Source organism: Desmodus rotundus, chromosome 11 (assembly GCF_022682495.2).
Source record: "Desmodus rotundus isolate HL8 chromosome 11, HLdesRot8A.1, whole genome shotgun sequence".
NCBI lineage: Eukaryota > Metazoa > Chordata > Mammalia > Chiroptera > Phyllostomidae > Desmodus > Desmodus rotundus.
Window position 1 is genome coordinate 50,216,684 of NC_071397.1, and position 144,179 is coordinate 50,360,862.

Consider the following 144,179-nt stretch of genomic DNA (forward strand, 5'->3'; position numbering starts at 1 on the left):
CAGGTAGGTAAATATTTCTCTGACAAATCACAAAAGAACACTGACTATAAAATAAATAATAGATTGAACTTCAAAAGTTAAAACAAAAAAATTTGCTCTTTGCCAGACCTTGATAAGAAAATAAAAGTGCAGCTTGGCTGGTGTGGCTGAGTGCACTGAGTGCCAGCATACGAACCAAAGGGTAGCCAGTTTGACTCCCAGTCAGGGCACATGGTTGGGTCGCAGGCCAGGCCCGCAGTAGGGGGTGCTTGATGTTCCTCTCCCTCTCTTTCTCCTCCCCTCCCTGTCTCTAAAAATAAATTAAAAAATGAACAAAAAGAAAAGAAAAATACAAGTCACTGACTTGACAAAGCTGTGCACAGTACAAAGGACTAACATCCAGAATGTATAATGAAAAAGATTTGCAATTTAGAAGTCAGTAAAGAAATCTTTTACAACTAGATTGACTAAATATGTATTTAAAAGGAGCAAAGATATGAATGGATGCTTCCCATTCATATCCTTCCCATTTCCTTCCATGTTTCCCCAAAGGAAAACGTGTGTCTTAAAATCCCTGTAACATATACAAGCATGCTTAAACTATTTGGTCACAAGGAAAACCCAGATTAGAACCCCCAAATTTCTCCTATAGACCCTCTCAAACTCTCAAATTATGAAGATTAGGAAGACCAGGTATTGGTGAGCTTCAGGAACAACTTGAACACTCACACATTGCTAGTTGGATAGAACATGGTATATACTTTTGAAGCAGTTTAGCACTTTAAAAAAAATAAAGTCAAACATTATATAACCCAAACATTTTATTCCAAGGTAGTTACCCAAAATAAATGAAAACATGAATTTACACGGAGACCTGAAGGTCATATTCACAACAATTTTGTTCATAATAACCAAAAGGTCAAAAATATTCACCAAAATTTAATGAATAAAATATTGCCTTGTTTCATACCACGGCATTACTCAACACTTTTTAGAAATAAATTACTGATGCACAAAAAATGCACACTTAAAATACATCCATAATACACACAGGATACCTAAAAATTCATACTAAACACATTTTAAAATGCCCGGGCAAAAAAAAGCATAACAAAACAAAATATACCACAACCAAAGAAATTTTTTAAATGAAATTCTGGAACAAGTAAAACCAGTCTATATTGTCAAAGTATTTTATTGTTTGCTGGGGCCAGAAATTGGGGGATGTGGGGAATTGACTGAGCACAGGTTATTATGAAGGAATATTTTTTGTTGATAGAAATATCCCATCTTGATTATTGTGGCAGTGATTATATGTGAATATGCATTTGTTCTACCTCAAAAAAGTTGAATTAAAGAAGTGGAATTAAAACTAGGGTTATTATGTTGCTTCAGATTGCCAGAGAAAACACAATTATTTCATAAATTATTGTTCTAGAGAAAGTATATATAGATACTAGATCTAGTTTCTCCCATTTTAAAATTACTTTTGTACTATAAAAATTTTATCAAAAAATGAGAAATAGTTCTACCTTACAAAGGTTTAAAAATAAGGCATACAATGTTACTTGAACATTTTAATCATGTATACATTAAAAGTAAGAAAAAATGCTGATTGGTAAAACATGTTGTGAAAATGAGTAAAACATAAATATTTGAAATTAAGCTATATGATATGGCTTAGAAAAGCTTGCTCATTTATAACTAACTAAAGTGCTTACTATTTATTGGTACACTTATTTATTTATTTGTTTATTCATTTATAGAGACAGAGTAAGGGAGGGAGAAATAGAGGAAGAGAAACATTGATGTGTGAGAGAAACATCAATTGGTTGCTGGACCTGGCCCAAAACCCAGGCATAGACCCTGACTGGGAATCGAACCAGCACCCCTTTGGTTCCCAGGCTGGCACTCAATTCACTGAGCCACACCAGCCAAGGCAAAGCACTTACTTTCTTATTATGCATTGAAGTTTTATTTAAAACAAAAACTTCTTATAATTAGAAAGACATCACAATTAATTGGCAGGCTTTAGGTTATCACAGTCAAAATTAAAGCATACTGTTAGCTAACGAAGTGCCTGAATCAGTGCCATACAATAGGGAGATTCTTATATAGTTAAACTGTGCTGGAGTAAAATTTCGAAAGCTCATAGTTATAAGCTAACACTTTAAGCTGTATCACATTGATACGAATGTCCCACACACACACAAAAGAGGCTATCTTAACCCTTCTAAAATATATCATATTATTTTAAAAATGAAATCTAATTATTTTGCTAAAATTATTTGGTAAATTTTTGTAGCACACTATCAAGATTTATTTTATCTTTATTTAGCAATATAATCAAAGGATAAACAAGAAGAAAATATGCCAATATCAGTTAATGTGCATAAAATATAAATATAAATAAATATATATATATATATATAATTTTGCCTTGCACATATTTTTCCAACCTACATAACCTGCGTCAGATGACCGCCTCAGTGCTTGGGTCACACAGGTGGAGGACCTAGACTCGTCTGCAGTTGTGTATATCTGTTATGTCAGTGTGGCCTTGGTAGCTTGCCAGAATTCACGGTTTTGCAGGGCTATTTGGAGGCAGGTGGTAACACACAATGTCTCACTGAGAACAGAAAGTATCATGCGGGCATTATCCAAAGATGTGACTCAATGCACTGCAACACTAGATGTAAGAATACAGATAAGAGAGATTGAAATAAATGTACTGTTGGCATGAGACACACTTCTCAAAACAGCTAAAAGATTTCAGTAATTTTAGTCAAATTACATGATTCACACAGTAGGCAATTTATTATATTCTGGGCAAGAGAATTATGAAAAATTTTGTTTTGGGTGATTTCCAACAAGATTTGCATTTATATTTGCATGATGAGTGGCCAAGTGCAATCCCAGATATTCCTGTTACAGATTAGTTGGAATAATTCTGCAAGTATCATATGTGATTTTAGCAACCCTTCATGACAATTACATAAGGATATATTAATGCAAAATTGAGTTTACTATTTTTAGTGATGGAAATAACTTGAAACTTGAGTCATATTAACAAGTGTAGTTGATAATGTCATATTTATAAAGTAACATCATTTTGAGTTAAAATCAAACACTATATTCTTGATGATCTAGAGAGTTTAGACATCTGCGCACTCTCGCTTTGTCCAGAGTGTCCTTATTATACTAATTTCTTGTTCAGCAAACTAGACTGGAAGTTGGGGACTTCTGTGCACATAACACAAAACCACTTCACATACATAATATATGCTCTACACATGAGCTAAAGTGGACCATATACCAGTGATAAAATATAAAAGCAGGAGCAAGAAAGTCAAACTCCTATACTGATAGGCGTTTGCAGGGATACAGTGAATGAGAGAGCAGACTTATTTTGTTATGAGAAAGAAGAATATATTCTTTAAAAAATCCTTCTTCTACAATCTTTAAAAATTCTCTTTGAAGAAAAATGTCATACATATTTATTATATATCATTTATAAAATACAGAAAAATAAATTTACATTTAAAAAATTACTGGTACACTATATACCCGTGACAATATGGTTGAACAGTTTGATGGAATACTCCACAGATTTGCTATGCAAATGTAAAATTAACAATTTATAGCCTTTATTACATATATTGGAGAGAACTAAAGTATAACAAATAACCTGTGATTTTCTATAACAAATACAATTTGTATTGGACAAATGTGTGTCCAATACAAAATTATTAGTAAATGAAACCTCATACCTAATGAATGTCAATATATAGCAATTTTATATATGCACTTGCTCTGAAATTAAATTTGGGTTTCTTACAACACTTTAAGACATTAGTCAACAAGATTAGCATTTCCTTGCTCTAAATTTTGTGTGATACTTTTTTTGGGTCCAAATGTGACATTGTGAAAAACAATTTTCTTCTTTTTACTTTTAATTTCATAAAAACCATAAATAAATGCATTTAAGATGTTAGCCACGTATTTCACATTGTAAAAGTATATAATATTATTTTACCAATTTTCTCATAATTTATTCTTTATATGTGCCTATGTGAAAATGACATAAACTGGACATTTTATATTCATGTTCATAAGAATTTAGTATTTGAAGTATTATATAGTCATATACATATGCAAGTTTAATATCTTATTAATGCTTGGTTAAAATATTCAAGAATTTAGATAGAATCATCAGTTGGATGTCAGGGGGGTATTAGAACAGACATAAATGACAGACAAAAACAGAAATAAAATTTTAAAAAGTAATGACAACTTTAGAAGGATACATAAAAGGAAAGTTGGAAAGATTAGGCAATGCAGTACGCAATGTTAGTAAATTTTCTCTATTTCCAACTTCGTGTTAGAGTGATTTTAAAGTTTGTATTGGGAACTTGTCTTAAGTTTTTGAATACAACTCATTGTTCTTAAAACCCCCAATAATGTCTATCCATACTGTAAACTATTCCTCTTTGTAGGTAATTATGATCAGTACCATTCTTTTGATTTGTCTGAGCTGTAGAGGTATAACATAGCTTAGGAAGTTGAGAAAATAAATGTTTTGTAACAGGCACTACAAGATTTGTTTTTATCCTTTGAAAGGCAATCAGGTGAGGGAATTTTAATTTGAACAAATAATAAAGATATGCAGGAATACATACTCTTCCTTTCTTTCTGTTATAAAACTTCCCCAAACTTATTCCTCTTAGGCATTATAGATTTATTTCATGAAAAGAATTCCGTATTTATTCTGAAACATACTTCTACTGGTTCAGATCTAATTGGTCCTACAGAAGTAACTTAAATGTCTGTTCCAGATTTCAATCAAGTAAGTTTTGGACTGGAAGGATAAAGGCAAAGATTCATGACCTAGGATGACCTCATCATATGTAGTATTTAATTTCAAATTATCTACAGTTAAGCTACTGAGGAGATAAGTTTGTACTCTATAGTAAACATATTATAAAATAACTAATATTTACTTTTGAAATGCCTCAGGCATTATTGAACTATATACACATATACTTGAGTGGTAACAGAAAACATGTAACACTTAGGGAAGCAGAATCTGGTATAGTTGAAGGAAGATATCTTCCATCTCTGCAAAAAAATACTAAATTATAAATTAAAGTAAATAGATATTGAGACCAGGTGTAATCCTTCCTCATATTTTCCTATGTTGTAAGCCCAATATTTGACATTCAGGATTTAAATTTAAACATTGTATTCTTTCTTTTTTAGTTTTGGATGTTACATTCTCAAATGTCAATGACCTAAGATTAAAATAAAATCAGTTGTCTTTTTATTCCCTTTCACTTCAGATGTAACAAAGTTTAAGTAAAAATTTAAAATATAACAAGTGAATTTGGAAAGTTTACTTTTTTATAAGTCAAATAGATTATTTTTTCTTATAAGCATTAAGACATATAGTCCTAGCCACTATTACACATGATCCAAAAGATAATTTTCTTCTTAGTCTCTTTGATATTACACTAGCCTCTTACAAGTTTTATATATAAGTCATACTGAAGATTATCCTCAGCATTGGTCAACAACTACATTTTAATTCATTAGCAACCTATTGGTTAGGCTAGTGAAAGTAATTTTAATGCTTTGAAAGAAATTACTATAGACACAAATATTATGCAAAGTAAGCAAAATGAGCATTATATTTTGATAATGTATAGACAGGCTTGAGAGCTAAATTCAATGTCAACATACACAAATTATTAACAACATTTTTTTAATCAGGAATGACAATGTTTTAGCAACACAAAAACATATATTTTAGCTATGTACTGAGAAATAAGCAAACAAAGCTGATTCAAGCTAATCAGATATATAATAATAGGTAGACATGACATGACACCCTTCTCAATAGCTTTAATTTTTTGTAATATTAATTACTTTAGCTCAGTGAACAAATACATTTTTATTGAAAATTAGTACATTTAGTGTACAAGACTGAGTTCTGCATAAGATACAGAACTTTGGGAGCCACTACTCTTGAGAGAATCACCGATGTAACTCAACTGAATATTAAAGAAAATAGAAATACTACAAAAGAGGGGCAAGGCAAAGGCAAACAGCAGAGGAAGATGGGATTCACTCCACCAGGAGCACTAAGAACTTTTGTGAAGTTAAATAAAAGTAGCAGCATTTCAGTAGGTAAAGGCTGGCAGAGGAATTTGAACATATAAAGAGAGGGAATAAACATGGAATAAGTTGGTTTTGATACCTGGCTATGCACTTGATATACACTGTCACTTAATCCCTACACACGTTATTTGAGGTGAACAGTGATAACTCCATTTAAGGGGTGAGTTACACCACTTATCACTATCTTTGGGTTATGCCAGAGCCGGGTTCTTTAAGGATTTAAGCAACCTATTCTTTATGAAGAGAAGAGAGCAGCATTTCTGGTTCCTGTGCTGACAGGCTAACTTTGGCCATCATTTCAGAGCCAGTTGGTCTTTCTATCAAGTTAGGTCTGCAATCATGTATGTACATCCATTCTCATACTTGTCACTTCTTATCTGTGTATTTGACATCCTATTTGAACTTTATGGATTTCATGATCTATTCATAAACTCTGGTGACTTTTCATCAAAATAGAAAGTGAAAATAAATCTAAGAACAGAACAGAATTCAGTATAGTGGAATATTTCTAGCTCCAAATCTGACCAGTGTATTTACTTCATCAGCGTGTTGGGTGGCATATTTAGATTATATTAGGGTCTAAATACAAAATGAAACATTAAAGTTATTTTTAAATGAGCACCAAAGTAAAAAAGATAATAGATGATTCCAGTATCAATGTTTAAATCTGATTCTTCATTCTGAGAGTAGTAGAAAAGCCTCCAGTGCCCATTTGTCTTACAGGATCTCCATTTTTTTTAGCATTGCTGTAGAATAAGGATGGTCCTTCCCATTGGGAATCAACAGAGACCCTCTTAAATGTTCCTTTGTACCAGTGTCAATTTGTGAACCAAATCATAAAATATTTTAAAGATTTGTAAAAAAAATAAAAGATTAAAATTTAAAGCACACAGAGGGGTAAGTACATTCTAACTTTCTCCTCACTGGCTTAAATATTACATTTTCTTGAGGCTGTGCATAAAGAACTCTGTTCCATCTTAGCGATTTTTTGGAAGGTAACCAATTCAGCTTCTAACTAAGTATATATGCCCTTGGGAAAATAATTCAAACCCTCAGATATGCAGTTCTTTCATATGGAATCTGAAAGGATTGAAATATATGTTCTTTAAAGCCCAATCAACTTCAGCATTTTGCTGGAAGTAGATTTGTTTTTTTATGTCCAGCTATTATAGCATAGGAGGAAAGATGCACAGTCGAAGTAGACTGATTAGAGTATGACTAGTTGAAATTAGTAAATAGATACATATTGGGCCTTTTTATTCCACCCCTTTTTTGAAATAACTTCAACTTTTTTCCTATATATTTCACTCTGCATAATTTCTTCAGATTTCTCAGTTTATCAACTTTTTATATGCTGTAGCCAATAGTCTAATTAATACACATGTAGTTTTATATCAATGATTAATTTTATGGTTGGAATTTTAGCATAGCTCCTTTTCAATTCAACATATGTAGTATACATTTTTTGTTCCTGTTATCTTTTCAATTTTTAAAATATTTTAATCATTTAAATATACTTATTTTCTATTATCTTTCAGATTACTTTATTACCTTTTAGCCTTGGAATTATGTACTCTTGTTTGATTAATCTGCTATCTCTCTTACAGTGAATTGCTTTTTTATGCAGTTTTACATGTGCGTTGATGAACTCATTCTCAGTGGGGAATTATATGAGATTCCAATATTTTCCTGAAACAAGGAAGTATCTCTGGAGACTGATTTTTCCCTTTTTCTGCCCCAGGGACTTTACTTGTTTTTATGACATGATCTCATCTCCCAGATCCCAGCACCTGTGGACTGTGGAAAGTCCGCCCATGTATCCTATCCATGCGTGGTTTAGGCATGGAGTTTCTCTTACTTAGTGGAGGCATGCTTTCCTATTTACAGCTCCATACAGAGTCAAGGTTCCCTGAGCCACAAAACAAATTATATATTTTTTAATTTGTTTATTTAGTTGTGTGAATGCAGTTGGAGTCTGGACTTTGTTAATATGTTATAATGTTACCACTCCCATCTCTAGCTTCTAAAGCCTTTATCTGAACACAATATTTCTCCAGGCTTCCAGAGCATTAATTCATGCAACTGATTGTTCAGATCATGACTCCCCATGTCAAAAATTGCTAAAGATTAGAGATTTACCCCGTCTTCAGTCTACTAACTCAGCCTGCCAGTTGCATGGATGTTGGAAGAAGACATGAGACTTTTGGATCCTAGGTGAAGGACAGTTTATTGTCACAGCAGTAGTCATAAACAGAGTATCAGTATTTTCCCGTGCTAGTTTACCAAGCCTCAAATTCCACAGGGTTGCTAGTTTAGCATCTGAAGATGCAGAGGATTTCCCCCGCAACAGTGATTTTGATAGATCATACAAACAGGTTAGAGATGTTTTCTCCACATTGAGCTTCAAAATACTACAAAGTAGTCAAAGTGTTTAGAGCAGGAAGTGTAGGGAAATCACCTTTTTCTCCAGTTATCTTTATAAAACTGTTAAATTGTCTTTTTTTTACTTTCTATTTTCTTTAGATATCATATAATATTACTTTCTTCTTTGTAAGTAATATTTCTATACTTGCAAGTAACATTCATGTATTCAGACCCAATAATATACCCATCGAGTAAAAGTATTAACCTTACTCTTTATCTTCAGAGCTGAATAATATTCCTTTGTCTGGATTTACAAAGTTTATTTATTTACTCACATACTGAAGAACATGTTGGTTGCTTCCAAATTTTGACAATTACGAATAACACTGCTATTAACATCCGTGCACAGGTTTTTGTATGGGCATAAGTCTTCAACTCACTGAGTAAATACCAAGGAGTGTACAATTGCTGTATGTAGGGTCAGAGTATATTTAATTTTGTAAGAAACTTTCATCCAAAGTGATAGGACCATTTCGCATTCCCAACAAAAATGAATGAGAGCTTTTTATTGTTTTGTCCATAACATCGTCTATATTTGGATTGTATGTTAGAGTGTAGTCATTCTAATAACTGTGGAGTGGTATCTCATTGTTTTGTTCTTAAATTCCTCTAATAGTTTATTTATATTTTTATTGTATTTTCCATCGTCATTTATCACCCTTACACCCTCGCCCTCCTCCATTCCCCTTCCCCGCAGTCATCACACTGTTTCCACGCATTATTGTTTACTCTTGGTGGTGTGTAGTCGGTGGGCTTGGACAAAGGTATAACCACATGTATCCATTATTACAGTACACAGCGTATTTCCATTGCTCTGAGATTTCTCTGTGCTCTGCCTATCACACTCCCCCTCATCCCCTGGCAACTACTGACCATTTTACAATTTCCATAATTGCATCTTTTTCAGAATGTTATTTGGCTGGAATCATAAAGTAGGTAGCCTTTTTAGGCTGGTTTCTTTCATTTGGTAATATGCATTTATAAATTAATATATTTTTTTGCCCGAGGTCATTCAGTTGTTCCAGCACTATTTGTTTAAAGAACATCCTTTCTCCATTGAGTTGCTTTTGAAACTTTGTGAAAGATAGTTCACTCTCTTTGTGTGGGTCTATTTTTCTGCTCTCTATCCATTTACATTGATCTGTCTGTTCTTTCCTGTATTGCATTTTGTTTTATTTTCTAGAAGGTTATTTCTATACAATATCATTTTATTATTGATTTCTAGAATAATAATATTCTTTTGTTGACACATTTATGGAATGCATTCAATATGCCAATTTTAGGTTTTTTCATCTAGAATTTAAATAAAGACATTGAGAAAGTAAACACAAAAATTAATTTTTATTTTACACATCTGTATTGTAGACATTTAAAACTTAAAAATTGTGTTATTTGTGATAAATCTTAATCATGACAATTATAGCTTAGTTTTAGTTGTAAAAGATAAATACCATGGCATTAAATTCATACATATTGGTTATCTATTAAAAAAAACAAGTTAGATTCTTACCTTATATCTTCTTCTGAAATGAATTCCAGTTAGATGAAATATAATAAGTGAAACCAAAATATTGTTTTTAAAATGTATGGGAAAATATATATTTTATATCACTGGGGAAGTTCTTCCTAAATATTTAAGCAAAGCAAATGCATAATTATCCTGAAGTAAAATGAAAAAGATGTCATAAACTATGGCAAATGTTAGCTGTACATGGTAATCAGGAGCTTTATGATTTTATTCTATAAAGGTTTTAAGAAATCAAAAAGCAAGGGATAAAAACTTTATTAGAAAATTAAAGGGAGACCAACGCAAGCAACTTAAGTACTAATAGTCAATAAAACTATAGAGAAAGTGTTTAATGACAAAAATGCACATTGAAACAATAAGAAAATACCTTATTTTACTCTTCACATTGAAATTTTTTATTTTATTATTAAATGTTGGCAAGATTGCATAGAAGTTAATAAAAAGAATTGATATTTACTGAGCATTAAATCTGGACCAGGAAATTTCACTTATGTCTGGCAGGACTGTTACCAAGTACAAAAAAACAAAACAAAAATATTCAAAATAAAAGAACAAAACTCATATAGTATAATTTCTTTCATCACCCAATATTGTTTTATAAAATTACATATTTAGAATATTACCTGAATTTTTAACCCTAGATTTAAGGTTCTTTGATTAGGCATGAACAATATGTATTTATGCCATACCTTAGTCTTTAGTAAAACTTAATTTAACTTTTACTTTGTAAAGTAACAATATTAAATTCAACTTCTACACTGTTATTTGTTTAGTTTCTCTACCTGTAGAACAGCATAGGGAGATGAAAAATTTATCATGGTTCTGTATTTCCCTAATTTTTAGTGTCCTAATTAAGTCACTGTTGTGCTTTCTTCCAAACTTGTTCCAGAATCTGTATAGTTACAGTAGATAGGACACTGTGATATAATCATATAATAAAAATTGAGACAAGGTTGTGTAAGAGAAAAATAGAAAGCTGTGATCTGAAACTGGCTACTTTTATAAGAGGGACAAGAAAATGTGCAGCACACACACTTTTACTGTAAATGACTTCCAAAGGAGACCTGTATTTTCTGTCTTCAGTAAGAAGCATTGCTAATCAGCCTCAACATGGTTTTTAGAACAAATGTCACTTCTATTTGAGACCCTACATATGCCTAGGTCATGACCAACAGTGCATGCAAAACTTACGTCATACCAGGAAGGGTTTTATCCTACTGGTTCACTCAGGAACATAAAATATGCCTCTTAAGAAAAACACAGGAGCAGTACAGTCATGACAATGAACGATGTATGTATGTAAGAATGCTTTGTCTTCTTCCACAGAAAATTTGAGGGGATTACATACATTATTCATAAAAGTAATATTTAATGAGCACTGGTTATGTGTGAATTTACTGTTCTAGGTGCTTGGAAACATCAATGAAACAATAGACAAAAATACCATTGCTGACTTTAAACTATAGCGAAGGAATAATGCCTCTCTGTACAGGAAATTATATAGTATGTTCGAAGGTGATTAGTAATGCAGAGACAAGTATGCCAGGCATGCTTCAGGCTCACGGGAAACAGTGTAGCTGGAGCAGGTGTGTGGACAGGAGAGTAGCAGAAAATAAGGTCAGAGAGATAACAAAGACAGGGGTGTGTAAATCGTGTGCTGGATTTTGTAGGCTGCTCTAAAGATGCTGGGATTTACTTACTGAAATGTAGAGCTATGGGAGAGTTCTGAGTGAAAGATTTAAATATATTGTTTAAAATCAATTTCATTTTGTGTTGCAAATAAACTGTAGATGGATGAAGTAAAAGGAGGAAAACTGTGGTAGTCCAGGTAAAAGGTAGTGGAGCATAGGGTCAACCCCAGAAATACGAAGAAAGTGTTAGATTCTAGTGTATTTTTAAGGTAGAGCTAGCATTTTCTCATGGATTGGAACTGAGGTATAAGAGGGAGAACAGTTATGACAGCCTGTTCTTCACTAAGGAGAGACATTACCTTCATATTCCAGCACTATTCACTACATAAGCATTCCTGAAAACATGCCTGGAAATGGCAGTCAGTGCCTTGCTCTCAAGATATGCAAAAATGTGAGCCATGGACAACTGTTTCTCATCAACCAATTTTTCCCTCATACAGTTAACTTTATTTGGGAAAAACAGTACTGCTGTATTATTTTGCCATACACATTGCCTAAGTCAGAGACAAGAGTCGTTTTTAAGCCCTTCACTTTTCTGGGAATATTGCAACAAAGCTAAGCATTCTTCAGCCAGTCAGCTCACCATAAAAGATCCTTGCACTATGGTGGGAGCTTGAGTGAATTCAGCCTTAAGATGAAGCCATTTTTGAGAGAACAAGGTAGAGAGATGCAAAGTGTAAATGAACTTTGATGACAGCGTTCAACAGGAATTTCAAGTCTCACCTGAAGCCACACTAATCTTTAAACTTTTTAGTTCCTATGCTGCTTGTAGATTTGAGTCGGATTTTCAGTTTTTTTACTAATCAAAAATGTACTCTTTTCATTCTTCAAAATAAAACTTAAATGGTACCTTTTTCTGCTATATTTTCCTAATCATTAAAATGCATTTTTATCTTCTTTAACCCATAATTACTGTTTTTAGCATATAAAAACTTTGACCTACTTGCTTTTCAGTTTTCTGAAAATTTGGTGTTATTTTGTTTGCATTTAAATGTTTATAAACTCCTCACAATGTCATAAACCATTTAACATTTTAGGTAGAAAATATATCCCTGCTCTGATATAGAAGTGATTATAATGTAGAATAACATTTGGTCATTATAGATATGCTTTATCCAGTAATACTACTTATTAAAACTAGATCTGCTAGAGGGACATCTCCAGAATAGCAGAGAAGGACATCACAGTCTCCATTCCCCCACTAAGATCATGGCCCACAAAATAGTTGATTCAGACAGCGAGGAAGTGGGTAACAAGGGAAAGAAGGGGAAGGGTCAAGTCAAGGAACTTATATAAAGGACCCATGGACAAAGATCACGGGAGGAGGGGAGGATTGTATGTGGAAGGTGGGGGTATGGGTAGGGGATGGAAGAGTAATGGGGGGGAAATGGGGATAATTGTAGTTGAACAACATCAAAAAATGAAAACAAAAAGAAAGAGAAAGAAAAAGAAAAAAGAAAGCTATCTATAAACAAAAAGAGCCCCGGGATTGCTCAGGATTCTACTTAAGAAACATCAGCAGCACAGTGGAACAAAAACCAACTAAATAAAAAGAAAAGATGTGTAGCGGAATTCTGCCTGCATCCTCCCACCCACCAGTCCAGCACTGCTCAGCTGCAGGAAGGAACTCCTCCGGAAGAAAGAGTTTTTTTCACCTGGACAGGGAGAAGGTGGTGAGTCACCAGCTTCCCCACCCTTTTGGGGCACTACATGAAGGACTTGCCAGAGGCTGGCAAAGCTGAAACAAAGAGATGGTTAGGAACAAAGGAGAGTACAGGCTACCAGTATCAGCTGCATACTGGGAATGAGTGTGGTACTCAGTGACCTGCTTTGTAGAAGGCCCCACTGCTTTTACCACTGAAGACACCAATGGACAGCACAGCTACTGTAGACCACCCCCAGTTTTCACCCCCCCATAGATATTCTCAGTTGTTTGCAGACACAAGCCCTCTGAGCCACTCCCTGTTCCCTCTTCCTTCCAGGATACTGGAGCCAGCCCAGGATCTATAGCAGTAGACAACCCAGGCTACTATGGCTGTGTGAGTGCAAGGCACCAACCTAGCCCCCTGTGGCTGGCCCCCATTGCTATGTCTGCACTTGGGGCTTGACCTTCCAGCTATGCACCTGCATACTATAACCCTGACTTCCGTCACTGGGCCCACTGCCATGTGCATGCCTGTGGTGAGATCCTGTCGTCATGAAAGTACATGCTGTCAGCCAATGCTCCCAGAGATAACTGAATGTATGCAGGCCTGGATCTGGTCTTTCTCATCTCACTGGCCTACATCACTGAGTTTCCTGAAGCTACTTCCCTAGCTATAAACCTGCATGTCACTGGCCTAATTCCCATCACCAGCCTCCACTGCCGTGTGCATACCTCTGGGGATATACTGCAGCCTCAGGACTTCACAGCGACAGCCAGGGCTTCTCAAGCTGTTTGTGGGCACAGAGTAGACCCTGTTTCCTCTACTAGTCTATACCACTGCCTTACCTGCAGATAGCTCCACCTGATGTTTGCTTGAACACACCCATCCGACTGCCTTTACTACCTTTCACTTCATGAGCATGCCTATAGGGAGACCCGACAGGAAGGCATACTTACAGCTAGAGACTGAAAAGTTTCTTGTGGGTCCTGCTCTGGAACTGTCTCCTACCACTGGCCTGTGCTTCTGAGCTTGCTTGCAGCTAGACCATGTGACTGTGTACCTGTTCCTTGCTGGCCCAACTTTCAGAGTGAGCCTTCACTGCCATGCACATGCCCATGGCAAAACCCTGTACCTACAGAAGTGCATGCTGACAGCCAGCGTCTCTGCAGTTGCCAGTGTGCCTTAGTTGGCCCTTGCCTTTACTACTGGCCCTGATCCTCAACCAACCATTATAAGAAAATGTATTTGCAAATGATAACATGGACAAGGGAACTCAGACAACTCCACACCAGGAAGAAAATCAACCCAATTAAAAAATGGCCAATGGACCTGAATAGACACTTCTCCAAAGAGGAAACACAGAGGACCCAAAGACAAATGAAAGGATGCTCAACATCACTAGCCATCAGAGAGATGCAAATTAAAACCACAATGAGATACCACCTTACACCAGTCAGAATGGGCATCATAAACAAATTAACAAACAACAAGTGCTGGAGAGGTTGTGGAGAAAAAGGAACCTTTGTACACTCAGTGGGAGTGCAGACTGGTACAGCCACTGTGGAAAACAATATGGAATTTCCTCAGAAAACTAAAAATGGAACTGTCTTTTGACCCAGCAATTCCACTGCTAGGATTATACCCAAAGATTCCTAAAACACCAATTCAAAAGAACCTACGCACCCCAATGTTCATAGCAGCACAATTTATAATAGCCAAGTGTTGGAAGCAACCTAAGTTCCCATCAGTAAATGAGTGGATCAAAAAACGATGGTACATTTACAAATGGAATACTATGCAGCAGAGAAAAAGAAGGAGCTCCTACACTTTGAGACAGATTGGATGGATCTGGAGAACATTATACTAAGTGAAAGAAGACAGATGGTGAAAGATAAATACCATATGATTTCACTTACAAGTGGAACCTAATCAACAAAATAAACAAGCAAGCAAAATACGACCAGAGACACCGAAATTGAGAACAACCTGACAGTAACCAGAGTGGAGGTGGGAAGATATAATACAGGGGAAAAGGGGAAGGATCATCAAGGAACATGTATAAAGGACCTATGGACAAAGCCAGAAGGGTGTAGGATCAAGGGCAGGAGAGAGGAATGGGTGGGGAGGAGGGGAGTGGTGGGAGGAAAATGGAGACAACTGTACTTGAACAACAATAAAAAAGAGAGAGGAAAACAAAAGAAAAAAATACTCAGTGAAAAAAAAAACAACCTCTATAATAAATACTGTTTATTTAAAACTGGATATGCATATGCAAAAGAATGAAATTGAACTCCTACTGTCCACTACTCATAAAAACTAACTCAAAGTTAACTAAAAGATTAAACGTAGACCTGAAACTGTAAAACTCCTAGAAGAAATCATAAGGAAAAAGCTTCTAGATATCAGTTTTGGCAATCATTTTTTGCATGTGAGACAAAAAGCACAAGTAATAAAAGCAAAAGTCAAACGTGGGACTACTACAAAGCTTCTGTACAGCAAATAATAATCAACGGAATCAAAAGACAGCCTACAGAATGGGAAAAGATATTTGACAAACATGTTTGAAAAGGTGTCATTATCCTAAATATACAGGACACTCATACATCTCTTAGAAAAAAAGCATAAATACTCCAATTAAAAATAGGCTGACGACTTTAATAGACATTTTTTTTTCCCCATGAGACTGGCAAAGGCCAACAAGTACATGAAAAGGAGCTCAACATCACTAATCCTCGAGAAATGCTAATCATAACCATGTGAGTTATCACCCCACAAGTGTTAGAATGGCTGTTATCAAAAAGGCAAGTTTCCCAGAGGGAGTGAGTCTACTTTAAATCCTAAGTCTGTTGTGGACCTTTTAGGAAGAGACTCCTGAGAATCCCACCATTTCTTCTGCCACCCCAAACCCCACTAGTTTTTACAGACAGAAGCTATGGGGACTTATCTTCCTGTTGCTCAGACCCTGGGCTGGGCAGTCTTGTGTGGGCTGGGATCCCTCTCTCCCAAGGTATCCCTTCTGATTTTTATCCACCACGCGTGGGTATGGGAGCATCTGCTTGGTGTCCCCACACCTCTCCATGTCTCCACCTCTCCTCCCCATCTGGATGATGTGGCTTCTCTAATTCCTGGTTGTCAGACTCCCATACAGCTCAATTTTCTGATTATTCTGGATGACATTTCTTTTATAGTCTAGAAGTAATTGTTTACAGGGCAACAGCTGGAAGTGCACCAGTGTCATACAGGGAGAAATTGAAGTCTTTGGCATGAGGGCGAGTGTCAGGAGACAGCTTCCTTCCAGACAAAGATGCAGGGGCCAGACAGTGGCATTCTTCCCTCTCTGACCCCTCTACCACACAGAGCTACAGAGTGGCCACACAGGTTGCCCCACCTTGGTGATTACCTAAGTCTCTGCTCCATCTGGCTTACCTGTGGGCTTATCTAAAATAGGCCACCCTACTCAGATATGGAGTCAAAACAGCTCTACCTAATGCACAGAACCAAACACAGGGAAGTTGCCAAAATGAGGAGACCTGGAAATATGGCCTAAATGAAAGAAGAGAAAAAACCTCCAGAAAAAGAACTAAATGAAATGGAGATAATCAATCTATCAGGTGCAGAGTTCAAAACACTGGTTATTAGGAAGCTCAAAAAGCATTTAAAAAGACCCAGGCAGAAATGAAGTTCACATTAAGTGAAATAAAGAAAAATTTATAGAGAATCAACAGTGGGGTGGATGAAGCCAAGAATCAAATCAATGATTGGGAACACAAGGAAGAAAAAAAACATTCCATCTGAACAACAAGAAGTAAAAAGAATCCAAAAACATGAGGATAGGCTAAGTAGCCTCTTGGACATCTTTGAGTGTACCAACATTCAAATCATTGGGGTGCTAGAAGGAGAAAATAGTCAGAAATTGAAAACGTATTTGAAAAAATAATGAAAGAAAACTTCCCTAATTTTGTGAAGGAAATAGACATACAAGTCCAGGAAGCACAGAGTCCCAAACAAGATGGACCCAAAGAGGACCACACCAAGACACATCATAATTAAAATGCCAAGGGTTAAAGATAAAGAGATGATCTTAAAAGCAGCAAAAGAAAAGCAGAGTTACCTATAAAGGAGTTCCCATAAGACTATCAGCTGATTTCACAAAAGAAACTTTGCAGACTAGAAGCGACTGGCAGGAAATCTTTAAAGTGATGAAAAACAAGGACCTACAACCCAGATTACACTATCCAGCAAAGTTATCATTTAGAATTGAAGGGCAGATAAAATGCCTCCCAGGCAAGGTAAAACTAAAGCAGTTCCTCATCACCAAACCATTATTACATGCAATGTTAAAGGGACTTATTTAAGAAAACGAAGATCAAAACTATGAACATTAAAATGGCAATAAACTCATAGCTATAAATAACTTAATCTAAAAAAATGAAGCAAACAAGCATAACAGAAACAGGATCATATATAATAGAGATCATTGAGAGGGTTATCAGTTGGGGGTGGGGAGAATGGGGGGAAAGGTTCAGGGATTAAGAAGCACAAATTGGTAGGTACAAAATAGGCAGGGGGACATTAAGAACAGTATAGGAAATGGAATAGCGAAAGAACTTATATGCATGACACACGGACATGAACTAAAGGGAGCAGTAATTGCTGGAGGGAATGGGGTAACCAGGTGGAGGGGGTCAAAGGGGAAAAATTGGGACAACTGTAATAGCATAAATAATAAAATATACTTTGAAAGGTTTTAAAAAAGGCAAGAAGTAAATACTGGGAAGGTATACACATATTTTTTAAAAGGAGCCCTTTCGCACTATTGGTGGCATTGTACATTTGTGCAGCCACTATGAAAAACAGTATGGATGTTCCTCAAAAATGAAATCTAGATCTACTGTATGACCCACCAATCCAGCTTCTAGATATATATTCAAAAAGAACAAAACCACTATGTTGAAGAGGAATCTGCACCCCCATATTCTTTGCAGTGCTGGTTACAATAGGCATGGAATGGAAACAACCTACGTGTTCATCAATGGATAAATGGTTAAGTAGATAAATAGATATGCACAGCCATTAAAAAGAAGGAAATTCTGCCATTTACAACCACAGGGATGTCACTTGCGGGCAATGTACTAAGTGAAATAAGCCAAATAGAGAAAATGTAAAATGGAGACAAAATGCAGAGACAAAAAAGGCAAATACTGAATAATCTCACTTACATGTGGAATCTAAAAATATTGAATCCAGAAAAACCGAATGTAGAGTGCTGGTTGCCAGGAATTGTGAGAAAATGGGGTGATATTGGTCAAAGCCTACAAAATTTCAGTTATAAGATGAATAAGTTCTAGGGATCTAATACACACCGTGGTGACTATATTCCATACTGCATCATATACGTGAAAGTTCCATCAGAAGAGAGCTTTCATTTTCTCACTGTAGCAACAATAACAAAATAGTAATTGTGTAAGGTGAAGAATGTCTTAACTAACCTTACTGTGGCAATGTTTCACAATTTATATGTGTGTCAAATCATCACTTTGTAAATATTAAACTTGCATAATGTTATGTATCAATTATAGCTCAATAAATCTTCTCAGATAGTTCTTAGTGCTAAGTAACACACGCTGTGTATATACCTGAACAAAAACAAAAATCTTTTTTCTATTTATTCTCGACAGTCCAAGGGTTTAGAATGTAGAATAAAACTATCAACCACCACTACTCCTCACCGAAAAAATTAAATCTGCAATGTATTCAGTGACAGAAAAATTTCATTTAGTGTGTTTGAAAGTGCAAGTTATATTTGAATCTAATAAATTTAGGAAGGAGGGAAACAGGAAGTAGTAGAGGGCAGGATGCTCTCTCTCTCTCTTCAGATTTTATTTATTTTTAGAGAGAGGGGAAAGGAGGGAGGAAGAGAGGTAGAGAAGCATCAATGTGTGGTTGCCTCTCATGTGCCCCCTTACTGGGGACATGGCCTACAACATAGGCATGTGCCCTGCCTGGGAATTGAACCAGCAACTTATTGGTTCACAGGCCAGCACTTAATCCATTGAGCCACACCAGCTGGGGCTGCATTCTCTTTTTAATAAAGGAAGGGTCAGCTTGTAATTTTAAGGCCAGAAAACTATCAAGAAATTGTAGCTTATTTTAATAGCATGTTTCCAAATGCCCACCACTGTTGCTATTAAAAATATGAACTCACTTAATTCTCATTACAACATCATGCATTAAGCATGTTTGTTATCACCGGAGCACTAAGACACGAAGAAGAATGCAGTCAGGGCTGTGCAGAATTCACGCCCAGGGTCCCTGCTTCAACTACTCTATGTGTTGTTGTTATCCATTATGGTCCATTCTGCTGCTTTTCATATCATAATCTAGCTTGAGAGTATTATATCATTCTCTTTGAACTATTATCACTTTTCATTGCTTTTAATTTGTTATGTTTTATGTGTAGCTGTAATGGAAGAAAACATATATCAGGGATGAAACACGAATTTTCATATTAAATGAAAACTGAAAGTTTTCCAAATTTGAGCCTGAACTGTTGATGTGCATGGAGGTATTTTGCAGGAAAGTTTCAATACAAAAGTAAGTACAAGGATGAAGATGAAAATCACAGAGTGAGTCTAATAACTTTTGTATACTGCCAGGCTATTCTATCAGGAGAGTAACACTGAAAACCCTCACAGGAAACTAACATTTTTGTGCTAAGTGAATGGGCACCTTAGAAATCAAAAAAATGGAATTGCGGAGTGATAAGAAAATTCTGACAATGTTTGTTTATCATTGGTGTGAAATTATGAGTAAAGCAATGATACTCCCTCATCTGTCCACTCAATGTTGACTGTATCACTACAATAAATATATATTAGTGATTGAAAGTACCTGAAGAGTAGACTAAAAAAAATTGATGATGATGTGTTGCCAGCTCTTGGTATGGCCTAGAATTAATAGTGAGTGCATGTACCTTATACATGTCTTTCTAGAACCTCCCACTTAAGGATATAATAATATTTTGCAGATTAAACTCTTTTTATCTTTTAAACTATGCAGTCTCAGTTGTGATGTTGTCATTATATCATAGTGTTGTATCTACCTTAATGACCTGGTTCCTGGCATTACTTGGAGAAACAGAAATAACTGTATAATTATTTGATTTGGAAGACAAAAGCCCTCAAGGGAATTTTATTAAGACATTTTAAGTTAAAGATGTATAGAAATATTATTATCTTATTATCTTATCATAAGTGAGTTAAAGTGTGGTTAAAGAGCAATACAAAACACTTACATCAACACAGGCAAAAAGGCTGGTGAAATCACTACACGAAAGCAGATAGAAGAGGTGCAGTGCTGATCCCGAATCAGTGCTGAACTGTGGGGCAAACAGCCTCCTCTACCTGCCTGGTTTAGGCCCCTGTTTACCATGTTTATGCTGTATCTCACAGGCTGAGGACGCTGCAGGCCTAAATTAGCTGTTAGAGTTGGGGACTTGTGTGTGTGTTTATGTCCAATGGAAATCATGAATCCTGACCCTGTGGTGGTATACACATATATATTCTAATTTAGATAAATTAGAATACATACACACATACATATCTGTATGCTGCAGAGCCAAATTCAGCTGTTAGAGTTTGGGACTTGTGTGTGTGTGTGTGTGTGTTCATAAAATGGAAATTATGAACCTTGACCCTGTGGTAATATATACATATATTCTAACTTATATATAGTACTATATATATATATATATATATATAACATATATTCTAATTTACACCCAATTCCTTTTTCTTATCTTAAATGTTCTGATACTTGGAAAACAAAGCAAAGCAATAACAACAAAAAAATCTAGTTTTCCCTCAGCCACCTGTCTATAGATGCCATGGATTTTTGAAAGAGAGAGATGCAGCATCTATAGCTAAATAACCTGATTCATTGGCACAAAAGCTATTTATTTGATTCTAGAATATAAATTAAACTTCTGTTGAGAGTGGGAGTAATTTGAGGGAGTTGCAGATTCCTTTGAACTTCTGAAAAGAAGGTCTGTTGCAGTGCGCTTAATTCACCATTACTGTTTTTCTGAACCTTGCCGTTGTTCCTTTTGTCTCTAAGAGCTTAGAGCAGAGGGGATAAGGGGAAGGGTCTTCCCCTCAAATGGTACTCCTCTGGCCTCTTATTATAACAACCGGTCCTCTACAAAAAAATCCAAGGGGCCCATTCTCAGAAACAGAATAAGAAATGCCCTATGTATCATATTTTTGCACTTAATGCATATAGTTCTCACTAAATTTGTAAAGTAGAAATCAAAACTAACTGTATTACTGCAAAAGACTACACATATACTTGAACAACGAATTTAGGACATTGTATTACGTTTCTTACCACATAAGAATTTGCTTTAGTATTCAAATTATAAAATGAATGAATAAATGGGTATAAGCCAAAATATTAATCAATAAAATACAATAAGGTGGAATTCTCAAAATTACAAGCTGCACTAATCAGTACAGCAAGATTTAAAGTAGTCTTGATTTTATGATGAATGCCTGCCTGTCTGTTGTCCTTTATGAAACATATAAATATAATTATTCAAGGAAAGTTTTCGTTTAAAGTTTCTTTAGAGACAGTAAAACTGGACATTTTGCTTCTCAGACAGCACTTGAGAAAAGATTTGGGATTACTATTTTCTTCTGTACAATCATTACTGTTTGTGCTTTTGGTTAAAATATTCTGCCAATGAGCTGAGAGGGATTCGAGACACAGTGGTGCCAGGAAGCCCTGTTGGAAAATTGTTGAGAAGGTTTTTGAGGGAGTGGGCAAGGGTCTGAACCAAGGCACTGACAATGAGTGTCTTTCAGTGAAGGTTTTGGATTAGAAAAATCCCCGAGGCAGGAACTGAGTACCACTGGAATGTACGAGGGAGTCTAGTACAGAACTCCACCCCAGAAGAAATGCAATGATTCCTTCACCAGCGAACTCTTCACGGTGATAAAAATTTGCTTAATCTTTTCTGTAGTACCATATAGCATGACATCAACACAAACTATATAGAATCATGCAACCAGCAATCCCCCTCTGGGAATTTATTCAAGGAAATAAACTGAGGAAGCAGAAATAAAGAGGACTCCAAAACGTGTGATAGGCCCAACCCAGGACAGGAGTTCTCAGGTCCTCTTCCATCGTATAGACTAAGAGCTGCTCCTGTCTACAACCTGATCACCATTTCATTGCTGTTATGGAATTGTGCATGTGTGATGCCTCATCAGTTTTTAAATAAATTGCACAAAAGAAGTGAAATGGTGCCTGTGTCATAGTAATAAAATATATTCAAAATCCAGATGTTAGAGTCAGTCAGCATGGGTTGCTAAAAGTATTATAAAAGTTTCAGCATTACCTGGTTGGACATCGAGGTGTTGGAAGACCACACTCAAGATTTCCCACAAGCTTGTAGAAAGTCAACCTACGTAAGTTGACACTAAGCACCACTGACTTATGCTTCTCTCTCATGAGGACCTTGAAAAACAGAAGTCCTGATTGATTAACCCAAGTCTATTGTCTTTTTATTGCAGTGAATCTTTCTAGCTATTGCGTAAAACTATTATTTGTAAAAGAAAATATCCCAGTGTTTATGTTTTCCCAAAGGTAAACATAAACCTCTGTGGTACCCATATGAGGTATACATGAAATGGTAAAAACACAAACATACTTAACTACTATCAATTAGAATTGCTTAAAATATTACAATTATACTCACAATAGACAAAAAACAATAGCAGTTAACATTTATTGAATACTCACTTAAGAGCATGCAAATGTATTACTTTAAAGTTTTAAAGTAGTACGTGCAATAGCATATTGAACCCTTACGAAAAGTCCTTGAGGTTACTCCTATAATATTTTACAGTATTTGAGACCAAGTTTGGTTCCATATAACTTGAGTTTAAACCCAGGACTTCATGTCATATCACTCCGCTCGTTATTAACGGAGGTCACAATGGACATGCAGCTCTCTCAGCGCTGCTTTGCACCTACGTTAGACTACTTACCGTGCGCTCTTTCTAAATGTTCACTTTTGTTTTTCTCTTAGATTGCACTGCCTGCTCTCTGAAGGCAAATGCATCATCTAACTTGTTTTCACTTCTTCCTGGCTCCAGGAGCCAGAGACCTAATTAGGCCTTGTTATTCAGCTCACCCTAAGTGACAGTACATGCACTTCAGCACTGAGTCTGTTCTGGAGAAACCATTCATAGCGATTCATTTGTGCCACATACATGCAGTGCCTGGTTTTGGTTAAATAGAGAATAATGGCTTACATTCTTGAATAAAATTATGATGTTGAGTTGGTGAAATAGTTTTATGTTCAGTGTCACATTTGTGTTTAGTACTAAAAATGCTTCTCATAGAAATGCTGAAGTACAATAGAAATAACATTGGAACGGAGTCATAAGTTGGCTATGCGATATCAGTGTTAGACTGCCTGCACTTCTAAAATGGGATGTAATATCTCGGGGATCAAATAAGATGTCATGTGTGGAAATGTTTTCCCCAAAATAAGGTTTTAGTAAATAAAAGTTAATTTTAAATGTATCATGCCCCAAATGCAAATAACCATTACCAAGGTATTCTGTTATTTTTAATGACTTGGGCTTTGGAAATCAAATATCATCATGACCATAATTAACATTATTATTATTATTATTAATTATTATTATTATTATTATCCCAATGATAACAATAATGGCATCTACATGAATTTTGTAAGGTTTTCTAATACTTATAATAGTATCTCTAGTCTTTTTTTAAATCCTCACCCAAGGATTAATTTTAGAGAGAGAGGGAAAGACAAAGGTGGGGGGGAGAGAGAGACAGAGAGAGATGTTAAGAGAAACAAATAGAGAAACATTGATCGGTTGCTTCCCATAGATGCCCTGAACAGGAATTGAATCCACAACCTTTTAGTGTATGGGAGGATGCTCCAACCAACTGAGCCACCCAGGCAGAGCAATCTGTAATCTTTCTGATTCGCAACATCGTTATTCTCTCCATTTAACAGATGAGGAAATAGGCTCAAATAGGGTGGCTTTACGCAGCACGACATAGCCAAGATATGACAGAGATTAAAATAGAATTGCAAACCCATATGTTCTCGTCTTGATTCACCAGGTGACTGGAATGATCAGAACATGGAGATGTTAGCTTTTCTTACAGATAGAACATGGGGACATTAGCTTTTCTTAGATCAAAACATATGTGGATAAAGGGCAAGCAATTGGAGAGTACTTCTGCTGTTTGGGATTCTGCATGCACCAGCTGTCCACCCATCCTCTGAAGAATTTCTCATCCCCATGCCAGGGTCTCAGCTTGTGTACTGGGGATAGATGAGTTGCTTGGCACAGGAGTTACCCAGCTGGTCTTGGAGGGCCTGACCATGCTTGAGTATACAAGTTACTCAGAATTACCTTCTCCGTTGACTTTCAGCTTACTAGTATCAATGGAATTAAATTGAAATAGCATTTTATTACTTGATTTCTCAACACAAGACTTCTTTAATGTTTTAGCCATCTACATTTAGTTTGGCTAAGGACAATATTGGAACCTGTAGTTGGAATAGATTCATGTAAACATTCTCCTTCCATTTATGTGATAGTTATGAAAAATTGCCTTCACAATCTCCAGAGCAATCCCCATAGCTTTCTATCACTATTACTTTAGGAAAAATTTAATCTCCCAAAATGTTATTCCTGATTGTGTAACACACAAGAAGTGTTATTAATTGTGCTAGCTTCATGGTTCACATGTGCAAAATTTAGAAAATATTACTGCTCAGAAACTTTAAAAAATTAAATAATATATGCAGAATACTAGCAGAATGCTTCATACATATACACCTGCTTGTTAAATTATAATTATTTTCCTATTTTCACCCACCTAGAATGCATCAACTTCTGGAAAAGATAAGCTCAATAAAATATTTGATTTCAGGATGTATATATGCATGATTTTCTTAAAGTACAGTAATTTTATGCTGAGTATATCAATCTAATAGAAGCATATTTCTTCAGGAAAATTTAAAAAATATTTTACATTTAACATGAGGTGAGGTTTTACATAAAGTAATGTCCTTAAAAGTGAATGAAGGCTTAGTACAAGTAGGTCTTACTTAAGCCCTCTCTTGAGATTTGGGAACTAATATACCTGCAGCTTCGCTTCATCCCTTTTAACCGCGACCACTTAACTTCTCTATTAAGTAGTTCTGCCTCATATGACCCAGAGACTCTTAACCCTATTTCACTTCTCTTCACTTTTAATAGAGAATAATAATAACACCTGTCTTACCCCTCAGAAGGTTGTTGTAAGGAGCAAATGATACTGAAAGTAAAAGAACATTAACAAGTGGAAAATGTTGAGATAAATGTTAGGATTATTCTTAGGAACTGCTTTTCATAGATAGCTCCCTTAATCACAGATTTCAGGGTCTAAAAAGCTGAGACAGAAATTGCTAAATACATCACACAAATCTATGTTTGCCTCTTTTCCTGGGAAATTTGTTAGAATACATTTTTAGGTCTTCCTTTGTGGGCATTCTAGTGACTAAATCATAATCAGCAGAGAGTGAGGAGAATGGTGTATTTCACCCCTAAACCTGGTCCGTAGAAACCTCCCATGTGGACTCCTCTATGTTTTTTTTTTTTTATATTACTGTTTTTCCTTCAAAGTCATAGAATCGAGATAAGCTGCAGAGTGATCCTGGACACTCTGTTCAAAGTGTCAAAGTTTCTGCATGGGTCCATGAATGATTACAAGGAAGAGAGATGCATCGTTGACACATGAGGAAAAAATAAGTGTCTATTGTATGTGAGCCATTACACAGATTTGGGTCAATATGAGTGCAACCAGAATAAACCTAACCAAGACAGAAATCAAATCTAATTGTGTTGAGAACAACCCACTTTCAGATATTTTGATTCAATTAAGTCCTAATGAAAACTTAAAAATAAAAAATTCTGAGGTCAATATAGAATATTTGCTGCCAACAGAAAAGCATACAAATGTTTCTGAATACTCATACATGGAAACTGTAGATTTAAATAATGCCTATTGTACCCATAATATTTTACAGTGCTATGAGAATCATTTTTCATATTTTATGCAAAATGATTATGTTACCAGGCTTACAGTTAGAATTCATTAAGTAGTGGCTAAAAGTTAAAGGAAATCATTGGGTTTTCAACCTTTCATGGAGGTAATAATAATAATAATGAACATATGTAATATAATAATAAGTATTACATGCTTGGAATATTAAATTTTTACATGCATTTTCTCATTTAACTCACATAACAACCCTCATGGTAAATACTATTATCATTCCCATTGACTAGGAAACGGAGGAGCTAAGTGGTTAGGCAATGTGCCCAAGGTCACACAAGGTCGGCACAAGCCAGGTTATGCTGCAATCAATGGACACAAATTTCAGGGACTTGGAAAAACAAAAGTTTCTTCCTAAAACTACATGTTAGTACATTTACAGGGGTTTACACTCACTATTGTTGCTCAGGGACCTAAGATGACCATGTCCCCATTTGGAGAGCAGCTCTCCCTCTCACTTTAACAAGAGAAAACAAGTATGAATAAGCATACACTAGATCATAAAGCTTCTTCCTGTAAGCAACACGTTCTGTTCACATTTCTTGTCAAAGCATGTCCTAGGGTCACACCAGCTATGCAGAGGGAAAATGCAGCTCTATCACATCCCTAAAAGACATGTTCTTATGAACAGCCTTACCATCCTGAGGTTACAGAGAATAAGTGATGGAGACAGGATACAAAACCAGGCAGTTAGGACCTTTGACCACTGATCTCTACTCAGATAACAGGGGTCTTGATTGTAATGGGGTGACATTCAAGCAAGGAGTCAGTAAGTATTGCCCTCCTGACGGGAATCTGGTCATTTCTTTGTGATTGGGTACCACGGACCAGTGACCTCAGCTCACAGGGTTTCAGCTTTGTTCCATACACCTTGTGGAGTGAGAGCTGAAGGCATCCAGGGAGCCTTTCTGTTCCTGTCAAATATCTCCTCAAGACACAGTCATAAAATGTAGTTTCTTTTCCAGGAATCCTTCTACGACTGGTTGTGTAAAGTGTTCTCATTGAATCACACCCTAAAATCCTTGCACTGATTCATATTCTTCTTTTAGTTAACTGAGTAAGAATGTCACTTTCCATTTGTAGAGTAGTGTGCCATCTGCAAGACTTTTTCACGGCCCCACCTCCTATCATGTCCATAAATGTTGAAGGTGTGGGGGAAAGTGATTTATAGGCTATAAGCAAGCAACTTTTCATCAGTTTTCCCATTGAGTTATATAGGATTTCTCACTAACAGATAGACAACTTACTAATTTATGATCCCAATAAATTTTGTACCCTTCTGACACCATGTATAGTTATTATAATATTATTGACTGTTTCCCTAAGGTAATGAGGATGTGCTTTACATCCTCATTATTATTCTGTATCTATCAATTTGTACTTCTTAATCCCTTCACCATTTTCGCTCATCCTCCCAACTTCCTTCCCATTTGGCAACCATCAAAATATTCTCTGTATCCATGAGCCTATTTCTGTCCTGCTTGTTCATTTATTTTTTTAAAATTCAATTGTTGATAGACATGTGTTTATTGCCATTTTACTACCCATTTTTTAATCTTTTCTTCTTCTTCTTAAAGAAGACCCTTCAACATTTTATATAATACTGGTTTGGTGGTGATGAACTCCTTTAGCTTTTTCTTATCTGGGAAGTGATTTATCATTTATCTAAATGATAGCTTTGCTGGGCAGAGTAATCTTGGTTGTAGGTCATTGCTTTTCCTCACGTTGACTATTTCTTGCCAGTCCCTTCTGGCCTGCAGAGTTTCTGTTGAGAAATTAGCTGACAGTCATATGAGAGCTCCCTTGTAAATAACTAACTGCTTTTCTCTTGCTGCTTTTAAGATGCTTTCTTTGTCTTTCCCTTAGGCAATTTAATTATGATGTGTCTTGGTGTGGGCCTCTTTGGATTCATCTTGGTTGGGACTCTCTGTGCTTCCTAGACTTGTATGTCTAACCTTCACCAGTTAAGGAAGTTTCTGTCATTATCTTTTTTACATAGTTTTTTTTTTTTTTTTTTAGGACCTATTTATTTATTTATTTATTTTAAATTTTAATTTTTTATTGTTATTCAATTACAGTTGCGTGCCTTTTCTCCCCATCCCTCCACCCCACCCCAGCCAAACCCCCCTCCCTCCCCCACCTCCACCCTCCCCCTTGGTTGTGTCCATGTGTACTTTATAGTAGTTCCTGTAATACCCTCTCCTCACTGTCCCCTCCCCACTCCCCTCTGGCTATTGTTAGATTGTTCTTAACTTCAATGTCTCTGGTTATATTTTGTTTCCTTTTTTTCCACTATTTATTATGTTCCAGTTAAAGGTGAGATCAAAGAGAACCAACAGTATGGGAAAACATATTTGCTAATGATACCTCAGACAAGGGCCTGATCTCCAAAATATATAAAGAACTCACACAACTCCACTCCAGGAAGACAAACAACCCAATGAAAAAATAGGCAAAGGACTTGAACAGACACTTCTCCAAGGAAGTCATACAAAGGGCCCAGAGACATATGAAAAGATGCTCAGCATCACTAGCCATCAGAGAGATGCAAATTAAAACCACATTGAGGTACCATCTCACACCAGTCAGAGTGGCCTACATAGGTTTTTAATTCCTTGCTCTCACTCATCTCCTTCCAGCACCCCATGGTGCAAATGTTGGTACCCTTGAAGTTGTCCAAGAGGTTCCTTGTACTATCCTTACTTCACTGGATTCTTTTGTTGTTCTTCTTCTTCTTCTGATTGGATATTTTCTGTTTCCTTATTTTCCAAATCTCTGGTTTGACCTTCTGCTTCATCTACTCTACTGTTGATTACCTGTAATGTATTTTTTTCATTTCAGTTAATGTGTCCTTCATTTTTGATTCTTTTTTATGTTTTCTAGTTGTGTTTTTTATGTTTTCTATCTCTTTTTTGAAGTCCTCACTAAGTTGACCTACTCCACTAAATTCATTTAGCATCCTTATAACTAGTGTTTTGAACTCTGCATCTCGTAGACTGCTTCTCTCCATTTGTTTAGTTCTTTTTCTGGAGTTTTGTTCTCTCATTTGGGACACATTTTTTTGCCTCCTCATTTTGGCAGCCTCCCTGTGTTTGTTATGTCTCTTGGAAGAGTGGTCTTATGTAGCAGGTGACCTTTATGGTCCACTGGAGCAGCCTCCCTGTTCACTTGAGCTGGGCAATCCAAGTGCATCTCCCATGTGAGTTGTGTACACCCTCCTGTTGTAGTTGAGCTTTGATTGCTAATGTCACATAAATGGGTGGGATTTAACCCCCAGGTTGATCAACTGCAAGGACTGGCTGTGACAACTTTGGAGGATCAGCTGTACAGGAACTGTCCGCAAAGAGCACTACTTACTTCAGCAGGGGCTGGTTTCCTCTGAGTCCACCGTTTGAGTGTGTTGCTTTTGCAGGTGGTTTTGTGGTGCCTCAGTGTGGTCTGAAGCTTTCACCAGGTACACTGGCTCTGGTGCCTCCCCAGAGGTGCCTACTAAGCTTAGCTGTCACCTGTGTTCTGCACAGGGCTACTTGGCATGAGCTATAAAACAATCTGTAGATAGCTATTGTGCTACACCTGGAGGTGCCTGGGAAAAGCCAAGCTGTAAAACAAGGCCAGCTGCTACTAATGCTGGGCCTGAGGCCACTTAATGAGAGGTATGGGGCACGCTGAGGCCGGATGCTGCTTGTATGAGAAATTTTAGAGAAGTTTGAAGCCTGAACCAAGACAGGCTGTTCATATGGTAAAGACCTTGAAAGTGGCTTCAGTCGGCCCGCAAGTTGGGTGGGGCAGGGTCTCAGATAATTCCCAGGGTGGGAAAAGCAATGACAGCCAAGTTGATGAAGACCGAGATACAGTGCCTATCTGCCAACTCTGTAGAAGGCAGGCTCAAAAAAGGAACAATGGCCTCTGCCAGCACTTCTCTCTGGGAGATAGCTCCCTCTCAAGCTCTCACCCTGTTGCCAAATAAATCAGTTTCTACCTGTATGTTCCTGGTGCCTTTTGAGATACTGCCTTAGTGCTGGAGCTCAGAGCAAGTGAGTGCAAGGAACTCCATGCTCTGGCCCTTTAAGAGGAATGGGTAGGACCCCAGAAGCCCCGAGTCTTACTCAGCCACAATCTCCACAGCTTTTCACAGCTGGAAGTTTTGGGGACTTCTCTTCCCAGCACTGCAATTCTGCTTCTCAGGGGAGTCTTTGTAGCCCTGATGTCCCTCCCAATATTTATCTGCCACACATGAGTGTGGGACTAGGCCTTTTTGGGTCTCCATCACTCCAACCATCTCAATGTGGCTTCTTCTGTATATCCTTAGGTAGTGAACTTCAGTTCAGCAAGATGTCCGGCAGAATAAATGATGCTCATTCTGTACTTTAGTTGTAATTTTGATGTGGTTGTGTGCGGAGGATGTGAGAATCCCATTTATTTACACCACCATCTTAACCAGAAGCCCCTAAAATAATGGAATTTTAAACAGCAATGTTTTCCTTTTTTATAAAGATTCATTGTATTTTTCCATTACTGTTTAGTCCCAGTATACTCCCTTCCCCAAGTGTTGGGAACTACCCTGCCTGGTTTCAGAGGCTGTAACCCCCCATGATTAAGGCTGAGTCAGAGTTGGGACCATAAGCCACTAAGGAGGCAAAGCTTATCTCCCTGGCAGAAGTGCCGCCTCTGCCCACTTCACCCTGCTTGGCCCTGAGCTTGGCCAGTTAGCCAATGACGGGTAAGAATCCTCAAGGGAGGATCAACCTAAGACAGGCTCTGGTCACCAGGGATAAGCTCACAGGGAAGGACTCGGGGGCTGTGGCAAAAGGGGGTGATGGACCCTCGCCCCTTGGCTTTGAAATAGCCTGAGTCCTCATTCTGTCTGCAAGAAGTCTCCTAATCTCTTGGCTGCTTTACTTCACTGTCTGACTTGAGCCTGAAGCGATAAGAGGGCAGTACAGTCCTGTGATGGGAAAGGGCGGATTCCCTGGGGAATCAGGCCTAAGTAAAATACATACATTCCTGTGAAACCTACTTAATCTGTACCCTCAGCTTAAAGGATAAGGGTCCAGACCTGAGATGAGTCTTGGCGCCTAAAGTTTTATGGCCCTCTAGCTGATTGGCTGTAGCTCAGAATAAGCCCTCAAGGTTCTCTGTAAATCCTGTATTGTTTAACCCTTACTGGCTGACAATGATTGATGAGCTGTATCTGCATTCCTATGTGAATGAACCTAACAAAAGCCCATGGAGGGAAATGATCAAGTCCCTTCTCCTTTGAGAGATTGGCCGCCTTTCCTCCCCAAGCATATCATATCTTGGTAGTCTTATTCTTCATCCGTGGCGGACGGGGGGTGGGGGGGCTGCATTAAAGCTCCCCGACACCCAAGCAATCACCACACTGTTGTCAATGTTCATGTGTCCTTTTTCCATTTTGCTTAATCCCTCCACCCCCTAAGCTCCCCCTACCACTACCTGTCATCCTGCTCTCCAGCTATGAGTCTGTTCCCATTGTCCTTGAGTTCAGTTTGTTCATTAGATTCCACATGAGTGAAATCATATGGTATTTGTCTTTCTCTAACTGGCTTATTTCATTTACCGTAATGTTCACCAGGTTCATCCATACTCTCAAAGGGTAAAGTTTTCTTCTTTTTTTACAGCTGAGTAGTTTCATCGTGTAAATGTCCCATAGTTGTTTTATCCACTCATCTACTGATGGACATTTGGGCTGCTTCCATATCTTGAAGATTGTAAATATTGCTGCAATGAACATAGGGGTGCTTATGTTCTTTAGAATTAGTGTTTTGGTTTCCTTTGGATATAATCCCAAGAGTGGGATTGCTGGGTCAAAAGGCAGATCCATTTTTAATTTTTACAAGTTGCTCTATACTGCTTTCCACAGTGGCTGCACCAGTCTGCATTCCTGCCAACAGTGCAAAAGTGTTCCCCTTTCTCCACATCCTAGCCAGCACTTGTTGTTTATTGATTTATTAGTGATAGCCATTCTGACAGGTGTGAGATGGAATCTCATTGTGGTTTAATTTGCATCTCTCTGATGATTATTGACATTGAGCATCTTTTCATATGTCTATTGGCCATCTGTATGTCCTCTTTGGAGAAATGTCTCTTCAGGTCCTTTGCCCTTATTTTTTTTTTTTTTTTTAGTGTGAGATTTGTAAGTACTTTATACATTTTGGATATTAACCCCTTATCAGGTGTATCTATGAATATGTTCACCCATTCTGTGGATTGTCTTTTTATTGTGTTGATGATTTCCTTTGCTGTGCACAAACTTTTCAGTTTGAAGTAGTCCCATTTGTTTATTTTTCTTTTGTTTCCCTTGCCTGGGGAGATATATCTGATACAAAATTGCTATGTGCAATGTCTGAGATTTTGCTGCCTATGTTTTCTTCTAGGATTTTTATCATTTTGGGTCTAACATTTAAGTCTTTGATCCATTTTGAGTTTATTCTTGTGTGTGATATAAGAAGGTGGTCTCATTCATTTTTCTGCACATATCTGTTCAATTTTCCTAACACTATTCATTGAATAATCTATCTTTAGCCCATTGATTGTTTTTACTTCCTCTCTCATATATTAATTGACTATAAACTTGTGGGTTTATTTCTGGGTTCTCCATTCTGTTCAGTTGATCTATGTGTTTGTTTTTATGCCAGTACCAGGCTGTTTTGATTATTATGGAATTGTAGTATAGTTTCTTATTAGGTAGCTTGTTTCCTCCAGTTTTGTTCTTCTTTCTCAGGATCGTTGCTGATATGTGGGACCTTCTGTGGTTCTATATAAATTTTTGAAATATTTTTCCAGTTATGTGAAATATATCATTTTAATCTTGATAGGAATTGTGTTGAATCTATAGATTGTTTTGGGTAGTATGGACATTTTAATGGTGTTAATTCTTCCTATCCATGAATATGGTTTGTGCTCCCATTTACTTGTATCTTTTATTTTTTTTCTTCAGTGTCAAATAATTTTCCAAGTACAGATCTTTTATATCCTTGGTTAGGTTTATTCCTAGGTATTTTGTTCTTTTTGAGGCAATTGTGAATGAGATGGTTTTCTTAATTTCCCTTTCTGTTAATTCATTATTGGCATATAAAAATGCAACTGCTTTCTGGGTATTAATTTTGTATCATACTACCTTGCTGAAATTGTTTATCAGTTCTTGTAGTTACCTGGTAGAATCTTTAGGATTCTTTATGTACAATATCATGTCATCTGTGAATAAAGACAGTTTTACTACTTCTTTTCTAATTTGGATGCCTTTTATTTCTTCTTATCTGATTGCTGTGACTAGGACTTCCAGTTCTATGTTGAATAAGAGAGGTAAATGCAGTTATTCCTGTGTTGTTCACAATGTTAAGGGGAACACTTGTAGTTTTTGCCTGTTGAGTATGATGCTGGCAGTGGGTTTGTCATATATGGTCTTTATTATGTTTAGGTATGTTCCCTCTATTCTCACCTTGGAACAGCAATATTTTATAAATACAAAGAGAACAGTAGAGAAAATACTTTTTTTCTTAATTTTGTTGGTTTGTTTAGCACTGTGTATACATTTGAGATATTTTGACATCTATGTACATTAAGAATTATCATCACTATCTAGATAATGAATTTATACATCAATGAAAAGGTTCCTTGTGTTCGTTTCCAATCTTTCTGTCCCTAACCTTCCTGCTACCACTTCAGGCAAATGCAGTCTGTTATGTCACTCGATTACTGTGTATTTTCTAGAAATTTATATGATTAAATCACATAATACACTACGTTTTAACTTTGGTTTTTTAACTGCATAAAAATTCACATATTTTTGCTGTATGTTCATTTTTTAGTTGCTAAATTATGTTACAACATATGGATATATCAATTTAACCATTGACCACTGGTGGCTATTTAATTTTTGTCCAAACTTGGGATCTTACAATAAGCAGCTAGGAGCATTGATGTGTGAGTTTGGGTATGGACACATGCTTTCATTTCCACTGAATGGGTATCAGAAATAAAATGCTGAGGTTATCTGGCAGGTGAATGCTTAACAATTTAAGAAAATGCCAAATTCTTTTCTAAAGTGATTGTACCATTTTCATTTTACATAACAGCTAGGTATATACTTTTATTTTATCCTTTCTAATAAGAACATAGTAGTGTCTAGCTGTGATTTTAATTTCATATGTATCAAGTATCATTTCATATCCTTTATACCTTCTTTACTCAAGTGTTGGTTCAAAATCTTCCAATTTTCTGTATTGGATTTTCATAGCTTGTTTTGCTATAATTGAGTATTAAGAGATCCCTTTCTCCCTGTTTCTTTCTCTCTCTTTCTTGATAGATAGATAGATAGATAGATAGATGGATATAGAGGGATAAATGATATACACAATCATCTACCTATCATATATATATATATTATATAAATTTATATATATATATTATATATACACTTAAGTTTATATATATATGAAGTTTTTAATTTTGACTAAAGACAATTTTATCCATTTTTATTTTATGGATCAGACTTTTAGTGTTATATCCAAGAACTCTTTGTTTAATTCAAGTCCCTTATGTTACCTTCAATAATTTTTATAGTTTTACATTTTACCTTTATGTCTATGTTGTATTTTAAATTTTATATGATAACCAAGTAGGGATGCAAGCTGATTTTTTGTGTATGTATTTTTAAATTCATCAGCATTAAATGTTGAAAACATTTTTCTCTCTCCACTGATTGTCTTTGTAATTGCATGAAATTCAACCGTACATATTGTGTCTGTGGGTAGATTTCCAGACTTGCTATCCTTCCATTAACTTGTGTTTATTCTTTGGTCAGCACCATGATATTTTATTATGTGTAGCTCTATATTAAGTTTATAAATCAATTATTGTTAGCCTTTCAAATTTATTTTTCAAAGATCTTCTGGCATTTATCAACCTTTTGCATTTGTATATAAATTTAGAATCAGCTTATCAATTTCTACCAAAAACAAAACAAAAAAGCCATATGGAATTTTAACTCATGATATATATTTAAGGTATGAATTAATTTGAGAGACTTCATGTCTTAGCAATATTAGGTCTCCTGATCAGGAATAAGGTAAAGCTCCTCATTTATTTATATGTGTTTAAATTTGGTAGTTTTCAGTGTACTGTTTTTTCATATCATTGTCAGTTTTATCTGAAAGCATTTCATATTTTTATTCTATTGTACGTGCATTATCATTTTATTTTCAAGTTTTGTTTGATTGTTGGTTGTATAAAGAAAGATGAGATTGATTTTGTTATTAATTTCTCATTTCTGTATAGCTCTCTCTATTACTTTTTTCCAAGTCTAGCCAATTTGGTCCCCCTGGACTCTCAGCTCTGTCTCCTCAACTCAGAGGACTACCAGACCCATCTGTTTTTTTTCACCCTCTCTGGTGTGCAAATATATATACGCATATATATAATGTAGCCAAAGATAGAAAGCTGAAATCTATGCTTCTGAGTATGGGAGTTGGTGTGAGATAGAATGAAAGTTATCATTACTTGTTTACATCATTGTCTCTAGTGAGGCTGGAAATTCGGTGGTACCAGGTGCTTTTGAAGGTGGGATGCTTTTAAGGTGTTGTTTGAAACTGAAGAATTCATTGGAAATCTTTGTAAAGACAATGATCAAACCCAGACAAAGTGGGGACAGCTGCTCATAATCATAGTGAAAGTACTCCTTGGGGCAGGTGACCATTCAGTTCAAGTCAGTGCCGGAAAGCAGAGGATGCCAGTAAGTGGAGGTCTCCAGAGATACGAAGTAAAAGTGCTTGACAGATTAACTATGTGTTTTGCTGTGTTGCAAGGAAATTTATAATTTGTCAGGATACTTGGGAATGAATTAATGGTAGGTGCTTATAAATCTAAGGGAATAAATAAAACAATTAGCAACTTCAGGAAAAATAAAGTCTACAAGAATGAAAATGTAGTATCTGTGGCCACTTAAACATGTCCAAAGTTGACGTAGTATGAAGTCATTATGAGTAATTATTTAACAAAAAGATGAAACCCCACCGTTGGTGGGATGATAGGAGTAGAACCATGCATGTGTGTCTATGTTGGAAAAGCAATGACTCTCATCTCCTTGTAGCAGGTAGAAAATGGCATGCACTTAAAACTCAAGAAAACTAGTATAAGCAGGTTTAGAATCACATAGATAAATGACAAAAAATACAAGTAGTCTCTGAGTCGTTAGGAATCTGATGAGTAGTAGTGAGTGGGAGGCTGCTGGTTACTGGTTATTATTATGTAGTTTATAGCTCTGTACATGCATGACTTAGAATAAATAAATAAATCATAAAAATCACAATTTCATCTCTGCCACAGATTAAGCTATATTTGAAACTGTTATTTCACCTATTGATGCCTAATTTCCTAATATGCAAAATGGAAATAGCATTTTTATCTGCCTCATAAAGTAGTAAAGAGAGCTGAAGAGGTAATATTTGTGAAGTGCTTAGTATTGGGACTGGCACATAATAAGTGCTATCTTGCAGACGATTATAGTTTTTTTTTTAAAGGACACCAGAGTCAAGAATGTTACCATGGCTTTATTTTTGAATCTGTGCTGACAAATCAATGCCAGGAATATACAGAAACATTACCTAAACATCTTTATGAACTTTCCCTAGATTTAAAATATTCAAATGTATTTTCAAAAGTTGGTGCTTCTATATCTACTTAAAGAAATGTTTTCTAGCATCTTAGTGAGATTCTGATTGCCCACTTTATTCAAACTACGTATATTCAGGAACTTTTCCCAAACCACTCAAACCCAGCAATATGATTTTTCAAAAGCAGCAGTGTGGAGAACAGCTGGCCTGGCTGTGCTTCCTGGCCTAGTGTGAGCCTGAGTCTGAGACAGATTACCAGAAGAAAAGTTGGCCTACTTTGAAGCTTTCGAGAGGAGGAATTTGTTAAAGCAGAAATGACCCTGAAGGTCGTTACTGGTGTAAAAAATAGTTTATTCCAGTTTCCACTTATTTGTCAGGTACTAGGGAAAATACAAACTATGAGTTAACCTCAAGGCAATCAGTTTATCCTATGGAATCCCAGCAAAATTATTCCAAAGTATGGATTAGAACTAGCAACAAATTAAAGTCAAACTTTTCCTATCTTTTTCTTCTTTTAGTAACCTTTTTTTCTGGGTTTTTTTAGTTGTGAATATATATTGCTGTGAGGAATTCAGTATTGTAAAAGGAACATTATTGCCTTGAGGGAAATATACATCATTAACTCAGAAAAAAGAGATTTAAAGAACAATATAACAATGAAAATTTCAGACTACATATTTTTAAAATATTTGGTATATCATGAGCCCCTCAATGGCAGTGACTTTGACTTTTGTGTGGTTTTCTCACTCTGTGCAATATCCAGGACATATTCAGTCTTCAGTAAATGTTTATTTCGTTGAGTTAAATGTTGGTTATTTTTTTTTCCTGGGGACATTTTATTTTCATTGTGACTCTGAGGGTATCTAGATGAATATTCAGTTTATTCATAGTATTGTGTTCTAAAGGTCACCATGACAGGACAGTAGAAAAAATATGAATATAGGAACTTGAAGATCAGTTGATTCATTTCACAAAGGTAAACACCAAATGCTGCCTAACTGCCTGCTTTTAATTAGCTTGTCAAAAGATTTTGACAAAGGCCTCCAGTGGATTTACTAAACAAACCCAGATGCAGATTACTTCTCCTGAATCATTTATTGTCTTTCGTAGCTTTTAATAGAACTGATCTAATCATGTACATTATATTCTCTTACCAGTTTTACATTCCTCTTTTGTTTAAACTTGTAACTATAAGGTTTTTCAGAGGTAATTTTGCCTTCTCATTGTTTGATATGAAAGTTGTCAAGTTGAACACATAGTTTAGGTCTCTCCTCATATTTCTATTCGGGTCTCCATATGATGTCTCTAGTAGTATTTATATTTTTATTCCTCTCCTTTTGATAAACATTTTTACAGGAGTCATTTCCTTTTTCAGCTTGCTATTTTAACAAAATTTAAATATGGTATTTTTTAAAATGTAGGAATACAATGCCTTTAGTATTCGATATCCTTGCTCTTCTCTTTCTCATAAATCTTTTCTATCCCTCTCTTTCTCATTACAAAAAAAAATGAAATGTTCAGAAATTAGCAAGTTATCTACAGAATGAGATGATCTGATACAAATCAATTTTCATCTTCACAGTATTAAATGAATTAATTCACCAAAGTAACTTGCAAGATAATGAAAGCAAAATGCAAGCAAAGAAATTGAATGACCTTTAACAAGCATCAAATAGAATTAAATGTCAGTGTCCCAAGAAGGAGTTCCCTCTCTGTATTTCTGACAAGTATGCATTTGAGCCTAGCCACAGGATGATGGGGACTTGCTGGGTGATTCTAATAATTTGGAATTTGTTTTTGGTGAAATTGTACCATTTCCATCAAGACCACAAATTATTTTTATTTGAACTAATTTTTTCTTGAACCCTTATAAATATTATGTATTTTCTGAAAAAAAATTGTTTCATTAGGTATTTCCTTTTACTTGGCATATTAAATGAAAGTATATATTTAAGTCAATGTCAGTCATAGTGTGTGATACAGGTATTTCAATATGTCAGAAATATTAGAGTAATTTTGTGATCAAAGAGTGGACAAGTGCTAAGCAAATAAACTGCAATTGTCCACATCAAGATGAGGAATCTTAAAATATTCAGCCCTCAGAAATTATATCAAGAGGATGGGAAAAGAAGAGAAATGAATAGAAGCATGAGTAATAATAATGACTTGGACATTATGGTTGATGGATAAAATGGAATCAGATTCTAACATCAAACTGTTAGTACTCCTCTAGCATATTATATTTGATTGCATACTATATAGTATGTGCATAGTTGCTTAGATTTCCATCAATCAACTTTATTATGCATTTGGAAATTTGTATATCATCTTCCACTGATGCTTTATTTTCAGTTATAAAGAGGTGAGACTTAAAAAAAGTAGGAGAAGCTAAAGTTAGTGTTTTACAAAATCATGCAATGTAAGAAGTGGTGTTTATGTACTGTTGATCTAAATACATAAAAATATAACAACTTCCTTCAGTTAGCTTACATCATCAAAGGAAAGCACTTGAGCCATTATCTTGATCTACATTTGAGAGAACAAGGTATTATATATATGAAAGTGTAACAACCAACTGTTTTCAGTATAAACAAGTAAGAATAGAGTAAGAACAAAACTATGGAGAATCAGGCATTAAGTTACTGACTATCAAGAGTAAAATATTCTGCCTACCACTGCATGAATAGTTACACTTAGCTTTCCCCCCAATATCTAAAGCACCTGTTCTTACATAGCTGTATTGGAAATAAAAAAAAAGCATCGTGGATCAACACTAAAACTACAATACATGGATAATTTAGCTCTTTGTTACCTACCTTGGTAACTGAATTACGGAAATTTACTTCACTTGATTATGCTTAAAATATATGATGTTAAGGTAGATGATATGCTGGTTTAAACCCCAGAGAAAATACTCATTGACAGTGTAGGCATATATAAGCCAATGTGTGTGGAGGGGTGTTGTCATTTATTTTATTACATTTATAGTTTAGCAAGATACCTACCTAAATTATCTTTTGTTATCTCCTTGATTAAAAAATTAATAAAATATAAATATACAGGGTCCCGCAGAAGTCATGCCTACTTGAGTGTGGTTTGGTAGGGTAATAATATGGGTTTAAAAATTTATAGTTTTCAGAACCAAGATGGCAGCATAGGTAGACACACTGCGCCTCCTCGCACAACCAGAACTGACAGAAAATCGAACGGCAAGGGAGTCCGACACGAAGGAAATAAAAAAATTAACATTCATCCAGACCAGTAGGAGGGGCGGAGACGGGCACCGGGGCGGAGAGGACTCCCATGGCCCTGGTGGGACCAAGACTGGCGGAGTGTGGGCAGGCAGTCCGACCACTAGCAGACCCCGCGACCCCACATTCGCAGGGCACAAATAAACCAGATAAACGGTGGGGAGTGAAGCAGACCGAGCAACCCAAGGCTCCAGCATGGGGAAATAAAGCCTCAAACCTGAGTGAAAACACCCGTGGGGGTTGTGGCGGCAGCAGGAGAGACTCCCAGCCTCACAGGAGAGGTCATTGGAGAGACCCACAGGGGCCTAGGGCGTGCACAAGCCCACCCACTCGGGAACCAGCACCAGAGGGGCCCAGTTTGATTGTGGGTGACAGAGTGGAGGATTGGAGTCCGGTGGAGAGTGGAGTGGGCGCCATTGCTCCCTCTCGGCCCCTCCCCCACATACAGCATCACAGCGCAGCTACCAGCATTACCCCACCCTGGGGAAGACCTAAGGCTCCGCCCCTTTAAGTAACAGACACTCCAAGACAAAAAAAAAAAAAAAAAAAGGCCCAAATGACAGAACACTTCAAAGCTCCAGAAAAAAATACAACTAAGCGAGGAAGGGATAGCCAACCTATCGGATGCACAGTTCAAAACACTGGTTATCAAGATGCTCACAGAATTGGTTGAATTTGTTCGAAAACCAGATGAAAAAATGAAGCCTATGCTAAGAGAAACAAAGGAAAATGTACAGGGAACCAATAGTGAGGTGAAGGAAATTGGGACTCAAATCAATGGTGTGGACCAGAAGGAAGAAAGAAACATCCAACCAGAAAAGAATGAAGAAACAAGAATTCGGAAAAATGAAGACAGGCTTAGGAACCTCCAGGACATCATGAAACATTCCAACATCCGAATTATAGGGTTGCCAGAAGGAGAAGAGGAAGAACAAAAAATTGAAAACTTATTTGAACAAATAATGAAGGAGAACTTCCCTCATCTGGCAAAGGAAATAGACTTCCAGGAAGTCCAGGAAGCTCAGAGAGTCCCAAAGAAGCTGGACCCAAGGAGGAACACACCAAGGCACGTCATAATTACATTACCCAAGATTAAACGCAAGGACCTACATCCAAGATTACTGTATCCAGCAAAGCTATCATTTAGAAAGCAAGGGAAGATAAAGTGCTTCTCAGATAAGGTCAAGTTAAAGGAGTTCATCATCACCAAGCCCTTATTATATGAAATGTTAAAGGGAGTTACCTAAGAAAAAGAAGATCAAAAATAGGAACAGTAAAAATGACAGCAAACTCACAGTTATTAACGACTACACATAAAACAAAAACAAGAGCAAACTAGGCAAACAACTAGAACATGAGGGCTGTCATTAAGGGAGTGGGAGGGGGAGAGAGGGGGAAGGGAAGGTACAGAGAATAAGTAGCATAGATGATAGGTGGAAAATAGACAGGGGGAGGGTAAGAATAGTGTAGGAAATGTAGAAGCCAAAGAACTTATAAATATGACCCAAGGACAAGAACTATAGGGGGGGAATTTGGGAGGGAGATGGTGGGCAGGATGGAATAGAGTGAGGGAGGGGAAATGGGACAACTGTAATAGCATAATCAATAAATATATTTTAAAAATAATAATTTATAGTTTTAATTTGAACATTCACCTAAAATGTCATATGTTGTGCTTGAGGGTAATATTGTTATGTTACAGAATTGCATCCTTATGATTTTGTAATGGAAAACGGGTGTTATTTGTGCCGGACCCTCTATATTGAGAGCCTACTATGTAAAAATCAATGTGCAAATGCATAAGGGGTACCGTTACATACAGGACATAGTCCTCTTCTTTAAGAATTTAATATATATATAATATGCACATAAAATGTAAACATAGTAATGTATAAAATTACATTCCTATATTAATTTAGCAAATATGTACTGATTCCCTCCTCTTTCAAATTGTGTAAAAATCCAGTGGAGAATACTGCCTCTAAAAGTTCCTACCATAGTAGCTATTACAGATTTTTGGAGTAATTAGAGGAATGAGCATAGCGTAATAAGTATAATGAGATAAATATTGTAACAATGATCAAAAGGAGGCATGTCTTTTCATTGCCATGTCTCAAGGTCTTTTACCTTCTCCTCAGCTGACTTCCTTCGTAAAACCTGATGCCATCACCACATTCTAAGAGCTGATGGCTTAAGAATATGTTCTTCAACCAGAACTTGAACATTTGTAGTAACATTTTGACAGATTCAGTAAAATTAATTACTTAATATAGTTTTCAGTTCTGTGAGTTCTAACATTTGTATGTCAGGATTACTTGTGCATGTAAAAATACACATATATTGCCAAGCCTTAGAATATAAAAATATTTGAGAGAATGATGCTCTGTCAATAAGAATCTGAATAAAGCCAGTCAATTATACATTCCTTTTCACTTCTAAAATTATAGCTTCTCTACCCAGGGCTGATTTTTGGAGATAGGAGAATGCATTGTTCCCTTCTCAGGACTGAGAGAAAATGGATTTTTTTTTTGACCAAACTCAATAATTTCAGGAGCAGACACCTAGTCTGGATATTACATTTTTGTGTGAAGGTGCCTTTTCTGCTTCTCATGCAGTGGGCATTTAGTCCTGATGGACGCTATTTGCAGACACTGCCTCTCCACAAGGAACTGTTTCAAGGAGGTCAAGGCCCTTTGTGTTCAACTTGTAGTCAGCGTTCTTGTGAATGGCGTCAGTGCTTCAGGGGAAAACCACACATGTACAATAAGTTTCAACCATTCCACAAACCGCATCTCCATTCTACACATCATTATTTGTGTCAAGGAAGCTTTGGTCAGAATGAAGCCAGGTAAATTGAAGATGACAAAATTCCCGTGTTTTCTAGTCAACAATCAAAATGTGTTGTGCTCTCCTGTATATTTGCTTGCATCCATCCTGCATATTTTATTTATTTTCTCATTTATTCCTAAATAACCAGACCTACATTTAAATTTACAGATGTAGAGTATGGAGCCTCTGGACACATTTAAAATACAAGGAAACAAATATGCATTCTTACAAAAATGGTATAAAAATCACAATGGAGCTCAATTTTCTTTGTATAGCAAGAAAAGAGAGAAAAAAGAAACCCGAGCCTGAATAGACCAACTAAAGATTTAACCATACTGAAATAAAATTGTGGTTTCATGAAATAGCTTGTGTTACAAAGAAGGGGAATGGCTGTGTGGTGGAATAGTGTGAAGAAAGACATGGTTTGAGAATGACATCAAATTTGTTTCCCACATAGTAAATGTGCCTATGATTGTTATTGTTATTATTACTGCTATTTTAATTGTTTTAATTGCTAATATGAGTCATTAAAAATCCCTACATAAGTTAATTATCTTTGAAGGAGTCATTAATATCTCTTTGATCTACTTCATATAATAATTGTTGAATAATATTTTCATAATTGAATCATAATTGGATAAGCATCATAATTGGCAAAACAAATGCAGTAGATCTTATTCCAAGGTAACATAGTATTCAAAGTCATGTATGACTATTAATATTGGACCTCAGAATGTTTCCAGGAAGAAGAGAGTTTTAAAAGAACCATTTGCCCAGGTAAATTAATCGTACCTGTAGTATAGCAGTTAAGAAGAAAACAATGATATCACAAACCTGTAGTGAAGAGCAGAATAGTTTGGCACACAATAAATGTTGTTGTTGTTTTTATTATTTTAATTTTTAGTCTGGCTCATTAAAATTATTGTAGATTTAATAATTCCTCTAATAACTATTAACATCTCTTATAGTATGTTGCATGTAATAATTTTTAAAATCTTGCCATAATTGAATAAAAATATAATATTAATTCTCACTAATTACTATAAATAATGGACCCCTGGATGTTTGCAGTAAAAAGGAACTTTTACCAAGAAATTTCATAAGTTAATTAATTATAATGTAAGCAGAGTTGAAGACAACTTTAAATATGAAAAGACTTCTATGATTTTTTTTAAGTGTGGTATCTTTGATTGGGTTCAAAAGGAATGGGGGAAATGGCTACATTTATCCCTAATGGTTTTTCTTTTTAACCAAAATACACGTTGAGGTAAAGTTTAAATTGTATCTTTATGAAACATAAACTATAGACAACTAAAAGTAAGAAATATACAAATTTAAACGTGTATTCCTTCTGACAAAAAATGATTAGGAGACTTCTGGGACTTTTGTTTCTAGTGAAAAGCACTAATATTCTTTTTTTTAATCCTCACTTAAGGATATTTTTTATTGAGTTTAGAGAAGAGAGGGAGGAGAGAGAGAGAAAAAAAGGAAGAGAGAGAGAGAGCATCCATATGACAGAGAAACATCAACCAGTTTGCCTCCCGTACGCACCCTAGCTGGGGATCGAACCCATAGAACTTTGGTGGGTGGTACAATGCTCCAGCCCACTGTGTGGCCCACACCAGGGCACTGATGCTTCTTTAGAAGTTTAAGTAAATTTTCCTTTTGTACTTATTCTAGGTAAGAATTATTAAATATTTACAGTTTGCATTACTTATTGCCTTGATTTGAATAAAAATTATCATGTATGATCATCTTGAAGTTTTATCTTTACTTACCTTTTCCCACCTAAGAGAAAAGTGCACAACAGAACACAGAAAAACCTTTTCTATGGTTTAAATAGTTTAAACTTCAGAATTCTATTAGGAGCTAATTGTCAGTATTTCAAAATCTTTCAGTTCCAAAGGAAAAGAGTACCCCGGTGAATAATGAAGAGGAAAATATTGTAAAAGTCAGATAATTTTAACAGTAATTTAGAAACAAAGTTCTATGCTAAAAACAGTAGGTATTTATCTTCAGTTACCCTAAGCAATGTGCTTTCCTTAACTGAAGGAGACTAGCTTTCAGTAATAATAATGCTTTAAAGTCTATTTGGCTCTCCTTCTTAAGGTGTTCTTCTAAATGACATAGAATTTAAAAATTAATGATCCAATGTAAGAAATATACCACATTCAAATCCTTAATTTAGATGATTGTTGGAGTTAACTCAGAGGAAACATACAGAGCAATCAAGAAAACATAGCAATAAGAATGAAATAAAATAATTTAAGTATATTTGTATGTGTATGTGTGTGTTTCTATATGTACATATATATTTCTTTTTGTTAATGGACTGTTAACAGTGAGTGACCCATTCCTTTCATTCTATTGAGAATTTAACTGACTTCAGAAGGAGATAGTGTTCTATAAAGAAATGATTGACATGACAGAGAATTGAAAATATCTCATAATATACACAGCCCTGATTCTGGTTTTGTCGTTTCCCTTCCTTGATGGTTTAAGAAGGGTGTTTATAGGTAATCTAATTCCTTATTCATCAAAGTGCAATTCATGGGTAAGCAATATTGGGTAGCCTAAAATTCAGAATCCCAAGCCCTACCCCCAAACTACTGTATCAAATATGGCATTGTAACTAGACCCCAGATGATTTAAATGCACACCTTTTTGTGTGAACCAATTTAGTTTAAACCATAATCTCTAAAACTAGAGGCCACAAGAGCTAAGGTTAAAAAGCAGGAGAAGATTAGGGAAGGCCTTGCTTGGCATATGTAAAGAGGCAGGTAAGAGAAACCCTCACTTAGTAAATTTTAATAATAAAGACATTTGCTCAAAGTCTAGAGTGAAGGTGTCCTACAGTCTTGGTAACATCACAGTCTGAATTAAGTTTACTGCAATTTAGGTTGGCCTTATTCTCCAGCTAATAGTATAATGGATATAGCTTTTCCAGGTATGACATCTAGAGGTATCATCTCATATATCTTTCTTAAGAGTAAAGAAAATTTTTCCAAGTTTTCCTTCAAAAGACACTTGTTTCCCATTTGCCAGAACTGGACCATGTGCCTATCCCTAAAAACATTAGTGGTGATGTAATAACACATTGCCTTTATTCTCTCAGATAATTAACATCAGTTTTAAGAGCTCAACTTGGGGTCATCTTCCCTGCAGTCACATAGGATTAGGTTGAAAACTTGAAAATGGTGTTTTGTAGAGAGAAAGAAAGAAAGACAGGTGATGTGTATATAACTCTATCCTGTAGTCAAAGTAGAAACACTGAAAGATTTTTAAACAGGAATTGATATGATTAAATCTGTTTATAAAAAAATAAGAAAATATCTTACATTTTTACATTATAATTACTTCAATGAAGCTGATCCGGGTTTTGGGGTTTTTCTTTGTTTTGTCTTTTTTTGAAGAGATAAACAAAACTGACAAACCTTTAGATAGATTCTCCAAGAAAGAAAAGAATGAGAACTCAAATTTTTCTTAAAAAATTAAAAGTGAGAAAAGAGATATTACAATTGATAACACAGAAATACAGAGTCATTGGAGACTAATATGAGTAATTATATGCTAACGAATTGGTCAACCCAGAAGATATGGATAATGCCTATAAACATACAGCAAATCAAGACTGAATAATGATGAAATAGAAAATCTGAATAGATGAATTAAAATTGAATCATTTATTTAAAGTATCTTAACAAAAAATAAGTTCAGGATCAAATACCAATCCTTCTCAAACTCTTCCATAATAAAGAAGAGGAGTGAACTCAGCTTACAAGGTTTGCATTATGCTGATACCAAAACCAGACAAGGATACCACTAGAAAAGAAAATCATAGGGCAATATCCCTGATAAACATAATTGCAAAAATCCTCAACAAAATATTAGCAAACCAAATTCAACAGTGCCTTAAAGTGATCACACAATACAATGGAATGGGATTTATTCCCCTTGCAAGGATGGGTCAGCATCTGTAAATCAGTCAATGTGATATACCACATTAACAGAATGAAGGATACAACTCAATAGGTACTAAAAAATTTGACAAATTCAATATTTATCATTTATGATAAAATCTCTCAACAAATGGGTATACAGGTAACTTACCTATAATAAATGCCATATAGGACAAGCGTATAGCTAACATCATATTCAATGTTGAAAAGCTAAAAGAATTTTCTCTAAAATCTGGAATAAGACAAAGATGAACGCTCCCACCATTTTTATTCAATATAGCGTTGGACATTCTTGTCAGAGTAATTAGACAAGAAACAAAAAAGCATTTGGACTGGAAAGAAAATAAAACTGTCACTAATTCAGATGACATGATATTAGTAGTATATCTAGTAAACCTTAAAAACTCCATCAAAAAACTGTCTGAAATAATAAACAAATTCAGTAAAATTACAGGACACAAAATCAATATACAAAATTATGTTGCATTTCTGTATACTAATAACAAACTATTAACAAGATAAATAAAACAATTCCATTTACCACTGCATAAAAATTATTAGGAATACATTTAGCAAAGGAAGTAAAAGACCTCTATATTGAAAACTCTAAGACATTAATGAAAGATATTGCAGAACACACAAAAATGGAAAAATAGCTTATACTCATGGATTTGAAGAACTAATATTGTTAAAATGTCCATAATACCCAAAGCAAAAACAGATTCAGCACAACCCTTATTAAAATTATAATGGTATTTCTCACAGGAAAGAACAAGCAATTTTGAAATTTTTATTGATCCTAAATAGCCAAAAGACTGTAAATAGGCAAATCAATCAAGAGGGGGGAAAAAGGCATAGACATTATGTTTTTGGTATAAAACTATATTACAATGCTAAAGTAATTAAAACAGTATGGCATTGGCATAAAAACAGACACATAGATCAACGAAACAGAACAGAGAGACATGAAATAAACTGATGCATATATATTGTCAATTAATTGACTAAAAAAGTAGCCAAGAATATACAAGAGGGAAAGGACAGTCTCTTCAATAAATGGTGTTGGAATAATTAAATAACCAAACGCAAAAGAATGAAACCTAACCACTACTTTAAACCATACACAAAAATTAACTCAAAATGTATTAAAGATTCGAAAGTAAGACCTAAAACCATAAAATTTGTAGAAGAAAATATAGGCATTAAACTACTTGATGTAGGTCTTGGCAATGCTGTTATGAATCAAAAGCAAAAGCAACAAAAGAAAAGTAAGCAGGTGGAATTACATCAAACCAAAAAATTTTGTGCAGCAAAGGAAGCCATAAAAAAATAAAAAGGAAGCTAACAAAAGGTAAAAATATTTGCTAACCATATGTGAGGTCTGTCCAGAAGGTATCCAGCCATGTAATATGAAAAATAGAAACATTTATTGAATAACTTACAAGATACAAGAAACATTGTACATAGGACAATGATGCCTCAGTCCCTTTCAAAGAAGGCACCTTGGGACCTCACACAGTTCTCCCAGTCATCATCAGCTGCCCCATTATATTTTCCTGAATCTCCTCAAAGGTCTGAAATCTCTTCATTATATTAACAATGGCTGGACTTTTTCTGCACAGACATCATAAGTATTTTGGCTACTATCCAAAATATATAAGTGTGTTATACAACTCACAGCAAAGGAAAAAAAAATATTTGATTTTAATATGAGCAAAAGATATAAATAGACATTTTTTCCAAAGAAGACATACAATTAGCCAACAGGTACATTATTAATTATCAGGAAATGAAAATTAGAACCAAAATAAAATAACAATTTTATTAGATATTAATAAACAGAGTAGTTATTAATAAAAACTAGAAATAAGTGCTGGCAAACATATGGAGGAAAGAAAACATTTGTGCACTGTTGTTGGGAATTTAAACTGGTGCAGACACTAGAAAACAGTATCGAGGTTTCTCAAGTGATTAAAAATAGAACTTCCGTATGATCTAGCAATTCCACTTCTGGATAGGATATTTATTCAAAGAAAATGAAAAACAAACTCAAAATGGTATATGCACCCCCATGCATATGGTTTATGCATGGCTTATTGCAGCATTATTTACAATAGCCACAATATGGAAACAACCTAAGCATCCACTTATGGGTGAATGGACAAACTCTGGTATCCACACGAAGGGGTATTTTGAGCCTTTGAAAAGAATGAATCTTACTATTTGTGACAGTATGGATAGACCTAGAGAGCATTATGCTAAGAGAAATGCATCAGGCAGAGAAAAGAGAAATACCATAAGATCTCTCTTATATTGAAATCTAGAAATAAATAAATAAATAGTTAAATATCAAGCTCATAGATGCAAAGAACAGATGACTAGTTGCCAGAGGCAGGAGTTGGAGTAAGAGGGTAATGGGTAAACAGTTTTTTGCTTTTGTTTTTTTTTTTCAGTTTAAATAATATATAAATAAGTAAAATCCCTTAGTATCTGGGATAACAAACCATACAGCCCTAGCAGCTATCATGAGAATTCCTTCCTAGAAGTTAACGCTTTGCTCACCCAGGGTGGAGGATGGCCCTTCAAACCTCAGGAGATAAGACCTGGGGCCAAAGAAGCATGCCAATCACAAAGTTTCCAGCAAAATGTCATGTCCTCCTCTGTGTGACCCCCATCTATGTTCTTGGAAAACTTCAGGAAACTTATATAAACCATGACATAATTAGTCAGATTAACTTTTTTGTGGAAACTAGGGATGGAGTCGACTCAGCATTAATATCAGATTAGGGCTGAGATTGTTCAAGAAGGTCACAGTGTGGACAGAAGCATTTTATAAACTGTAAAGTGCCCTCCACCTGTTGGTGGTTAATCCTTTATCTTTAATTTTATTTGTAATAATGGAGTCTCAGGTTATATTAAAATATTGTGGAAGATATGTATTGAGTACAAGGCAAAGAAATTATTGTTAAGAAGCTATATGTTGCAATTCAAGTAAAAATAGAGCCTAAGGTTTCAAACCAAAATAATTGTAGAGATGGAGAAGACATAGAATTGAGAGACATAATATTGAGGAAATAGAATAGAAAAGGGCTAGTGACATAGTATTTGATGGATGTGGAAAATGCAATAATAAGGGCCTAGGAAGGCATTTGGGCCACACAGATTATTTTTTTAAGTGTAGATATGTGTTTTTGTTCACTAGAGTATATCCAATACCTCACATAGTAAAATATGTAATCTAGGTAAATAATAAATATTGATGAAGGTAAGAAATAAATGTATCATTAACTAAAGACATTAATGCAGATAAAGGAGAAAATTTAAGAATGCACAAAAATGCCTGTGGATTTATGGAACAATATTGTCCAGTAGACAATTAAAAATTTAAGTCTTGGGGGAGATGGTTAAGGTCAAGGAATTATATATGCTTAGATAATTTCTAGCTCTTTTAAATTTATATTCCCTGTTTTTCTTTTATATCTTCTTTACATCGTGGTGTTTACAATGGGTGTACTTTCCCACACCGATGAAGTAAGAAATCAGGATGTTGAAGTTCATGAGCCACACTTGCACGGCTTTTCAATGAAAGTATGATTTTTCACATGAGGATAAAGCAAACTTGGCAAATTTGCAGAAATGAAACTATGTTCTGAGTCATGTTATAAGAAAACCTAACACTATGTCATCTCACAACCCAACTTTTTCACATTCTCTTTCTTTTTCCTGGAATATTCTTTCTACCTTTACCTACCTGATTGAATTTAACTCATCCTTGAAGTTTCAAATAAGTGTTAACTGAATTCAATTTTGAAACTTCTATTAGGTATCTATTATGTAACCTCAAACTGTGATAGTTGCTGAAGTCACAAAGATAATGAGGTATAATCTTTGTGTTCAAGAAGCTTACAGTGTAGTGAGGAAGACAATCTTAACACAAAGCACAATGTTCAAAGGATCTTGATACAATTATCAGTGTTTATCAGATTTTACAAGATGAAAGGCTGCTAACCAGACTTTAGATTAAGATCTGAATTAGGTCAAAGAAATATAAAATAAAATGACTGAAAATCATGCCTAAATTCTGAGATAATACTTGAAGAGTAGAATCAATCCTCTCTTGGGAGATGGCATGAGCCAATGCAAACAAGTGATGGATAACAACGTGTGCAAAAAGGAGTGTGAAGATTGGTGGCAGGTCATTGAGTTTTGGACAGGTTCTTTTTTTCTGTACATGCACATCAAGAATGAGGCACATGATTGACACTAGCTGAGGCTGGAAAAGTAGGCATAGATAGTTTGTGGAGGGCTTTGATGGCAGATCAGTTTCTTGGACTTTATCAGAAGTGTAATGAGATTTGTTTTTCAATTTTCCATTTCCCCTCCAATCCCACCAGATCATCAGAATGATTTCCAAATCCTTATTATCCTTTACTGGAAGACCACATGCACAGCACTGTCAGAGAACTCATTTTTGTTTTTATTTTTCCTTACTATGTGTGAATGGTTTGTCCTACTTATTTCAGTCTTTTTATAGTAAAATCACTATGCATATTGGACCTTCAGTAAATGTTTCTTAAGTGTATAGATAAGTGTACCTCTATAAAACTAAATGCATTGTGCTAAATATCTATTTTACAATTCACAGATTGTTAGGCTCTTGAAGTCAAGACCCATAGTTTCTTTTTATTATTGCACTAAATTATTCAGTTATTACACACACATATATCCAATATGTTTATAGTTTGCATGAAAGATAAATGGAATAGGATATTAATTCTATTTTTTAAAGATTATTATGTCAGGAGATAAGCTTCATGTTTAATATTTTATATACTCATAATATAATTAGTTATATTCCTTTTTCACTTGGGGAAAAAACAGAAGATGAACTGGTGCAATAACTCCTAGGTTTAAACCTTCTCTATTAATATTTTTATATACACTTTCAAGACCTTCCCCACACTCTAAGGAAATTAAGGTAAAATAAATTACCACTCTCACTTGCTTGAGTAGTTTTGATATCATTTAATAGCCCATCTGCATAGATTTCTGCTACAGAATCTATTGACCTAATACAGACATTAGATTAACCTTCAGGTAGGCTCAATAGAAAATGCTATTAAGCATGCATGGATGGTTAAAACAGGTATACAAGCAAAGTTTATAAAGCAGAACAAATGAGAAACACCTGACTTATTTAACAGAACTGTTTTGCCATCCCATCAAGATAGCAAACACTTAATAGATTATATTCTGCATTTTAAAATACTTCACTCAATGATTTTGCAGTACATTGCACAAGCAATAGCCCTGTCAGACTGTCTGAGAAGTTCCTGGAAAGTGTTAATCGACAGGCATCTAATGGAGTACAGACTTGAATATTGCATAGAGTAGTTCTTGAACTAGCACTACTGAGACTGGAGCAGGGCAAAATATCAAATTATCTTAATAACAGATTATGCCTGGCAGGTGAGGTTACTATGGATTTTAAAATACATTTTCAAAAATCTTTGTGAAGTTATGTTCTTTCTAATCCTACATTTTATAAAAGTTACATACAAAATGATGTAGTAGAAAAAAGTGCGATTTTGGATAAAGACGGTCCCTAGATTGAATCTCTGTTTACCTACTTACTGTTGGCTAACCTTAGGTAAAGTACATCTCTATACCTTCTCTCTTATTCAAGGTGGGTTGGTAATTCCTATCTTGCAGTGTTGTGGGGATTCAAACAGCAAATAAAAAGAGTAAGAGAGAGACAAAGATAGGTATGGTGTGAAGCATTGTGCACTTAACCAATGAAAGCTTTACTATTGCCAAATATATATGAACTTAGTGTCTCACTTCACCTTGGACACTAGATCTTTTGAGGAGGGTATATAACATATACCCTACATTAGCATATAACATAGATGGAGTCCCTGGTTCTTATTATGCTTTGAGTGGTCTTTAAGAAAGACATTTAATTTCTTCATAACTTTTATTTCTATATGAAAATCTGTAAAAATGAAAATGAGAGAAAAAATACAGTTTTGTCAAAATAGTTTACTAGGATTTTCTTGTTTTTCTTAAATTTAACAGCTTAACAATAAAACTGACAAACTACAAGGGTACTTATTAGATAGTAGGCATTCACTTTCTAAGTGTTTTACATATAACTAATCAATTTAATAATCAAAAACCTCTATGATAGAGTTAGTGTTACTATTCTTATTTTGCATTTGGGGAAACTGAGCTATAAAGTCAAGTAATTGGCCAAGGTCACCCAGTTAGTAAGCAGTGGGACCATCTTTCATTGTCAGTTCCAAAGTCCCTGCTTTAGCCATTACACAGTACTGCCTTTTGAGTGTGTTTTTTTTCTATAAGTTTACAGTTGGCATGTATGGGTTTTTTTCAATGTAAATACCCCAATTGGTAATTATAATCCCTGTCAATAGATTCATGTTTAAAAATTTTATAGACATTAATTTTAACAGACTTACTAGGGTAATTTCAGTATTTGTATGATTCATTAGATTTATTTGAGAAATACAAAATGGTTAATCTCAGATTGGTCTCAAAATGAATATATCATCTCATATTTATATATATACTTTTAAATTTGATTTCTCATTAACTTTAATTTTATAAAGATTTCAGGGATTGGATTCTTTAAAATAATTGGGAAATCTTTCATCATTTTGGAACAGGCCATTTATAGAACAAAGTTCTTTTATCTCAGAAAACATTTTATACTATCAAAATTATTTATTTTTAATGTAACAGCTAGACAACTAACTCTATATTTGTCTTATGTATGAAAGTAAGTAATTTAAGTTACTTATAAACCATAGTAAAACAGGATCATACTTTGGCAATTTTCTTTGTTAAAGTTGTTTATTGCCTCAGCATAAGACATTGTAATTGAATTATTTTATATTTGTAATTGGAATCAAAATGTATTTAATAGTGAATTAAATTATAAAATGCTTCTGCTTTAAAAGCAGCAAATCTTTTGAATGATGCTATGGTAATAAAAGTGCTAAAATTTCCAATGGGTATGAGATGAACTCCAGATCTGTGCTCTCCAAGGCTTCTGCCTCCCCCTTTGACATTCTACTCTAAGTACCTATAAATACTTTTTTTCCTTTAATGCATGTCCTGTTCCCAGAAATGGGTAGGATGTTTATTGAAGCCCTGTGCACCTTGTCATCCAACTTCTAGGAATTGAAACCAATATTATGAACTATCTCTATGTCAAACCAGTGGAATAAAGTCATTCTAAACAAAGTAATGACCCGGAATGAGTGCAGTGCCATCCATCTGAATTCTCATGTCACTTATGCCCAGAATGTTCTGCTCTCTTGTTCACTGACACACTAGATTCCCTTTAACACTGGTGTGCACCCTATTAAACTGTGTCACTGGTCTGCACAGGGCTAGATTCCTACCCGAATCCTTATTACCCAGTGGCACAAAATTCTCAGCATGCATCAAATCCAGATAGAATTGGCCGTAGTAGGATATATACCAATGAATATTTAAATTTCATAAATGTAAAAGAAGCTGCTTCAATCATTCTCATAAACTATGGATATTAATAAGGCAATTAAAATACACACATATAATTTGAATCTGAAAAAAAACCTGTAAATTCATACTTTCACATTTGTACATAGATAATTATGATAAATATACTTTTTCTTCCAGTTTCAACAATATTTGAATAGTTTGGAAATGGAATAAAATATACAGATCTGAGAATAAGAGAATATTGTGAAGATAGTTCATTCTAAGAACATAAAAATGTACGGGATAAATGGAAAGAATCACATGGGTATTGTAGGAGAACTGCCATGTGGTTATTCTTCCCTAAGAATGAAACTTTATTATTTACATATTATATATTTTCATTAAATTTTAATACTATTGAAGTATAACAAGTATTGATTTAAAGTATAGCATATGATTTTTCAACATATAATAATCTGTCACTTAAGGTAAATTTGTTGTCCATTACACTTTATATTTTTGCTCAGAAAAGATCTCTTCCCTCAAATTTTACATGGGAAAGAAGTTTATGTTTCTGAATTTTAAATTGGCAGTGGTATTAAACCACATAAAAATTAAGAATGAGAAATTGGCCTGGATGTATGTATGACTTTTCCTCCCCACATTCAACTGAAAGAAGGCCATGACAGCAGTAGAACTATTCTACTTGTGATGATGAATAACTTTTGCTAACAGCAGCTACAGAGGCAGGACCATTAGAGAGATGGATGAACATATCAGTAAATAGAGGCACACATATCTGCTGATGGGAAGGTCACAAAGCAAACATTAGCAATTAAGAACATTAATACCTTTTCCCACACCAAAGCTTTCTCAATAGTGACTTTTGACAGGTACAATCTGGCTTCCATATGTCTCCTGCTAAACCTCAGGGACAATTTTAGTTTAGTACACAAACATGTCCACAAACTTATCTTTCAAGATGATAGAACAGCAGAGACAAAATATTTAGCTTTTTTGTGTTTTGTATACTGGTACATTGAAACTATTCCTTTCCCTGAGTAGACAAATGAGGAGTGTAGTCTTTGAAATACTATCTCATAAAACATGTATTTAAAAAATCATATTTTTTCAGTAATTATGTATATTTTTACCTATTGGCATTGCATAGATAGATAGAGTAATTTCAGATTTTTTGAAGTGAGGTGATCATGATTATTAAATAGGAAAGCCATTCTTGAGACAAGAAGAAAAAAGTGGACAAAGAAAATGAAAATATTATAATCACTTTCCCAGCAATTATAGTTTGTCTTATTATTTTATTTATGGGCTCTGAGTGGCCCATAAACTAGGAATAAACACAGATTTCAGGGCAAATGGCACACAGTCACCAATGAGTATGAAAATAAGACATAGGTACTACTTAGTGTGAAAAATAAAAAGGTCATTACTTATATTGTAAACGGCAAAGGACTCTCCAAAGAGAATGACTCAGGTCGTCTGTAGTGAAACAAGAGAAATGGAGTTGGGTGACTGATTTTTATTTTAGCTAGCAAATAGTGCTGGCTTTTTTATGTACATTGATTTATATTTTTTATTACTTATGTTATTATTTTACCTTTTTAATTTTATTTAATTGTTCAAGTACAGTTGTCTCCATTTTATCCCCTCACTCCCCCTGACCCCAACCATCCTCGCTTCCCACACTTGATCCTACCCCACTTTGGTTTTGTCCATGTGTCCTTTATACATGTTCCTGAAAACCCTTCCTCCTTTTCCCTCCTGCTCCCCCCCCATTATCCCTTCCCACCTCCTCTCTGGTTACTGTCAGTTTGTTCTTAATTTCAATGTCTGTGGTTATGTTTTGCTTGCTTGTTTGTTTTGTTGATTAGGTTCCACTTATAGGTGAGATCATATGGTATTTGTCCCTCACCGCCTGGCTTATTTCACTTAGCATAATGCTCTCCAGTTCCATCCATGCTGTCACAAAGGGTAGGAGCTCTTTCTTTCTTTCTGCTGCATAGTATTCCGTTGTGTAAATGTACCATAGTTTTTTGATCCATTCATTTACTGATGGGCCCTAGGTTGCTTCCAGTCCTTGGCTATTGTAAATTGTGCTGCTATGAACATTGGGGTGCATAGGTTCTTTGAATTGGATTTTCAGGGTTCCTAGGGTATAATCCCAGCAGTGGAATTGCTGGGTCAAAACACATTTCCATTTTTAGTTTTCTGAGGAAATTTCATACTGGTTTCCACAGTGGCTGCACCAGTCTGCATTCCCACCAACAGTGCACTAGGGTTCCCTTTTCTCCACATCCTGTCCAACACTTGTTTGTTGATTTTCTTATGATGACCATTCTGACCAGTGTGAAGTGGTATCTCATTGTGGCTTTAATTTGCATCTCTCTGATGCCTAGTGATGCTGAACATTTTTTCATATGTCTCTGGACCCTTTTAATGTCCTCCTTGGAGAAGTGTCTGTTCAAGTACTTTGCCTATTTTTTAATTGGGTTTTTGTCTTCCTAGAGTGGGGTCATGTGAGTTTTTTATATATTTTGGAGTTCAACCCTTGTGTGAGGTATCCATTGACAAACATGTTTTCCCATATGGTTGGTTCTCTTCATTTTAATGTAGTTTTCTTTAACTGTGCAGAAGCTTTTTATTTTTATGAGATCCCATTTGTTTATTCTTTCCTTTATGTCTTTTGCTCTAGGGGACATATTGGTGAAAATATTGCTGTGTGGAATATCTGAGATTTTCCTACCTATGTTTTCCTCTAGGACTTTTATGGTGTCACAACTTACATTTAAGCCTTTTACCCACCTTGAATTTATTTTTGTGAATGGTGTAAGTTGGTGATCGAGTTTCCTTTTTTTGTATGTAGCTGTCTAGATCTCCCAACACTATTTATTGAAGAGGCTATTTTTACTCCATTTTATGTTTCTATCCCCTTTGTTAGGTATTAATTGACCATAGATAGAGACTTGGGTTTATTTCTGGGCTCTCTGTTCTGTTCCATTGATCTATGTATCTGTTCTTATTCCAGTACCAGGCTATTTGATTACAGTAGACTTATAATATAGTTTGATATTGTGATCCCTCCTATTTGTTCTTCTTTCTCAAAATTGCTGTGGCTATTCAAGGTCATTTATGGTTTCATATAAATTTTTGAAATGTTTGTCCTATATCTGTGAAATCTGTCATTGGTATTTTAACAGGGATTACGCTGAATCCATAAATTGCTTTGGGTGGTATGGACATTTTCATGATGTTAATTCTTCCGATCCATGAACACAGTGTTCGCTTCCATTTACTCGTGTCTTCCTTAATTTCTTTCTTCAATGTTGGGTAGTTTCCTGAGTATAGGACTTATACCTCCTTGGTTAGGTATATTCCCAGGTACTTTATTTTTCTTGTTGCAATAGCGAACAGGATTTTTTTACTGATTTCTGTTTCTGATATTTTGTTTTTGGTATACAAAAATGACTTCAATTTCTGAATATTGATTTTGTATTCTGCTGCTTTGCTAAATGCACTTACTAGGTCAAGTAATTTTTTGGTGGAGTCTATAGGGTTTTCTATCTACACTATTATGTCATCTGCAAACAAGGACAGTTTTACTTCCTTCTTTCCAATTTTGATGCCTTTTCTTTCGTTTTCTTGTCTGATAACTTTGGCCAGGACTTCCAATACTGTGTTGAATAGAAGTGGTGAAAACAGATATCCTTGTCTTGTTCCTGATCTTAGTGGGAAAGCTTTTAGGTTTTACCCATTGAGTATGATGTTGGCTATAGGTTTTTCATATATGGCCTTTATTATTGTGAGCTATGCTCCCTCTACTCCCACTTTGCTGAGGGTTTATATCATAACTGGGTAACATATCTTATCAAATGTGTTTTCCACATCTATTGATATATCTTAATTGGAATAGTAATACTTATATCTATGCTTCTGCTTCTATGTTGTTAATTAGCTTATTCTGTTTATTAGATTCCACATATAAGTGAGACCATATGGTATCTTTCACTGAGTGGTTTATTTCACTTAGCATAATAGTCTCTAGGTCCATCCATGCTGTTGCAAAAGGTAAGATTTTTTTTAATTAATTAATTTATTTTTATTCTGTTACAATTGTCTGCATTTTCTCCCCATCCCTCCACCCCACCTCAGCCAGTCCCACTTCCCTCCCCCACCTCTACCCTCCCACTTGATTTTGTCCTTGGGGCTATAGGAGCTACTATAAAGGACACAAGGATTTTCTTATTTTTTATTTTTACCCAGTATTCCATTGTGTAAATGTACCACAGCTTTTTCATCCACTCATCTAGTGATGGGCACTTAGACTGTTTTCCAGAGCTTGGCTAGTAAATAACACTGCAGTGAATATAGGTGTGCATATATTCTTTTGTATTGGTGTTTCAGAATTCTTAGGATATATTCCCAGACGTGGAATCACTGGGCCAAAAGAGAGTTCCCTTTTTTAAAATGTTGAGGAAATTCCATACTGCTTTCCAGAGTGGCTGTACAAGTCTGAATTTCCACCAATAGTGCACAAGGGCTCCCTTTTCTCCACATACTTGCCAATGGTTCTGACAGGTATGAGGTGATATATCATTGTGTCTTTATTTGCATCTCTCTGATGGCAAAGGGGAAAATAGCAGGGACAACTGTAATATCATAAACAATAAACACAAAAGTAAAATGTAAATAAAGATAATAAAATTTAAAAAATATTTATATTTGCTTCTTCATAACAATTCTAAGGTACATGGGGGGGCTCCCCCCAAAAAGGAATTACATTCTGGAAGGCAGGCCTCTTATAGTACAGGCTTCCCCTGCTAGGTGAGTGTTCTAGGAACCCATCTGTATCAGTGTACCAGCTGGCATTGTTGTGACAGGCGACATTTGGCTTCATGAATTTGTTTGAAAACTCTTTCAATGCATTTGCCCATTTCACGATGGGTGATTTATGGATGGACCTGCCATACTGCACTGAGAGTTCATCAGTTTTTGATGAAAAATGGCATGACCACCGTGCCCCACCCTTATTATTCACCCGATCTCAACCTGAATGAATTTTTTTGGTTCCGCAGATTAAAACAAATAATAATAAGTCCTCAAAGGAAAATGTTCACCTGATGTGGAAGAGGTGAAACAAACAACCCTCCCCAAAAGAAACACAGTAGAAGCACTAAAAAGCATCAAAATCAATGAATTCAAAAACTGTTTTGAGCAGTGGAAAAAACGTCTCACTGCGTCTCATCAAATGGAGAGTACTTTGAATTTGATGGAAGTTTAAACATGTAAGAATAAGTACACACTTTTTAATAAATAAATTCTGAGTTTTGGGGTCCCAGTCATATATTGAAAATGTTATCTCACTTTAACCATCACAAAATCTGAGGAAGACTTAAACCCAAATTACTTTTCTCATTGATTAATATTTTCCTAATATCAATGCATAATTTCCAGTTAAAAAAAAAAGCTTTTGCAATCATTATTCTTTTGAACAAGAATATATTTTTATCAAAACGTTGCTGTTCTTAAGGAATTACCAACTGAAATTCGTTGCACTTATAGAAACTAGGGTTAGACCTTACAAGAAACACTTTTCACAGCAAATAATAGATATATTTTTAGGAAATAGGTGCAAAATATGCAAACCATAGTAACAATTGTAAAGAGTAGGTATATTAGCATTTTTAAAAATATATTTATTGATTATGCTATTACAGTTGTCCCATTTCCCGCCCCCCTCACTCCACTCCATCCTGCCCACCCCCTCCCTCCCACATTCCCCCCCTATAGTTCATGTCCATGGGTCATACTTATAAGTTCTTTGGCTTCTACATTTCCTACACTGTTCTTACCCTCCCCCTGTCTATTTTCCACCTATCATCTATGCTACTTATTCTCTGTACCTTTCCCCCCTTCTCCCCCTCCCACTCCCCTATTGACAACCCTCCATGTGATCTCCATCTCTATGGTTCTGTTCCTGTTCTAGTTGTTTGACTGTCAGCTGATTTCTCCAAAGAGACCCTACAGGCAAGAAGGGGCTGGCAAGAAGTATTCCAAGGTATATTAGCATTTTTAACATGAGGTGAGGGAATGGAGAGAAAAGAAACCTGACATTCAGTAAATGCCCTGATTTGTCAGACACCATCAGATGTTTCACCTGTTTTTCACACCTCTTTCATATTAGGAGAATGTCATTTTTCACAATTTATCTCTCATGGAAATAGGATGCAGGGAGATTAAGAAATCTCAAGGCTACTAATGTACAAAGTTAAAACTAGGACCCACACACCTTCATAAGGCCATATTCTTTATGATTCTTATGTTTATTATGCCAAACTATATTAACATACAATCTATGAAATGATGTTTCAATAAAAGGCCTAGGACAATGACATACATATACACACACACACAATTTTTTATCACTATCCTGTGCCTTATCTAGTCTGTTTTAATCTGTTTAATTGCAAGCATCTTAAATTTCATAACAGGATTTACATTATTTTGTGTTTTTTAATTTTATTTTTCCATTACCATTTATCTCCCTTTTATCTGCTTCCAACTCAACACACTTCCTCCCCCTGCAATCACTACACTGTATTTCATTTAACATGCTCCATGCCGTTGTTGTATATCTGTTCTCTGTACATTTTTCAACACTACATTATTCTAGAAAGATGATCATAACAAACTCACTCAAATTATCATACTCAATTATTTTCTTCCTTTTTCCAGAACATTATATTACATCCCTTTAACAATTCTATCAGTGCCTAGATCTTAAATTTTGTGAAATTCACCAATTAATCTATTATTTCCTATTGTATTAATTTTTCCATTGTCATAACAAATTTCCACAAACTTAGTGGCTTAAAACACAAATTTATTATCTTATATTTCTTCAGATTAGAAGTCTGAAATTTATGGTCACATGGCTATTTTTCTTCTGGGAGCTCTAGCTTTTTGTTTCTGTTTTCCTGCATTTTTCAGCACCTAGAGGCCACCTTTACTCATGGCCTTTTCCTCTATCTTCAAAACCTGCAGTTACATCATTCCAACTTATAATTTCCTCATTAGGTCTCTTTTCTAACTCTCCTCCTTTCTTCTGTCATTTATAAGGACCCTTTCGATTATGCTGGGCACACGCAGATTATTCAGGACAATCTTACCATATCAGAGCCTTTAACTTAATCACAACTATAAAGTCTCTTTTGCCATAAAAAAACAATGTATGTACTGGACGTTGGGGTGTGGGAGAGGATATTATTCTCTTACCATACAAGGTAAGTATTAATATAGTTTTATGTATTAATTTTAGTACATGAAATTAAAGTATTGTCTATGATGTTGATATATTTGACCAGTACATCCCATGACATTAAAAGTAGTATTTTAATCTTTACCGTCCAACATAAGACAGATGAGTTTGTGGAAAGTACTGCAGGGTGAGGATACTTAGATTGTCACCCAAGAGCTTATACTGACTCTTCTTGTCTAGAATAGTGAATTCCAGGGAGTTTTAATTTACCTATGGATTAAAGTAGACATGAAATCCTTTCACAGTAACATTTTTTTTAAATCTAAAAATTTAATGTTTTCTTATGTTAATGTTTTCTTATGTTTAATGTTTTTCTATGTTTAACTTATTCTATAACCAAGAAGTTAAAATAGGTTATTCCATATATCTGGCACTTATATTCTGTCCTCAGCTGGCTTAATAAAAACAGCATTTAGATCTCCTGGCCTTAAATTAAAGCAACACTTTACAAAATTTATTAAAATATTTGTCATAGTCCAGGCTGCTCTAAAAAATAATAACAGACAGGGTGGCTTAAACAACACAAACTTATGTCTCACAATTCTTGAGTCTGGGAAGTTAAAGATCAAAGTGATAGCAGGTCTTCTGCCTGGTAAGAGCCCTCTTCCTGGTTTGCAGATGGCTAACTTCCCTTTGTATCCTCACCTGGTGAAGGGCACAGAGAGTGGAAGTAAGATAGTGTTTCTTTTAATAATGACAATAACCTATTCATGAGGGTTCCACTCTCGTGATTTAGTTACTTCGCAGAGGCCCCACCAACTAATATCATCACATTGGTATGGTTTAAGAAAATAAATAATTTTTGTGATTTTCCCATTGAAATAATTCATTACATTAACACCTTTTATGAATTAAGTCATTCCTACCATACTAGTCGTCATCAAAACTTAGGTCATATAAAACTTTTGCATATACGAAGTCTGTCCAGAAGGTATCCACCATCCACTATAAAAAATAGAGACATTTATTGAAAAGATACAAGAAACATTGTACATAGGACAATGATGCTTTAGTCTCCTTTGAAGTAGGCACCTTGGGACCTCACATAGTTCTTGCAATCACCATCAGCTGCCTTGTCATATTTTCCTGAATCTCATCAATGGTCTGAAAACTCTTCCCTTTCAAAGGTGATTTTAGTTTTAGGAAAAAACAGAGGTTGCAAGACACCAAATCTGGGCAGTAGGAGGTTTAAGTCACCTGGGTGATTTGATGTTTTATCAAAAAGCTCTGCACAAGGCATGATGTACGAGCAGGCACATTGTTGTGATGAAGCTGCCCATAGCTGTGGCCAAATAGTTTTTGAATCATCCAAATAGTTTCCGTGGAGGAATGTTCAAGCTTAACACAAAATTAGATATTGATTTGCTGCTCTACTCGCTCAGTCATTTTGAATGCAATGGCCACACAGTACACATGCTTATTCAACAGCACCTATCTTGCTCACTGACTAGTACAGTGAAGTCGTCATTGTTTACAAATGCACATTCTAGTCCACGCTCTTTGACTGTCAGGTTATATCAATGGCGTACAGACCATTCTTGTTATGTTAACAATTGTTGGACTTTCTCTGGACAGACCTTGTGTACATGAATCTTTATCTGGACCCTATTTTGTTCTATCAATTTGGATTTCGATTCCTTCACCAATATTGGACTTTTTGAAAAACTATATTTATAAAATCTTGATGTATTATGGATATGTTCACTCTTTCTTGTTCAACTTACCAGGAATGTGAGGATATTTTTATCCAACTGCTTATCCTTATATGTATATAGTCAGCTTGCTAAGATTTTTAAAATATCTTAAATTTATTTTTATTTTTTAAAATTATTTTATTGTTCATTTACAGTTGTCTGCATTTTCTCCCCACCCCTCCCCACCCAACCCCATCCTAACCCACCTCCCTCCCCCGCCTCCACCCTCCTCTTGGTTTTGTCCATGTGTTCTCTATAGTAGTTCCTGAAAAACCTTCTCACTGTCCCCTCCCCACTCCCCTCTGGCTATTGTTAGATTGTTCTTAACTTCAATGACTCTGGTTATATTTTGTTTGTTTTATTTCTTTTGTTGATTATGTTCCAGTTAAAGGTGAGATCATATGGTATTTGTCCCTCACCACCTGGCTTATTTCGTTTAGCATAATGCTCTCCAGTTCCATCCATGCTGTCTCAAAGGGTAAATCTCTTAAAATATTTTTAAAAGTCTTTAATTTCTCAAAAGTTTTCTTAGTACTTGACTTTAATGTTTACTAAATGTTTACTAATGTTTACTAAGTAATGTTTACTTAATTTTTACTAAAGCCGTTTATATATATTTTGAAAGTTTTATAAATTTTTCTATAAAAGTCTATTATGTTTTGGTTAGAGATAATTAAATATATTTCACATTTTGGTAGTCATACATCATTTTTAACTTTAGTGTCCTAAATAATTGTGCCTTATATTATATATTAATGTGATTTTCTAGCTTGCATCATGTACTAGATTAATGGGACAGTCTTCATAAGCTTTCTTATTGATTCTAATATTTTTCCAAAATGTGTTACTGTGTTTTTACTGAGATAATTTTATTGTCTTTGTATAAAGATATTATAACTCAATTTTTTTCCTCTCATTTGATGAATAAGATGTCTCATAAAATATAGTAAATGAAAACATCCTTATCTCATTCTTGATTTTGGTGTTAATGTTTTTAACTTTTAAAAATTATATTTAATGATTGGAATACTTTTTAAAATTTTATTCTTTATTTGATTAAGAAATATTGAGACATGAAATATGAAATTTTTTTAACATTTTACATCTCAAGCATTTTTTGATAGTTTTATTTGCTTTGTTTTCTCAAATAATGCATGAGATCATATGAATAGATTTTCTAATATTGAAGTAATCTGTATTTCTGTACTATAACCAAATTTGTCATAAAGTGTATGTTTGTATATCTCATTTAGCTTGAAATAGTATGTTAATGATATTCATATAACAATTTTGTGAGTCAGAGTAATTTGTAAAATCCTTTCCCTCTGACTTTTGCTCCATATGATCTTTGTGATATTCATATTTTGGTGTTTCAGTAGTTCATTCCTTTATATAACTGCTCGATATTATACTTATAAATATACAATGTAGCCATTCAAGAGACTCAGACAAGCCAAAACAATTTTGAGGCAATCTTGAAAAAGAAGAACAATTTGGAGTACTCATATTTCCAGATTTCAAAACTTACTGTAAAACTGCAGTGATCAAAATAGTGGGGTACTGCCATAAAGAGGGACATATGTGTCAATGGAATAGAACTGAAAGTTCATAAATAGACTCAGATCTCTCTTGTTAATGCATTTTCAATAAGAGTGCTAACATAATTCAATTGTGAAATAATAGTATTTTAAATAAATTGTGTGGAAACAACTGGATATCCATATGCATATGAATGAGATTGGAACTCTGTCTTACACATACATAAAAATAACTCAAAATGTATCAATGAACTAAATATAAAACTGAAACTATAAAATCTTGAAAAAAATTAAGAAATTTTGTATCTGGCAAGGTATTCCTAGATATGACATCAAAGGATGAGCAACAACAAAAAAAAGAAAAATTGATAAAAAATATTGGTAAAGAATAAATAAACCATCAAAATGAGCACTTTTGTGCATCAAAGGAGATTATCAATAAAATTAAAAGACAACCTACAGAATAAGGAAGTATTTGTAAATTATATAACATATATGATATCATTTATATATCTAATAATGCATATCCAGAATGTAAAAATAACTCTTACAAAAACAAAAATATAATAACAATTAAAATCCACCCAATGGATAAAGGACTTCAATAAACATTTCTCCAAATAAGATATACAGTCACCAGGTACATGTAAATATATTCATCACCTTTAATCATTAGAGAAAGAAAATCAAAACCTCAATGAGAAACCACTTCACACTCATTTGGATGTTAGTAATCAAAAATGTGGGAAATAATGAGTGCTGACTAGGGTACAGAAGTATTGTAATCCCCATACATTGCTGGGGGGATATAAAATCATGCAGCCACTATGGAAAATTGTTTGATGGTTCCTCAAAATTTGAACAGAATTATCATGTGATCCTACAATTGCACTCCTCGATACACCCAAAGAACTGAACACACACACTGTGAACACAAGTACACAATTGTACAAAGTACAGAGTCGAACTCATTCATAATCAAACACTGCACATGTGAATATTCATAGAAGCATTATTCACAATAACCACAAGCTGGGTGCAACCCACATTTCCAACAATGGATGAATGGAAAACAAAATGTGACATATACATAACCACGGAATAGTATCGTGTCATAGAAAGAAGCACTGATATATGCTATGTGGATGAATGTGAAAACATACTAAGTGTGAGAATACAGACATGAAAGGTCACATATTATGATATTTCATAATATCCCAAATAGGTAAATCCATAAAAACAGGTTGGTGTTTGTTAGGGAATGGGGTAAGGTTGAAATGTGGAGTGACTTTAATTGTATGAGAATTCCTTTTGGGGTGATAAAAATGTTTTGGAACTTGATATAGATGGTGCCACTGAATTGTACATTTTAAAATGGTTTATGTTATGCAAACTGCACTTCAAAAGATAAATTCCAAACCCAGTGGTTTTTCTTTTATTTTTATTTATTGATTTTTTAAAATATAATATGCATTTATATTTTGGGTAATCAAACATCTCATTTTATAATTTTTTTTAATTTTAATATTCAATTACAGTTGTGTGCCTTTTCTCCCCATCCCTCCACCCCACCCCAGCTGAGCCCCCCTCCCTCCCCCACCTCCACCCCCCGTTGATTTTGTCCATATGTCCTTTATAGTAGTTCCTGTAATCCCCTCTCCTCACTGTCCCCTCCCTACTCCCCCCTGACCATTGTTAGATTGTTCTTAACTTCAGTGTCTCTGGTTATATTTTGTTTCCTTTTTTTTTCTATTAATTATGTTCCAGCTAAAGGTGAAATCATATGGTTTTTCAAGTTAGTCATTTTTCCTTCCAGAAGTTATTCTTCCTCTCTGTTCAGGTCTAAGAATAGGAGAGAAAAATTTCCTTAACATCTTCCTTAGTATGGTAGTTTGTTTTTCCTTCCCTAGAGCACTCATGGCAGATCCTGCTTTAAAGGGATTCCAGATTTATATTGATACTTCCATTTGGGCAAGTCTTCAGGTGTTTATTTCCTCCTTTGCATCCAGCCTGTAGAGACCTGAGCTCCAGGAAACCAAGCAACTTCAAGATTTATCCATTTAGATTTTGACCTTTGAGGTTTTCTTTAACTCCATTGCCACTCAGCTCTCATGTATCTTGTGTTTTAAATAGCATTTTAAGTGGTTTATATCAAGCTTTTTTTTTTAGGTTCTCTAGTTTCTAGATTGCCAAAAATTAAGAGTTATTCTTCTTTGCTGTTCACTTCAACTGTTGATGCTGAAAATGATATTTCCAGTATTAAAATAATTTTATTGCAAAATATATTTTATATTAAAACATTCAACGGGAAGTTTTCTTGTTCTTTTTTTAATCCTTCTGTAATATCTGAAGATTTTCCTACTCTTTTCTCATCATCAAGATTTCTACTCTCTGTTAATTTTCATTGCCATTATCTGAACACCGACTTTCCTTAGATCTGTGCTTCTTTGATCTATACCAGTGATTCTCAACATTGGCTACATATTATAATTACTAGAAGCATTTGAATAATATAGTCATGAGTACTTAATATCAGGCCAATTATATCAGAAGATATAATGTTATATCTGAGCAACTTTATTTATATTTGTGATTTCTAAGTTACTCTGATAAGAAGATCATATATACCATACAACTTTTCAATTTGATGATATTTATTCCTGGTAGTATTTAACAGTATGTATACTTCAAATTCAAGAAGTGAAACACTGAACTAATAAACTTTTAACAGCAACTATTGTTCTTTCTATATTGTCTGTCTAGTTAATAGCAACCCTCCATTCTGTATCTAATCAAACTACTTGGTGGTTTTATATACTTATTCTCATTTATTAAATGTATTTTATAGCCATTGTTGGGCATCATGAAACAATGAGTCAATTTCTGAAGATAAGAATTTAAAAATTATGAAATTTAAGAATGAAAAAGAAAAGAGTTTATCCAATTGAAGTGACCAAGTTAAACTGACATAGGAAGAGTCAGGAAAGCCATGTGCAAAACCAATAGTCCATGTGCAGAGGTAATTATTGGGTATAGAATGGGATATCTCTTAGCTGTTAAACAAAAATCTTTTCAATGTATAAAACTTGTGGTTAGCCCTGGCTGGTGTAGCTCAGTGGATTGAGTGCCGGCCTGCAAACCAAAGGGTCGCCAGTTCGAGTCCCAGTCGGGCAAATGCCTGGGTTGTGGTCCAAGTCCCCAGGGCAGGCGTGTGAGAGGCAACCACACATTTATGTTTTTCTCCCTTTCTTTCTCCCTTCCCCTCTCTCTAAAAATAAATAAATAAAATCCTTTTTAAAAAAAACTTGTGGTTATTTTTCACAGAGTGACTTACAATCTAATTAGGAGTGTGGGCAAAGAGAGAAGCCAGCTTTTCCAACTCAAAAACTCATTCACTAAGTGGCACTAGAGGGTCTCAGAATTTGCCTGATGTAAAACATTACTTGCCTTTTAAAATGTTATTTATTTCAAGCCAGGAGGTGAGGGACAAATACCATATGATCTCACCTTTAACTGGAACATAATCAACAAAAGAAAAAAGCAAACAAAATATAACCAGAGACATTGAAATTAAGAACATTGTAACAATAGCCATAGGGGAGTGGGGAGGGGATAGTGGGGAGAGGGGTCTATAGGAGCTACTATAAAGGACACAAGGACAAAATCAAGGGGGCGGGTAAAGGTAGGGGAGGGAGGTGGGACTGGTTGGGGTGGGGTGTAGGGATGGGGAGAAAATGCAGACAATTGTAACTGAATAAAAATAAATAAATTAATTAAAATGTTATTTCATTTTTATTTATTTATTTATTTTAAGTTTTGATTTTAGAGAGAGAGAGGAAGGAAGAGAGAGAAAAATATTATTTGTTGTTCCACTTTTTTATGCATTCATTGATTGATTCTTGTGGTATCAAACCCACAACCTTAAAATTTTAGGAACAATGCTCTCCGAAAATGAGTTATCTGACCAGGGCCTTGCTTTTTTATTTCTACGTTTGGGGTCAGGCTTTCATGACTGTTAGACTATCTAGTATGAATTTTAGTGTTTTAGACTCCTGAGCAGGAGAGGGTGTCTCAACAGGTGAGGCACCAGCGATTTCTTCAGCGCAGATTTGTTGTTCTCGTATGGAACATCTTTGTAGAAGAGAAGGTTTATGATAAAGAGTGAGACTTTGTTGAACCACATTTAGAGGTGATAAAATGTTTCTGTGGATGCTTATAGTGATGATACAGATACAGAGAACAGGTACAGAGGGCATGGAGTTTGATCTTTCTATTTGCAGTGATTCATTCATCAGCTTCTGGCATAGTGGGGTGCCTCTCACCTGGATATTACTTCCTACTCAACCTCTTCTGGGTATAAATGCTTGGAGCCCCACGGTATCTTTGTGGGTCTGTGGGCATCATCTAGATTCTGAAGCTGTTCTACGTGCTTATATGTTGACAACTGTGAGGGATCATAGGTTGATGGGAGAGTAACTGCAAAGGAAATGTATTAGTCTTAAGATTGTGTTCCTGAGTGAAAAAGCACAGTGAGGATTATATTGCTCCAAGTGTAGCTTTTGTGCTAAGTCACATGTATTAGCTCAGTTCACCAGAGTTATACAGTGACATTTCTGGTACAAAAACAAACAAACACCTGCTAACAATGAAAGAGAACATTTTGTTCCATTTTCCATTATTCATTGTCTATTTCCATCCAGGATATATGGGGGCTGGATGGTGATTCTGCCAAGACAAGATTAAAATATTCCTGCACCATGGCATAGCCCATCAAATTGCCAGGCAGTGACACTCCAATTTTTCCCCTAATTTTTAATTTTTAAGAAAAATAACCAACTGGGCTTGCTGACCAACAGAATCTGGAAGGTGGGGTTCCACATTTAAAACGTGAAAGGGAGAACTGATGGGAGTGCTCCCATAGACAGTATTACAGAAGACATGTAGCCCTGGTGGACTAAGAAGAAAATTATTTTTTGTGGTATAGGAACTGCTCCTTTCTCCAGAGCTGTAAATGTGCATTTACCATGGCTGACAATGTATGTTCATTACCAGGTTCAGGGATAGTGTATATTATTTTATCCGTGCCCCAGGGACAGAAACAAAGTTGTCTTTATTTCACAATTCAACATGTAGGATATTTTGAAGTACAATAAATATGACTCTGTCACAGCTGAGTATCAATTTACTTCATCATTGTACTAGAGTTTATATATAGTAGACGAGTTGTAGATGAAACTTTTACTGACCTGAGAATTATCACGGGAGAACAAATTGTAATTGGATATACTGAAAGGTGAAAGTTGGAAAAAATTATTGTTTTAAACACATTACAAGTTAAAACTAGCTTTGTTCCCATTTATAGGATGCTTCTTTCCACAAATTATTATTAATAACTATTATTTAATTCTCATAACTTTAAACGAATTACTATATTTCCAACATTTATCTTTATCACATATATATTTTAAATTTAATGAAACTTTAAACAAAGTTTATTTTTAATAAAACTGGCTATACATATACATGCAGATTCTAATATAAATTCTGTATTTTTAAATTGTGTATTTTTAGCATTTGAATTGTCTAATGTAATTTACAGATTATACGTGCTAAACTGTTAGTGTGTTATTAGCATTTCAATTAGTAGTTGTTCATCAATAGAAAGCAAATAGCCTTGTTCTCGTGTTATTTGTAAAACAAATAGTAAAAATAAAATATATATGACCTAAATATTTTTTAACTAAATGTAAGGACACATCGATGAAGTATTGACAAAAGCTTCTTCCAAATTCCTGGAGCAAAATTGTATCCACATTGTCATCTGGAACCACAGCTTGTGAGCATTTAAGAATCAACAGTCGGTCTAATCTGCTGAAAAATTTATTCTAGTTAGGTACAATATCTTCCTGTGAGATTAAAGACAGTTACTCATTGTCTACTCTCATCTTCTCACCATTCCCCATACCATAATATTTTTTCCAATTTGATAAATATTTTTTGCAATTTTAGAATGGTTTGGTACTTACAGAAAAATTGCCAATGTGGTGCATAGACTTATCATATGTATATCCCTTAGCCCAATTCCCTCTGTGAACTTCTAACACCGTTGAGGGAAACCTGTCACAATGAACCAGATTGATAACATTTTTATTAACAAAACCCACACTTCATTCAGATTTTCTCAATTTTCCCAAATTGTATTCTCTCTCAGCAATCAGCATACCATCCAGGCTAGCATATAATGTAGTTATAATAGTCTCCTCTTAGATATGACAGTTTCTTAGTTTTTTTATTTTTGGTGACTTTGAGAATTTTGAGGAAGACTGTTCAGATATTCTGTAAAATGGCCATTAATTGGAAAAATATCGGTTGCTTTCTCCATGATAAGATTGGGACCATGTTCTTTCTTGGAGGACGACCAGAGGTGTAGTGTCATTTTCATCACATCATACCAAAGGTACGTATGAACATAACTTTTCATTGTTGATGCTGACTTTGCTCAACTGGCTTAAGTAATGTTTCTCAGGTTTTCCACTATAAAGTTACTTTTATAACCCTTTTCATAGAAGATTCTTTGGAAGAAAGTCACCCCACTGATGGAGGCAAGGGTCATAACCTTTCTCCTTGGTTGTGGAGAATTTGGAGTCTTCTGCATAGGACAATGATCTAATTCCCTACTTTTATTTATTCAATCAATAATTTATATCAGGATGGATAATGGATTTTTCTTTTATGCTTTGAGCATAATCCAATGCATTTTTTTGCCCACACTTTCAGTTTAGTAAATTGAGGTCTCTGTCAGTAGACTCTAGTGTCCACTTGGCTTCCCTCATCATTGTTTCTCTTGTTTCTTTTTAGTGCCTTAATTTTGGCAATATAAGATGCTTTAAGTCCTCTTGCATATTGCCTGTCCTAGTTCTAGAATCGGCCATTTCTTTTACAGACTGTAATTTCTTTGATTGGAAAATGATAATAGAAACCAACACTTGGGTATTAGTAGGATCATTGCTATTGGTAGTAAATATTTTTTCTAAAAAAAACCCAAAATAGTTTCTTTTCTCTGTATGCATCTATTCTTGAATGAGTATATAACATATAGACTCACAGAGCATCTGTAACACTTTGTTTCTTCATGGAATTATTTAGTTCAAGTTAATTATAATTGTTTTATGCCTCATTCAAAGACTCTTAAAGTTATAGTCCATTTCTATGAGTGTGTGAGGAACAGCGGTTATATCATTCTGTGATAAGGAAATGATAATTGGAAGAAAAACAAAGGAGGGGCTTTTAACCCAGCCTTAGTATGGAGAGAAGGCCTCCTGAGAAATGATACTGAATTTTTTATTACGTTTCCACTGCTATATAAAAATAATCATAAATGTCATGGTTTAAAAAACATCATTCATTTATAATCTCTCAGTGTCTACAGATCAGAAACAGAGTCACAACTGAACTGGACATCTGTTTGGGGTCTCACGACACTCGCTATAAAGCTATATGACAGGCTGTGTCCTTATCTGCAGTTTGGGATTCTTAGACTTATGTGGTTGGTACAACTCAGTTCTTGAAGCTGTAGGACTGTCATCCAGGTACCACCCTTAGCATTTAGAGGTCACTCATATTCCTCACCATGTTGTCCCTCCAACTTCAAAGTCAGCAAAGAAGAATCTCCCTCATGTTGAATTCCTCTCATGCTTTGAGTCCCTTATTTTTGAGAAAAGTCTAGTCACTTTTAAGGCTTATCCTAATTATATCCTGCCCACTAAAATTTAAGTTCCCTTTATTAATTTCCCTTTATTAATGATGATTATGCCATATCACAAACATAATCATAGGGATGAAATCCATAATACTCTCAATCCCTTGGATTATATGGGATGTGTAAACTGCAGGCAAAAATCTTGGAGACCATCTTAGAATTCTGCCTGACACAGGTTTGTGTTTTGAAAAGTGAATAGAACTTTCTCCAGTTTTAGAAATAGAGACAGCAGGCACTAGGCAGAGAAGAGATAATGAAAGTAAGATATGGAAAGTAAAATGATAAGTAACTTGAGATTAAATACAGCAGGAGATTTTCAGGGCATTTTGGAACCCAAGACTGTACATTATGTGTTGGCTAGGATTCTGAATGACTTCATTTCATGATAAGCAGTCTGCAATTTTTCTGTTGTAAGTGGAGCATTTTAATTAAGGTAGCAACATGGTAAAATTTGTTATATTGATAAAACACCTAGGCAACAGCAAAAATGATAGTTCTGCATAATACCACACTATAGTCGGGATCAGTAAATACGACCAAGCAAGAGTTGACAAAGGCCTAAAGTAAGAAAATTGTAGTAGGAAAAAAGAAGCTTGAGCAATTAGCCTTGCAAATTGGTGTCTGCAATACTTTCAGTGGTGTAGGCCATGGAAACATTGTCCGGGGGAAGGCAGGACTAAAGTCACAGGATAGGGAAACCTTGGGTCTGTTGGGAGAATTTAGAGTTATCAATTATAAATCACAGGATATATGTGAAAGTTTGTACCCTTTGTGACAGCATAGATGGAACTGGAGAGCATTATGCTAAGTGAAATAAGCCAGGCAGTGAGGGACAAATACCATATGATCTCACCTTTAACTGGAACATAATCAACAAAAGAAAAAAGCAAACAAAATATAACCAGAGACATTGAAGTTAAGAACAATCTAACAATAGCCAGAAGGGAGTGGGGAGGGGACAGTGGGGAGAGGGGATTACAGGAACTACTATAAAGGAACATGGACAAAATCAAGGGGGAGGGTGGAGGTGCGAGAGGGAGGTGGGTTCGAATGGGGTGGGATGGAGGGATAGGGAGAAAATGCAGATAACTGTAATTGAATAACAATATTTTTTTTTTAAAAAGACTAGAAAGCTGGAACCAATCATTCTGTAAAGTATCTCAAATGAAACATTCTGGAAAATAGGCATTCATGTGCATTTGTGATTATTGACGTGCTCTAGTATTTTTATTTTAAGGAGAAACCATGAGGACACTGAAATACAAAAGACTAGAAAGTAAAAAGAAATACATCAACAATTTCAGAATTGAAACATTCATTTTACTTAGGCTTCTGATGACCAGGATTTTAGTGTTTAATTTTCCACTTAGATACTAAGTAATCTTGTTCAAATTATTTAAGAAAAAATAGTTCATATCATGAAGTTTTCCATACACTGTCTTTAATTCTGGAAAGAAATAATATTAAATAGGTACTATTTTGTCTTTGAAAGTTAGTTGAACCTCCCCCACCACCCCCACACCTCAACACACTATTCCTTCATGCCTAACCTGAGGGGAAATGACAAGGGACAAAGGAAAGGTATAAAGAGTGACAGAAGGGAGGAAAACACGCTACCCTCCTTCATGTTTCTTCGATTCTAGAGCCAGCCAGGGATTATGAACAGACTTTCAACAAAGACTTCTCAGTTTTATAAATGACAGGTTTCTATTTGACAACCATCATGTCAAAACTGAAATAAATTTTGTCACTAATTAGAATGTTATATGCACCCACACAGAAAATACATTTATATTGCATTTTTATTTTTGGAACTAAAGTTTCTGTGAGTGTACAGGATCTTTAGGTTTAGTCAAGCTTCAGAGATGATTATACATTGCAATGAAATTGGGAATAAATAAACCTCGAGTACACAGTATGGAAAAAGAGGTGGGCATATGGCAATTATCCATTTTATTTTATCAAACTAGGTAATTTGGTTTTCTTTGTTTTGACATTGTTTGGCTATCTAGGTGGATCTATGTATTATCTGATAATAGTCAAATTTCCATATTACTTTATGTTTACTTCACCTGAGCCAAGGAAATGTTTTTGTATTCTTTTAAGATACCTGCTTGGGAACCTGGATGAAGAGAGAACCACTATGGACAGGCATAGCTGGGGAGGCAGTGGAAAAGGAGATGTATGGACATTTCTCATTTGATTTTAGAACATACCAACAGGGTGAGAATAAAAAACTGCCGAAGATAAAGTGTATAGACCACTTGATGAGGCCTTCCGACCATGGAAAGCACTAGGACCGTGTATACAAAGAGAACACCTATTATCAGGCACGACTGTTTGTGACTATTTCCTAATCCACCCACCTAAGCATCAGAGATAACACAAGTGTGAAATTCTTATTTTCCAGAATGTCCTACATTGACTTTATGTTTAATTTGACTTTATAAAGTACTGTATGTAAATCAGTATGTTACTTATAATTTTAAGAAATTGAGGAAAATATGCTATGGGTGAAAAATGAGGTGAATTCTTCAAGACTTTAAGATGATGTTAAAAATTTACTTACACTGTGTATGTAGTTCATAAAGCATATTTACAAGCCTAATTTGATTTGGTCATAATAATTGCCATGGCAATAGAGATAATCTCACTATCACCATTTATTTGCTTAGACTTTTTTATTGTTATTCAATTACAGTTGTATGCCTTTTCTCCCCATCCCTCCACCCCACCCCAGCGGAACCCACCTCCCTCTCCCACCTCCACCCTCCCCCTTGGTTTTGTCCATGTGTCCTTTATAGTAGTTCCTGTAATCCCCTCTTCCCACTGTCCCCTCCCCACTCCCCCCTGGCTATTGTTAGATTGTTCTTAACTTCAATGTCTCTGGTTATATTTTGTTTGCTTTTTTCTTTTGTTGATTATGTTCCAGTTAAAGGTGAGATCATATGGTATTTGTGTCTCACCGCCTGGCTTATTTCACTTAGCATAATGCTCTCCGGTTCCATCCATGCTGTTGCAAAGGGTATAAGCTCCTTCTTTCTCTCTGCTGCGGAACACCTTGAGAATCTTGCTTCTCTTCAGAATAAGTAGGTACATGGCTGAGATAGTTTTTGATCATCATAGTTGCAGAACCTTTTATTAGCTTCCCAATGTAATTTGTCCTTAGGTAGCATCCGTAGGTGGTGGCCCCTTCTTTCAATTCCACCCGCTTGTACCTCTTTATCTTTTTCTCTCTTGTAGTCCTTAACTAGTCTCCTGAAAATGATGTGGAGAATTCTAAATGTTAAACCTGAAGTTTTTAGCTTTGCTTTAGGTTCAGAAACATTTTCTTTATTTCATAAATCACACCCTTACAAAGTGAAAGGCTTGCATTTCAAAATTCTTATCTATGTCACGATCTCAAAATTCTCTCAGATATAAAGATCAAATTAAAGTCAACCTGACCAATTTTAATCTTGCCTGATTACATGGGTTTCTCTGACTAATAAGGAAGAGGGTCACATACAAATGAGGGCAGGAAAACAAAACGTATAGTTTTCAAGATACTATTGCATTACAATGACTTTACAGATGAGGAAAGTAAGGATCACAATAATTATCTTGCATATGACTATAGAGATAGACTGAGCTTCCATTGCTTGAATCTCATGGAAAAATCTTTTAGTGCAACAACCTGATTTATCTCAGGGAGGAATATTCTTAACTGAAGGAATGTGGAATTTGTACTCTTCTTTTGCAAACTAAACTTTGATTAGATGGAGCATGACAGGTATTTGTAGAGCAGTGACAGGAGCAGAGTAGGCACGGGGACACTGAGAAGGGTGTGACTCAGCAACTTGAATGTTGGGAACTTGTGAAGAGCAAATAGAGTTTTGGGAGAATGGCAACATAGAAAATGGTATTCATATACCAGATGTTGTAAGTAAGTTAATCATAGGTTACATTTGGAAAATGCAGGATTGGTAGAAGTTGTGGAAATGAGGCTTGTATGTAGGTCAGGAATAATCTTATATATTTTTCACTTCAAAGTCAAATGATTTATAATTTCTAGAGGCACACTAAAAAAATGATTAAATCTGTGACTTGGAAAGGAAACTATCGATGGTGGAATGTTGAAATAAAAATTCTTGGCAGGTGGAGAAGTTAGGAAATAATCTGAGTATCCCAAGAAGAAGTGGTGGTTTATGCCTGAAGTAACTTAAGGGAAAGTAGTGCTATGAAGAAAAAAGGACAGGTCAAGATATATTTAGTAGGAAGAACCAACAGAGTATAATGACTGATGGCATGAGAGATTGTGTGTGAAACATCTGATATCTGGCACATACAGCTATTCAATTAAGGCCCAATCTCCCCTTTCCTGTGACTGATGTTGAATTGCCTCTAATATGATTGATGACTCAGACAAGTCTGCCATAGAAGTTATGTCAGCGTAGCACCTAAAGCAACTGGAATATTATTTGAAGAGGTCCTGTTATATACAAAGCCAATAAAAAGGAAATAGTATCTGTATACAAATTTGATTGGTTTACCCACAAATGTTGAATTCCCTACACTTCCACAAATAAATGTGTTATACTAGATTACTCAAAATGTGGATGTTATATCTATAAATTTAGAATGTCAGAAAAACATTATGGCTTCAAGCTAGTGTGAAATTAATAGTTGCAAAACAAAATATTGGTAAATCTTGCTACTCTCTGTAGATTTTCATTTCGCATGTTAAAAGCAGAATAAGATTTGTAGTAATAAGCTATAATAGTATCCAACAGCCAAAATCACACAATTGCTTTTGTTATTTCTCACACCACTCTGCAGTTGTGCATTTGTTTATTTTTTCCAATCTGGATTGTTAAAACTTTAATGGATTAAGTTGATAAATGCTATCAAGAAGATTAAAGCAATTTAGATGAGGAAGGAAATAGTAAAAGAGAAAGAAAATAGTAAAAGAAAAGAAAAGGAGGGGAATGTTATTCCACTCAGAGTTAAATATGAACCATAAATAATTTTCCTCACCCTCCTTTTTGTAGTTATTTATCCTTAATTTCATTTCAAATGTTCTCTGCTTCTCTGCCAATACTGTTGGTAATCCCACTTCACTTAGGTTCATACTCTCTGCTCACAATATTAATACAGTTAGGAAGCTCTTTTATATTACCTTAATAAAAATATATCTCAAAATGGCATGGCAACAACTTTCAGAATGATGTATCCTGCTTTCTAGTGGTGAGACTATAAATAAATTATATCAGGACATTTGGTTGCATTACCATTAAATGATTTGCATACTACCATATAATTTGCTTGCTAAGTGTAGGAGGTCCAACAGCTTTGTTAGCCTAATCACTTCCATTTTCAGTACACATTGTACTTACTTATAAATTAGATTGGGGAAATTATGTAGAGAACTTCAGGATGAGAACTGGAGTCCTGAGAAAATTAAACCAAAATATGAATAGAATTTAAGAGTTACAAACTCATACCAGATAATATAGTAATCTACACAATTATCTGTTTAGTAATATACATATAATAGTAATAAATATACACGATGATGTTAATAAAATAATAAACAAATAATATATTATGATTAAATAAAGGTTTATATTTTAAAGCAGTGGTTCTCATTACTAACCACTGCACCATCAAAACAACCTATGGAATATTTTAAAAGACAGGTTGGTGGAATTTCCAGAGACTATATATAAGTAAGTAATGCGTAGGCAGGAGCACTGGTAGTGGCGTTTATGATTTCCTAGATCATAGGAATTCACAGCCGACTTTGAGTATTACTGTTTTTAAAGAGAGGTTGCTTCCATTGTTAGGTCAGAAATTGCTAAATTTGACTTCACATTTGAATGCTTGGGGAAGTCTAAACACACCAATATTCAGTGACTTTCAAAATCAACTAGAACTGATACCAGTATATGGTGCTATTACAGTTCCAATTAAAATCTCTGGGTGTGGAATCCAGAGTTGGTATTTTTAAGCTCCCAGGTGATTCTAAGGTGCAGCCAAGATTTAGAACTGTAGGGCACAAGTTTATTAAATTAAACTACAGTGGAAAGAAATCCAGTGAAATCTAGCTATTTGAACACTTTCTATTGAATTATCTAAATATAAAGAAAGTTCCCTAGGAATAAATCTTTGAATTTACGTTAGAGATTACTGATAAAATTTGTTATATGACTAATGTAAAATTTGAAAGGTATCTATTCAGTATTTGTTGCTCTGGACAATTTCATTGATCTCTAATTCCATTGATGTCTAATTCATGACAAAATTATTGCTGATATAGCCATTATTTTTAAAAATGATTTTGTCATTTACTTTGGTTTTTGGTCACCAATAAAGTCCATATCAGTTCGAGTATAAGGAATTTAAAAGATAGTGTTTCAAATTAATTTTAATTAACTTTGAATAGAATTCCATATTTATTATGATCTAGAAAAATGTGACTTTGAGTGACAGTTTGATTTTAAAGTAGTCCCTAGAATGTTGTGTACAATTTTTTTTTTTGAGAAATAGATGATAAAAGTCTTAATGTTTTCAGTTCTGGTTAGGTATACCGTTCAGCTGAACTGGGACAACTCTATGTTTATGTCCACCGGAATGAATATCCCATATACTCTCCCAATCCCATTAATAATTTGGGCTACAGCTTCCACGAACAGTGAAGTGCATCCATGATTACACTGACCAAAGAAGAAACAGAGTAATTCTATGGAAAAAACAATAAATATTAAATAAAAAAATGACAACAAACATTAAAAATGCACATATTAATGAACATATTTGTTTCAATGGTTGAAACAAATTTTTGTTGTCTTTTTTTATTTAATATTTATTGTTTTTTCCATTACCATTTAGTCCCCTTATATCCTCCCCCAAGCAATCACTATACTGTTGTCCATGTCTATGAGTCCTCTTCCCTGTTTGCTCAATCCCTCCATCCTCTAAACCCACCCCCAAGCTGTCATCCTGCTCTCCATTTATGCTTCGGTCCCTATTTTCCTAAAGGAAAGCATCAACAAAATAAAAAAGACAACCCACAGAATGGGAGAACATATTTGTCAATGAATCTGATAAAAGGTTAATATCCAAAGTGTATAAAGTACTTACAATTCTCAACAACAACAACAACAAAACAAACAACTCAATAAAAAAATATATGGGCAAAGGACCTGAATAGACACTTTTCCAAAGAGGACATACAGATGGCCAGTAGACATATGAAAAGATGCTTAATGTCACTAACTATCAGAGAAATTCAAATTAAAGCCACAATGAGGTATCACACACATGGCTGTCATCAGAATGACTACCATCAATAAATAAACAACAAGTGCTGGCATGGATGTGGAGAAAGGGGAGCCCTTTTGCACTGTTGGTGGGAATGCAGACTGGTACAGCCACTGTGGAAAGCAGTATGGAGATACCTCAAAAAATTAAAAATGGTTCTGCCTTTAGACCTAGGTATCCCACTTCTGGGAATATATCTGAAGGAAACCAAAATATTCAAAAAAACATAAGCACACCTGTGTTTATTGCAGCATTATGTACAATCGCTAAGATATGGAAGTGGCCCGAGTACCCATCAGTGAATAAGTAGATAAAACAAATATAGGACATTTACACAAAGGAATACTACTCAGCTGTAAAAAAAGAATAAAATTTTACCCTTTGTGACAGTATGGATGGACCTGGATAACATTATGTTAAGTGAAATAAGCTAGTTAGAGAAAGACAAATACCATATGATTTCACCTATGTGCAGAATTTAATTCACTTTTTTCCTTTTTTTAAGATGTCACTCTTTAGGCCAAAAAAATGTATCAATTACTTCATTTAGTTTATAAAAATACACTTAAATATGGATAATTAAGCATGTTTTGCTTGATATTCTCTTCTATGTTTTTTCATTAGTTTGATTAGTATTAACTTGGAAAATATTTAATATTATACAGAAATTGAATCAGCAGAATAATTTAAAAAACTTTTGGTTTTTGACTAAACTTTTTAAGGCTATATAATAGCTTGTTTACTTTTAAAAGGTAGTTTTTTATTAGAGGTATTTGAATGCAGGAATCATATGAATAAAAAGAATTGTTCAATTACCATTTATAACTTCCCAGACATTTCTAAAAATTTAAACAGAGCACATATTACATGGCATTCAAGTTTAAGGCATGGCCTCTATTGTGATAATTACATTTACTAGATAAATTTTAAAATGAAGTGCTATAGCAGCCAAGATGAGTCAAAGCATAACCATTTTGATGTTTCACATGAAAGACAGATTTTTAAAACTTGGCTGAATTGAATCATTTCAGATTGCCCACTGCCTATCCCTGGTTTATTGAATTAAAAGCTTTCATTATGTTATATGTGAAATTTCTGCTATTCAAATCAAACTTCTTTTCCAAGTGGCTATGAGGCCCATTAGCCCACAGTGCAATGGTTCATGTGCGGAGGCTCTGTGAAGTCTATAAAGAAGATGGAGATTTGGTGTTCAAGTTTGATGAAACTGGGGGAAATGTGTGGATTGAAGATGGATGGTTTGTTATGGGCCACTACAGCATTCTCATTGCTCTGTTTATCTTTATTTCAAGCTAGCCCTAAATCAAGATAACTAACAGACAAATATAACAGAAAATATAAAGAAAGAACATTGACTTACAGTATTAGCTTCAGATGAGTATCGATCCTTGGCCTACATTCTGAGATAAATGGGGATCAAAAAAGTAAACTTCTTTTTTTTGCGAATCATTTTAGATAAACACTTTGGGTGTTTGGTGTCAGCCAGGATTACTTCCGGACTGCAGAACCTGAAGGGAATTTATGTCTAACTCTTGGCTTCACTTGACTAGCCTTTTGTTTTCATACATTTATTCCTCTAAGTGACAGATATGTTCAATTTTGATTTTTTCCAGAATTACTTTTATGTTTTTGTCTTCAAGTTTCACCTTCTGCTTCTTAAAATGGAAAATTTAGTGTAAATTTCTCAAACTTTGGTTTTTCACTTTTTAATTATAAAATGCATCTGAACCTAAATTTTCAAATAATACAAAATCCGTATGTGAGTCGTGCTCTTCTTTGACCATTGCTCTTTACAGAGGTAATGACTACTAACAGTTTAGTGTGCATCCTTCCACATTACTTTTTTCCTGATGATATGCAAACTAGCTTATGGGATACTATATCTGTAAGCTTTGTTTTGTGGCTAGGATAATGAACTCTGTAAAAGCTGTTTTCTTCTTAGGAATTCTAGAAGGATTTGTAGAAATATCTTAGATATCATAACTGGGGATAAGGTTACTAAGGTTGTAGTCATCAGAAAGTGTTTTTCAGTAGAGGATGAAATAAGCCAAGAGGAATAACTGACCTCTCAGTGTGAGGTATAAATAAGACAATAATGACTCTTTTTAAAATAAAAAAAGTCACTTACCACTTGCATGCAACTTCTAAAAAACACCCTGCCTGGCATGGCTCAGCAGACTGAGTGCCTATCTGTGAACCAAAGGTTGCTGGTTTCATTCCCAGTCAGGGCACATGCCTGGGTTTCAGGCGAGGTCCCCGATTGGGGTTGTATGAGAGGCAACCACACATTGATATCTCTCTCTCTGTCTTTCTCTTTCCCTTCCCCTCTCTCTAAAAATAAATAAATAAAATATTGGAAAAAAAAACCCTCTAAAAAGCTGTTGTACTTTTTTCCACTATATTTTATTTTAATTATATTTTATTTTTATGCTATTTTGGTTGTCTACACTTTTTCCACTTTTGCCCACTTCCACTCAGCCCTTCTCCAACTCCCTCAGGCAATCCCCAAACTGTTTTCCACATCCATGGGTCATCTTTCATCCAGTCCTCCTGTTCCCCACCCTCTGACAGCTGTCAGTTTGTTCCATTTGTTTATGCCTCTTTTTCTATTTTGCTCATTAGTTCATTTTGTTCATTAGATTCCACTAATAAGTGAGATCATGTGGTATTTGTCTTTTACTGACTGGCTTATTTCACTTAGCATAATAGTTTCAGGTCCATTCATACTTATGCAAGAGGTGAGAGTTCCTTCTTTTTTTAATTAGGTTAGTATTCCGTTTGTATAAATGTACCACAGCTTTTTTATCCACTCATCTACTGGTGACCACTCAGGCTGTTTCAACATCAACAAAATGGATAAACTTCTAGATACATACAATCTCCCAAAACTGAGTCAAAAAGAGTCAGGAAACCTGAATAGATTGGTAACAACTAACGAAATTGAGACAGTAATCAAAAAACTCCCAGCAAGCAAAATTCCTGGATTGGATGGCTTCAGAAGTGAATTTTACAAATCATTCAAAGAAGAACTAACAACTTTCTCAAACTATTCCAAAAAACTTAAGAGGAGAGAAGATTTCCAAGCCCTTTTGACAATACAAGGCCAATGTTACCCGTATTCCAAAACCAGATAAGGAAACAACAAAGAAAAAATATATAGGCCAATATTTCTAAGCATAGACTCTAAAATCCTCAACAAAATATTAACCACCCAATCCAGCAATACATTAAAAAGATCACATACCATAATCAATGGGATGCAAGGTTGGTACAATTTTCACAAATCAATAAATGTGATATGTGACATAAACAAAATTAAAAATAAAAGGAAGAAAAAGCATTTGGTAAAATCTAGCACCCATTTATGATATAAACTCAGCAAAGTGGGAATAGAAGAATCATGCCTCAACATAAAAAGGTCATACATGAAAAACTTACAGCCAGCATCATATTCAATGGGCAAAAACTAAAAGTTTTCCCTCTAACACCAGGAAAAAGACAGGATGTGCGCTTTCATCACTCTTATTTACATATTATTGGATGTCTAGCCATGGTGATCAGACAGAAAGAAGAAATAAATATCATCCAAATTGGAAAAGAGGAAGTAAAGCTGTCATTATTCTTAGACAACATGATATTGTACATAGAAAACCCTATGGACTTCATCAAAAAACTAAAACCTAATAAATGAATTCTGCAAGGTAACAGGATACAAAAATCAATACTCAGAAATCAAAGGTATTTTTATACACCAATAATGAACTATTAGAAAGAGAAACAGAGAAAACAGTCCCATTTACTATTGCAACAATAACAACAACAATGAACAACAACCACAACAAAAAGGTACCTAGATAAAAAAATTAACCAAGGAGATAAAAGACCTGTACTCAAAAAATGATTGGACATTGAAGAAAGAAATTGAGGAAGATACAAGCAAGTGAAAGCATATACCATGTTCATAGATTGGAAGAATTAACATCATTAAAATGTCCATACTACCCAAAGAAATCTATAGATTTGATGCAATTTCTATCAAAATACCAATGGCATATTTCACAGATCTAAAACAATTATTCCAAAAATTTGTATGGAACCCCAAAAGATCCCTAATAGCCTCAACAATCTTGAGAAGGAAGAATAAATTTGGAGATATCATAATATCTGATATCAAAATATACTATAAAGCTATTGTAATCAAACAACCTGGTACTGACATAAGAATAAGTGTGTACATCAATGTGACAGAACAGAAATCCGAAAAATAAATCCAGACCGTTATGGTCAGTTAATATTTGACAAAGGAGGCAGGAGCATACAATCAGGTCAAAATAGTCTTTTCAAAAAATGGTGTTTGGAAAACTGGGCTGTTGTAGTTGTTCTGACGAATAAGAGACATCCAGAGAAAATGCTAAATGGATCCACACAGCTTGCACACATACACAGACACCCATACCTGCACACACTAATAAGGACTGAACCTTCTCATTTACGCGTGGTACATGCCACAGGGAGCACTAAATCTCCTAAGAATGCTACCTGAGTAAATAATTTTTCAATGGTTGACATTAAGCTTCCTTGTTTCCTGGATTATTCCATCACATTTATTATCAGACTTTCACTCCTGCCTTATCAAACAAAACAATAGAAACAAATTTTTAAATGAATAGAAAGCTGGAGAGTTGGATAGTGAAGGGTAAAAGGGTCAAATATAAATGATGATAAAAGATTTGACTTTGGGTGGTAAACACAAAATGCAATATGCAGGTGATATATCATAGAATTGTACACTTGAAAACTATACAATTTTATTAACCAATATCACCCCAATAAGTTTAGTTTAAAGAAATGAAAACAAATGACCACCAAGATGTACTATCGTTACTATGCACTTTCAGGATACTGGTAACTGAATACATCTTCCTGTCGAAGGGAGGTAAGTGAGCAAACTCCTTCAGAAATGCTCCAGTGTCGCTGAGGCATTAACTTAGTACTCAGATGGATTCAGGTCTATGTAAATCCAGGTACAGCAAATAGCATATGTCTAGAAAAAATAAAGCATCCAAAATTATTACTATTTTTAAATGAATATCTCATTAAAATTCCTGACTTTAGGTAAACTCTTCCAATAAAGAACCTTTAAAATTCTGGATTAAAACTTTTAAAATCCAATTTTATAATTTAAGGTAGTTGGAAAGGGAAGCAGCAATAATTCTGAAGCACAAAAACTTTTTAAAGCATATGTCTAAGTTTTAAAACAATTGAAACCAACTTAATTATGCTCTTTATTCATTTTTAAATCCAACACCACCAGGCACCCAGGATTCTCAGCTCACTCTACCTCCTGAAATCTCATCCCTGGAATTTTAAATCTTTCATTCTAACTCAATTTTCTAACTCCTGAAATATTTCTGTACTTTTGGAAAAACATATTAGATCTAAATTCTCCAAATGTTTAAATGTTTGTGCTCTGATTATTCTTTTTAAAAAACTATCTTATTGATTTATTTTTAGGGAGAGGGGAATGAAAGGAGAGAGGGAGAAAAACATCAATATGTGGTTGTCTCTCACGCTCCCCCTAACGGGGACCTGGCCAGGAACCCAGGCACTTGCCCTGACTGGGAATCAAACTGGCGACCCTTGGCTTCTCAGGCCAGCACTCAATCCACTGAGCCCGCAGGCCAGGGATTATTATCATTTTACCTTCATTCTCGGCTGAGAACACTGCCTGCCCACAATCCTCTTCAGCAGTGGATATTTTTATTTCTCACCTCCCGTTCCACTATCCTGGAGGTTGAGTAGCTCCTCGTTCCTCACGGCCAATGTCCAGCTCAGTGATGCTGTTTACTCCCTAAAACCCATATGCCACACCAAATCTAATGATTCTGGTCTGTCAACTTTCAACCATATTCTACATTTCCTGTCATGGTCCATCATTATTTAAGCTGCCAAGTATCTGGTGCTTCTCCCCACTCTTCATACACCCTTGGCAGTATCCTCTCCTGGCTAAAACAACTCTGACTACTCTCGCCTAAAACAATGCATCTGAATTTTTGGAATGGACAAATAAGCTTAATTATTATCTCTAAAACATTAAATCAATATGTTGGAAATCATCACTCCATTTTCATGTGTTTGAGCTTTGTTTTTCTTATTTTCCACCTTTTTTGATTCATTCTTCAGGTCTCATGGTTACTTCACTAATTTTCACATCAGTTCTTTCAGTGCTATTTATTTAGCCCATCCAGTGGATTTAAATTCTAGTGAATGAATATACATATGATGGAGGACCCCCCAAAATGGAATTATCTTCTGGAAGGCAGACCCTTTATAGGATAGGCTTCCTCCCCAGGTAAGTGTTCTAGGAACCTATCTGTATCGGTGTACTACCTGGTGTTGTTGTGAGAGGCTGCCTTCAGCTTCAGTGATTTTTTGAAGCCTCTTTCAATGCATTTGCCCATTTCCTGATGGGGGATTTATGAGCACACCTGTATACACCATGCTTAGTGTTCAGCAGCTTTTGACCAAAAACGCATGACCCCCATGCTCCACCCTTTATGGGAATTCACCTAATCTTGCCCCAAGCAACTTTTGTTTCCCCAAATTAAAAAAGTCCTCAAAGGGAAATGTTTTGCTGATGTGGAAGAGGTGAAACAAAAAATGGAAGAAACACTGAAAGTCATCAGAATCAACAAGTTCAAAAACTGCTTTGAGCAGTGGAAAAAAGTTTCAATAGATGTATTGCATCAAATGGAGAGTACTTTGAAGGTAACTGAAGTTTAACGTGTGAGAATAAACACACATGTATGCATGTATACATATATGCACTCTCACATACATGTACATACATTACACACATATGTTGTCTTTGACTATGACAATACAGAAACATGTGTGTGTGTTATAGAAGTGCTGTTTATCTATTTCTTATATCTGCCTTGTCTTATGCTTGGATTTAATACCATTGATCTCTTTTCTAGTGGGTTGTTTTCCTTCACATCTTTCTCATTTTAAACATTCTACATAATATTTTTTTGTTGACAAAAATGTATCTTTTAAATTTTCTTTTGTGTTTACCTTAACTCATAATAGCTTATTTTATGCTTTTAACATTGAACAAAATTAAATCATGACCTCGCTAGATTTATTTCAGGATATGAAGTTGATTTAATATGAGAACATGCTCGATGCAATAAGCAAATTTACCAATCTCATTAAAGGTGTATAACAGAATCTCATGATACATATAATTAATGAAAATAAATTGTGGAAACCTTTTAAAAAATTAATGTCAAGTATATCATCTTTATTGATATTCAATTTTCAATATTTTGACAGAGGTAGCTAGTCAACACAGTAAAATTATGATAAATATTATCACAAGAATTGGAATGGAAAAAAACTAACTTGTTTGCAAATAATTATATAAATTGACGGTCCAAATTATAAGAAATAACTGAAGCAGTTAATGAGTTGTTTAGTTTTATAATTATCACATAAAATCAATTGATTTCCAATCCCAAACACAAACCAAAAATGATGTGGATGATACTTACAAATATAGTGCTCAGTTAAAACAAGCAAGTCTTAAAATTTGAATACAGTGGATTTGGGGGAATATTTATTAAAAAGTTAATAAAATAAAAATGCACAGAAGAATATTTAACACAAATTTCATAAGACTTTTCATTATGTTGAGGAAGAGGCCCACAGGGAATTGTAATGATTCTGGAATATTCTATTTTTTATCTGGTACACTTTTTATTAGTGGCAAGTACACTAATGTTTATGTTATTTTATCTTTTAAATATGTGCAATAATTTTACATTATATACAATGTATTATATATAATATGTTTCACCACTTAAACATATATGAAACAACACAGAGCTAAGAATGGCCATGAAACTCTTAAAGAAGGTTTGGACTAACAGATATGAAAACTCATTTTAAGCAAATTGAATTAAACACAATATTGTTTGAAGAACAAAGGAACAGAACAAAGTAAAAAACAAAACCCACAAAACACTGATGAAAGAATATTACCAATGATATAAACAAAATCCTCTACAAAGTTAATAGCATACACCAGGAAAATATATAGCAATGGAAGGTGCTGAGAGAAAAAAAATGGTATAACCACTTGAGATACTAATTTTTCATTTACTATAAAAATAAAAATTTAAAAATTTAATGTGAAATTTCAGTCCAAGCTGTATAAACCAGAGAAATTTTTGAGAATTAGCACCAAGCACCAGATACAAGCTGTTCTTAATATTCTTAATTACATTGTTCTCATGGGCAAAAATAAAAACACAGTAAAAAACCATTTTTGTTTTTGGAAATATTACAAATGTTCATTGAAGGAAAAGAACAATAATAGATTGTAGCTGATTCATACATCCAATGGACTATTTAACTCTAAAGCTGTGACTACGTCTTGAATGCATAATAGTATGTTAAAAACACAGTTATCATCAAATTTTCTATTAGTTTCTTATGTCTGCTATAATAAATTATCACAAAATTAGTAGCTCATAACAACACAAATTAATTATCTTACAGTTCTGGAGATCAGAAGTCCCAAATGCATCTCACTGGGCTCAAACCAGAGTCCACAGGCCTGAATTCCTTGCAGAGACTCTAAGAGGGAGTACATGGCCTCGTCCATTCTAGGTTCTAGAAGCTGCCATACACCTTGGCTCATAATTCCCTTCTACCTTCCCAGCCAGCATTTACATCACTCCAACATCTGGTACCATCATCACATCTCCTTCTCTAAATCTGAATCTCCTATCCCCTTCTTTCACTTACAAAGACCCCGTGACTACATTGGGTCCACACTGGGTGGTCCAGGAAAACCTCCCTATGTCAAGGTTCTTAAATTAGTTATATCTGCAAAGTTTCTTTTGCCATGTAAGGTAACACGTCACAGGTTCCAGCGATTAGGAAGTGAACATCCTCTGCCAATCACGAAGTAGATCGAGTGTTATAACATGATTATAAAGTCCAGAAATAAGCAAAAATGTACAGTATGCTGTTTTGGTTGAAATAACTTCTATAGTAAAGTTCTATTGTTAAATACAAGGGAGTGATGGCAAAAGCCTATCTGTGGACACGGGAAAAGGCTAGGAGGCAGGAGCACAGAAGCACGTGACTATCTAGAAAGGATTGGCAGTGTTAAAATTCGTAAGTTTGGCAGTATGTTCATGGCTTTTAAATTTTCCTTACCAGCTTAGTGTATTGTTATGTAAATGATTTGTAATACATTACATTGTATCACCCATTACATTAAGATAGTTTAACAAAAATCAAATACAGAAATTGAGAAATCTGTACATTATTTTCAGAGTGTACATATTTGTAATGCTATACATATAATGCATTATGTACTTTGGCATGCATAAACAGAAGCAAACTAAATTATAAAGGAGGCACTATGAGAGTACATTGTGAGTCTCTGCTGTTATAACACTCTGACAGCCTTTAATTCATGTTTTATTTGTATAACTCATCTGAAATATTTAATGCCTAAATTACCTAGCATGCACAAAATAGTTTACTAATCAATATGGTTTTATGACTTGGGGGTAGGTATATAGTCAAACATTGCATTTATAATCTTACTGCCGTAAGAAAATGCCATGAGTCAGGAGCCTTAACCACAAAAAGTCTTTTCTCACAACTCTAGAGACAGGAAGCCTGAGATCAGAGTGCCAGCATAGTTGGATTTCTGGTGAGAGCTCTCTTTCTGGCTTTTAGATGGCCGCTTTTTCTCTGAGTCCTCATGTGGGGAGAGAGAGAGAGTGAGGGAGGGAGAGAGAGAGAGGGAGGGAGGGAGGGAGAGATAGAGGGAGAGAGAGAGACCGGTTTGTTGTTTCACTCCTCACTCATTCTTTGGCTGATTCCTGTATGTGACCTGCCTGGGAATTGAACTGCCACCTTAGGGTATCAGGTTGAAGTTCTAACCAACTTAGCTACTTGGCCAGGACACATAGTTTCAATTTTAAAGTGCCATATCAAATGAAGTGTCTTAGTCTGTTCATAGTTATGGAGGCTGGAAGTCCAAAATCAGAGTGTCAGCATGGTTGAGTTCTGGTTGAAATAATAGAAAATTGTTTACAGTGGGAAATTGTAACTCACTCCACCATTCTTTTGACATTGTTTCTGTAAGTGCTGACTCTGACTAATGTGTAGCTTGTAGATGAATAACATGTTTCTGTAAGAATCCTAGGAACTAGTTTCAAAAGACATAGACTCCGACCTTCAAGCATCCCAGCTTCGGGAAATTTGCTGACTTCATCCATAGAGCCAGAATGGTGTGAAGCCGGGACAACCTGAGGCCAGGATAACTAAACCAGAATGATACACACTCAACCATCACTTGCCTTACCTGAATGTACTGTGCTCATCCCCAGGTAGAGAAATTTGCAACCCCTTCCTTTGAGCTCTTTGTTCTGTTCCCATCTCTCTCTTTATAAAAATCTCTGCCTCCACTGAGAGGTGAAGAAGGGCTTTGAGACATGGCGCCCCCACCTTCCAGATGGCCAGCAGCTGCCAATGAACCACTTTCCCTTACCTGCCTCTGGAGTATTGGCTCTCATAGCGGCGGGGAGCTGGGGCTGCATTCCATTACATGGTGAGGTCCCTCTTCTGAGTAGTAGGCAGATGGCTGCTGGTTGTATCCTCACATGACAGAGCAGTGAGAGAGGAAGCAAGTGCTCTGGACACTTACTTTCAAGAGGCTCCATCCTCATGAGGGCATCTAAACCATAACTACTTCCCAAGGACCCTCACCTCCCAATACCATCATTCGGCAGTGCAGGTGTGGTTTTAATGTACGGATTTTGGAGGGACATGAACATTCAGTTTCTAACAGAAAATATTCTCTAGAAACTCCCCTATATTATTGAATGATGTGAAACTCATTATTCTTAGAGGTCACTGTCAAAATCCCTAGATTGTCTACCAAATGATTATTGATTATTATGAAATAAAACATGAAACAAGTTTTGTTTACCATTTGTGTTTCACTTGTCCCAGCAATATGGTACATATAAAAGAAATAAGCCTATTTATAGTACAGATGGATTTACTGACGATTTTTTCAGCTAATGTAACTTGGAGGAAGGTGAAGGAAGAAAGCAGAGCAAAACAAGAAAGATGACATCTGAAGGTGGAGAGCAATTACGAGCATACAACCTATAACATGTCGATCAATATTAACCAATGAAATTATTTTATAGAATTATGTTCTTCCTGAACTCACAAATCTCTTGATGTATGTTTTAAATTTTAAGATGTGTTTTCTCAATTTAAATCTATTATCAATCTGGTGTTTTAAGAAATATGGAGAAATTGACCTCAAACCATAAGTATTTCAAATTTTAATTCTTGAAATTAATAACAAAAACCATGTCTGAATGTGAACTATCCTGCTGCAGCACTAAATTATTGAACAAGCAATGGCAAGGTCAAGTCACTGTTTGACCCGCAGAGACAGAGACCGGTCTAGATTACTCACGGTGGATCAGTCTACGAACCTCATTCCATGGCCCATCCTTACTTTTATTCAGTCTGGACCCACAGACTCATCTCCATACTAGCCCCCCCAATTTGATTTGTTTTAATTAGGACAGAAAAAAAGAGGTTAAAATCCTTTACTTAAGTAGCTAAGAATCTTCATATAAAATAACAGCTACTAGCAATTCTCCCTTCAACAATAAATTCAAGTAACTATCAGTGTCTGTGTTTATGGCTTCTGTGTGCCGCTTACTTATCAATCTCTGACATCCTTTCAGTTTAGAATATTTAAACAATCCACACAGAAAAAGTATATAAAAAGACTGATCACCATGAAAACAGGCATCCTAGAAATGTGCATATATGCTAAATTGTTACAAATCTGAGGCACACTGATCAAATGCAAAGGGATTCCACTAAGTGTTAAACAGTTGGAAAAGTTCTCCCCACCCCCAAGTCCTACTTTTAAGTTCCTTTGATACAAGGTGGCACAAAGTCAAGAGAGAACTTAAAACAAGCTTCACATTAATATTTGAAAAAGGGCACCCACAGTGTTTGATGTAGCGCCCTTCATGCAAATCATGTAGTCCAAGAGAAATCCCAGTAGGAAAGATAACGCTTTCTTCTTAGCATGCTCCTTTTTTTTTTTCCTGCTGGATAATAATGAACTTCTCACACTCCCTTTGCAAACCCCTGAGCTATACAGAAATTAAGTTATTACTTGCTAGCTGAAGACTTTTGGCAAATTACAGGGACATATTTTTATTATTATTATTGATTTTTTGGTTAAGAGAATAAGACTCAAATTCTAAACTTTACCAGGAAGAAAAACATTTATTTTTCTAGTAATGAGCAATATAAGGTCTGAGGAAATTTTGTCAAAACGGGGTCTATTCATTTCAATTGTTTCCATACATGACTGATTATAAAAAGCATTCCTTGATGTCATGGCAGCATGCAGGGACATCGGTTTAGCTGGCAGAAGGGAATTAGTAAGAGAGAGCCAAGACACAGGGAGCATGGCACTGGCTGACTAAGGACTCCTTATGAAGCTCTCCTGCCCGGGGTCGGGGGGCAGAGCTGGGAGCAGGATGTAGAAACTAAATACCAAAGTTAGAATTGCTGCTGTATGGACAGTGCCCACTTCGCTGTGTGCTGGGAAGCTCTAAATTCTTGGTGACTATCTGCATATCCTTAGGACTATTTAGAGAACTGGACGAAGGGTAACCCGAACCATTTCCTCCTTGAATAACAACATGGAAGTGTTGAATGCTCTCTCCCTACCACCGCACCCACACCAAATTCATCTAGGGGAACCCTGGGTAATTTTTCTTTGGCATCTGTAAAGTGGCAATCATGTTTTGTTGTATCTTAACTTGGAAGTTCAAGTTCATGTTATTAATATAACAAAGAAATTGTCACTGGTACTTCACTAAGTAGTTTATCAAACACTTGTATTTTTCCCCACGGGAGCCTCACCATAACTTGTTGGGGAAATTACTCTTACTTTCCAATTAATTCTACAAATAAAGAAATTGGTTTTTAGAGAGATTATGTAAATTACCTCTATGATTATTAAAGTATGGTTAGTGCTTTTGTCCTCTAATTCAAGATCATTTGAATTTCTAAGAACAAGATAGTTTCCTTGGAGTTAAACAGGAATCGAGAATTAAGATCAATTCCTTGGCCTGAAAGGAATCTTGCTTGAAATCTCCATAGGACACTGAGTGAAGGAGTTCTCTGTATATGCTACTCACATGCACTCCATCATGTGAACGGATCTCAGCACTTACGGGCCTAGAAGCTACATGCCAACAGCCAGGATGAAATGGTGAGTCTTCATTTACTTCCAGTTAAGTCACCTGAAAGTTTTATTATGAGGCTCATGTCAAAAATGTCCCTCTACTTCCATCATGGTCCTTCTCCCACTGTCCCTCCATACTTTTGCTATAGTGAATATGAGTATTGGATAGAATGTGTAACTGACCACTTCAGCTCTTATATTATTATTTTTTTGTCTCCTGTACTATTTGCTTCAGAATCCTCTCTCTTAATAATGGTGTCTCATTTCTATGATGCTGCTTACTTGTACATATACACAACTTGGGCAACATCTGAATTTTTCATCTGGTTTATTTGCATAACTCTCTGACACAATAGGAAAGTAGGTCTCATATCATAGATATTTTTAAATATTGTGTATGCAAACAATTTCAGAAACTACTGGCATTTGTTATGGTCAAAATAATTGCTTCATCATATAAAAATACGAGTATTCCTGGATCTTTTATTTCTATACAAATAATTAGATTCTCAATAAATATCCAGATGACAGAAACAACAACGACCTCATTTGTTTCTTTTGCGGCGCATCTACACAATTTCTTGTGTTCTTGAGTTTGCTGATTTTGACTGTGCTACTTTCTTCATGTGCCTTATTGTTGCTGTTTCTAATATGATATTTTAGAAATTATTTTTGCTCTTAAGCTATTTCCTGTGTAGAATACCACCACATCATCATTTTTTAAAAAAGAATACCCTGGATTCCAATTTAAAATTAAGATCCAGGGAAATTAAAAGGTCTACTTTAACATTTTACTCAACATTCTACAAAAAACATTACAGTAAAGCTGCAAAAACACATCAGTAGCACTGACTTTGAATTTTGGAAAACCTTGGACAAAGGATATAGTTTCCTCCCTGAATAAAATTAATGTATCTACTAACAAAGAAAAATAAACCCAAGGAAGTAAATAGATGTGAATAATGATGAAAAGGATATATTTCTCAAAACAGGGTCTCTAATGATTATTTTACACAATTACCTTCACTTTGATATCCTTTAAATAATTATTTCTCATCATCTCTTCAAATAAGACCATGAATTTTAATGTAATGGATCAGACAATTAGTGCATCTGAGCTAAACCTCCACTGGTAGGTGCCAGTGGGCTGTTTGAGGGACAGGCTAAACAAATTGCACCCACCCACCGCTCTACACAGCGTGCGAAACTGTTCTGACTTAAACAGATGATGAGGCATATGCCTAGCAGCTTCCAATTACTGTTTCAATTATCTTATCTTTTATAGCTAGCACACGGTAGCCCTGGAAAGACTGAGGAAATAGATAGGCTTTACAATCATGTGTCTGCACAGTTCGCCACCAGTATTTAAGATTTCTTATACATCTACTTTTAAAAAATTCACATACATCTACTGTTGATTTGGCTTAGACAAGGAGAGCATCTTGGGACACAAAGACGAAAATTACAGTTAACGTAAACTAACGAAGTGCTGGTGAGCTACCGAGTGAAATGGTTTGTGATTGCTTTCCTTAGCCCTCCCGAATAGCAGTTTGCACATTCGTGTGGAACAAAGAACGTGCTCTACAGTTCTGTTTGGTTTTTTGTTTGTTTGTTTTATTCTTTTAGAAAACATTAAGGGTGTTTGCTTAAGCATGGATTCACCAATTAAAGATGTTATGATATCTTTATAAGTTCTTTGTGTTATCTGCTTCCAGGTTAATGGGTATTATTTCAGCATATAATTTAAGATTTATTCATGTTCAAGGTGTTAGTATACTAGTAGCCAGTAATCAAATTATTAAGTAGCTACAGCCTCAATTCTCAAAATTGTAGGGAGAGGTGGGGTTAAGTAATAATTTGTAATATAGTATATAATTTTTAAATCTATCTGTCCTTTTTGAATATTCTCTCTGTATCTTTTAAAAATGATATTATTTATTTAATTAGTGTTTAAATCTAGACAATGGAAAAAGTTTCTCTGGCACCAGTTGCTAACCCTTATAAAGCTCCCATGAGTCAGGGGTATTATTCTGGGTTTTCATATGTAGATGCTTGACAAGATTAAGAAGTTTCTTCAAAGTTAAATAATGGACCATTAGGAATAAATGAGTCATTTAGTGGATAAAATGTCATCACTTTATCCACTAAAACATTCTACCTATTAATAATTAATGTGAAATGCAGTGCTTGCTATTTCTCTTTATGTAAAAACTCATGTGAGTATTATGTTAGGTAAATATAAAAGTTGGTCATCAAGCCCAGGGGTAAAGAAATGGCCTGGGCATCCAGTGAGTGAGACTCGCAGTGCAGGTGGAGTGCGGGTGATGCGGGAGAGGGGGCAGAGAGATGCAGGGATGCACATGGGCTCAGGAACCAGGAAAAACCCTAGATTTGAGTCCCTGTTCTGTTACGTGTCAAGTGAGTAGCTTGTGACAGTTACATTCTCTCTCCGACCCTCAGTCATTCTCTCCGTAATCTGCAAGCAGTAGCACTGACCTCACATAGCTGTGAGGGTTAGAGCTCCTGGACCTAGCGCCTGACACAGACTGACAATGAATAGACAACAGGTCTTAGGACAAAACAAAACCAAAAAAGATAGTTTTATGCTAGTGCATCAGTCCTTATTCAGTGAGAGTCCCTGAAATGTTTTATATTAATAAAATAGGAAGAACAAAAAGGTAATAGTAAACATTTTGTACATGTTGTTTATGTATGTTGCAAAGAAAACCTTTTTTTTTTTACCAGATAGGGAATTTCTGTCCTTTTTCTTTACAAATTATTTGCTTTATCTACAAGATATAAGTAAAATATGCCAGTGTTCCCATGTTTACAATTACATTGGTCAGAGAAGTATTGTTTCATTCACTGTAAGCTTTCAGGTGGTTTCAATGAAGTAGCTAATGTCATTTTATTTTTTCACTCCCCTAAAAATAATTTTGATACTAATAAGTTTGGAGATGCTGACTTCTCTGCACACTTGTCTTTGCCTATAACCCCAATTATGATTTGAGGAAGCCAGACTATTAAGCTTTATGGCTTCTACTCAAAAGTAATTACTTGCATGAAAATTAAATAGTATCAATGTATTGAACATAGTCTTGTTTCTATTACAAATCCATATCTAGGCTTGGTTAGAGATAGTTGAGAGTAAGTTTGAGGCATTGTTCTTTGTTAGCTCACTCAAATTTCTCCTGTTTTAAAACATTCTGAGAGGGAGTAGGAGCTTAATGGGATGAGCTAAGTAACTTTGGAAATAAGTGGAGTCTTTAAAGGTAAAAGAAACTATACATTAACACAGCACTCTAAGTGGTAAAGTTGAATCCCACATGGAAAAATTAATTTGCTGAAACCATGATACATGCTAGAGCAATAGAACCTAAGTAAGTGGACAGTGGATGGTTGGAACCAGGTTCCTATTCGTATTGGAATAGGAAGCTACACAGAAGGAAGAGGAGGATTCTAGAATGATCTATGTGGTAATGGATTATGTTGGAAACATTAGCATGAATTCATGTTTACCTTAATACAAATATTGATGATTGCATACAGAAATATTTATAGATACAGAAATATACAAGTTAGTATGCGCATATATAATTCCTTGCTGAGAGAGCCTAGAAACAATGACATCCCAGTAGAAAAAGGCATACTTAGCACCCAGATTTTGTTTTTTAATACTGTTCTTCAGGAGGACAAGAGATCCTTAGGCAAATGACTGCTTCTAATTCTGCAGTAGAACATACACGAAATGATCCCAGGGTATCTTGTAGTAGCAACAATTAAGTCAGTCTCTCTCTCTCTCTCTCTCTCTCTCTCTCTCTCTCTCTCTCTCTCTCTCTCTCTCTCACACACACACACACACACACACACACACACACTCCCAAAGGAGCAAAGTAAAAGAGATCCTCATGATCAAAGCTGGGAAAATTTGAGCAACAGAATTTAATTATAAGTATAAAGTTTGTGTCCTTGAGGCTATATGATATAAATAAAACCATTCATTCAGTTATACTTTCATTTATGTGTAGAATAGAGCAATCTCTGATTCAAAATTCCAAATGATGTAGGCACTTTTTGTCCTCACGGAGGTGGGCACTCAAATTTGGGCTGTATATAGCGATTACCTTCCACAGAGTACAATTATAGTGTTGTAAGGACCACGGGAGGTTTCCCTATGGTAGTTAATTTTAACATGAAATTAAATTATAAATTGGAGTTAGCAAGGCAAAACAGGAATGAAGGGAGAAGGAACCTGTTCCAGACACAGAAAACTTTCTTTGTGTTTATTAATAAAAGTGTTGAAATTCAAGAGCTCAGTACTGGAGGAATCAAACAAAATCAGAATGTCAGAGCCTAAAAAAATCGAGTGATTCAACGTAAGTGAGGCAGCTAGACAGAAAAAGTTCTGCAAGTGTAAAACACATTTAATTGCTATTATAGTGGTAATCTGAAGCCATAAAGCGTTTTGGGCCTGTGAGTAAACATCTGATAGAATTCAGCTGCTCTATCCAGTGTGGATTGGAACAGAGCAGGAATGGATGTAATGTTCTACTGTGACAGTAATTGAGGCAACGGATAATGATATCTCAAACATCTCTGTTTGCATAGAGCAGTGTTTCTGGAACTTTAGTGAGCATCAGAAGACTAGTGAAAACTCAAATTGCTGGGCACAAGGCCCAGGGTTTCTGATTCAGTAGAGCTGGAATGAAGCCTGAGAATTTGCATTTCTTACAAGTTCTTAGGGTATGCTGCTGGTGTTGCTGCTTCAGATTCCAACCTTTGAGAACCACTGGTATAGAGAATAAAAATTTCACTGCCTTCAGCTCACAGCTAACTAAGTAATTTACATGGGCCTTTATTAGAGTTGCCAGATTCAACAAATAAAAATATAACGCTCCCAGTTAAATTTTAATTTTAGATAAACAAAAAGTAAATTTTTGGTGTAAGAATGTCCCATGAAAACCTTGGAGGTACTTACACTAGAAGTCTATTCTTATGGTTTATCCAAAATTCAAATTTAACTATAAGCCGTACATTTTAACCGGCAACACTGCGGCTCTGACAGAGGAGTAATGGAGTCTGCTGGGAAATACGTTCAGAAATGTGTTTGCTAGGTCAGATGGCACTGCACACTAATTTTACTAAGAGTTATCAAATTTTTTTCAAAATGATTAAGTATATTCCCTCCAGATACATTTGCTACATTCTTCTCTCTCTACATCTGCTCAGTTCTTGGTATTATAAGGTTAGTGTTCCAAATCTTCTTAATCGTTGCCAGTCTTCTTCATTTTCTATAAAGAAAATTTAAATCTAAAATTTACAAGTGGGTATCAATTCACCATTTTTAAATAAGACAAGGTCTTTTAATTATGAATGTATTGAGTATATTTAAAAAAATAAATATGAAATATATCGGTCATATAACCATGTTATTATTACATATAAAAATTACATTGAGTACTCATCTATTTGTGGTTGAAATGAAGAAAGAAAATTTTAAAATCTAGTTGAAGCGCTCTATATATCTTGTCCCCTTCATCTGCTCCTTCTCTTCTATACCAGGAGATAATTTCTGTCTTCACAGTTGATTTTTTATTTAATATATTATATCTTTAACAGATGAATGCATTTTTATCATTTATGGCTAACCCTTAAATGTTGAGCTGTATTTCTCTATTCCTCCACATTTTTATTAGGTCAGCATGATGTTTGGGAGGCAACTTTATATTAATAAATGTGTTTTGCATCATTTACTTTAAATGCTGCATTTATTTTCCTTATAATTACTATCGATTGATGGGTTGTTTAATTAGAGAGATCTTTAAGTTATTTCATAGTATTTGCTGTGACAAATAACATTATTAGGGTAATTTATGTTTATGTCCCTTTGTGAGAATGTGAAAAGGTTTCTGTTAGGTGTACGCTAAGGAATCATATTTCTTGGTACTAAGACATTACATTAGCTTAAATAATATTTCCAAGTTATTCCCCAAAGAGAAGTAGAAACATTTCTCTTTTTTAAATATTTTATTTATTTATTTTTAGAGAGAGGAGAAGGGAAGGAGAAGGAGAGGGAGAGAAATATCAATGTGTGGTTGCCTCTCATGCCCCCTACTGGGGACCTGGCCCACAACCCAGGCATGTGCCCTGACTGGGAATTGAACTGGCGACCCTTTGGTTCACAGGCCAGCACTCAGTCCACTCAGTCACACCAGCCAGGGTGAAATTATATGGTTCTAAATTTTTCTGTCTTATTTCACTTACCATAATTTAATTAAGAAGTAAAATTGTTTATATTTAAATTGTACAATATGATTTTGTTTTTTGTTTGTTTTTATTTTAAGACTGATTTTTTAGATCAGTTTTAGGTTTAAAACAAAATTGAAAGGAAGGAACAGGATTTCCCAAATACCTTTTCTCTCCATAAATAGATGGGCAACATCTTTATCAACCTCAGTCACCAGAATTCTACATTTTTCACCATAGATGAAACTACATTGACACAGTATAATCACTCAAAGTCTGTAGTTTGCCTTAGGGTTCACTCTTACTGTTGGCCATTCTATGGTTTTTGACAAATGTGTAAGGACAGATATCCATTGTTATAACCTCACAGAGTATTTTCACTACCCTAAATATTCTCTGTTCTCTGCCAATTTCTCTGCCACCCTCCCCATCCCTGGTAACAGATCTTTTTATTGTCTCCATAGCTTTACCTTTTTCACAAAGATATGCAGTCGAAATTATACATAGTGTGTTCAGGTTGACTTCTCGTACTTGTTTATATGCATTTATATGCATTAAGGAGTTTTTCCATCCAGGGAAACAAAAGTAAGTCACTCAGGGTGAGATTAGGTGAATAGGCAGGTCGAGGGATGGGGGTCATGCCGTTTTTTGTTCCAAAACTGCTGAACACTCAGCACAGTGCAGGCAGATGTGCTCATAAGTCACCCATGAAAAACCAGGCAAACATGATGAAAGAGTCTTCAAAAAAAATTCACTGAAGCTGCATGCAGCCTCTCATAATAACACCAGCTGGAACAGATGGGTTCCTAGAAAACTGACCTAGCAGGGTAGCCTGTGCAACAAGGGGCCTGCCCTCCAGAAGATAGTTTCAGGTCTTTTTGGTCTCCCCTTGCACTTAACATATCCAATTTATTTTTGTGAAGGGCATAAGGTCTGTTTCTAGTTTCATTTTTATTTGTTGCATGTGGATGTCCAGTTGTTCAAACACCATTTGTTGGGGAGATTATCTTTGTTTCATTGCATTGCCTTTGGTCCTCTCTCAAAGATCAGTTGACTTTTTTCAGGAGTCTATTTCTGGGCTTGCTATTCTGTTACATTGATCTATTTGTCTGTTATTTCACCAAGAATAGACACAGTGTATTGATTACTGTGGCTTTCTACTAAGTTTTTAAGTCAAGCAGTCCTTTTTCGTTCTCTTTGTTCTGTTCCTTCAATATAGTATTGGATATTGTGGGTCATTTGCCTCTACATATAAAAGTTAGCATCAGTTTATTGACATACAGGAACTAACTTCTTGGGGTGTTGTCAGGGATTGTACTGAATCTATTGATCAATTTGAGAACTGGCATATTGACAATATTGTGTCTTCCTCTCCATGAATGTGGAATATCTCTTCATTTATTTAGTTATTTGATTTCCTTCATCAGAGTTCTACAGTTTTTCTTACATAGATTAGTATGTATTTTGTTAGATTTATACCTATTTATTTCTTTTCAGGGAGTGCTAATATAAATTATACTGTGTTTTTAAATTTTAAATTCCATGTGTTCATTGCTGATAATAGGAAAGCCATTTATTTTTGTTAATTAGCATTATATCTTACAGCTTTGTTATAACTGCTTATTAATTCCAGGGACTTTTTCTTAATTCTTTTGGATTTTTTTTGGTTTTGCATAGACAGTACTGTCACCTATGAACAAAAATAGTTTTATTTACTTAGTCTGTATATGTGTACCATTTATTTTCTTTCTTGTGTTACTCAACTAGCTAGAACGTCCCGTGTGATGTTGAAAAGGAGTGGCGAAAGGGTCATCCTTGCTTTGCACTTGATCTTAGTGGGAAAGCTTTGAATTTCTCACCATTAAGTTTGATGTTAGTTGTACTTTTCTTGAAGTTGTACTTTTATCAGGCTGAGGAAGTTTCCTTTTATTTCAGTTTACTGAATTTTTTTTTTTACCATGAATGGTTTTAAATTTTGTCAAAGGTTTGTTCTACACTGATTGATAAAATCGTGGACTTTCTTTTTTAGTCTGTTGTGATGAATTACATTAATTGATTTTTAAATGTTGAACCAGTCTTGCATACATGGGATAAATCCCACTTGGTCATGGTATCTAATTCTTTTCATACTTTTTTTGGATTTGATTTGCTAATATTTTGTTGAGGATTTTTTCACCTATATTTATGCCATATTGGTCTGTAGTTTTCTTACAATGTCATTTTCTGGTTGTGATGTTCAAGTAGCGCTCCTTATGTTTTATCTTCTGAAGGAGATTTAGATGATTGGACAATTTATTCCTCAAATGTTTATTAGAATTCACCAGCAGACACATCTGGGACTAGTAGTTTTGAATATGGAAGGTCATTAATTATTGATTCAATTTATTTAATATATATAGGACTCTTCAAATCATCTATTTTTTCTTATATGCGTTTTGACAGATGTGCTTTTCAAGGAATTGGCTCATTTCATTTAGGTTACCATATTTGTGAGCATAGTTGTTTGTAGTATTTAATATCCTTTCAATTTCCATGGACTCTGTAGTGATATTTCCTCTTACATTTCTGACATTAGTAATTCCTATCTTCTCTTTATGTCTTAGTTCACCTGGATAGCATATTGATTTTATTGATGTTTTCAAAGAACCAACGTTTTTTATATTAAACATTTTTTTATTGTTGTTCAATTACAGTTGTCTGCATTTTCTCCCCACCCCACCCCAGCCAAACCAACCTCCCTCCCCCGCCTCCACCCTCCCCCTTGGTTTTCACTTTTGATTATCACTATTTCCTGATTTAACATTTATTAATTTCTGTTCTAATTCTTTTTTTCCCTCTGCATACTTTGGATTTAATTTCCTCTTCTAATAATCTAAGATGGCAACTTAGATTATTGATTGAAAAAATTTCCCAATATAATTTATTCAATGAGATAAATTTCCCTGTAAACACTGCTTTTACCATAGTCTACATTTAATAAATTTTGTTTTTACTTTTATTTAGATCAAAATATTTTAAAATCACTCTTGAGATTTCTTCTTTAATCCATGTCTTGTTAAGAAGTGTGTTGTTTAATTTCCAAATATTTGGGGATTTTCCAGTTATCTTTCTGTTATTGATTTCTAGTTTACTTTCATTGTGGTATGACGACAGACATTCATTGTATTATTTTCAGTCTTTTAAATTTGTCAATGTACTTTTTATGACCCAGAATGTGTCTTAGTGACTCTTCCATATGAGCTTGAGAAAAATTTGTATTTTTCTGGTTTGGGTGGTATCCTACATCCATTGATTGGTCTGTTACATCCAATTGATGGATGCTGGTGTTTTCAACCCTGTCCTTACTGATTTTTTGCCTGTTGGATCTGTCCATCTTTAAGAGGAGGATTTGAAGTTTTAAACTATGATAGTGAATTCATCTGTTTGTTCTTGTCATTCTATCTGTTTTTCCTCAGGTCGTTGATGCTTTCTTCTTAGACATATACACAGTAAGAATTGTTACATCTTCTTGGAGATTAACTCGTTTATCACTATGTAATATCCTTCTTTACCTCTGACAACTTTCCTTACTTTGAAGTCTGCTCTGTCTGAAATCTGCTTTCTTTGGACTAGTGTTATAATGGTATATTTTATCCATCTATTTACTTTTAATTTATGAGCTCTTATATTTAAAATGGGCTTCTTGTACACAACATATAATTGGGTCATATATTTTGATCCACTCTGACAATCTGGGTTTTAATTGGACATTTAGTCCACTAATGTTCAAAATGATTATCTACATAGTTGGATTTATATCTACCATACCCTTTACTGTTATCGATTTTTGCCTTTGTTCTTGTCTTTTATTCTTTTATGTCTTTGGTTGTTTTAATTGAGCATTTTATATGACTCCATTTTTTCTCCTTTCTTAGCATATCAGTTATACTTTAAAAAATTTAATTTTGTGGTTCCCTTAGAATTTGCTATATATATATTCACAATTAATTCCAGTCTACTTTCAAATAACTCTATACTACTTCACAGGTAGTGCGAGTGCTTTACAATAACAAAATAATGTTAATTCCTCCTTCTGGTCCCTTGTGAATCGCTGTCATTTATTTCATTTACATAACCACACATACGTGTGTATGTGTATATGTGTATATATATAAATTTTCTTCTAAGAATTATTTAACATCTCTTGCAAGATATATCTACTTGCAACAAATTCCCTCAGTTTTTGTTTGTCTCAAAAACAATCTCCTTTCCCCTTACCTTTTGAATAATCACTTTGCAGAGTACAGACTTCTCGTTTGGTGGGGTTTTCTTTTCCCCTTACACTTTAAATATTTCATTCTATTCTCTTCTTGCTTGCATGGTTTCTGAGGGGAAGTCAGATATAATTCATATTTCTGTTTGTTCTCTATACATAATATATTTTTGTGCCAACCCTCTGGTTCTTTCAGACTTTTTCTGTAGTTTGAAAATGATGTGACTAGATGTAGGTTTTTTGTGGGGGAGGGAGGGTGGGCTTTATCCTGCCCAGTGTTCTCTGAGCTTCTGGGGTCTTTGGTTTGGCTTCTAATATTTTTTTTCTTGAAATTCTAAGTCTATATTGCCTCAATAATTCTTTGTTCCTTTCTTTTTCTCCTTCTTCTTCTTCCGGTATTCTCATTAAGATTTTTTTTTTAAATTGACCCAAACTCCTTGTATATTCTGTTCTAGTCTTTGTTCTCTTTGCTGTACAGTTTTTGAGGATTCTCTTGATATACCCTGTAGCTGGGAGTTTTTCCCCCAGCTATGTTCAGTCTACTAACAAGCCCATCGAAGGCATTCTTAATTTCTGCTAATGATTTTTATCCTAGCATTTATAAATTCTTTCTTAGGATTTTCATGTCTCTGCCTACATTGCCCATCTGCTCTTTCATGCTGTAACTTTATCCATTAGCACCCTTAGCATATTAATTATAATTGTATTAAATTTCCAGCTTGATAATTCCAGTGTCCTTGACTCTGCAGTTCTGACGTTTGCTCTGCTTCTTCACATTGTTCTTATCTTTTCGTATGCCTTTTAATTTTTTTCTTGAAAGGAGGTCAAAATTGTACTGGGTAAAAAAAAAAAAAAAAAAAAAGGCTATAATTGACCTTTAATAATGTATTAGTGTGGCCTGGGGGGAAGGGAAGCACATAGTCCTGTGATTAGGCTTCCGTCTTTTAGTAAGCCAATGCCTCTGGACTACGACCTTTACAAGTATTTTCCAGTTTGTTTGTTTGTTTATTTTTTCTCTACGTAAGTGTGACAGGCTTGTTAGAGCCAGCTGAGTTGGGTATTTCCCTTCCTCAGGTCAATTAGGGACTAATAATACTGCAGCCAGTTAGGTTCTGGTTAGCTGGTTTCTCCTGAGGGCCAGCCTTGTTAAGAAACGGAAAGCTCTGGTGCATTTCAAATTGGTTCCTTTTCCCAGAGAGGGTGTTCTCTGATATTTACTGTGGGGGTCTGGTGGACATCCTGGGGGTAAATCTCACAAAGCTGTAGGAGGCCCCTATGACTAAGTGCCCTTGGAGTTTTTAACTCTTAGAGCTGTCCACCCTGAGCCGCCAGCAAGCTGTGGATTACAGTTCAGGTTTTCTTACTGTGACGCTGGTTCGCGCCATGGTTTCTGCTGGTGAATTCAGCTCAGGTAAACCACAGCTCCCTGCTTTTGTCTGTATTGGTCTATGGACTCTCTCATTTTGAGGGCAGTGGTTTATCTTGTGTCTTTCCCTGCCTGAGAGATCCAAGAAGAGTTGATTTCTCAGTCTATTTAATTTTGTACTTGGTAGGATAGAATGCTGACTTCCAAGCTCCTTATGTGTAGAAACAGAAACTGGAAGTTTTATAATGATTTCTCAGGCTTTAAGAAATCTTTACATCAAGTAGTCTTTTCTTCTTCCAACTATTTTAATTTTACTTGTCATATTTAGGTGTACAGATTCTATATTTAATGTGATTAATATAATCTTAGGACATACTTTTGAATGTAGCATGAGTTAAAGTTCTAATTTTATTCTTATGAATTTCTAAATATGCTCGGGAAAAATGACCAGATGATTCGTCCTCGCCCACTTGTTCTAAAGTATCCTCCCATCACATATCTGTGCCCTACCTGTGGGTTCATTTAGGTTCTGTCCTTTCGTGTACCGAGCAAGTAGTCCTTTGTCCCTCTCCTGAAATTAGTCATTACATTTTCATAAACAATGTTGGTCATTCATTTCATGAAAAAGCCTCCAAACTTGCCTATTTCTTCAAGATTGCTTGAGCACCAAAGCCTTAGTAAGGCCTAACAGTTCTGTTTCTCCCAAGTGTATTTTAAAAAGCTGGCTTTTCTATTACCTACGTATTGGCTCTTTGAAAGTTCTGTGTGTGTGTGTGTGTGTGTGTGTGCGTGAATGACTTCTAACTTAATTTTGTTTGTGTCTAAGGAGGTGGTTTATAGTTTTTTTCAATTTACTGAGATTTATTTGATCATCTAATATTTAGTCGGGATTTAAAATGCTCCATGTATACTAGTAAAGAAAATGTCTTCTTTAATTAATGAATACAATAATCACGTGTCCCCACCACAATAAACTATTAACGATGTGATCCCAATCTACTATATATATATATTTTTTAAATATTTTATTTATCCATTTTTAGAGAGAGGGGAAGGGAGGGAGAAAAAGAGAGAGAGAAACATCAATATGTGTTCACCTCTTCCCAGCCCGGACCAACTTGGGACCCAGCCCACAACCCAGGCATGTGGCCCTGCTGGGAATCAGACTGGTGACCTTTTGGTTCATAGGCCAGCGCTCAATCCACTGAACCACTCCATCCAAGGCTCAATCTATTATATATTTTTTGTGATCTGTATTGGCTTGATCTTTAATTACTGTGAGTATTAAATGGCAGTACCTTAGTTTCCCCTTGAGAATATCTCAAATTCTTATATATATTTAAAAGTAAATATATCTATATGTATGTATAATTTTAATATATTATGCAAAAATGAACTGAGCTGCATCATCTTTATCTGTTCTTTCTTTTGATGGGTAATATCATGTATAAGACAGGAGTCTTATACATGAATTTATACATTTATTGAATTTTGAAGTAGGGAGTTTGCCATTTCTGTTCATTTAGTAGTATATCCATTTGAGTAATTTTTTTTCTCAGTCTAATTTTAGAATTTTAACTTTTCATAAGTTAATCAGCTTGCTAGGTTACTAAATTTATTGGCTTATCATACTGCATTTTTTAATTTTAAAATAATTTTGTTAGAAATACCACTTGACACATAACTATGTTATAATATTCTTACTTATTGCATTCCCAACATATGAAAATGCCCTGTTCATGCCTTCAAGATACTTATATTGTATTGGGTAATGATAGATCATGATACAAATAGACAATTACACATATAACTGATAAGTGGTTTGGAAAACAATTTAAGCAAGGTAGGGGAGGATAGAAAATGCAGGAGAAAGGAGCATTTAGTGCTATTGTTATTCAATAAAAGATTTCAAAAAAGGCTCTATTAATAAAGTTACACTTATCAGAAGCCTTCAGGAAGTAATAGAGGGAGTCATCCAATTATCTGGACAATAAGCCTACCTGGCAAGGGAACACCAAGTGCAAAGGACAGAGGCTGAGGAGTTTTGGAGGAACTCGCGGGGCAGCAAGGAAGGCCATGTAGCTGAAATAACAGAGTAAGAGGAGAATAGTTAGAAGATGAGATTAAAGAGATAGTTAGGAGCCAGTCTAGAGGGCTGCTTAAACCGTTGTAACGCCTTTACTCAAAACAGTTTGTTTCTGGATGATAAATTTTATTTACTCTAGCTACACTAGTTTCCCAGGGCTACTGTAGCAAATTACCATAGTATGGATAGCTTAAAACAACAAGATACATTCTTTCACAGTTCAGGAAACCAGAGTCTAAAATCAACAAATCAGCAGGTTAGTTCCTCCTGGTGGTTCCAGTAAGAAACCATCCTATGCCTCTCTCCTAGCTTCTCATAGAGCTGGAAATCCTTGATGTCCCTTGCCTTTCCAGCTTCTGCTCCCACTAGGTGTTCTTTCGTTTGAGGGAGCATAACTGCAATTTCTGCTTCACTCTTCAAATGAACTCCTCTGTATGAGTTTCTCTGTGTCCTCTCCTCTTTTATTTTTTAGTATTTTATTTATTTTTAGAGGGAGGAGAATGGAGGAAGAGAGAGAGAGAAATATCAATATGTGGTTACATCTTGCGCACCCCCTACTGGGGACCTGGCCTGACTGGGAATCGAAGCAGTGACCCTTTGGTTCTCAGGCCACTACTCCATCCACTGAGCCACACCAGTCAAGGCCCTCTCCTCTTTTTTATAAGGACAGCAGTCCTTGGATTTGGGTCTGCCCTAACCCAGCATAACCTCATTTTAACTAATTACCTTGGCAAACCTCAGTTTCCAAATCAGGTTACATTCTGACATGAGTCAGGAGGGAAAGGGGTAGAGTGTGCAGAGAAGACTATTTAACCCACTGCAAGAAGGAAATGAATCGAGCACAACTTCCTCCCCAGTGCCCACGCCAGTATGCCGTGAGCATCTGCCATTGCTTGCTGTCAGAGACGTTTAAGCCAGCACACCATGCAGTGCTCTCTGCCTTGTTTGTCTTTAGGGAACTCCAGTCCTGTCATTCTCTGTAGGAGTTTAGTTGAGGGTCAAGCACCAAACCAACCCCTAAAAACTACTGCAGACACAGATCAGACTCTTGTCACATTCTGCTCTTTGGTTTAGAGACATTGGGACTTGTTGTGAGTGATACTCCAACCTTGTGAGTATCCACACTGTAGTCTTTCCTGTGAGTCAGTTTTTGTCACGGACTGCAGGCCCTGGTCCACCTGTACTGCCACCAGCCTTACAAGCAATATCAGCACCAAGGAATGACAATGAGTCAACACAAGAGACTATGCTACTCACTCAGCTTTTATTAATGCAGAATCAATCCAAATCTATAATAATCCCATAGCAATCACTCAGAAACAATCAGCAATAACATCACACAAGAGAATTGGGGGATAACAAACCCGAGTCCCAAGAGTCCAGAATTTGGGTCCAGGAGACAGCCAGTCCCTGTCGTGCAAGGTAGAGAATGCAGCACTTTGGAGTCAGCTAGAGCAGAGTTGAATGGAGCAGCGTGGTGTCACTCTCTCCCTCTGGGCTGTCTCAGCAGTCCGTCAGAGCGCCCCTGCTTTAGTGCTCCTCTTGGTTGCAAAGATCTGTCAATATGGCTTTGCATGTTGTTTCTGCATAGTCTCTTTTGAACATGTTTTCTCACTCCTGATAGGCACATGTTGTTTCCATCAGCTCTGATAGGTGCCTATTGGTTTAGTCACTCTACTGCCCATGCTCTGAGAGGGTGGCATTACCCTTCAGATAAGCACATGCTGTCTACCACGTTGTACTGTGCATGCTGGAGGGGGTGCATCATTTCTCTGGGTCATTGCTCTACTGTGTATGGTCTAAACATAGCTTCTTCGCTGACAGGACTGATGCCATCTTAGTTCAGTTCTGCTCTTTACAGGGCTCAGAGATTTCTGCATCTCACCCGATATTCAGCAGGTGGAAGGAACTGATGTCTCCTTCTTGTAAAGAACCTCCACTCTCTGAGTGGGAAGGGGAAGAGAGGGGAGCGAATACACAACATTCAGTCAACTTCCTGCACAGAAATCCTCTATCCTGATCTTCATCTACCAGCCCCCCCCCATACCCTGTAAAAGTGTTGAGACAAGGTCTAGTTTTTCAGTCCCCTTAGTTCTCACAAATGGCCTGGTAACTCTTAGAATGTGTGTATGATCACGTTGGACCATTTCGTTTAATCTCGTGTGCCTCAACCCAAACTAACACAATTAAAGGTTTCATTTAATATTTGGATATAGAAGCATTAAAAAATAATAATAACGCATTCTTTCCATTTACCCAGTTCAGAGATCTTTGAGCTTAGGAGTAATATGGTCCTGACACTAGTATAAAACAACCACAACATAAACAAAATATCATATTCAAATTCTAGGATTCACCAAAGACTTTTTTTTTTGGGGAGGGGGGCTTCACCTTAATTAATATGGCCTGAAGTAAACATAGATCACATGTAAGAAATAACGGTGCTAATGATGTAAATTGAAACAGATTGTTATGAACACATGAAGCTGTGACTGTTATGCCAGTAGTTTGAGAATGACAATAACACACATTAAGCCATGAATTTAAGAATTTCATGCTTCCTCAAACTCTAACCTAAATATGGATAATTGACTAAAATGATTATAAATAAATTTTAACTTTTGTATTCTAATTATAAAATTTATACAGATAACTTATTGAAATGCTAAAATACATAAAAGCACAAACCAATTTTATCAGAGATAAACATTAACATTTTGATGTATGGAGTCCCATATTTCATATACATATTTTTATGAAGTAGAATGTTTTATAAAGTTACTCTGAACATCATCAGTTTTTTTATACCATATGTGGCTTTGGGGTCTCTATTTTTTTTCTTTTTTTGAGGGATTTTGAATTTTTTTTTCTGTATTGTTTAAGTAAGCTGGAACAAAAAAAAATCCATTTTCAGTTTAGGAAAAATGTTCCAAGGGAAAATATATGATAATTTAAAAATAATAATCTAGACTGTTGTGACAACACCAAAAACTTTTTCTTTGCTTACCCAGCCTGATTTGTTGTCCATGAGAGGGGGGAAATTATTTTTACTTGCTTAGCCCAAAGTGGCTTCTTTTCTAGTTTGCATTTCTTCTGTGCAGTTACAACAGTTCTTATAGAGGGAACTCCTAAGCTTTGGGCCTCTAGAATTTGTCTGAGCCTGGGCCTACCATTTACTAGCTCTGATCTTTTGGACAGGTAAAATTCTCTTGAGTCTTCACCTTGTCCCTTGTAAAAATCTCCATTTTTATAGTTCAGAACATTAATTTCTGGAGGACCTAGGCTTAGGCCTCTGCTCTCCTCCTGAGGTCAGGGTGGACCTTGCAAGGCTCACATGAACGAGGACAGGAAGTAGGGCACTCCTGAATCTGATATCTGGTAGGGACATTGTGCTAATGGAAGGCTATACTCATAGATCAATTGAGTATAGTCCAGAAATGGACCCACAGAAAGATTTTGACAGAGGTTCCAAGGCAATTCGATAGAAAAAGGACAGATGGTACTGGTGTAAAAGGACACCATATGCCAAAACAATAATAATACTTAAAACATACAAAACAAATAACCAAAAACTCAGACCACACCTGATACATTATACACAAATTAACTCAAAATGGGCCATAGAGTTAAAGATGAAGTGTAAAATTATAAAAATAGAAGTATAGAAAATCTTTGTAACCCTGGGTTAGGTGAAGATTTATTAGATGCAATACCAAAAGCAGAGGGCATAAAATGATTCATTGACAAATTGGATCTCACAAAGGACTTGTAAGCACCTTATATAAAGAACTCTGAAAATTTAACCATGATAAAGCAACCCAATTTTTAAAAAATGAGCAAAGTATTTAGACAGACATTTCACCAAAACAGATACACTGATACCAAGCATGCAGCGGACAAGATGGTCATTAGTTATTACAGCAATGCAAATTAAAACCCCAGTGAGTACCGTTACTCACCTATTCAATTGGCTTAGAACAGCTTGACAATCCCAAGTACTGGTGAAGACCTCCCAGAGTCAAGTTTCAGATATGTTGTTGATTATGTAATCCAAATAGAGTAATCAACTTTCCTCATTCCCAGTTTCAACATCTGCAAAATGAGGTTGCTAATGCCTCCCCTGTATGTGTTATTGGGCTATTGTGAGAAACAAATGCAAAACATGTAGAAAACATTTTGTAAAACACTAAGTACTTTACTAACATAATGAAATATTACTATAGTGTAACTTATGTGAGTTTAATGGAAAATATTCAAAAATGCTGACACCATGATAACCCACTTATATATGAGGTATTTTTATATCAGTGATTACACAAAACTCTTGAAGACATAGGAGAACAATAAGAAGCACTATTATCAACTAAACATGACAGTGATACTCATACTAGCCATGGCTTTTTGAGCATAGAATTATTGGCCCAGAATATCTAGAAATGTTACCAAATAAATGAAAGATAATACTATTAATTGTGCATGTATAAAGTATCTCTATGTTATTTAAGGCAAACTAATACATTAATCAATTATATATTTTTCTTTGCTTCTGTATCTGATTATTCACTATAAAGCACACTGATTTTATAGTGAGTTCTACTGTTCTGCAAAGAAAAGATAAAAGGAAATAAAGTAATGACTCAATCTAAAGAAAAAATTTAAATGTCTACAGTCCTTTGCTAACAGTTTTAAATGAATCTTTAAAAGAAGCTTATTTTGGAAAGCCTTCTGGTCACCCCCAATTACTATGGTTGCCTTGGTTGTGACAGCTGGTGTGTAATCTTTGATTACACTGTCATTAAAATGTCTTTTATACCTTTTTTAATGCCATCAACACACCATTTGCTTTTCAAATCACACCCTAAAGTGGGTGGATCATGGGCATCGAGGTATCTATGAAGTTTCTAAGCCTCTTTCACACTTCTAGGAGTTGGTAAATCCAGACACAATATGGGAGACTGATGCTACTCAGCTCCAATATATAAATTTATCCTAGAATATTTTTAACATCCACTCATATTTTTTAATCTTTTCATTCTACCTCTTCCTAGACAGGAAAAATAGATTTTAATTTCCTTAGAGTTCATCTGTGTACCTCTTTGAGAATGGTAGTAATGAGGTCGGGACAGAGGTACAGCCACCAAGCAAATCAATTACAGCTTCACTGGGGGGAAAACGTGATAGTTTTATAGCCTCAGGCCATTCCTTTGCGCAGGAGCCTGCTTGAAAATTTGCAACAATGAAGTAGAGAGGCATGCAGATTCAGCTGTGTGATGTTTAATGAGGAATCAGAGGGTTTTCTTTTCCTCATCATGTGGTTTAACAAAATGACTTCATATAATTTCACTGAGTTCCAGTTTCTTTGACAGTAAAATGAAAACAATAACTGTGCTGTTTTACTTTTTGGAGCTCTTTGGTTATTGAGAAATATAAAAAAACTCCATAATGTGATACATTGCTGCTGCTGCTGGTGGTACCCCTACAGGTAAATTGATCAGAACGAGCGAGGGTCCGGCTCCTTAGATCAGGGACCTGAGTGCCACAGAAAGAGGCAGTCGCGTCCGTGTGTGTCTTCAACCGCACCGCCAGGCAGGAATTATGTCTCAATGTTTACTTAGAAAAAACTACATGTTTTAGTCAGTTTTTATTGGAGAAATCCTTAAATAGTCTGAAACAATATGATAAAAATCATAAAAAAATTTGTGTTAGTAAAATGTTTTCAGTAAGAGATCTTCAGATACTTAGCACTCTGAAATGCTAATGGAAATGGGATACAGAAGTTGCTTCAAGATTTCATTCAAGAAGCCTGAAAGAAATATATTTAAAACAACATGGGCCAAAGTATGTTGCATTTGAATGTAATTACCCATGTTTTGGTTTTTGTTGTACAAACACTGGTTTTCTAATGCTGATTAAATATTTGCATGGCAATGTCTTAGCATAATGCAAACCAAACAGACTTAAAAGTAATGGAATATATGTGGTTAGAGTTAAGAGTTTAAAATCATGAGGTTCCTGTGGAAAATAGGAGTTCTTTATTCAGGATAAAGCTGGTAATTTCAGTCTCAAACCTTAAAGCAATTACTTTTGCAGTGTGTGACAGTCATATTACATGAAATAAACCATCTATTTGCTCTACTATGTACTGTATTTTCTAGTTTAAGCTCAGTTTTAGCTGAGGTTTCTAGACTACCTTTTGAGTATGGGAAATTTTCCAATCATCAAGTGCTGATTGCTTTTAAGGTATATCCTTGTCAACGTCTCTACTATTTCACACCGTATTTCCCCCATACCTCATTGCAGAGCCCTCATCCAGCTCCAGTGAGTTACTGCCGGTGAATTTCTGAAGTTGCATCATGAATTCTTTCTTAGAGACTTCACTCTCTATTAAATCCATACTGGTTTTCCACGAAAAGTGCATTTGAGAGTGGGATTTTCCCATTGTTATATGCACAGTAAATTCTCATGTAAGATATTGAAGTTTTGAACTAGTTCCCTTTTTTACATAATAAATATATATAAAGGATCTATGATTATGAATGCAGCCTTTGTTCAAGAACACAAGTATACTGGTTCTGAGATAGCTTCACATTTTAAACCATATTCTGAATAATGAAATGTATATGAATTGTTCATAATAATTATGTTAAAAATAATTCTAGAAAAAAATTTGAATTCTGGAATCCTGTCATCTGTTATTTCAAAATTTGTAAAAGACTGAAGTAGATACTGCAGTAATTACTTTTAAAATGTGAATTATAACGTCTTTATAGTAGTGAATTCTCTCATTAGTAGAATAATTTAAGTAAGCTCATAACTACTAACGAGTGTCGGAGAAGTGACTAAACAGCGACCTTAGCGGCCCCGCATGAATTCCGGAACGATAGCGCTCCACTGACGCTCTCCTTGTTTGCCAGAAAGAGTTTCCTCAATTCTGTGGGATCTCATATTGAGAAGTCAATGTTATAGACCAGAGATAATTTTTTGCTAAAGTTACTTGTGTTTCGAGCAGGACTGTGTTGCGCAGTTCTCTGTTACTGATTAAGGCTGACATAAGTGTAAGTTAGGGACGGATGTAGTGTACGCGTTAGAGTGAGAGTGTGTTTAGCTCCCGACTGACCAAAGTAGTGTTTGGAAAACCAGCCAAATCCCAGGATTTCCTGAGGGCTGAATCACCATCTGCTTGAGGACCTAAAGGTCGGATGTGATGACAGGTATACAGTTCATGCAAGCGAAGAAGTAAGGGCCTCTTCTCCTTAGGATGGTGAAGCCTTGATCCTTTCTCAGATATAAACATGAAGTCCATGTCTGGGGCATGTGATGAGTCAACACATAGTGAGTATGTCATGAAAGAAAATGATATCTATAACATATAAATAATATAAAAATGTGTACAGATGAAAGAATGTGGGGAAAAGCCCTGAATCTATGTGAAGCTGAATCCTTGAGAATAGCACAATCTCCTTTTCCTGCATGGATTAACCTACTCGTGACTGCAGTGGGACTACAGTGACTAAATGAGTTTCTCTACTAGTTGAATGAATGTGTGCATTTTCTTTTTGAATCAAAACATACATAAAATGGTATTATGAGTCTTCCACTTGTTATATTGTTTCTTTTATTTATATCAATGGAATTCTCTTAAAACTTTGCTCAGCAATTATTTAAATCTAGAAAGATGGTGCTAACAACTCCTCTGTGCTTCTAATACATTGTCAACTACAACACTTACTGTGTTCTATTGACTACGTCCTCACAGGTTTAATATGTTGGTGGGGATTGCGAGCAAATATTCACCTGCTTAGCATAGCCAGGCAGTCATATCTCTTTAGCTGACCCTTTCTTCTTGGTGTCCATTTCTTTCCACTCTCAGGGCACTGAGGTGTCTAAGTCCTTCTACCCCTCTCTGACTGTTCTTCCACGTCTTCAGTTCACCACAGTGAGAACTGATTTAGCCTGAGCGTTAAGTAACTAATAATGAAAGTCAGTATGTCACCATGGCTCTGAGGCATGTGCATTTACACATTTGTTTAATTAGATCCCTTTTAAAGCACATTGAATTCTACAATTTAAACTAGACTCTACTCACAGGTTGATTTGAAAAAATATACTCACAAGTAGAATATATTATTGGTTCATCTCAAAGAAAAGTATTTATCAGAATACCCTTCACTTGACCCATATAGGTTCAGCCCTCAATAAATATTATGGCTTATTTTGAAAAGACATTCTTCCCAGAATCAAGTCAATATTCATCTTGAACATCTGCTTTGTTCTTGACCATATCAAGTGGTACTTGACTACTGGCCTTTTACTTTATAATAACCATGCTATATTTTGCTCATTATTTCTAATCATATCATCCCCAAATTGTTTGACTACTCTCATTATCTAAACTATAATGCATTGATAAGAAATTGAGGAGTTGACTTGAACATGTGGGAAATAATGAGAGCAAGGACTGAAGTTGGAAGACATATCTGTACCATTTAAGCATATTTCTATAAAGTCTTTGATTGATTCTAATTCCTAAAGCTCTCAATTCCTCTAACATTATAAACAACATATATCAACTCTGATCTCTACATTTTGACTTGTCTTTTATTCTTAGCTTATTAATTTATAGCTTCTATCAATGTTATTGTTTTGAAACTCTGTCTTACCAAGTTAATTATCCTCTGGGTCTTGTTTCAGCATGTTCTGTATTCTTGTGTTTTCTCTGGAGATCTTGACTCCGGCATTTACTCTTTACTGACTAAAAACTCTCCTCTTTTTTGTGTGATAGCTCACACATTGCAGTCACTCCTCTTTGAGTTTCTCTTTGGACTCCTTTTTATCTATGTAATCCTTTAACTGTTAGAGTGCTTCATTTGTAGTTCTCCACTTTTTTGCACTTCACAAACATTCAGTCACCTCATTCCTGCTTAAGGCTCCCCCTTTGAGCTGTGTACTGATGACTTTGAACCCAAATTCACAGATCCAGCTGTTGACTGCGCATTGCCACTTAGATGCATGCAGGCACCTCAGTCTCAGTACACCCAAATGCAGCCCATTATTTACGGCATCAATCTCTTTGCCAAAAGAAGTGTCTCTTAAGGAATGCATAATTTTAGGCTTTCAATTTTTCTGTTGTATTAAGAGCCAGGTATAGGAAAAATGTGTTTTGAAATGTTTATTTCATCATCTCATCATCCCTCAGTATTTTACTCTTCTTTTTCTGTGTCCTCTACCCATAATGTGGCTCCTTAATTACATAAATTTCATATTAAAGTACATATGCATAAATGTATTTGTGTATATATATGAATATATGACATCTACCTATGTGATATAAATATGTGATATATATGATATCTATCTTTATATGATAGATTCATAGGTATTCATCAATATTTCTGAATAGCCCTGAGATTATGGTTAATAGCACACAGTCGGAAGAAATGTATTAAATTCTCATGCTCTGTGTTCTGAAAGGCCTCAGACCTTGGTGTGAATTGTCAAGTCTGCTTCTATGTTCAAAAGAAACCAAAGTGGAGTCTCCTGTCTTTATCTGCAGGAGAAATTAGAGAGACAGATCTGAGAAGAACGTTCTAGGTTCCTGAGTGTAGGGTCTAGAAACCCCGATATGGACATCAGAACAGATGGATTGATCCCTGATCCTGGTCTTCAGTGGATGAAAGTTTATTGTGCTGAAGATTGGAAGATCTATTTCTTCCTTTCCAGTTCAATCTTAGAGGTTGGAAATAGAACTGGACTTAAAATTAATGGCATGGTTGGTGTCACAGTTGTGCTAAGGGAGCAATCATGTGGAAAACACTTCATAAATTGTTAATGTGACTAAAGTATAGCTTAGCCTGTGGAGATCTCCCATGAGGAAAGGACTTGGCTGACATGTCTGAGAATGCCTACAAAAAACACTTATACTCCTTTCTTGATTCTACTCCGTTACCTCATCAACATACTCATTCTGTGCCTTCAGGATGCTTTAGATGAATTTATTACCTAATATATATTTCAAAGTGAGATATTGCACCATGATTTCTACCAATAGAAATTTCTATTATCTGAGGAACATAAGAATTTAAGGCATTGTGGTCAGGAGGAGCAGAGGACTAAACTGATTTTTTTCATAGCAGTGACTATGTGGCAGATAGTACCCTCAACACCCTACATGTAATACATTGCTTAATCTTTACCACATCCCTATGAAGTGATATTACTATTGCTGTCCATTAGATGAGGAACAGGTTGATGAATGAATATGTCCAATATCACACAAAAAGCTACTTGCAGAGTCAGAGACAGACCTAGATCTGTCCTCCTCGGGAGTGGAAATGCTTTTTGTTCTGACATGCTTCAGCTCTGACAGTGATGTTTCATCAGGGGCCTTTTTTTTTATTGTATTTGAAGTTTTCTTCTCCACTTATTTATTAAATGATTACTTTCAAGACCTATTCTTATCACATCTGTGTATATATACATTATAAATGCATATAATTAAATGACTTCTAAGTTTTGGTCATGAAATATTTTTAAAAGATTCTAGATGTATACACATATCTGTTTATTTATAAATTATATTTGATAACATTTATAATAACAGCTAAACATGTTCATATAAGATTCTATGTAATGGGTAAGTATTAACTCAGTCCTCACATCACCTATAAAGCAGACACTATTTTTTTTACTCTATTTTAAGGACATGGAAAAGTAATTTTGCCAAATTACCTTATTTAGCAAGTGAGGAAGCGATGCGGACCCCAGCCCTCGGGGTCCATGTGTTGTGGATGTGACGAACAAATTCACACGGACTACAAAAGTCCTGTGGAGAAAAAGGGATGACATGGCCACTCTCTGAGTGAGAGAGCACCCCGACCCCTGCCTGGACAGGCTTTTACTGTTTAATGTGCTTTTCTGGGCACATTAAATGAGGATGGTCCTCATTTACTCTGCACAGGTTCACTTTAGGTGGTTACCTTTTATAGACAACAAAGGAGAGGAAGTTGCTAATTACTATAAAAAAAGGATATTTGCAAATGTAAAGGGAAAAGTGGTTGAACTGGTTACACTCATCCTTGGGAGGTTTAGCATAGATTTTAGAAAGTTACTTTAAATACATGCAATTAACATTTGCTGCCTCAATTCAGGGTAAGGGAGTTTTAGCAAAAAGCAAGCCTCATAGCAGCCTAGGTATAATGCAGACCTGATTCCCCATGGGAGAACCTATCCATGGGTGTGGGCCCTGTGTGCCTACTCACTCCCCACTGGATTTTCCGAGTCAGGGGCTAGGCTACATTCCCCATGCCATGCAGAACAGTTCTTTATAAGGAAAGGAGGATTTAGACCTAGTAATTAAGATCCAGAAGTACTCACTTAAGTATGGATTGCATGAATGTTATACAATGTACACAAAAATGGAAATTAAAAAAAAAGTAATGAAATATAAACATGAAAATATCTCCTGTTATGCAACCCAGTTTGGAAAAATACTGATTTGTTTTCTAGAAATTTGATCTCAACTTTAACAATACTGATGCTATATTTAGGTATATTTTCAGAAGAGGAGTTTATTCTTTTACAAAACAAGCAAGAGAAAGATAGGACTTTTATATCCTCCAAAGCTTTTGTTGACTAGACTCTAAAGATCATCTTTGGAAAGAAAATATGGAAATTAGTGGCAAACTATCAAAAGAACACATTAAAGAATCAGTAAGCTGGTTTAAAAACCATCTGTGTATTTACCAAATATGTCTATATAATAAATGTGCTTTGTAGGAGGTCAGCTGTGTTTTCAGGAGTGGTTTTATCTTCATTGTCTGACTTACTAAAAAAAGTATCCTCACCTTCTGAAGAAATGCTTTACTATCAGGTTTATGAAATTTTCAAAAACAGTAATTAATATTTATTTATATTTATTACATAATCCTTAGCACTATAGAAACAGAAAAAATTTGTTTAGTTTAAAAATTCATACTTGAAAGGAATTTTAATATAATAAACTATTAGATTTCTGATATTTGTTCAATTTTTACTTTAGGCAAAAAACATGAGTTTTAGCTTCATTGCATATTTTCCTCCATGTTTACCCAGCCACAAGTAGACAGGTAATCTGTATGTCTCAGCTGGGGGTATTTTAGAGCATGTTTCATTCATGATTTCAGAGAGAGAGGCAAATGAGATAAATAGGAGAAATCTCAGGGGCTTACTCTTCCTAGGCTGAACCTCCATTTAAAAAAGCATAAAATTACAATAAAAATTAAAAATGCACAAATTGCCTTCAAGTCATGTTCGTGGTTAGGGGAAAATAAGCCTAACTTAATCAATCTTTTCAGTAAGAATTCTATTATTTATCGCAAATATGACAGGGAATCATTTTAGTTGCAGAATTTAGCTAGTAGACAAATGTCGACATGGAATTGCCAATTTAAATCATCAACTTCAGTCATAATATTCTTCATCCTGAAAGCATTTTCAACTACAGCTGTTAATAAACAGAAGGGAAACTGTTTAATTCCAAAGGCTCTGACTCCATATATTAACAATATTTAAAATCAACACTTCAAAGCTTGAGAACATGTCATATTTCTCTACCCTTAGAAAAATCACTTTAATATAGCTTGCTCTGTTTATAATCATATTCATTTTCTAAAAATAAGGGTTACCATTGGAGAGGCAATTTTGTATAATTTTGCATTTTCTATAATTTTTAAATGAACTTGGAACATAAGTCTGTGTAGCACATTTTCACATACACCTCAGCCCACAAAACTTAATATTAGATTATATTTTCTTGGGAAGGTCTCAGAAGTTATCTCATAGAAAATGGAGACATACTAAGAGAAACAAAACTTTTTTCAAAGATGTTTTAAATTCAATATATATGCTTGATGAATATTAGATGTAGTTTCATAAAAGACCACAGAATTACCCTACCAATTAAATATGTTCCCATGCTAACTATTCCTATAGCCAAGCTAAACTAGATATGCACATTTTTAGTTAAATACAATATTTTATCAGCAGCAAAATAATTCTAAAGCCAAGATTCAAAAACTTATACCTTTCTCATATTTTGAATTGTTATTTATAATAATTCAATTCAGAAAGATGAAATCTAGAAACTATCCAACCATAGAAAATTTTTACCCACTTATTGATAACATACAAATAAAAAAACCCATAAATTAGAACTTGATCTATTTTAGGTACTGATGTCAGCCAAAAGCAACATTTTACCTAAAAATGTTGCTACTCAGAATTTGCAGGGATTAAGTATTGTACTTTCAAAGCATAAAAGCAACCATATTTATATAATTCATAATCTAAATATTCCTTAAAATCTACTCTTTAGAAGACTTTAAGAAGAAAATATATTTAAGGGATGGATCTTCTTTCCCAAAGAAGGCACATTCTCTTTTACTGTTTTACAATATATTATTTTTCCAAATGCCATTTGTATACTGAAGCATTCAAAGTTGAAAAACCCTAATTGGCTTATTTTAGGAGGTTTATTGTTAATTCTCATTGCTGTGAGATTACACTAGTAGTGCCTGCTTTCTTGCATGTGTTGCCTTTCAAAAATGCCTTCCACACCTTATAACTTACTTATTACAGAAATTGAATGCATTACTAATATAAAAATACAACAAATTATAAGTTCCATTTAGGTCACCGATATTTATTACATATCTAGTAAGTGAGAGACAGTATTTAAAAATACTGGATTCATTAAGGCATGTCATGTTGACTCATTAAATAATCTTTAGGTATGCCCAGTTCCTTAGACTTTTGTTGCAAATGTACATTGGTTTATTGTCAAGAGAATAGTCATTCTTACTCAGTAAGTATTATGCACTTTGAAGCTACAGAGTAAGCTATATAGCTGTCCTCAATTTAAACAGATTTTTCTAATATCTCTCAAACTTACCCTAGCTTGGGCTTCCAAATGCCTTATTTTGTTGTTGTTGTTGTTGTTGTTGTGTTAATATAATTATTTGGGTTGTAAGTATACCAGTTTTACCTCTAAATTCTGTCTTAGTGGAATTACATTTAAAGCATGGATGTTTGTAATAGGATTGCTCATATTTCACTATTGGTCTTTCAGATATTGTGATTTACCATTTTCTTACTTTTTTATGTTCTATCTGTTGTCTCTCAGGCTAGAAGAAAAGAGATAGAAAAATTCCTTTGAATAGGGCTTCTGTCAATGCAAACAACTTAAATCAACCCAACAAGCACAACAGCGCCATTTGGGGGCCTCAATTTTGTGTAATCCTTGGAAAGAAGTACCACATGTTACAGCAGAAGCAGTCTTCTCCCTAATCCATTCTCCTGAAACCATCCCAATCCCAGGCTCTCAGTATAACCCCACCAGTGCGTCCAGGGGCCTGTTGGGGCTTCTGGCTGACGCCACAGGCAGAGGTGGAGTGTGCTAGAGATTCAACCAGCGCCTTGAAGGGTCCCAGTGAAAACATGGGATTCCTTATTCGTACAATGTTTTCTATTCTGGCAGATCCAGGACATCAAAATGAAATGTAGTAATTTTGAGAGAGACAATAGGCACAAGAGCCCCCTGAAGCCAGGGCCTGGCATAGAGGCATAGCTTATTATATTGAAGAGTGATAAACCTATGGGAGGCTTGCCCGCTCTTTTTAATCAGGTTCTTCAGTAACTTTCTTTCATATATCATATAGTTGAGTGACTTGAATAAATCACAAGTACTTATTTCTCTAACTTTTCTCCTTTTTCATCATTGTAATTAATACTGAACAGTTCTTCTTTTAACTTGAGTTTTAGCTCCAAACATCAGGTCAAAGTGTGTTTTCCCCTAAAGCACTTAAATATAATGCGAACTAAGCAATTTTAAAACTAGTTAAAATGAATTCCTTATAATTTTCTGCTTTAATTAACTTTACATAATCCCTTTCTTTGAAAAATAATCCATAATGTTCATGATTCTAGAATTTAGTTTTTACAGGGCTGAGTTTAGCCAAAATTATGAAATAATAGTTATTAAAGCCATACCATATTGAACACAATAAATGCCCCAGTGCTATGCTATAAGTTTTAGGATCAAATGAATTTTATTTTCTGTTGGGAACCGCCCTGCCTGGTTTCAGAGGCTGTAACCCCTCATGGTTAAGGCTGAGTCAGAGTTCGGACCATAAGCCACTACGGAGACAAAGCTTGTCTCCCTGGCAGAAGTGCCACTTCTGCCCACTTCACCCTGCTTGGCCCTGAGCTTGGCCAGTTAGCCAATGACAGGTAAGAATCCTCAAAGGAGGATCAACCTAAGACAGGTTCTGGTCACGAAAGAGACCTGCAGGGAAGGACTCGGGGGGGCTGTGGAAAAAGGGGGTGATGGACCCTCGCCCCTCGGCTTTGAAATAGCCTGAGTCCTCATTCTGTCTGCAAGAAGTCTCCTAATCTCTTGGCTGCCTTACTTCCCTTGCCTGACTTAAGCCTGAAGCAATAACAGAGGGCAGTGCAGTCCTGAGCTGGGAGGGGCGGATTCCCTGGGGAATCAAGCCTAAGAAAAATACATACATTCCTGTGAAACCTACTTAATTTGCACCCTCAGTTTAAGAGATAAGGGTCCAGACCTGAGATGAGTCTGGCGCCTAAAGTTTTATGGCCCTCTAACTAATTGGCTGTAACTCAGAATAAGCCCTCAGAGTTCTCTGTAAATCTTGTATTGTTTAACCCTTACTGACTGACAATGATCAATGAGCTTTATCTGTATTCCTATGCGAATGAACCTAATAAAAGCCCCTGGAGAGAGAGGCTCGGGGCCCTTCTCCCCCTGAGAGAAGCGGCCACCTTTCCTCACCAAGCAGATCATGTCTTGGTAGTCTTTTCCTTCCACCGTGGTGGAACCTGGGGGGCTGTGTTAAAGCCCCCCGACAATTTTCATTGTCATATATTTTTTGATAACCACCCAACTTAATCAATTGACTTATTCATTCAACAAACGTTATTTGAATGCTTTTTTTGTGCAATACACTAATCTATATCTGAATACATATCACGTAACAATACAGAAAACAAGATGATGTACTTTCACTTCCATCAAGACTCATCTGGGCTCCCTTACTCCCAACTTTTTGTTTTTTTCTTAACATTTCCATATGAATTATAGAGTGTGTGTCACTTTTTATCATGGAGAGAAATCTTTAAATTAATTATTTCATCTACTTTAGGTGTTGCATGGTCTTTCTGGATTTTTAGGTTTCTGGGACACTGTTGAAAAGGTATGCCTTACTAGGAATTTTTCTATTTCACCAACAGTCATATACATCATATTTGTTGGCATAAAATTGTCCACAAAAAACATTTATTGTTCATTTACATCTGAGAGATCAGTAGGGAGTTGCCCTGTTCCTTTCCTGATAAGATTTTTCTTTTTTATCAATTAATTTTTAGTTTATTAACCTCATTTATTTTATATTTAGTTTTAAAAATTTAATTTTTGTCAGTCTAGTAGAGATTTTATTGATATATTCAAAAACCTAATTTTGGTCTAATTATTTTATCTGTTGTTTACTTTTCAATTTAATAGATTTCTGCTCTTGTAATTATTATTTTGTTGCTTCTCCTTGAGTTTAGTTTGCTGTTCCATTTCTACCCTATAATACTGTTAGATCATTGATTTGAGATTTTTCTTTCCTGATATAAATATTTGAATCTACTGTGTTCATTTTGCACACTGTTTTGTCACAGCTAACAAATTTTCATTTTTCTTTATTTTTGAATATTTTTCTATTTATTTTGAAATTTTTTGACTCATGTTATTCATACTTATTTAATTTTCAAATACTTTGCTATTTCATTACTTTCTTATTGATTTTTTATTTCACCGTAGTGGTGATGCATACCTGATATGACGTATTTTTTACATTTATAAAGAAGTATATTATGGTCTATCCTGGTGAATGTGCATATGAGAAGAACGCATATTTTTAGTTAGTGGTAGGGGTATTCTGAAATGTTAATTAAGTCAACTTCAGTTGATATTGTTATATCTTTTATATCTCTACGTATTTCCTATTTACTGTTTTATTAATTAATGACAGAGTAGTGCTAAAATGTCTATCATTGTGAAGTAGCCTCTTTCTCTTTTCTCCTCTGTCAGTTTTACTTCATGAACTTTCAAACTCTGCTGTTGGAGGAACACCCATTCTGTATTTGTATATTATGATTAATTGTTAATATTATTGATTAGTTTTATCCTTTATAATTATGAATTTTCTTTATACATGATACTGTATGATACTATATTTTGTTATGAAATCTAATTGCTCTCCTATTAATACAATCATTTCAGAATTTTTCATAATTTCTTTTTGTATACTATATATTTTCTATTATTTTGCTTTTTCTGTGTATTTATATTTAAAATGAATACATGTATATTTATAGCATATATTTGACTCTTAGTCTTTTCTTAAAATTCACTATTTCTGCCTATTTAATTGGAATGTTTAGGCCACTTACATTCATTATTGTTACAAATGAAATTAGCAGATTTTTGCTTCTACTAATTTCTTTTGACTTAATATTTAGCATTTGTTTTATCCTTATTATCAGTTTATTAGCTATCCCTCTTTCATTTTTTGATGGTAGTTCTGGAGTATCTACTATACACTTTTAACTTATCACAATCTATTGTCACATGACACTACATTTTTCCCATGATATGTGCATTTTTACAACAGCATGCTTTCATTTCTTCCTCTTTTCCTTTGTTTTCCTACTGTGTAATTATGTAGTTTTCTTTTATATATGGTGTACAACCTGTAAGACTCAAAGAGACTTTTAATAAAAATAAAAAGCAATATATATTTTATATTTATTTTTATATTTATTATTTCTGGTGCTTTGTCTTCCTTTATATTGAGTTTTCAAGTTATGTCATTTTCTTTTGTTTTAAAGATTTCCTTTAGCATCTAAGACTTCTGGTGGTAAATAAGCTTTGTTTTTTCTCTGTAAAAGTCTTTATTTTGCCAAGTTAAGAGCTTCATTTTTTAACTACTAGCACTATAGGTAGAGATGCCATTTCTTTGATTTCTGGCTTATATAATATTTAAGATGTTTATGATTTTCTAGTGTATCTGTAGGTAATGTACCTTTTATATTTTAAAAAATTATTTTATTGTTGTTCAATTATAGTTATCTACATTTGTCCCTCACCACTCCCCCCGACCTCAGCCATCCCCACCTCCCTTTTATCTTGAGCTGCTTTCTTTTTTAAAAAAATTATTTATTTATTTTTATTCAGTTACAATTGTCTGCATTTTCTCCCCTTCCCTCCACCCCACCCAGCCAGTCCCACCTCCCTCTCCCACCTCTACCCTCCCCCTTGATTTTGTCCTTGTGTCCTTTATAGTAGCTCCTATAGACCCCTCTCCCCACTATCCCCTCCCCACTCCCCTGTGGCTATTGTTACAGTGTTCTTAATTTCAATGTCTCCGGTTATATTTTGTTTGCTTTTTTCTTTTGTTGATTATGTTCCAGTTAAAGGTGAGATCATATGGTATTTGTCCCTACCGCCTGGCTTATTTCACTTAGCATAATGCTCTCCAGTTCCATCCATGCCATTGCAAAAGGTATAAGCTCCTTCTTTCTCTCTGCTTCGTAGAATTCCATTGTGTAAATGTACCATAATTTTTGGATCCACTCATTTGCTGATGGGCACTTAGGTTGCTTCCAGTACTTGGCTATTGAGCTGCTTTCTTTTAATCAGAATCTTTCAGTAGTTTGATTACATTGTACATTAGTGTTATTTACTTTCTGTTCATCCTTATTAAACTATGTTGAGTTTCTTAGATATGTGAGTTTAAAGTTTACTTCAGATTTTGCTAATTTTATATTATTTATTCCTTGAGATATTTTTCTGATATCCCTTTATTCTAACATCCCAATTAGGTATGCTAAACTGCTTCTTATATTACCAGAAGTCAATGAGAATCTATTTCTTTTGTCATTTTTTTCTCTGCTATACTTTTGAATAGTGTATATTGCTTACCTTGTAGTACACTGGTATTTCATTCTGCAGTGTCTAATATACAATTAAAACTATCTATTTTTTGTGTTTTAGATAGTGGATTTTTATCTTTTTTGGTATATTTATTGATTATGCTATTACAGTTGTCCCATTTCAGCCCCTTCACTCCACTCCATCCTCCCCACCCCCTCCCTCCCACATTCCCCCCCCTATAGTTCATGTCCATGGGTCATACTTATAAGTTCTTTGGCCTCTACATTTCCTACACTATTCTTACCCTCCCCCTGTCTATTTTCCACCTATCATTTATGCTATTTATTCTCTGTGCCTTTCCCCCCTCTCTCCCCCTCCCAATCCCCTATTGATAACCTTCCATGTGATCTCCATTCCTGTGGTTCTGCTCCTGTTCTAGTTGTTGGCTTAGTTTGCTTTTGTTTTTGTTTTAGGTGTGGTTGTTAATAACCGTGGGTTTGCTGTCATTTTACTGTTCCTATTTTTTAATCTTCTTTTTCTTAGATAAGTCCCTTTAACATTTCATATAATAAGGGCTTGGTGATGATGAACTCCTTTAACTTGACCTTATCTGAGAAGCACTTTATCTGCCCTTTCATTCTAAATGATAGCTTTGCTGGATAGAGCAATCTTGGATGTAGGTCCTTGCCTTTCATGACTTGGAATACTTCTTTCCAGTCCCTTCTTGCCTGTAAGGTCTCTTTGGAGAAATCAGCTGACAGTCTTATGGGAAGACCTTTGTAGGTAACTGTGTCCTTTTCTCTTGCTGCTTCTAAGATTCTCTCCTTCTCTTTAATCTTGGCTAATGTAATTATGATGTGCCTTGGTGTGTTCCTCCTTGGGTCCAGCTTCTTTGGGACTCTCTGAGCTTCCTGGACTTCCTGGAAGTCTATTTCCTTTGCCAGACTGGGGAAGTTCTCCTTCATTATTTGTTCAAATAAGTTTTCAATTTTTTGTTTTTCCTCTTCTCCTTCTGGCACCCCTATAATTTGGATGTTGGAACGTTTCAAGATGTCCTGGAGGTTCCTAAGCCTCTCCTCATTTTTTCAAATTCTTGCTTCTTCATTCTTTTCTGGTTGGATGTTTCTTTCTTCCTTCTGGTCCACACCATTGATTTGAGTCCCAGTTTCCTTTGCATCACTATTGGTTCCCTGTACATTTTCCTTTGTTTCTCTTAGCATAGGCTTCATTTTTTCATGTAGTTTTCGACCAAATTCAACCAATTCTGTGAGCATCTTAATAACCAGTGTTTTGAACTGTGCATCTGTTAGGTTGGCTATCTCTTCCTCGCTTAGTTGTATTTTTTCTGGAGCTTTGAAGTGTTCTGTCATTTGGGCCTTTTTTTTTTTTTTTTTTGTCTTGGTGCATCTGTTACTTAAAGGGGTGGAGCTTTAGGTGTTCCCTGGGGCAGGGTAATGCTGGTTTCTGAGCTGTGATGCTGTATGTGGGGGAGGGGCCAAGAGGGAGCAATGGCCGCTTGCTCCACTCTCCACCGGATTTCATTCACTCCCTCTGCTACCCACAATCAAATTGGGCCCCTCTGGTGCTGGTTCCTGAGTGGGTGGGCCTGTGCATGCTCTAGGCCCCTGTGGGTCTCTCCAACGACCTCTCCTGTGAGGCTGGGAGTCTCTCCTGCTGCAGCCCCAACCCCATGGGTGTTTTCAATCAGAGGTTTGAGGCTTTATTTTCTGGCCCTGGAGCCCTGAATTGCAAGGTCTGCTTCACTCCCCGATGTTCGCCCTGGTTTATCTATGCGCAAATGTGGGGCCACAGGGTCTGCTAGTGGTCGGACTGCCTGTCCCTTTCATCCCACACTCCGCCAGTCTCTGTCCCACCATGGCCACGCGAGTCCTCTCCGCCCCCGTGCCCGTCTCCGCCCCTCCTACAGGTCTGGATGAATGTTTATTTTTTATCTACTTGGTGTTGGACTTCCTTGCCATTCGATTTTCTGTCAGTTCTGGTTGTGCGAGGTGGTGCAGTGTGTCTATCTATGCCGCCATCTCGGTTCTCAGTCCATTTTTATCTTGTTATTTTTTTTCTTTTATATCTTCCATTTTTCTTTTTATCATGCTGGGTTTTTTCTAGTAAATTATTGAGCACATTAAGCTTGTTCTTGAGAGTTTCACCAACATAACTTTCCATCCTTATTATTTCTGGTTTTAAACTAAGTTTCCTCCTGGTCATTGCTTTATCTATTTTTCCCCATTTCTACTAATTTTATTTGGATGCTGAACTTAATGATTTTATTATAATGTTGTGTTGAACTTTTGTTTTTTGTTTTTTTAATGAATTTTATTTTTTTTATTTTTGTTCAAATACAGTTGTGTCCATTTTCACCCCACCACACCCTCTGCTCCACCCATCCCCCCTCCATCCTACCCCCTTTTGCTTTCTCCATATGTCCTTTATACTTGTTCCTTGATGACCCTTCCCCTCTTTTTCCCCATCACCCCTCTGCCCCCTCCCCTCTGGCTACTGTGTTGAATGTCTTTATTACTTTAAAGAAGCGTTGACTTTGAGCTTCATGGTAGTAAAATGTTACATTCAGATTATTTTGATAATTTTAAGATATTTTCTTTGTGTTTTAGTTTTTGTAAGATACTTTTAATTTAACTTTAAACCAGTTTAGCTCTATAACTGAGGCATAACCTGTCTGAGGTATTTGATGAAAGCTCCGTGATTTCAGATAAATCTTCCACATTTCTGGTGACAATTTAAATGCTTTCCAAATCTGTTAATTCAGATGATTATTATATCTCCCAAAATTTGTGTGTGGCTGGCCTTGTCTGTTTTTCCATGGTCTCTGCATTGATTGTTATTGTCAAAGATTAACAGGTGAGGGCTCTGGAAAGTTCCCTTTCTTATGCTGTGATCAGGACATTTTCCAGAAGGAAAGTTAGAGCAAATGCATAGTGTACCTCATTTGTTTCCCCCTTTTCAAGGATCACAGTCCTGTGTTTCCTTACTCAATATCTGAAAACAGTCACCTTGTATTTTTTTTGTCTAGTTTCTAGAAATTTATAGTAGGAAGATGTCTTGAAACTGTTACTCCTTTATGGCTAGTGTGAATCTTATCTTCCTTCTCTTTTGATGATGATGATGATGATGATGATGATGAAAAAGGAGGAGGAAGAATAGGAAGAAGAAGAGGAAGAAAAAGAGGTATAAGAAGAAGAAGAAGAAGAAGAAGAAAAGAAGAAAAAGAAGGGAGGGAGGAAGGAAGGAAAGAGAAAAGAAGAGGAGAAGGAGGAAGGAAAAGAAGAAGAGGAGGAGGAAAAAGAAAGAAGACAGTGATAATAACTCTACTTTGAGTCTAATTTTTTTTTTTTTTTGCTACTTAGGACAATGGAAGGCATGTATATCCTCGATTGGACAAAAAGTGAGAGTAATTGGCTTAAAATAAAAGAAATTGTGGCATTGACAATATGAAAGATCTGGCTACATAAGCACACATGAGCATAAATTGTATTTTATACAAGATATTCTGGCTAACAGAATCTGGAGACTCTCATCAAAAAGTATGACAATGTTTCAAATAATCCCTTGGGTGTCAGAACATGGCTATTTGCAATATGCAATAACCCATAGAGATTTAGAGTTTACCAGTGACATTGTAAATTCACAGCTTTGCTCTGCTGTGTAGAAAAACCTTTCCAATGTCCACTACAAATTTAATATAATGTGCTTCCTATCCTGGAAATCACTAGAGGAAATGACCTGAATTATCCTTAAACAGCACTGCATCATAAAGAATAAGAAAATATTTCTTGCTGTAGGGCTGTATACCTAGCTAAAATGATACTGCCTTTGAGCTGAAGTATCATAACTAATTCCAGTTGTTGTGTGGCATAATGCCTAAAAAGCTATTTTGAAGAGCAAATATAGCATTGCCATTCAACTGAAAACAGTTTGATGGCATCAACATAATAATCCACATATCCTGAATGCTAAAGTACATCTTGCTTTCTGGAGAGGGATATTAATTTTAGGGACTCCAGACAATTTTAGTACCCTAAAATGTTTAACTTCATGTTAGATATATATACAGTGTCCAAAGAGCCTAATGTGACCCTTGATTGGGTTATTATTAATTTATGGTGGAACTTTTCTCCTGAGAATTCTTTGAGTTATTACAACAGAACCTTTCTATACACTTTAGGGAAAGATGGAGGAAAAACTGTGGTCCCTAAGCAGCCACAGGGCAACTTGGAGGTTCTCATGTTAAATACGGCCATGTCCTTTCTACCATTAATCATTCCCAACCTGTTAATTTAAATAATACTTGACACACCCTATCTTAGAAATCCTACACTTTGTTTATTTTAACATTAGCTTACACAATTTTATTGGCATAAGTGACTGGCAAATATTATGGAATGACCATATCTTGTTTTTGTTGAGATTGCAGAGGTCAATAGCATTCAGACTGAATCAGGTAAGAAGTTACTGGGAGCACGACTAGAATATAAAGTGTTTCCCATACTTGCCAAGAACCTAACTGCAAAATTCACTATTAATCACAGTTTAAAACTTTCCATTTGATGTGTTTCTAGAATTTGACATACTATAGGTTTTCATTAAGTCCAACGAAGGGGACTGGGTTTTCACCATCACAAATAAAATAGATGAAGCAACAAAATACTATAGAATACATAAAAACATAAGGACATGGGCCAGTACTCATGTTGAAAATAATTTCCACATGAACTGTATTCAGTTTTATTTTCTTAATTCCTTAGACTTTTAACTCAGTCCCTGGTCAGTCTTCTCCTTTTATAATTACAGGTATTCAAGCATTTTATCTGATTTGACAGCCTGCATATTAAAAAAAAAAAAAAGAACCAAACTGTGTTGGTTTTCATTTTCTTTGACTTTTCACATTACAAAGGGCTGCATTAATGCTGCGTTTTATAAATTAAAGTAGACCCATTGCTTTCTACAGTCGATCTTGCTGACATTGTATTGTGTGAGTTGTAGATCAACTGATTTTGGCATGATGGAAAAAGCAACTTAGAGTTACATCCAGTGTAGGCAGAAATATATACAAAAACTAGACAAAAGAGTCATTTATGGCATGGCCATATTGCCTTGATAACATTCAGAGGTCTGCATCCGTTTGAAGTTTTATTGCTGGAACCCCTAACTGGAATGGTCTGCAACAGTGTAAATTTAGCTCAAACTGAACCATGGATACAGAATAATCTGTGAAAGCAAGTGGCCCTCCCATAATGATTCATTTCATTTCTTTGAGATGTTACAAATAATGGTACAACAAAAGTTCTGAAACCATTCAGTACTCACAGAACCTGAGTTCTCCCATAGAGCAGTGGTTTTCAACCTTTGTCATCTCACAGCACCCAGAAACTAATTACTAAAATTCTGCTGCACACCACAAATTATATGTTTTGCTGATCTGACAAAAAATAGTATAATTTTGATTCATTCACACTGGACAGCTATTGTGGGTTGGCTGTGTTCATTTTTTATTTGACAATATAAGGGGAAGAAGTCAGAGCCCCTGTCTAAATAGTCAGGTACTAAATGTTCTTAAAATGTATTAAAGAATGCCAGCGTGCCTTGCACACCAGTTGAAAAGTCACTTCCACAGAGGACAGAAATGGTGCACAAAAGACAAGCCCCCAGTGTTTCCCTCCACACTGTGGGGACTTACCCTTTTACTTTTGCCTTACTAGCTGTGCCCAGACAGCATATGTTGAATACAGTCTGAATGATGCAATGGAGTTTATCATGAGGAAAAGCCATAATTAAATTAGAGAATGGACAAATTTACTACTTTCCCTATGCTTCTATATTACTAGACTTTTGCTTCCCCAAGTTTTTTTGGAAAAATCAAAATCAAAATCAAAGTTTAGCTTTACCACTTATGTAATACAGCATAATGCAGCATCTCCATAGGGCACATTGGGAATAGATTGAAGCCACTTGGTTGGCTATAGCTGGGTAAAAATTAGATGAGAAATAAGAGAGCTGCCTGCTCTCTGCACCCCGGCAAAGTAAAGGCGTGCTTGAAAGAAAGTGCTAACCATTTGAGGGTCTCAAAACCAGGCAATTTGCTGACTATTGAAAAATGTCTGGAGATTGCAGAGAACTGAATTTATTTATTTATTTATTTATTTATTCTTTTTTTAATCACTTTTAAAATTAATGTTCGAACACAATTGTCTCCATTTTCCCACCACCACTTTCCCCCACCCCACCCACTGCCACCTCCCACCCCCAACCCACCCCACTTTGGCTTTGTCCACTGGTCCTTTATATATGTTCTTTGATGACCCTTTCCCTTCTTTTACCTGTTATTTCCCTCCCCCTGCCCTCTGGTTGCTGTCAGTTTGTTCTTTATTTCAGAGCTTGTTTGGAGGTTCTAGCAGCGGAGCGCAGCTACTCCTATACCCTCAACCAAAGACCGGTCCTCTCCTCTAGTTGGGAAGGTCATCCTCTTAGACCAAGCGCACAGCTTCAGGAGGGATGCACATGGATCAGTGAGGGAGGAAGGGGATACCCACCTAGCCAGCCACATCAGCCGAATCAACCCTGGCGATCAGTGGGGTGACAGATGTCGCAGCCAGATCGCCCTCACATCCTTGTTCTTTATTTCAATGTCTCTGGTTATATGTGAAGATCATACCTACTCTATCAATTGCCTTTTTAAGCATCATCTCTTGGGTCAATATACCTTCATGGTACATGTCTTCAAGGGATGTATTTTTAAATAGTCCCCAAACATTTTTTAATATTTGTATTTTGTTGAGGAAAATAGGGAGTGAGGAGTGAATGGTAATACCAAGTCAATATATATGTATTTATGTGCAATTTACTGTCATAGAATTGGAACAGCTGTGCTACAACTTGTCTTCCCAGCCCTCCTTTAAGAACCTTGCTGAAGTAACCCAAACTAGCGTCAAAGAAATAGGACTCTTTCACATATCCAAGGGAGTAAAAGCAGGCATAGCATATCCTTGAAGCACTGTCCCATATGCCATTCTGTGCTTGGAATTGGTCTGAGATTACAAAAGACCTCCCAAAGAGATACTCTGGTCTGATGGGCTTCTCTGATTTCCATGCATATTCTTTTAAGGCAGGTTTATTGAGTCCCAGGCCTATTTTTATTCCCCCAGTTACCTTATCTAGTACTTGGCACCTAGTGAGCAACCAGTATATGTTTTTAATTAATAAATGAAGAAATCAATCACATGTCCTGCCATCCAAGATTTTGGGTTGACTTTATGTCATCTGGGATCAGTGGTTTCTGTTATTTTTGTAACCATTATAGGTGGAAGGCAGGGAATCCTGGTATACCTTAAGCCAGAGCTGATGTGTGCTCTTGCCTGGAAAAATATATAAGGGGTCTGGGATTCTCTGGAAATATGTATATATATATATGAAATATATACATACCTATCAAGAGCACCAAATTGTTCTGCTACATACAAAAAGTACTAGAAAATAATTATATTTAAAGCTCATTTCCAGGTCTGTGTCCTCTCTAAACCATCAAGGTTTTGAGAACATGCCACTGTACACTATGCTCAATGCATCCTCTACATAGATCTGTAGCACTATACTACCCTAGAACTAAATAAAAGTGAGCGTCAGAAACATAGATGCCACATTAACATATGGATGGAAATGCACCCCTCTACCATTTACCCTCTACTGCTGATAATTGTAGGAAACCATAAAAAGCAAGGAGCCTTTATTTATAAATTATTATTTAAATTCTAAATTCGTTATGAAATGCTGAAAAAAATACTACTAGGTGGTAAATATAATTTGACTAGAATTAAGCCTATAAATAGAATTATTGTAAACATGGGTACATCCAGAAAAATAATTATGGCAGTGTGACCATTTGGGGCACTATTAAAGAGCGTACTAGACGAAATGTGTTGCTGAACGAAGTTGAGTAGCTGTTGATACAGGTATATCTGGCCAGATCACAGGGCAGAGGGGAGGGGCCATAGGAGGAGGCTGCTCCAGGCTGTGCAGCATCATGACATTGCCTGGGTAACCAGTTAGCAGGGCAGGGACAACTGATTCCTGGGCCCTCAGACAGACACGTGACAAGAGGAAGTCATTGTGCTGACTCTGTGGGAGGCTAGCAAAAGTGATGAACAAAGGGTAAAAAAGCCCTACTATCCCTTCTAGTTTCTGACTGAAGGAGAAACCAGAGGACAAAGCAGCATGTGTACCTTAAAGGTCAACATGTTTGCAGGGGGAGGTGCTATCCTATCAATCTAGCCTAGGAAAAGGACAAGGTTGGCTGGGGGAGCTTGACCCTTCTGGATTGTGTGAAAGTTTGGGCTAGGAAATTTAAACAGGGAAGGCAAAGACTCCTATTCTTCCTTCTGGGATCTACTGGCACAGACATGTGGACATGGGCTGGAGCCCTTGCTAGACCAGCTGGTCCTAGAAGCTGTGTAGTGATGATGGTGCTGGTCACACACATGGGGCCTTGGGGAGGAGCCTGAAGCCAGAGAGCCATCCACCTAGCAGCCTCAACCTCAAAGGATAGATAAGGATGGAGCAGGAATTCTGGGCACTGTATCTGCTTCTGGGGATGGTTAGGTTTTGTCTGGATTTTGCAGAGGAGATTGACCTGGAAACAGGGAGTTCTCCATCCTCCCAAATTGTGCAACCTTTTCATAAAGACCTCTGTCCTTCTCCACCATCACTTGTCTTCAGAATTTGCCTGCGGGTGGCAGGCAGCTGAACCTTGCTTTTGTTCAGTAACACTACCTCTTGGGAACTCTAGGGAACTCATAGCATTGAAGAGCCCATTTTTCAACCTAGGGTTCCATTCAGTCTCTTGTTTGATCCTTTCATTGCTTAAATTCTCAATATTTGTGCACAAGTCTGTCTACCAAGAGATTATAAATTCCTTGTGTACAGTGAATAGAGACTTACCTTTGTATCTCTTCATATGCTTGAAGAATATGAATTACATTGTAGTTGCTCTGTAAATGCTAGTGAGATAATTCTAAAAGATGACACATAATATATATATATCTTATTTAGGTAAACCTTTCCCAGAAGAGGGAGACAGAATATAGACATTCTGTTAGGTCTTTTTATGCATAAAGGATTAGAGTTTTATATATTTTTCACTTCTACTTTTCATGAGATTATTGCCTACTTTCTCAACTAACATCAAGTCTGTACTTTTCTAGACCATATTTTCCATAAGATTGATGACTCAATCTCAGGCAAGATTGCCAAAGCATCAATACACCATAAAATTGGCTACTTCCTCAATTTAAACAATAAAGCAGATTAAAGCAGCTTGAGTACAGCAATGAAAATATTATGCCATTGGAATGCAAATGCAGACAGTCTGAGGCTGTTTGATTCATACCAACATAATTACATTTAAACAATGTACAGAAATCTTTCCCCTTAAGGGAAGATCTATTCCTGCCCAGAAGTAAGTTGAGTCCTTTAGTCTAAGCATGGTAATATGACATCTCTCTATTAAACCTGTATTGACTCTAGATGGATATATTTGGCTAAAACATAAAGGAATATGAGTCTGTTTTCTACTTTAAGATTAGGTCATGTCAAATACTCAGATTCACTGTTCTAGCTCAACAATCAACATCAACCATGTTCCTATGAAATTAATCTCTCTGAGCAAAACCCAACATATCACACACAAGTGGTTATGAAAATACTAGGTAGAAAGAATCACTTATTTAGGTCAATTAACTGAAATAAATCAACTGTTCACTAATAAGTAATCAATAAAAACATTTTTACAATTTTAATGAGTAATTTGTTTTATTATAAAGACAAAGTCTTTGTATGATTGAGCCTCATTCCATTGCTTTGCTTATGTCAGAGCAACAAAAGCACAGGTTTATACAATTACAAAGGAAACCAAACTGTCCAGATGATTAGTTCAGAATGTCCAGGAACAGAAATCTGCCCCACATTAAAAATCTCTTTTGATGATTAATGCAGATATCTCCTATGAAGGAAAGAAAATAATACTAAGTAATTGCTAACACAAATATGCTAATACATATAAACATATTTGTGTAACTATATGAATATATATTCCTGCCTGTTCCAGTCTCATGATCTTCTGCAGAGACTCAAAAGAAATAACATTGAATCCTACCCAAGAAAAAAATCAACAGTTCAATCATTTCAATAATTTTGTATACAAGTTACAAAACTTATAAAAGGTACTTTTAAAAAATATAAAAAGAAAGGTTTAAAATTAGGATATTTTATAAAGTTGGATTTTCTGGTCAACTGAGAGAAATTACATATTTATGGATTATTACACTTTTGAAATTATAAGTGGAGTTAAATTAAAAAGCACTTATACCAAAGTAATATAAACTGAGTTACTCTTGATCAAGGTCTTACTTTGTCTCAGGGTCATTATTATGCACACACATGGCCTATGTGTAACTGCTAAGTGTAGACCAAGGAAGAGATTAACCTACATCCTATATTATGGTACATCCTAACAATTACATTTAAAACACACTCACAAATATACTTTATTTACTGTTCTCACTCATAAAAATGTGGGTAAGGGTCCTTTTAAATCCTTAATCTTTCTAGAGGTTAACATTTAAGATGGTACAATTTAATATCAGTTTTATTAAAAATAATGTAGTATATGGAATAAATGTTGATAATGTGTTCTCTTAAGCATCACTGTATTATATCTACTTCACCTAAAGATACACTTTCTTTAAAATAAGCTTATTAATTAAAGTCATTTTTAAACTCATTTCAAAAAATACTAAGTCCACTATGAGAATACAAATTTTTGCATAAAACAGCTACTTTCATAAATTGTATATGGGCATGAACATATGAACATAACTGTTAGAGAAAACCCAATTTAAAAGAACAAGTTCAACAGGTTTTTCTAAGAATCAACACAGTCAATCAGCTTGATAAATCCTGTGTGGGTTTTGAAAGCTGCGTAAGCTGCCCTTCATTCTGCAGGCCTTTTCTCTCCGAACAGGGTGAGAGAGCGGTCATTAAGGTCGCACTTCTCCACTTTGGAAGCTTACACTCAAGTTATTGAAGTAAAATAAACGTGCACCAAACAGTTGGAGAACAATAAAAAAGAGAACATAAATATATGCAGAAGAATATTGAATAGAAAAAATGTTCTAATCAAGTGCATATTTTTCTGTTCCAGGCTGAAACCATGTCATTACCAATGTGAAATGGAAAACCGGGAATAAAAGCATCCATTTACATGGGAAATTACCCACGTGCCCCACATGCACTGCCTTCCGTGCACAATACAAAGTGGTTCCGTTTTCAGAAGAACATATGCTAAATGTTTAAGCTCAAAGATGATTTAGCAAAACGGAAAAGATTTTTTTAAACATTTGTTTTACACTCTACAGGATTCATTTAAATTGGCAGATGTTTCGAAACCCAGGGAAGTAACTTAACTAGCTAGTGGAAAAGAAAATGTTTGAGGAGGAGGTAAGAGGGAGAAAAAAAATATCCTTCATCTTCTAGCATTTAGTATCAGAAATCATACAAATAAGTCAGTAAGTAATTAATAAATAAATAAAATTCCAGAGGAAATCTAACGGTTAAAATATTGAAGGGCGTCCAAATTCTTGCAGGTACCTGCAGCAAATGATGTATTGATTTTACTGTTAAACTGCACAGCTGTAACCAACACATTAGACATGGAAGATAAAAGCAATGACTGAAAGTCCCTTATTTCATCTGTCACACCTGAGGCACTGCCTTCTTCAGACCTGTAGTGCATTAGCACAGAAAATCAATTACGTAAAGAGCCAACCAAATGAAGGCGGATAAGAAAGGCCTCATTCACAAAGTGTCAGGGGTGCCAACAAGCTCTGGAGACTTCAGTAAACTATATGATTTCTCCAAATAAACCATAACTACTTCTTCTGAACTTTTAAAAGTCAACAATTATGTATCATGGATTCTTTTAAGCCTATTTTGGAAGATCCTCAGCCATTAAACAACACACGCTAACTCTAAATTGCTTATGAACAGAAAGGAGCCATCTGTGACATACACGGCACAGTATTTTATTTCAGCTTAAAGTTAGTTCACATACATCCCTTAAATTGTGAAATATTTTGTGAGTCCAAAAAGAAAATTCCAGTGTATTTACTTCCCTAATGGATTTTTAAATGACTATAAAGATGAATTTTCAAATAAAGATCAGTGTTACTCAAAATGTGTAGGCCTGTGTTTCCATTTGGCCCCCACAATGCAGTCCAACCTCTATGATTAATTTTCTCAGCCATATAAAAGGTCAGATTTTGTCACAGCACTTAGCATAGGATCAGTCTCCGGGAATTTAAGTACTATGATATTAATCCTTCTTTAAGGAACTTCTTTTTTCCTGCAAAGAAATAGTGGGGAGAGGGGTCTACAGGAGCTACTATAAAGGACACAAGGACAAAATCAAGGGGGAGGGTAGAGGTGGGGGAGGGAGGTGGGACTGGCTGGGGTGGGGTGGAGGGATGGGGAGAAAATGCAGACAACTGTAACTGAATAAAAATTTTAAAAAATTTTAAAAAAGAAACTCAAAATGCTTCTTAAAAGGGATCTGATAAGTTATCAGCGCAAATGTATAGAAGCCATACTTGGACCCTAAGATTAAGTTGTATGACCAATGCTTACTCCTTCGTGCAACTTGCCCGAATTATAGAACTATTCCTTCCTTATATTTCTATTTCTGCTATCACTGATACATATCAACTTAGCCAGTTTTCAAGCCACTGCCTCTTCATCTCATTTACCCATAGCTGGTAACCTAGAATCTTCTCCCTTCTTTATCTATCTTCTTCCCATAAAACACTTTATACTTCAGTTTATAGCACTCCACAAACTTCAGCTCTACCCTGATTACATTCTTACGGCCTTGTGTATTTCCTTCTGCCTCTGCCTTTTTATATTAACCATTAATGTCTACATGTCAGGACCTTTACCACTGAAACCCAGTACTCCCTCTTCCTTCTTCTTGGTTTGCTTTTGTTTCCCAGGCCCAATGCCAGTTACTAACTCTCTACATCTTCTTCCTCAGCTGAGACTTAAATCAACAAATATGCATTGAGCATGCTCTATATTTCAGGTACTGTGAACCCATGTTGTATACGTAGCTTAGGTTTTTGAATCTCAAATCAATCTTGTGACTTATTGGTTCATTTTAACAGAGGGCAAAATGAATTTAAGGAAGATAAGAAACTTTCCAAAGTTAGGAACTCTGTTAGTCATGCCAACACCATTTAAAACCTTGCTCTTTATTACCTCCTTCTAGGAAATACCTCAAGCTTTTTAACTTTGTTACCTAACAGTTTATCAGATCAGCTCCTTGCCATTTGGAATTATTATAATGCCCTGAGAAAATAAATTAAATGTCATCTTCAATGTATCTAATGTCTCATCAAGAAGAGCTAATGAATGGTAGAAATGTGGGTAATGCGGGAGAGTGGTAATGAGTGCTCATGACCCTTTGGAGGTAATGTTTGGTGTATGTGTGTGTTTAGAGCTCCACAAGTTTACACATACACATATACATAAAGATATGCACATATTCATTTGTGATATAGATATATTTATATATGGAGAGAGAGACAGAGACAGACACAATTTACAAATATACACATACATAAAGATATATATATATATATATATTCATTTGTGTGATGTATATATGTAGAGACAAAGACTGAGAGAGAGAGACAGAGAGAGGCAGACAAAGAAGAAAACAGAAATGTAAAGTTAAGGCAGAAGCAGTAAGAGAGACCTAATGGTTGTGACATATCTTAAAAATCAAATTAGGTTGCTGTTCAGGAAATAAACACAAAAGAAAATGGGTATTAACAGGACATTAGGGTTAAAAAGGAAGCCTCATTCACTTCATATTATCTCTAAAATAACATTATGAGCTATAGGAAAATTTTAATATATGAAAATGCATCAATTAATACAGAAAACAACTAGATTAGAACTTAATTCTTTTATCAATGAATATATTGTGAATTTGGAAATGTGTAAATTCAAACTATCTAAGGTCAAGATAGATACTAGGGAATATCTACTTTTAGATATACTGTTGAGGAAACTCTTAAAGTTATTTTAATAAAAATTTAAACTTTAGAAATGTGATATGTGAAAAATTTCATTTAGTATTCTTTATGAAAGACACCTTCTTAAATTTATTGAGACCTGTTTTGTATCCTAGCAAGTGATCTATCCTAGAAAACATTCCATGTGCATTTGAAAAGAGTGTATATTCGGGAGAAAAGGCATACAACTGTAATCGAATAACAATAAAAATTTTTAAAATTTTTTTTAAAAGAGTGTATATTCTGCTGCTTTGGGGTGAAATGCTAAAGATATCAAGCATCTTCTCTGACCACAACCCTATGAAACTAGAAATTAATCACAAGAAGAGCACTGAAAAATACACAAAGACATGGAAGCTAAATAACATGTTAATAAACAATGAGTGGGTCAACAATAAGATCAAGGAGTAAATTAAAAGATACCTTGAAACAAATGAAAATGAGGACACAACAAACAAAAATCTGTGGGACACTGGGATAGGCCTGTAATGCTACAAGAAAAACAAGGAGAAGCTCAAATGAACAATCTAACTTCACACTTAAAATAACTGGAAAAGGAACAACAAACAGTGTAAGTAGAAGGAAGGAAATAAGCCCAGTTTGAATAGAAGGAAGGAAATAAGATCAGAGCAGAAATAAAAGAAATAGAATCTGAAACAGATACAAAAGATCAATGAATCCAAGAGCTTGTTCTTTGAAAAGATAAACAAGATTAACAAACCTTTAACCAGACTCATCAAGAAGAAAATACAGAGGATCCAAATAAATAAAATCAGAAATAAAAGAGGAGAAATAACAACTGACAATATAAATGCAAAGCATTATAAGGAAATATCATGAACAACTATATGCCAACAAACTGGACAAACTGAATGAAGTGGATAAATTTCTGGAAACATATAATCTTCAAAAACTAAATCAGGAAGAATTAGAGAATCTGAATAGACAGATTACAACTAGTGAAATTGAAGCAGTAATCAAAAACTCCCCAAAACAAAAGCCCTGGACCAGATGGCTTCACAGGTGAATTTTACCAAACATTCTGAGAAGAGCTAACACTTCTCCTTTTCAAATGATTTCATAAAATTCAGATGTGAGGGCAATCTGGCTGCGACATCTGTCACCCAATTGATCGCCAGGGTTGATTCGGCTGATCAGGCTGGCTAGGCGGTGTCCCCTTCCTCCCTCACCAATCCATGTGTGCCCATCTGGAAGCTGCACGCTTGGTCAAAGAAGAAGACCTTCCCAACTAGAGGAGAGGACCAGTCTTTGGTCAAGGGTATATGAGTAGCTGTGCTCCCCTGCTAGAACCTCCAAACAAGCTCTCAAATGATTTCATAAAATTCAAGAGGAGGGAAGGCTCCCAAACTCATTTTATGAGTTCAGCATTTTTCTAATGCCAAAACCTACATGACACTACAAAGAAAGAAAGTTATAGGACAATATCCCTGATGAACGTAGAGTCAAACTCCTAAATATACTAATAAACTTAATAGAGCAATGGATCTCAAAGATCATACACCATGACCAAATGGGATTTATCCCAGGAATGCAAGGTTGGTACAACATTGCAAATCAATAAATGTAGTTCACCACATAATCAAAATGAAGGATAAAAGCCACATGATCATATCAATAGATGCAGAAAAAGCATTTGATAAAATTCAGCACCCATTTATGATCAAAACTCTCAGCAAAGTGAGATTAGAAGGTACATACATAAATATAATAAAGGCTGTACATGACAAACCCACTGCCAGCATCATACTCAACAGACAAAAACTACAAGTGTTCCCCTTAAGGTAGTGAGCAAGACTGGGAATGTCTGTATTTACCTCTCTAATTCAACATAGTACTGGAAGTCCTAGCCACAACAATCAGATAAGAAGCAATAAAAGGCATCTCAATTGGAAAGGAAGAAGTAAAACTGTCTTTATTTGCAGATGATATAGTGTACATAGAGAACCCCAAAGATTCCACCAAGAAACTGATTGAACTGATAAATGAATTCAGCAAGGTAGCATGATACAAATTAATATGCAAAAATCAGTTGCATTTTTATATGCCAATAATGAACTAACAGAAAGTGAAATTAAGAAAATAATGCCATTCACAATTGCTTCGAAAAGAATAAAATACCTAGGAACAAACCTAATGAACAATGCAAAAGACCTGTACTTGGAAAATTATGACACTGAAGAAAAAAATTGAAAAAGATATAAATAAGTGAAAGCATGTGCCTTGTTCATGGATAGAAAGAATTAACATCATTAAAATGTCCATACTACCCAAAGCAATCTATAGATTCAATGCAATTCCTATCAAGATTCCAATGATATATTTTACAGAACTGGAACAAATATTTCAACAATTTATATGCAACCACAAACAGCCCTGCATAGCAACAGCAATCCAGAGAAAGAAGAACAAAGTTGCTTCCAATGTGCTATGTAATATGAAACTATACTATAAGGCCATAGTAATCAAAACAGTATGGTGTTGGCATAAAAACAGACACATAGATCAAATGAACTGGATAAAGACCCCAGAAATAAACCCACATCTTTATAGTCAATTAATAATTCAGCAGAGGAAGCAAACACATATGACAGGATAAAGATAGTTTATTCAATAAATGGTGTTAACCCAGGCGGTGAAAGACAAATAACACATGATTTCACCTATAAGTGGAACCTAATCAACAACACAAACAAGGGAGCAAAAATACAACCAGATACATGGAAATAAAGAACAAACTGACAGTAACTAGAGGGGAGGGGGATAACGGGAAAGAAGGGGAAGGGTTGTCAAGGGACATGTATAAAGATTCCACGGACGAAGACAATGGAGAGGGGGAAGACTGAATGCAGGAGGTGAGGTGGTAGTGCAGGGGGAGAGCAAAGGGAAAAAGGGGACAACTGTAATTGAACAACAATAAAAGTAAATAAATAAATGGTGTTCAGAAAATTGGACAGATACATGCAGAAAAATGAAACTAGATACCTTCTTATATGACACATAAGAATAAATTCAAAATGGATCAAAGACTAAATGTTAGACCCAAGACCATAAAAATCCTAGAAGAAAACATAGGCAGCAGAATCTCAGACATTGCTCGTAGCAATATTTTTATTGGATGTATCTCCCCAGGCAAGGGAAACAAGAAAAAGTAAACAAATGGGTCTACATCGAACTAAAAATGTTTGTACAGCAAAGAAAATCATCTAAAAATTAAAAGACAACCCAATGAATGGGAGAAGATATTCACCTGTACATCTGATCATGGGTTAATATCCAGAATTTATAAACTACTTACAAATCTCAACACATACACAAAACCAAATAACCCAATTAAAATAATGGGCAAAGGA